Here is a 144,179-nt window from a genome sequence, read left to right as displayed (position 1 = left end):
TGTATATCAATACGTTATACATCAAGTTCAATGTCTAGTTAAACTTCAAACACTTTCCTTTCGCTCTCTTATTCAGTCATGTAGATCTCGACATTTCTCGATCATAGACCTACATAACTTTAATTTCTTCCCTAGGGGTCATTGTTTGTTTTTTGCAACTTTGAATTAATTTTCCTCTGCAACTTTACATTTTTTGGTCGTAAGATTGTTAGCTACTTATTGATGTCGGCGATCCGATATCAAGTATTGTTGTACAATATTGTTTTGTCCGTCTGTATGAAAGAAGCGAAAGATAACGGGATAATGGAACTCAAAAGTCGAAACTCTACAAAAAACGAGAAGGATCTCAGGTGCTCGAAAGATCTTCTTTGTTTGGGTCATGTAAGTACATACCCGGTGATATGTATAAATCAGTAGGTAAAATTCGAGGAAAGAGGACGGAATTTTGTATACGATAATTGGAGTACAGTCATCGTCATCCGTGAAAGATATTCTATAACATTATCTGACAGTTAAAGATTAATGTCTTGATTACAGGTCAGTAGTTTTATGTGTTACACTCATTTCACACCTACGAATTTAAATCGTGAATATCTGGTTAATCGTTGATCTAAGATCTAATTACTTCATTCATTTGTTGATAAAAACAGAATTAAACAGTATGTACAGGTACCTATTTTATATTTTTCCATTGTGATATCAAATCTGAATATAAATTATTTGTACTGCATAGAGCAAGGAATATCTTTAGAAATTAAAAATCCTGCATAAAGAGCGGAAATTAAATAATTACTTAATTTAATACATATGAAAAAAATGAGACTGTATCGCACCTGTAGTTACATAAGCATTTGTGAATACATACGATAAAACGAAACTTAATGCGTTTAATAACTTTTTAAGTAATAGTGTACGATAAAAAAACATTGATAAGATTCCCACTCTATATAAGTTGAAGAGTATTCATCCATCATAAAATGACGATAATGATACAGCTTTATTTCTTAAAAAAAAACAAATTAAATTAGAATAGATTGAGATCTATCCATATTCTATAACAACACATGTGCTCATTGAATAAAATAAATCCTGGATTTTTGGTTTGTCTGATAATACAAAAGATGATCATAACTTCATAACTGCCACATGTGGAGCAGGATCTTCTTACCCTTCCGGAGCACCTGAGATCACCCCCAGGTTTGGTGGGGTTCGTATTGTTTTTCTATGTTGTGTCTTGTGAACTATTATTTGTCTGTTTGTCTTTTAATTTTTTAGCCATGGCGTTGTCAGTTTATTTTCGATCAATGAGTTTGACTGTCCCTCTGGTATCTTTCGTCTTCTTTTTCAAAGCTCATAAGTAAAACTAAAATACTGAACTCCCAGGCAAATTCAAAAAAGTGAATTCCATGAAAAATTACAACATCTAACTCAATCATTCAGCTGAACAAATGAAAACAACTGTACATAGTAAATACTAATGCAACGATAATGCATAACCAGTTATTCCCATTTTAGAAAAAATATTATGAACAGTAATCATTTCTTTTTACATTATTTAGAATGATATGATCATGATTCTTTGCATTGTCATAAATCAAACGATTTTGAATGTGTGTGTAATATTATTGTTTATAATGAAAATAATATCTAAATGTATATTGAATGCTCTTTCAAATGAGGGAATGCGCTAAAGTGCCCCTTTTTAGATACACACCTATCTATTTTCAAATTGTAGATGGAAAAATTTTAGAAGCTTTTGTTTTGTCAAAGAATTTCTTATCCTTCTTTCTCAAAAAGTTCAACAGATGCAAGGTAACTTTTTTTGACTCCAGCATCACTGAATGGTCTTTTAATGATAAAAATAAAAAAGTCAAACCAGTGACGCTGGAGCCAAAAAAGTAACCTTGCTTTTGTTGAACTTTTTTTTAGAAAAAAGGACAAGAATACTAGTTATTCTAGTTCAGTTATTTATATTTTAGGATTTTACGTTGTGTGTCATGTTTTAAGTTTGCAATTTTCACTGACTTGTCTCTCTACTATTATATCACGTTTGGACGTGACTCGGTATTTGATCATCCATTTTTTAAATGTTTGGCTTTAGACGTTCATGATCAAGGTAGGTTTGGATTGACGCTTCGGACGCATGTCATTTATATAGTGTTATATTCTTTTTGTGTACGGTGTATTTATATTGTTCTTAATTTTTACTGTATCGGGAGGGTATATATATGTCATTATCTTTTACGATTATGTTTACTATCAATTATCCTAGCTGTTTTTTTATGTTGGCGTCTTTGATATATTATATTATGTAAAATTGATAATGGAAATGGGGAATATGTCAAAGAGACAACAACCCGACTAAAGAGCAGACAACAGCCGAAGGCCACCAATGGGTCTTCAATGCAGCGAGAAAATCCCGCACCCGGAGGTGGTCCTCAGCTGACCCCTTAATAAAATTGTGTGCTAGTTCAGTGAAAATGGACGTCACACTAAACTCCAAAACATATAAATGAACTAAAATTAAAAAACATACTAGACTAACAAAGGCCAGAGGCTCCTGACTTGGGACAGGCGCAAAAATGCGGCGTGGTTAAACATGTTTTGTTAGATCTCAACCCTCCCCCTTTACCTCTAGCCAATGTAGAATAAAGAAACACATAGCAATACGAACAGTAAAACTCAGTTTAAAAGAAGTACGAGTCCGATGTCAGAATAGGTAACAAAAGAAACTAAGCAAAATGACAAGGACTACTAGCAATAACTGACATCCCAGCTCCAGACCTCAATTAAACTGATTGAAAGATTATGTCTTCATCATATGAAAATCAAGTTCAATCCCTCCCGTTAGGGGTTTAGTATCATACCATCATAAAATATATGAGATGAACATAACACGTATCATGCCAACAACTGGTTTTATGTGTTTATTTCCGATGCAAAGACCCTATGAGTTAATCAATATTAATACCAAAATATGCAATCCTTAATGACTTGACAACAGTATCGTAACTATATCCTTTCCGAATAACTCTGTTTAAAAGTTTGGTTAGCTTTTGAGGTGAATGCTGACATTTTTATGCTTTGTAAAGAATATTACTATAAAATATTGGATGGGAAATTCCTGAACGTATAAGATGTCTGCATGTTGATTTATATTTACGAATGATGTCCTTGTACCAATGATAAAATTTAGTAAATGTTTTGACTAGTTTGTGATATCGAAAACCCTGGTGTAATAATTTTTCAGTAAAACAGAGATTTCTTTCGTTGAAATCAAATACGTTGTTACATACACGAGCGAATCAAACAAGTTGAGATATATAAACACCATAAGATGGCGACAAGGGAACGTCACCATTTCCATTGACGTATTTCACAATATCCTGACATTGAACAATATCACAACATATTAATAATATAAGGGTTAGATAAACAAACAACTCCATTTGACAATATACCATTTTGCCTAATACACAGCAGGTGTTTTTAGACGAGTCTTTTTTTTACAATGCACTTGCAGCTGTTTACAAACAAATGTAAACACGTCATCCGCCATGAAAATACTATTATGGTTATTTTTATCATAATTTTTCAATACTTTTGATTGTAAGTCTAGTTCGAATTTGACCCTGATATCTGCCTGGTCTTCGGTAAGGAAATCTAATGAAACGTTAAAATATGGTTTCTACATTGTTCTTACAAGACAAGATGACCATTTTATTGAGCAATTGATATGTTGAATAATAATCAACATTCATGATCCTGATGTTCAAGTTATCAAGTGCATGTAAGGATCACACATTTCTTTCCATCATATTAAATATAAAACCTATCATTCAGTTTAAAATAGTCGAATTTTTAAGAACGTTAGGTTACTAAAATGAAAGTAGAAGCTATATTGCATGGGTATTCCGTAGAACAAAAGCACCATAACCATGTCGTGCTTCCGAACATTATGTGTCCTGTCAAAAACGCCTGGAACTGAGATCATGAATTTGCCAAATATAGACTGTCAAGGCATATATCAATATAGCTCTTCAACTGTTTCGGATCTTATTCATCCCTGGGTTTTATATATTCGGATTTAAGCTCTCCCAGGAAAGGTTAATCTTGAAAAGTGCTTGGACACATCAAATTTATAACGGGTTGTTTTCAGTTTTAATAGTATTGTCTCAGTTGGAAGTTCCTTCCATTTTAGAACATATGTAGTAGTTTTTGTGATCATTCATAATAGGTATAATATATTCAAAACAATGATAATGATAAAAAAAATTGTAATGCTAGAAAATATTATTCTCAGCATCAGCATTGTATATTACATAAACTGATTTCGAAAACATGTCAGTATCCGACTTGTTTGTTAAAATGAAAAAAATATCAATTGTTGACGCCGACGACGCAGATCCTGCTCCACGTATTTGACCCGTCGTTTTGCTTATGTTGGTACAACTTGAGTGATAAGTCTAATTCTTGATCTCAAAAGGTAGACAGGATAGTGTTAACAAAAATTGGTACATATATGTTTTCACCTTTGAAACTAAGGACGAAGTTAGATTAAATTACCAAATGATTTATTTTAACATATTGCATGGGTATTCCGTAGAACAAAAGCACCATAACCATGTCGTGCTTCCGAAGCGCTTTTTTGGATTTACCTTCATCAAGAAAGCTCACATCTAAACATTTGAAAGCCAGAGATGTATAGATACGTAGAAGTAGCATTTTGCCAAGTTAAAGAATAATTCAGGTTAGAAAGAAATTCACTAACATTTATGACATCACAAGTATGTCATTTATGACGCAATTTGTGAAAATATTCTTTAATTGAAACAATTGGACATTTTAACATATTTCTCCATCAAATTTTCACAACAATGTCGCAGTGAAAACTTTTCAGATTTTATTAGTTGGTTCTCCCCTTTTCTTAGCATTGTGTTTCTACTAAATAAATCGGCATATCGTGTTTTTAATTGAAGGATTCTGTATTATCCTTTAAAAGAAATTTCTTTTTCATCTGAATTATTTGAAAGTCAACATGGTTAACGCTTTATTTATACTATGCTTGAAGTTCTTAACCTAACACCTCCGCAGTCATTTTGTAAATAACAAATTTAGGTCTAGTATAATTTATCAAAATAAAATGTAAAATAATTTGTCTCTAAAAATAGCCGTCTTTTTATAATACGATTATAGATGTAAGAAAGCAAAGGACTGCTAAATTAACAATGCATAAATATTCCAGGCGTACTTAGTCTAACGGTTTCATAGATCACAATAAATAATTATCACATGTTTTCGGGTGCAAAAGAAAAAATATTGAACATAGCCTAACTGTTGTCATTTGTGTAGCAGGAATTGTGCCCCCTTCTTGATCACTTGATTTAACTTCAGGTATTTAGTTGGGCTTGTAATGTCCAATCTATAGTTTTCTTTAAAGTAATTTGCTTGTAGTTTAATCTTACACACTATATTGTCGTTTTTACTTCGAAATTCATCTTTTTTTAAGAAAGAAACATATGCAGGATAATGTTGTTTTCGTCAGTTGATAAATAGCATTGGCAATAACGTGCGAAGGTGATTTTAAATGTATTTTGTACGCAAATATCCCTACCATTCATATATTTCATGGGAAAACCACAACCCATTTATATATATTTCCCAGCCATTACGACATTGTTTTTTCTAACATCTTATTTAGACATTAACCACATGGGATCTTTCATATTATTAGATAAAAAGATCAGAACACAGTTTTTACAGACCTCGTTAAAGAAGATGAACATAAATTCCCATCCATTGATATTTAGATCCTTGAAATTGCACCCCATTGATATATTTGACATTAAAAAAGTGATCCATGCCAGTGATACGTCTGTGTATATTTTTATATAGGAAGAGATCTCCCTGTGCCCATCTTTTACCTGCAAATTTGTTGTGGAATCAATTAAATGTGTTGTCGTACGAAATACTCAAATTATGTTTAATTACTTTAATTTTCTTTTCTTTTTGTTTTGTCTTACGAAATACTCAATTTATGTCTTATTACTTTAATTTTATTTATCTTTTTGTCACAAAATTAAAGTATTACGATATAAGATTCGTTTTCATTTCCCCCAACAAAATATGCGTACATCCATGTATAGCAATACGTTGTATATCCTGGTTTAATGTCTCACGAAAATTCAAATACTTTTCTTTGCTGTGTAGCTATAGAATTTTTGACGTATGAGTGTAAGATACCTATTGATGATGGTGATCCCATATAAAGTACCGTTGTTTTATATTATACTGTATAATGGTATCTGACAATTAACAATTATTTTTTTGACTAGAGATCAGTAGTATTATTCGCTAAACTCATATTTCATCTATGAATTTATAGTGTGAATGTGATACTCACAAATCTAAATATAAACTAATGTTATTGTAGGAATAAACAACCAATTAATGGCCCCTTTGCCTTCTCTGTTACATTTCTCAATTGCAAGCTTTCATATCTCCTTTGTCTAAGGTTCAAATTAAGTGACATTCATTCCATGTCAAAACAATACCTTCTGGTTTCTTTGGTGGACAAATCATTATACCTTTAAATGCGTATAAGACGCACTGTTCCTGGAAGCTCGGAAATACAAAAACACGTATTTCAGATATGAGAAACAGGCACTGTATGCCCTTCTATTTCAATTTCTTACACACTTTTAATTATCTAATATAATCATTCAACAAGGTTTCTAAAATGATCCCAAGTCATTCAGCATTCATTTGATACCAATTATCATCCAAATATTTTACAAATTTGAAAAGTTACAGATATGAGTAGGAACTATCTTGTATGAAAATATGTACTGCCTTCTTGTATGTTCTTTCAGACTGGGCCCGAATTAGTGGTTTTGTGTCAGAACAGAGTATGGAATATTAACTGTAATTAAAAATCCTACATATACAGCGGGAATTGAATTGGTACGTAATACATATGAATAAAAAGAGTCGGTATTGCACCTTTCTTTACAGTATCATTCCACCGTTCCGTGTCAATTTTGTAAAAAAAAATAAAATGAGATGAAACGAAACGAAACTTTTAGTGGCAAAAAAACATTTGTCAAATATATATCACAAAAAGAACAATACGAAAACACCGACATCTTTAAGCAATACACTTCATTTGTATGTATTTCTCCAGAACATGAGATTAAAGAAAACACAGACACCCGTTCCGTCGCCTCTTTTTTGGACAAAAACATTGAATTTGACATTCGGTGGTCATCTGTTCACTAGATTTTCTGACAACAAACGATTTTAAATATCGAAATTAAACATATTCTCTAACCTTAGCAGCAATATACCAACTTTACCTCGCGTATGGAGTATACATGTCTTATCCCATACGATATTCTAGAGCTTTCAGCTGCTACTTAGACTTTGAATAACTTGATCTATTTCTGAGCAAATAAAAAAATAATAAGCATTGTCCTAGTGAGTAGGAAATAGAGGGATGCTTCGCACTGCACGATAAATTTTGTCCCCTTCCTCAACCGGTGCCCCTTTTGTGTGCCATCATGGCTTTTTAAAATTTAGGAAAGAGTAAAAACGAGTTTCTCCCTGATCATCAACCATTCACTGGATGTCTGCACAGCTAACTAAATATTTCAGATTTAATTGTGTACCTGCAAATTACTTAAATTGGGTTAAATTTACTTTTACAGCTTGCGTATCAAACATTCACCTGTTAATTTAACTTATGAAATCTTCGCTTAAGAGAAGACACTGGCATTTCAATTACCATGCCTTAATTCTAAAATGGTACTCATAAAAACTATTTTTAAACATGAAAAGGAGTGTATATATGTAATTACCGCTTACTATACTGTACTAGATTAACTACAAAAAATGTTTATGTTGGAGTCTTTGTTAGATATATACTATATAGATAAGAAGATGTGGTATGAGTTCCAATGAGACAACTATCCATCCAAGTCATAATGTGTAAAAAGTAAACATTTATAGGTCAAAGTACGGCCTTCAACACGGAGCCTTGGCTCACACCGATGTTTGTTAGAGCATTTTATTTTGTCCTATATTTAGACAATTTTGGCAGCTGGTTCCTAACTATTGTCACGTGATTATATCTGTTTGTGTTGCTCAAACAAACTTTACTAGACCATTTTGTTCGGAATATGTCTATACCGAATCAGAGGCAGTTGTTTTCCAATAATTCCATTGGTTGATACACTCGAGCTTTGGTTTTGTCCGTTTTTCTGGACTTTTGAATTTACCTTGGAATTTTTAATTTATAGAATTTAGTACAGTTTTAAATATCACATACTTTAAACAAAAAAACCAATCAATCCTACATGGATATGCTCTGTGGAAACGTAGTGTTAATGTTCTGTATTTGGTAATATTTTGTTATGCTTAACTTGTTCCAAACTCTGTCCGACAGTGAACTTAAGTACTTTATAATTGTTGATGACTGTATGTTTACCTCTGGTTGACTTTTCACATTTCTCCTTTTGCATCGTAATTGACGTAAATCAAAATGTCCCGTCATTCAAAAATATTACAAATGTTAATAATATAAGATTAGAATAGATATATAACGCCATTTAACATCCCACATAGAAAGTATATTAAGATAATTCCTAATTTTACAATTCCCGTGCAGCTGTTAACAAACAAATGTACGCACGTCATCAGCCATAAGATATTTGATTAAGGTTATTTGTATCATTACTTTTCAGTACCTTCGATACGAATACGAATACGAATTCAAACCTAATAACCCTCTGGTTTTGCAAGGAAATCTAATAAAACGTTTTAAACATGTTTCTACCTTGTACTTACAAGGTAAGATGCAGATGATACCAATTTGATGGGCAATTTGTATGTTGAATAATGATAAACATTCATGAACTTGATGTTCAAGTAATCAAGTAAGGTGAAGACACATCTCATTGTGATTTAGTGAATATAATACAAACTTCAAGTACTTTCAAAGCGGTATGTGTTTGTACCGGCTGACAAAGCAGCCAACAATATGGTGGTGGTATGCCGTAAATACTACACAGACGTTCTTAAGAATGAAATTTTAAATTCTTCTACATTCAAGTCTGTTTATGTTGGAGTCTTTGTTAGATATATATTATATAAATAAAAGATGTGGTATGAGTGCCAATGAGACAACTATCCATCCAAGTCATAATGTGTAAAAAGTAAACAATTATAGGTCAAAGTACGGCCTTCAACACGGACCCTTGGCTCACACCGATGTTTCTTAGAGTATTTTATTTTGCTCTATATTTACACAATTTAAGCAGCTGGATCCTAACTATTGTCACGTGATTATATCTGTTTGTGTTGTACACACACATTTTACTAGACCATTTTGTTCGGAATATGCCTATACCGAATCAGAAATACGGCAGTTGTTTTCCAATAATTCCATTGGTTGATATACTCGAGCGTTTCGTTTTGTCCGTTTTCTGGACTTTTGAATTTACCTTGGAATTTTTAGTTTATAGAATTTAGTACAGTTTTAAATATCACATACTTTTAGAAAAAACAATCAATCGTATCATGGATATGCTCTGTTGAAACGTAGTGTTAATGTTCTGTATTTGGTAATAATGTTTTATGCTTAACTTGCCTGAAACTCTGTCCGACAGAGAACTTAAGTACTTTATAATTGTTGATGTCTGTATGTTTACCTCTGGTTGACTTTTCATATTTCGCCTTTTGCATCTTCAACGACGTAAATCAAAATGTCCCGTCATTCAAAAATATTACAAATTTTAATAATATAAGATTAGAATAGATAGATAACGCCATTTAACATCCAACTTAGCAAGTATATTAAGATAATTCCTAATTTTACAATTCCCGTGCAGCTGTTAACAAACAAATGTACGCACGTCATCAGCCATAAGATATTTGATTAAGGTTAATTTTATCATTACTTTTCAGAACCTTCGAATGTCACTTTAATACGAATTCAAACCTAATAGCCCTCTGGTTTTGCAAGGAAATCTATTAAAACGTTTTAAACATGTTTCTACCTTGAACTTGCAAGGGAAGATGCAGATGATACCAATTTGATAGGCAATTCATATGTTGAATAATGAAAAACATTCATGAACCTGATGTTCAAGTAATTAAGTAAGGAGAACACATTTCATTGTATTTTTAAAAGTGCATATAAAACAAACTTCAAGTACTTTCAAAGCGGTTTGTGTTTAGAACCGGCCAACATAGCATCCAACAATATGGTGGTGGTATGCCGTAAATACTACACGGACGTTCTTAAGAATGAAATTTTAAATGCTTCTACATTCAAGTCTGTTCACTCCACAGAGAACAATATAGTAAACAAACATATCATAACCACATCACAGCTTAAGGCCTCTTCAGAACATTTGAAGGTCTCTACCTATGTATCGGTTACCTAAAAAGTAAAATCACAAAAATACTGAACTCCGAGGAAAATTCAAAAAGAAAAGTCCCCAATCAAATGGCAAAATCAAAAAAACAAACACATCAAACGAATGGATAACAACTGTCATTCCTGACTTGGTACAGGCATTTTCTTATGTAAACTTATCTTTCTAAACTACACAAAAAACAACAGTAAAATATCGTTTCATCTCGGCCTCTAGTAAGTGTTCTACAACTAATCCTTCAGTGTTTTTAACTAGTTCATTAACTACTTTCAAAGGACGTATCATTAACTTTTGTAATAAAAAATATAAAAATAGTGGAATTGATTTTTTTTTAGAGTGGAAACAATTCTTTGGATGTTTTTGATAAATTATGTGCTTTTGATGATCCTTTTGATTCTGTTGACAGTTTTGTCTTTTCAACTCTTTACACTACACTTTTACACAATCTTATCAAAAGAAAGTTTTCCTATTTAATTAAATGGTCGTTTGGGAAATCTGAATGCAAATATATTTGCTGCAACTCATTTAAAGCCTTTTTCTTCAACGAGAAAGGTAAATATGCTAAATATACTTACTGGAGGTGTAATGATATGATAGAAGCTGTTAATTTTCTCCTTGATAATATTTATGTACGTTTCGGCAATAAAGTTTATCGACAGGTTGTAGGTATTCCTATAGGTACCAATTTTGCCCCTTTAATAGCAGACTTGTTCTTGTACCGTTATGAATCACATTTTATGACCAAACTCAATAAAGACCCGTCTAAATTGCATTTAATTGATGAATTCAACAACATTTACCGTTATCTTGATGATATTTTTTTGTTAAATAATCAAGAATTGTCTAAATATACAGCCGAAATTTACCCAAAGAAACTTACTTTAAATAAATCAAATATAAACGGCAATAACTTCCTTTCCTAGATTTAGATATTTCTTTTTTACACGGGAAACTCTACACTAAAATTTACTACAAACTAAATATTATTTGTATATGCATATACACATTCATGGCTCTACAATATGTCGGTACCTGTATCTTGGCATTGCACAACATGCACAAGGTCATGTTTTTCTCTGACTGTTTATGGCGTCTTTACATTACATTCAATGGAGGTTGGATGTGTACTCATTGATATTTTAGTCTAAGAAGCAGTTTTTTTTCATTGGTTGTTATTGGCTTTGAAATAGCTGTCAGTAACTGCGAGTACTTTCAGATTTGACTTAGTGTCTTTCTGTTGTGTGGATGTATAAGTTTTGTTAGATGTATTTCTATTTATATCAATCTGATGAGTTAAACCCTTTTCAATTGATTTTTTATAGTTTGTTCTTATGTTGAACTGTTACACCACTGTCCCAGGTTAGGGGGAGGGTTGCCGCCAAATTCTGTATGTGCCTGTAATTCAGTGGTTGTCATTTGTTGCTGTGTTACATATTTGTTTTTCGTTCATTATTTTGTACAAAAATTAGGCCGTTAGTTTTCTCGTTTGAATTGTTTTACATTTGTCATTTTGGGTTCTTTTATAGCTGACTATGCAGTATGGGCTTTGCTCATTGTTGAAGGCCGTGTCATTTGGTCTCTTGTGGAGAGTTGTCTCATTGGCAATCATACCACATCTTCTAATTTATATATTGTCATTTAATTTACACAAAAGAAACTTTAAGAATAATTTGGGTTTCCAAAAAAAAAAGTAGAAGCTAGAAACGAAATTAACCTTATGTGTCATGTCAACAGCGATTTTAGTTTAAGTATGAAGTTCCTAAGTGTATCCTAAGTTTTTAGTGTGCTCATGTTAGAAAAATATTGGGATAAGTCTTATTCGATGATGATACATTCAGAGAAAAGAGGACGTGATTGTAGTTACAAAATATCTGTTATTATATGCAAAACAAATGACGAAACTGTAGAAATAACTGAATAACTTATTTTATATGTAATTTTCAAAATATTATCTTGGTTTACCGTAGATGAAAAAAAAAACAAATTAGTGTCGTGCGTCCGCAGCACTTTTCTAGATTTACCTTTATAAGGAAAGTTCAAACTTAAATATGGAGAAGCCATGAATGTATAAATATGTAGATGTGTAAGGAGGTATATAACAACAACAAAAAAAGAATTAAAAAGAACTGCCAAGTTAAGATGAAGTCAACTAGCATGTGGATGTCGATGGTTCATTGCATGCTTATCTGTTATTTTAAAGTTTTGATACTCGTGACTTCTGTTGACTTTCCCAACGTTTGCCCATGAATGTATCTGATTGCGATTTTTCCAATTCTTACGATGATTTGATATCATTTGCAAACAATCCTAACGCGTTCGAATAAAAGGTTAACAAAATACCTAACAAATCAACACCCAACAATTTGTTTAATTAAATTAATTGTCCTTTAAGGGGGTACACAACACCTAAGAAAGATAACTCTAACTCATGGTCTGTTTCATTGCAGCGTTTTAAAATCACATGCAATATGCAAGAACTTAAAAGATCCTGATTAGAATGTTTACTGTGTTGCTTAGAGCAGATGCACACCTATTGTTATTCATTTAATCCCATTCATAGTTAAAAATTTTCCATAAATGAATCTTCAAAGAGACAAAAAGGAAGATTTCAAAGTAAAATAAATTTACCAAAAAAAAACCAGGAGGTCAGATTTTTTCAAAGTGGCAAATGAAGGGAAACAGAAAGAACCATAACTGTTTTCGTTTTTTGACCCAGGCCTTTAATACATATAATATAATATAATATAATATAATAAAGTATAAAGTATAAAAAGTAAAAAGCCTAACATTAAAAGTATAACCAAATAAATAAATAAACCAAGGACAACAATTTTACAAATAATTTATACATAACATGTGTATGTCTAAGTCCAAATAATTATGACGTCTTGAAAGGCTATTATATTTTTTTGCTTTGACGCCTTACAGCGTAATGTTTCGTGGACTGAATCTGATGGGTTTTTTTTCTTCTTTTTGTCTTTGTTCCTCAACTTGTAAATGATGCACAAGTCGTTGATTATCGCCTTGGTATCTTCTGACTTTTTTTGTGAATATAAATCATGTCCTAAAATTTTCAATTGCATAAAAAAAACATGCCAGCGTTTTTTTCAGCACACACATACACTAGTCCAAATAATTATGACGTCTTGAAAGGTAATTATATTTTTTTGCTTTGACGCCTTACAGCGGACGGAATAGAAGACACCTGTTTATTTTCTACACCTGCCAGGTCAAAAAACAGAGAGTTAGTTTAAACATATTTATTTATAGTGGATTGGGAAACAAGTTATTACAACTTATATTAGAGATTTCCAAAAAAAATAACATTACTCGACATAACTAACCTATCTGACCGTATCTCGGCCTATAGCATTGAAGGATGACGGAGAGGAGTATAGACTGCACGAATTTGTGGCTCGTTGAATACACATACTTTGTTGGAATAGATGTTATTTAAAAATTAGCACAAACTACTGTTTTGATTCTTTACATATTTTGTTATTAAATTTGGGATGATTTCATTGACAACAACCTTTCAAGGGAATAACTAATTTAGTTACCGGTAATCAAATGCACCGATCATTACTTCGTCACTTCACTTGACCCATATATTCATCTCTCAAACGATGAATTCTTAAAGCTACCAAATCAAAATTAAGTTTGAAAAAATAAAAATAATGGAATCTGAAGCGAGATCATATTCTCATTTTTTATTTAAAAGTAATAAGATTGAAACAAGAGTTTCAAACACGCCGGAATGTAAAAGGTGTACACGGCTTGCTTCTTCTTGTCTTTTTTAGCATACTTCTATAATTTATTTCAAGATACTTTTGTCGCAGGTAAATATTCAGACCACTGATGCATCTTTCTGATAGTAATTTGTCACCTTTCCGTGGAATTTTATGAGGACGCATCTTCAAAAACAAATATGATTACACTTTACTGAATCAGTTTTTTATATCTTGTCTTTAATTATAATGATGCATGGATTCTAGGAAGAGCTCGTACAAACGTATGCATAAGTTCACGTCATTGCTCTTAAAAATTGTTTTTCTAAAATGTTTGGCGTTTAACTTATACAAATACGGATGAAAACGTACATGTACGGAATATTTGATTGAATTTTTGTTAAGTAGGATGATATTTTAGTTTTATGTCCAACTTATGATAGCAAGGGATATTATATTTACTGGTCTGTGCATCCGTCCGTTCTTCCGTTCTGTTCAAACTATAAAACGTTTAAAATTATATACCAAATTAGAGTTTGACCCGGATTAAGTGGTGCACTGAACATGGAAATATGATCATGTGAAGGGGCACGGTGTCTTAAGGCCACACATTCTTGTTGCAAATGTTTTGATTAATACACGTACATGTTTATGTATCTTCCATATTCATAACTGTCTCTTTGGTCGCGCGCTCGACTCGACAGTAACCCCTTAAAGGTGATCGTAGGAATGGAAATATGGTCACTATTCGTCTTGTTCCGATCGGCAGTTAAACCATTGCCAAAGTGGGGAGTTCGTTTGGTTGTGCGGAATGTACATGTACGCAATCCCGTCCGGTCAAAGTGTTAAAACCGATGCCTCTTGTAGAGAAAATGCCTCGCTCTCTATACGTTAATTACGCATGAAATATTTGCCACTAGACGTTAAACAACCAACTTTCAATCAATCAACAGTACCGTAACTTGAATTTTATTTCTGGTGAGGCAAATGATTTGAATTTTGGCAGTCAAAGCCTCACCTTGGTTAAAAGACGTCAATGCCAATAGGAAGTGGACGGTTAATTGAAAATATGAATCGCAAAATAGGTGTAGGTAATCATACTCTTGAAAGGTCACACACTGGAAAAAAGATTCTGTTGATGAAAAATCCAGATTTGTGGAATTTTATTATGAAATAATATTTTTAGTCAAGAATTTGGTGAGGCGGTTGCCTCATTGCGTCAATGAAATCTACATCACTGCTCGAGTGCGGGAAGTCTTGGGCTCGATCCTCGCCCGTTTCAAATCGAAAATTGGCTGCCTCTCTGCCAATCACGCAATATTTAGGAGTTAGAGCAAAGATTGGTCGGTCCGGGGTCAAAATCATGTGTCCAGGTAGGATGAAATGTCTTCCTGCGGTATAATACAAAATCTTGTTCATATTCATCTTCCCGTCCTAAATATGCATATGTAAAATACATATGCAACACACACTTATTTTTGTTCCATTCCTAACGTTGCCTATATCCAACCAACCCCCCCCCCCCCCCCCCCCCCCCCCCCCCCCTTTTCAAAATCCTGGATCCACATCTGGCAACGGAATCTTATTATATTATGTTGTTCAATGTTACTTACCTTACACATTCCCCCACCCCCTTTCAAAATCCTGGATCCACATCTGACAACGAAATCTTATTATATAATGTTGTTAAATGTTACTTACCTCACACATTTCCGTTAATGATTTATTCAGTAAAATGAATTCGGTGACCTCCTTTTAATTGTTTATGAATAAAATGGATAAAATAGTATAAGTTAATTTACTTCAAGGGATATAAAATATTTGCCTGGAAATGTCTTTTGTATTTGGACTCCGATAGCATTCCCGTTAAACAAATTAATACAGAACAATCCCTAATCGAACACACCTTAATTCTAAAAAACAACATAGATAGGGATTGTTTTATCAAAACATTTTATAATAAATGAAAAATACTTTTGTTTAGAAATTAATTGGAAGCGAAAGTTTTTCAGCTTTTATAAAGAGACAGATTCTGACAAACTGGTTTCGATATTTCTGAAATTGTCAGAAAAATATCCTTCGAAATATTTTCCCCGCAACAAATATAATAAAAAGATAGATAAACTGTAAAAAAAGACAGAAAAAAATTATATTGGGGCGTTCATCTGCAAAGTTTATTGAAAAATAACTGTCATTATCAAAACCATGAAAGATAACTCAAATCGTACGTATGATAGGTATGGGATACGTGTGTTTATACGTGATTTTATGTCAGTGAAAATAAAGGCGGGAATCTGGAAAACCACGTGATAAATAAAAATGCAAGATTACTATCATTTTTCGTCATGATAAAATTATTTTATATGGACGAAAATTCCAGTATGTGATTTTAAAAGTCTTGGAATACTTTGTTTAAACTTGAGCGACGTATTTAATCAATTTCAATGGTTGGCAATAACCAGTCCCATAAGGTCCGTACGTCAAGTTACGTACGTATGTCATTTTATTGAAAAATCTCTATTAATCCCTGCTTCCGACTTGGGACAGGCACATACATACAGAACGTAGCGGGGTTAAACATGTTAGCGGGATCCCAACCCTCCCCAAACCTGGGACAGCGGTGTAACAATACAACATAAGAACGAACTATAAAAATCAGTTGAAAAAGACTTAGTTCATCAGATGGATACAAATGGAAATACACATAACAAAAACATAGAGTGAACGTGGCCGGGTATTTGTACATCCCAACAACAAAAAGACATTAAGGTGGCTCACCCCAATAAGGACCCCCGGTAGAATTTTTTTATTTTCACATATTTTGTAGATTTTTTTATGCTGAATCCAAAAATGCAAAGAAAAAAGGGGGTTACCAGGCTCGTTTTCCCCTCAAATGGAAGCGAAATGTGCGATTTTGACCCTATTTCCAAACTTTTACACCCTTTCAACAATAACGACTACATCAAATTCAAAGACTTTTAGAACCATGTCAGTATGATTATTATGTGAAAAAAACAATTAAATTTGAAATGTATACGTTCCCCTTGGTTGATTTAGACTTAAAAATCCTTTTATTTTCAGATTTATGTCTAAATTTGGCATTTTTTAATTTCAGTTTAAGGCTAAAAATATTGGTTAAAACGATTTTTCGTAAAATTTCCCCGGTAGATTTTTTTTAAAAACGGATATGTCAAAGCTATGAACTTTTCGAGCATTTTAAGGTAAAATAAAATGGGGGTCACCAGGCTTTTAAAAAAGTTACGAGCTTTTGTTTAACCCCTCTACCCCATGAGGTCTGATTTCAATGCACTCCATTAATTACTTTATTGTGATTTTTTTATTAATGTCTTTAAATAAATAATGTTTGTAATTATATCAATGGACGAAAGCTGAATATAAATGTGATGAACATTTTACTGTTTGTTATAAAAAAGCGAAATTTTGATTATTTTGTTGAAATACGGTAATTTTGTCTGGCGCGAGTTGCTTCCCTCTAATCTGGCGCCATAATCGGACAACAGAAATTTCAGGGTCGCCATTGCTGAGCAGCATACTGCACTGATAAATACGACCATGTGCATGAATAACAGACATAGTGGCGAATAGACAACGATGAAGGTAGAGTCATTACATAAGAAAACATAGATTTTAATATATTAGACAGCCAAATGTTATCAGTATCACGAAAAATACAAAGTGGGGGGTTATCTCAAAATACTCGATACTGTAGAAAATCACTGCGGCTCAAACCTTGCATGGGCTAAATTTCTGTTCTATGTATAATCGTTATGGCTGGTATCTTATTTATGTGTTTACTTGACCCTTAACCTGTTAACTGGCAAGTTGTGAACATGTATAGCCTGTTTTGAAAAAATATCCGTGTCAAACAGTCAAAGAGGAGGGGATGGTCATTTTCAGCATCTCATGATCGGCGCTATCGTTAGCGTCAAATAAGTCTTGATTTTATATCGTCATTCGTAAAATCTAATTTCGTAGCAACGTTAGGGAGCTACCATTTGATTTTTAATGGGGGGAGGGGGGGCTAGGATGAAAAATGTTGTCCTGCTTTTTTTTTTAGTTGTAATCTCTGTCATGCCTTTTTATTTTTTTACTCTATTCGGTCCTGCCTTTTTTTTTTACTAGTTTATCCTGAATTTTTTTACACAAATTGTCATCCTGAATTTTTTTTTTTTTACCCGTGTTGCTCAACCTGATTTTTTTTTACTCCAAACTCCTGTCCTGCCTATTTTTTCAAATTTCATCCTAGCCCCCCCCCCCATAAAAATCAAATGGTAGCTCCCTTAGGGTCAAATGAAGTTAAATATTTATCGTTAGCGTCTATAATGACTAGTAAAACAGGTTGGGAACAAACCCTCTACATGGTGTTTATACCTGTATAGAGGAATAATCCTTCTATAGAGGGATAAAAGAGGGGTATTTTTGTTTAGACATGATTTAAAGCAAAATAGGACAGAATGGAATTTTCTAGTTATATTTGCTGTAATCTATAGCACTATATATGCATCAATTATTGCACTTTACTGTATTCTGTATTTCTTTACCAAAAAATGGCCTGGGATGCCCAGTTTTATGCTAAAGTGACAGAACTTGCAATCTATTGTATACCTATCTGAACACCTGATCAACAACAAAAGGGACATGCAGTTGACCTTTAAATTTTATGTTAAATCTAACAATAGAAATTATGTTCAGTGAGGCATAACTGAGTGGAATTTACCTGATCATCACAGCTTTCAATTATGGTGTACAATAGATTGTATATTCAGTCATTTTAGCAGTAAACTGGGCATGTGAAATAAAATTAAGTACATCAATTGGTGCACCAAATGTAGCAAGTTACTGCCCTAATAAGTAGAAATGCCATTCTCTATACAGGTTTAAACACCAGTGGCAGATCCAGGGGGGGGGGGGTCTGGGGGTTGGAACCCCCTCCTTTTTTTGACGATCAATGCATTTGAATGGGGACATATAGTTGGAATCCCCCCTTTGTCCTGGGTTAGGAACCCCCCCCCCTTTATAAATGGCTGGATCCACCCCTGAAAACCATATAGAGGGTTTGGTCCCAACCTGTAAAATGGGGTACCCCATAACTTCCCTCGGACAGGGGTTCATGATTACCACTCCCTATCCCCAACTCCCATTTCTCTTCCCTTTTACTCTAAAATTTTCTCCCCCTAACTTCTACTTCCATCCCCCTTGCTCCCAGACAAAAAAATTGCAAAATATATTTCCCATATTATTCACCCCCCCCCCCCCCCCCCCCCCCCTCTTTTTGAATTCTTGACCTTTCACCCAAAATCATGTTCGCTCCAATTCACGTTCATCCCTTTTACATTCCCACCCTGAGACTGTTTGTATTCTTCCTTTTATCTAAATCATGCTTTTGTTAGTATAGTTCTATAACAATAAAATAAAGATATATTAAGTTTATTTTTATTGTTTAAAAATAAAGTGACTCACACGAGATCTAAGGTTTTTTTTCTATTTATAATCTTCATAAGATTTACTTCTACCAAATTGGTTACTTTATTTTCACTCAGACCAGGCTAATAAACGGTAATGGACCTGCAAGTATCAGGTTTAAACATACACGTAGGGCTTATCTTGTTTACCAAATAACACATACATTTGAGTTGAAAAATTCATTATTGTTTTGTGCTTAGTATTTTTAAACACAAAATTTGTATATCCCATATTCCAAACAGGTTACAAGACACCTCAGCATAATTTGGTTGACGAGGAGTACAAATGTAGCTCAGCTGCATTTAAGAATGTTTAGGCATAGAAATAACTTGTCCCTGACATCGAAACAGCATGCCCTGAGAAGTCTGTATTCAACATATATATAAAAACAAAATCACTATTTACACTTGCTGTGCATGTAATTTTATTTTGTTTGCTCATTATTGTTGCCACAAATTCTTCATTTTTTTACGCCGTAGTGGAGTGGGCATTAAGTTTTACCCTTGTCTGTCTGTACGTATGTCCCAAACTACTCTAACTTCAGTTTGCCTCAACCAAATGTTATGAAACTTATACACAATGCTTATTACCAACAAACACAGATCAAGTTTAAATTTTTTTTGGTGGTGTCACTTTTACTGTTCTAGAGTTATGCCACTTTACAAATGGAAAAATTGCTGATTTTTTTGTTTCTGTTCTCTAACTTTAGTTTGCCTCATCCAAATGTTATGAAACTTATACACATTACTTATTACAACAAAATTCAGATCAAGTAAAACTTTGGGTAGTGTCACTCTTACCGTTCTTTAGTTATGCTCCTTTATAACTTTATATGCAAGTGGGGGCATCATCTGTGTCCCATGGACACATTCCCCATTTATTTAAAATATGAACTACATTATGCTTTTAAATGTCAATCATGGTTGATTTTCTGACAGAATTACTCTGACATTTAATTTCAGGCTTCAAGTACATGTAAGAGGAAGGAGTGATTTGTTGTGAAAGATCCTGGAATGTTCAACTTTACTTGGAAACTATTGGCAAAGTACTGACAGAATTTACACGAGAAGCCAGTATCATCTTGTCTTGCAATTGGCAACTATATGTAAAGTGCAGAAACTTAAGAACAACATTAGAAGCCACGATCAACAATACTTAGAACTACATGTATAATCAAAGTACTGTCAGAATCCATATGAGAGAACCCAAGATCATCTACACTTGGTGTCTATATGCAAAGTGTTGTCAGAATCCACTTAAGAAGCCAAGATCAACTATAATTTGGAACTATATGCTTTAGTGCTGTCAAAATCCATAAAAAAAAATCCAAGATTAAAAGGACCTACTTTACCTACCTGTCCCAATGATGAATACAGATTATTGAGTCTTATAAAAACACTGATGAAGAATATTGATATATAAATAATGAAAAATATAGAGCTGATCAGCTAATGATTGTACATGTACATGATGTATACATGTCAACAATTACTAGTATATTAAAATTTATAATGCTAATAAATGTTTTATAAATTTGATCTCATAGACATTTAAGGAATAAAAATCAAAAATGTTTCAAAAAATGAATTTTAATAGAGCTTTTTTTGCTGTCTGTAGTGAAGTTTGTTAAAATGCTGAGACAGTAAGGTTCCCTTAAGAAAAAAACATCAGAAGATTTAAAACTTTCTTTGATTACAATCACAGTGTACCATCAATGGCATCATCAGTTAATCATACAATCATTCCATATAAAATTGTCATGTCATATGTTAATATCATTATGCATATATATGTGACACCTTTAATAAAAGATTAATTACCTATATGTATTGTTTATTTAAAAAAAAACCACAATACTGGTACAATACTGGAATACAATACTGGTACAAATTTTTTATACTAGTATTGTTCACAATACTGGTATACCAGTATTGCGATCACCAACTACAGGAGATCCTAAATGTACATAGAGTGAGATATACAATTTCTGTTTTATTTGTGTATGTCTTTGGGCGGGTTGAATTGCCTTTTTCATCAGTAACGCAAAATTTTTGTGATTGGGCATTGTGGCAAGTCGTCATAGATTTTAATTGTCAACTATGCTATTTGGGCAGTCAATATTCATTGGCCTTATAGCTAGTAGATATAAGAAGATGTGGTATGAGTGCCAATGAGACAACTCTCCATCCAAGTCAAAATTTATAAAAGTAAACCATTATAGGTTGTTCATACAAATTGATGTTTCTATAAGATAGTAAGTTGAACAGTAAAAAGTATGAAATATGAAACTGTTTTTTGACAGCACCTGCATAATTTCACACCGCACTTCCTTGTACCATGAGTACATATACATGTATAAGCAGCACCTGAATGTTCAAGTTAAAAGTGTTATTTGTAGATACGTCAAGAATGTCAAATTATAAACAAGGTAATATGTAAACATTATGAACCTTTATAAAGAAAATACAAGCATTATATTAAATTATATATACATTTCGTACCTGTTTTTTTCACCTTCCTACACACAAGGCTGGGACGGTCTATTGGTGCCCTTCTTTTCCGGTTCTGCAGCATGAAATTCTCCTTTTCAGCTTCACAGGCTCCTGCAGGAATAGGATCCGGAAATTCCTCAGTCTGACCGTTTCCCCTTACAAAGTGAAGTGAACATATATAGCTGTATTTTGTCACTTTTTCCACGTTCAAGTCCTGTCGTCCGCAAGCTCGTATCCATCTTTCACACTTCACTCTATTCCGTAATGGTTTTGGGAACGGAATAAAGTACACATCCTTCTCCGCGAGTCTCTCTGGGTACCTACTGTCACTCTTACAAACCCCGTACATGCAATTCTTGTTCACCATCGTCAATCTAAAATGCGTTTATTTACCCTGGTTACAATGGTGGATTTGGAAATTCTGCCCGCCTTTTGTTTCAGTCAATATAGATTTCGAAATTCCGAAGTTACGTACTTCCGGTACGACTAATCACCAAACAATGTGCAAGTGGTCTATTATATAACTCATTCTTAATCAATTATTGTACTGAGTTTTTACGCTGATATTTCCTCTTTCTTTTTTTAATGCGAACTCTGTTGGCATATTGATAGATACAACAGAAAATAGAAAATTAACAAATAGCAAAATAAGTGAAAGGAAAATATTATAAATAGAAAACATTGGCCCCGAGGTCTCATGTTATAGTACTAGAGTTCCAAATTTCATAGAATCATGATACGAGAAAATTTGTTAGATATTTTCGTGCCCATTATTTGATAAAGTATATAAATCTTTAAATAAAAATGTTATGTGTGACCATTATTTGATATTTAGTCTTTGTTTTAAAATTGTAATGTCCAAAAAAAAATTTGGAAAATAAAAAAATACTTTATTATCAAAATTTTGCAGTGTTAAAATATTTCCCATACTCCGGAATTGTTATGTTCAAAAAATTTGGCAACTAAAAAATACGTAACTATATATATTATCAAAATTTTGCAGTGGGATATTATTTCACATACTCCGGAATAAGATCCCAGCAATACTTGGAAATGAAGATATTTCAAGTAAAAAAGAGATTTATGACAGTAACAAAATGTTATAAAACGCCAAACGGATAAAACGGTTAAAAGCTCATTAGAGCTTATGTTGACTCTGTTTGTACACTTTGCCGACTCTAAATAAAGCTTATTTATTATTTTTTTATTTATTTATTATTTATAGCGTGCAGATGAACCCCGATGCCGTTATACTATAGCATACTATATGGGTTTTACTTGTTTTTGAAAGCCGAAAGGTGACATGCAGTTTACATCGCTATCCTTTGTTTACGGTTAAACATTACGTCATTGGCAAAATATTTTCATATATATACTAATACATCTAAAAGACATCTTTTGATATATTCAACCAGTATTTAAATGAAAATAGGGTACGAACGGGTCCAAGGGGCGAACGTGTAGGGTGAGAAAGTGTTTTTGGAGCGAACGCACCAGATACCGTCGTACAAGTCAATATTTATATTTTCTTTTTTTTTAATGTTATGCTTTAATATATCATGTATAATTCTGTCCTTTTTATGTGAAAAATGAACAAACCACTCTATTCCTGACCGTACGTATTTCCTGTTTTGTGGCTTTTGTAGAACGTTTTGCATGGTTTGTTGACATCGGGAAAGGGTGCTTTCATACACGCCCGCGTTCCAATGTCGTCAAAACTATTTTTGAGAAAACCCCTCAAGGCGACCGTTTCCAAGGCGCTCGTCGTTAGTAACATGCGTTAAAATATGCGCACTGTTAAAGGGCCGAGCCACCTTAAGTACAAATCTGAGAGTACTCACAGTTATTGACAGCTAGTTCAAAGCCAATAACAACTAATAAAAAAAATCATGCATCTAAGATTACATTATCAATCAGTATACATCCAACATCCAATGGATTTAGTGTAAAGACGTCATAATCAAAGTTTTCTTTTCAAGTCTCAATTCAATATGACTGGATAGAGTATAAGGGGGCCAAACAAATAATGTGAAACTTGTAACTGCAGTTATTTCCTGGTATGAGAGGTGAAATGAGTTAAGACTCTCACATTTTGACCGATTTGCTTTAAACTAAAAACCAGTTGTATCTAATTTTCATAACCTCACCAGATATACTATCAAATCATATGTTTAACGAACTTGATTATACATAAGGATCTTGCACGTCCAGTTCGGATTTTCAGGAGCCGCGGTTCTTTACACCAATGGATTCGTCGTTCATTTTTGAATCGTTTATCTTTTCTTTTTAAATCGGTAGAACAACACAATAGAAAATCTGGTTCATGTAAAATATCTGCCGATTTTTAAGAATTTCCCTATGTATCCTATGTTTTTTTAGCGTCTCATGCTGTTAATTTCAACAACTCGTATCTCAGAAACGAAAACGGTTACTCCCTTTTCTATTTTATTATTTCGTGTACTTTTACACAAAGAATCCGTATGTGAAATTAAAAAAAAACATTCTGTGGAGTAGTTAAATACGTACACTTCGCCTCACTAGAAACTAAACATTTTTGAATTTTTTTATGTAACTACATGTCCTCTATGTATTCAGTGTGCATGGAATTTGTTGATATATCATAATGTGTGTCTATATTGTTGTATGGTCGATTAGAGCTTGTGTAATATGTATTTGTTAACTAAATATTGACTTTAAATAAAACTTTGAATTCAATAGCCAAAAATCTCAGGCCTAGGTCAAAAGACAAAAGTCATGGCCTGCTCAAGTGTTTCTTGCCAAAAATACAGTTATCGTCCTCAATGTCGCATGAAGATCAAAACTGTAAGGGGCACACCACTTCATGATGATACATCCATATGCCAAAGATGTAAGGTATAGGTCAAAAGACGAAGAAGTTATTGCCTGGTTGTGTTTCTTGCAAACAAATACATTAACTTGACCTTGAGGTCAAATTTGAAGGTCACATGAAGGTCATCATGTTACAAGACACTTAACCTCCTGACTATACATCTAAGGCCAAGATCAAAAGACAAAAAAGTTATGGCCCGTATGTACTATATCAGAACGGAACTTGCTCTTATTTATTGAGGGCGGGGTATATTTTAATGTTGAATTGAAAACAATCTGACGGTTAAATTGTTATAAATTTTTGCGAGAATAACAGACTCATATAGTACTACAAGTGGTTAGTTTTTCAAAAAAAAATAAACGGCACATTTTTTTTAATTAACATATTTATCTAAAAATATTTGATCAATCATAGTCATTTTTGGTTCCTTCATCTTAGACCCCCCTTTTTATTTCAGACTCAAATTTAAATTTAGAAACACAAACTTACAAGTAAGGGGTATCAATCAACTCAAAATTGCCTGATTCATCACTATTAACTATGTTTTTGTCAATTTAGGCTTAATTTTCAAAAAAAAAAAATATCATGTATACCCCTATACCCATATTTCTGGATCTTCAAACATCAACCGAAATTAATATGTGACCCATGCCATATTTGGGTGGCCATATCTTTTTTACCAACGGTTCAAATCTTTAAAAATGTTTACATGATGTTCAGCTAGGTCTAACTTATCAATGAGATAAAAACAAGAAAAATTAAACAACAGGTTTTTTTGGGGGTATAGTGTTGGGTACCCCCTTAAAAAATCTAATTGCTAATTTATTTGCTGCAACTTATATAGAGCCTTTTTCTGTAATGGTGTATGAAAATATTTAAGATACAAATAATGAAACTATAATGACATCTTCAAATCGGTTATTTCTTTCTTTGACAACATTTATATACGTTTCGGTAAAACAGTTTATCTACTAGTTGTGGGTATTGCTATTAGGTATCAATTATGCCCCTTTATAAGCAGACGTCATTCGTGTATTTTTATCAACCACAGCTTGTGGCCAAACTAAATAAAGACCCTTCTAATGTCAAAAATCATCAGATTGTTTATGACGTAATACAACAAAATCCGTTGGTTGTGTACTAATTCATAATTTTATCTTGGCAACAATGGTTAATTTACTTGTTGAAATTAGCTTGACATAAGATTTGATTAACTGCTAAAAACCTTAGATAGGTACGTTTTGTTGTTTTCTCTTGATGTCGATCTGATAATATTTTTTATTATGAGATGCTTTGAAACCACTGTTCTTTGTTTCATAATGAAAAGGTTGAGCGGTTACAAACATTTTTAAATCCGCCACATTCTTAATGTGCCTGTTCAAAGCCAAGAGCATGGAACTAAGTGGTTATTGATGGTTACCGTCTACCATATTTACCAGTGGTTATTGTATAGTCTGCCATAATGTTTGATGTTGGGGCTTTTCATAGCCCCCTATATTGTATAGCTTTTGTGGATTCAAAAGGCCTTGTGGTGATCAATAGTTGTTTATAGCCTAGTACTTGATGTCCGGTCGATAGTTATTCATTGTTAATCATATCATATCTCCTTTTTTTAATTGAAATATTGTTTTTATTTTTCAAGGACATTACTTTTGTATAGATAAGATCAAGGGTATTATATAGCAAATAAGATACACAGTTGTTTACCAATAAATATGCAGCCGTCATCAGTATCTATGCGTGAGGTCAGCTGTTTATTCCTTTACCATATATGGTGATGCATGTATAGCTCCTCAAGTATATAAGTTGGTGCATATCGTTTGTTTTTCTGTCAGCTACTACTGAAAAATCCCAATAGATTCATAAATGTATTATAAGCACTCTAGTATATTCATGTCTTTCCCTTTATTATTAACTACCGGGCTTTATAACCAGTCGAGGTTGTTAATAAAACCCATCATCTTAATTACTATTGATGTGTGTCTTATAATATAAAATAAATTTTCCAATTAACTTAAAATTACAAAATTAAAATATTGTCCCTTTGATCAATATGCAAACCATATTATTCTAATGTTACTGTCTTAATTATCATAGTCTGTTCGAACAACATACCAAATGAATGCATGTCATGTTATGTAATTGTTTTTATTGAAAAGTTCAAGGCTATCAGATTACAATTAAGATATAGAACTGTTTTCGACTAAATGCACACGTCATCAGCATCTATGCATGAGGTCAGATGTTTATTCTTTTACCATATATTCTGTTCTATATTGCCATAACACGATCTAACAAGTGCATCATAAATTTTATCCTTCTGAGGTAGGATTTTGTCCGAAACCTCATATTAATAATTGATAATTGAAAACAAACTGACAATGTTATGGCATAAAATGAAAAACGACCTAAATACAAACAACAGTACATGAACACAACATAGACAACTAAAGACAAAACAACACGAACACAAAAAAAAAAGGAGTGATACCAGGTGCTCCTGGAGAGTGAGCAGATCATGCTTCACATGTGGCACCCGTCCTGTTTATCATGTAAGTTTAAACCATGTGATAGGTCTAACTCCGTAGGTCACGTCCTAAAAAAAGAGGACGGGATTGTGGTATCGACAATTGTAACATATTCTTCATCAAATGTGAAACAGATGTTCTATAACGGATAAACAACTCCTGATTTCGTCCGTAAATTTTTGGAATGGATGATTTATATATGATTATTAATGTGTTCCTCTGATCTAATTTTTTCTCCTTTTATGTATTATTTTTCTGGTATATTATGCTGTTCTATTAAAAGATTTCGTATATCGTTTTACCAAAAATTAAAATTAAAAGTATAGACATAGCAGCCCATTATGTAGTGGTGGTGTGACGCATATACTACACGGAAGTTCTCCAACACAAAATTATCCATTCTTCTACATTCAGGTCCGTAAGCTCCACAGAGACTCAAGTTGTAAACAAGCATATCACTGCTACTACACAGCTTAAAGTCTCTTCCGAACATTTGAAAGTCCCGACTATGAACTGGTTACCTAAATTACACAAACAACCATTTAAATTCCGTTTCATCTCCGCATCTAGTAAGTGTTCTACTACTAATCTGTCAGTGCTTCTAACTACCTCCCTTACTGATATCAAAGAACTTGTTATTAACTTTTGTAATAACGTTTATGAAAATAATGGTATTAATAATTTTTGGAGTGTTTAAAATTCTTTAGAGGTTTTAGATAAAATACGTGCTTTTGATGGTCCTTTTATTTGGTTGACAGTTATGATTTTTCTACTCTCTACACTACACATTCAACAATACCTACCGTTATCTTGATGATATTTTTTCGTTAAATAATCCAGAGTTCTCTAAATATACTACCGAAATTTACCCAAAGGAACTTACTTAAAATAAATCTAACATAAACAGCAGTAGTTGTCCTTTTTAGACATTTCATATTCTAAATGGAAAATCTATACTAAGATTTACGACAAAAGAGACGATTTTTCATTCCCTATTGTTGATTTTCGTGTTTTAGACGTTGATATCCCTTTAGCTCTTGATACGGTGTTCATATATCCCAACTCGTTAGTTATGCCCGTGTGTGTAGTGATGTCATAGATTTTAACGAACGTTATCAATGCATCACTGGTAATTATTAAGTCAGGGATTTCTTTACCATAAATTACTTAAAACATTTACTAAATTCTTTTATAGATACAGAGATTTTAGTAAACTTGGCTGTACCTGTAGAAAACGTATTTAAAACGGTATTTCACATCCTAAATTTTACGGTAATATTGTAGTAAAAGCGTGGAAGTCACTATGTGATTCTTGTAAACTCATGCAACCTTTAAACAAACTTATTAGTAAAGGTTATCTTATTAATGTTGTTATAACATCTTTGAATAGTGTTTACATTGGCGCTAACATCGATTTTGTCATCAACAAATTAAAACATAACTAAATTGTATTCTTTTCGAATGAGTTTTGGGATGTATAACTACACATCCACGTTTATTTTCTCTTTAGAAATTGCTTTATCTATATATAACATGATACATATTTATTATAAGGTTAAATCCTTACGATCCTACTGCCTGTCGATATTTTTATTTTGGCATTGCAAAAGTCATGTCTTCTTTTACTGTCCATGGCATTGAAACACTAAATCCCTGGGATGTGTTTGAATTGATTTTAGACTCTAATGCATGATTTTTTTTTGTTAATTGTTTTTGGCTTTTACCTAGCTTTCAGTAACTGCGAGTACTCTCAAATCGTACTTTATTGTTAATTTAACCTGTTGACACAGTTTATAATGCATTTCTGTAATTCAATGTTTACTTATTTTGTGTTATATCTCGTCTCACTATTTTTAATATGTATTACATTTGATAAGTATTTAGTATGACGATAAATTTTCACTTCTGTACTCGTACTCTGAACAACAAATATATTTATTTTGTAAAAAAATGTTTACTTCCGTACTCCTAACAACAAAATAATTATATTTTAATTCACCTGTGTACGTTGTTTTATTAAACGCTATTTTGTTCAAGGTTAGAGTTGTCTTTTTAACACTGTTCCTACATCTTTTTTATTACTACCTGTAACGTCTATGTTATAAAGGCACCTACGTTTTAATATTGTATTTATATTGTGTCATAGATCGAACTTATTTGTTTAGTGTATGTTTACTTGTGTTTGTTTAAATGTCTTTTTGATCGAGTTAATTCATTTCAATTGTTATTCATTAGTGTGTCTTTATATGTTGTAATGTTACACTACTGTCTCAGGTTAGGGTGAAGGTTGGCGCCTGTTAAGACGTTTAAACCCGCTGCATTTTTATGAACCTGTCCTAAGTCAAGAGCCTGTTGTTCAGTGGTTGTTGCTTGTTGGTGTGGTTCATAGGTGTTTCTCGTTTCTCGTTTTTTATATTGATTAGACCGTTGATTTTCCTGTTTGAATTGTTTTACACTAGTCACTTTGGGGCCCTTTATAGCATGCTGTTCGGTGTGAGTCAAGGCTCCGTGTTGAAGGCCGTACTTTGACCTATAATTGTTAACTTTTCATACATTGTGACTTGGATGGAGAATTGTCTCGTTGGCACTCATACCACATCTTCTTATTTATATATATATATTGTATATTATTTGTATCTTTTATCAATATGCAAACCATATAATTCGATTGTTACCGTTTAAATGATCATACCTACCGGAAGCCTGTTCTGTCACATAATACGCAGTTGTTTTTATATATAAGTTCAAGGATATCAGATTGCAATTAAGATATTCAGATGTTTACCAACAAATGTGCACACGTCATCAGCATCTCTGCATGAGGTCTGATGTTTTTCCTCTACCACAGAAAAAAAAACTAAATTGTCATAACACGAACTAAGAAGTGCATCATGTCCTTCGAAGGTAGGATTTTGACCGCAACCACCCATATCATTAATTGATAATTGAAAACAAAAACTGACAATACCATGGCAAAAAATAAAAAAACACGAAAATACAACCAACAGTACGCAATCACAACACAGAAAACTAATGATTGAGCAACACGGACACAATAAAAAAACCGGGGATAATCTCAGGTGCTCTGGAAGGGTAAGCAGATCATGCTCCACATGTGGCACCCTTCGTGTTATTCATGTAAGTATAAACCCGGTGCTAGGTCAAATGTGGTAGGTTTCATTCGAGGAAAGTGTTAAACAAAAGTACCGAACTGTTGTTGATTGCTACGTTATATTGACAAAATTGGGTGAGTAGCCCAAACAGACATTATAGGTTAATGTGACAATAATTGGGATCCAGCAGCTAAAACTGTGTAAACATACATACAAAACACCACAACTGACTGAAATAATAAACAAATTTACAAATATATTTAACAAAGTTGCCAACAAAAAGGTGTTTTAGTTGATAGTAAATTGAACAAAGACGCCAACTTAATTGTTTTGTCGTTGATAGTAAATTGTCAAAGACGCCGATAAAAAAGTTTTGTAGTTCATAGTACATATCGTATATAGTATAAATTTTCTCGATAAAATACAAACTAAGTAAGATATACATACAAAGGTAAACAAAATGGAAACACTGTAAAAAACCCTCTGGTGTCCAATGAGGACGGAATTGTGGTTATGACAATTGGAACATACCCGTCGTCATCTGTGAAACAGATATTCCCTAATGGTCAACTAACTCCTGATGGCGTCCGTAAAATTTTCGAAAGGATGATTTCAACTTCACCACTAATTCCTGATTTAATAGCTTTCATGTACGCAGCAACTCTCTAGTAAGTAAAACATGATACGAAATGCAAGCTCTAGGATATTGTATCAACTGGAAATTGTATGCATCACAACCAGGCCTAGCCGGACGTTTGCTACATAGAAATGGAATATTCACAGTTTTGAAGCTGAAATCATCTTTTTGTCGTAAGTTTTGTTCTCAGCCGACCCTCGTTGTCCATTTCTTGATGTAAGTCAAGAATACGGGGCAGACCTTCAATAATGTAACTGTATCTGTTGTAATCTTTATTTTAAGTTTGATGGGATAGACACGTTAAAATAGTCACCAAACTTTTAATTATTTAGTGAGACGAAAAAGTCCGCAAGAAGAGGAGCACATTTGGTTTGCATGTGAATGCCGATGGTTATTGAAAAAACAACCTCCAAACGTTGCAAAGATGTTGTCAATCAAGACATCAAACATCTTCATTAGGTCAGTTTCAGAGATTTTTTTTTTCAATCAAAGTGATTTTTTTACAAAAAACAATGTATTCCTCCCTACGACAAAGTACTTGTATCTATGTTGGCCATTATTTTAAATGAGACAAAGGAGCAGTTCTTTCAATTTATCTTTTAGTTTGCAATAGAGAAAACTTGTGAAAAAATATTTTAATATTACTCAAGAGGAAAGAGACTAAGATTATATGTACTATAACAGATTGTTTAAAGTTTTAAGTTTCCGCATCTGATTCACGTCGCATCTAGAGCACTTAGTTTCACAATGACTTTGAATGCCGGCTTTGATTGCTGATTGATACTAATATTTTAGAAAGAGGATTTGTGGAGCACTTGAAAGGCCAAGTAATATAACGTTGTTTGTAACTACACGTATGTAATTTAGAAGTTCAATACAGTGAAGGGAGACCCTGTTCTTCATCTTTGTTTAGAATTCCAATGAAACAGAACAGACCTATGATTATTCAGGATTACACCCTTGGTATCGTTGGGGTACATGTTGAGTTTCCATGTGAATTGCCAATACCTAATTCCTTTATCAAGCAGTTTATGTTATGTGATTTACACACAAAAACGATGTTGTTTGGGGCTTTATCCGCAAGGACAGCAACATATTTGTCATGGAGGTAGGGTGGGTGCTTAACAACAGTTTGGTCTTTAAATATCGATGCAACACGTGTATTTATAGACACGTTCAGTTTTTTATTTATAATTTGTAGCTAAGCATTTTTCACCAGTGCTAGGTTTTCGGTTAGTAGGCTGACGATTGGTTAAATATAGGTGTTACATTGATGAAGAAACATGGTTGCCAGAAAAAATTGTGTGACAAAATATAAGATACAAGGAAACATGAAAAACAAATTTGCATATTCATGTTAAAATGTCAATATCTATATAGCTGTTGCTATGAAACTTGACGATTGCTAGGTGTATATTTAGGACACACTTTAGGGTAATAAGAATTATAATTGCTATAATGAGAGTATCTAACATGAGAAAAGAAGTTTTTGGTGGGGTTCGTTTGCTCAGTCTGTAGTTTTCTATGATGTGTTTCTGTACTTTTGTTTGTCTGTTGGTCTTTTTCTTTTTTAGCCATGACTTAGTTGCAAAGTAATGCGATTTTACAAAATTAAGACAAAACTAGTATGTATCAAGAAACCAAACAATATTAATTTTGAGTTTATATAACGACAGTTTGTTTAATTAGTAATAATTTAGGTGTAAGCATCAAACCTTTATCAATCCGTTATAGTAAACAGTCTTATCAATGGATTTGATTTACCATTGCTTATTAAATTGTACACCGACAGGGTCACATGTGTAGTAGGATGTGTTGATCATACCAGAACTTGTGTGACCATCTCCGGGTTTTTGGGGGTTTGTTTTGCACAATCTTTAGTTTAGTTTTTTATGTAGTGTTTTTAGACTTTTGTTTGTCTCGTGTTATGTTTTGTTGGTTTTTTGTCATGGTTTTGCATGTCTTTCTTCGACTTATGAGTGTGAATTTCATGTTAGTATGTTCTGTTTCTTTAAGATAAACCATGTTATTTTGTTTTATAATTAAACAGACTAAAGTAGCAGGTTTGTTTCGAAAACCTTGAATAAACAACTTGAGTGAAGCATAATATGAAATTTGGAATCTTTCTATACATGTTATAAATGACGAAGACTTCAAAATATTCGCATAGGTGAAAGGGAAGGAAAGTAATATACATGTGTTTCTATTGCGTCATACCTGACAGCTCATTTTATTCATAAAAATATAACTATAAATTTTTATATTATAATAAAAATTATCAATATCCTAAAACCTTGAAGTCCGCACTAATAAGTTCCATTCCGTAAAAATATCTGCAGTATCTTCACCTTATGCGTATCGCGGAAATACTTGACTACTATTCATGGCTATGAATTTAAGCATTTCAATGAAAGTGTATGCCCAATTTGGTAAACTGTGATATTATTCATTTGTATTACTCTATCAGGTTTTGTGTGATCAGCAGGTTTCGTAGTAGTAGTTTATCTTGGTCATGTTATAGTAGGTTTCGTAGAAGTAGTTTATCTGGTATCTTGTTCATGGTGATGCCTTCTGCAAACTCTTACTCTTCCTCAAAAATAGTTGCTAATTCATGTGGAAACTGATATAAAAAACAGAAAAAAACAAATATAATTAAAAAAAAGCTTAATTGACCAACAGAATGTATTTTGGTGCAGATTCTTTTACATACGTATTTGTAAAAGAATGATAATCTTTAGATTTTTAAGGGTTGTGGTTTTCTAGTTCATACACTTTTGTGATAAATTGCATTTAGAAAGTTCTAATGTCATTCAATAATCGATGTCGTCTGTAGATAGGCTCGGGGTATAGTGTTTATTTTGATTAAGGTTACGATTGATTTGTTTTGCTGACTCTCTATTGACTTCAAACAGATTTCAATTTCACACCAAATATTTTGTCTGCATTTAATAAGTATCTTGGTGTTTTGTTTTAGTATTTGAAAAATTTGAAACCGCGATGGTTCTTCAAATGTATCTTATGCATTTCAATTGGTTTTTTTTTCTTGTTTTGTTGTATAGCTTGAAATACGTTGATTATTTTGTCGTATGATTGTTCACTACTGACTGATGATGCTGATCCCATGGTACTAGGTCTTGTTCTGCAGTTTAAACAACTGTTTAGAATATTGTAGTTTAATATTGTCCTTCTGTATCTGACAGTTAAAGCTTCTATTGTTTCTTTGTCGAGTAGACAGCCTTTTATACGATTTAATTTCCTCACACCTACGTTTAAACGGTGTGATTGTTTGTTGAATCGACGATTTGAGCGCAAAACGTCATCCAACAAAAATTGCAAATGTCAAAACTTATAACAAAATAGCAAGAACCAAGTCCTCAGATTTTATTTGCAATTATCATTTAATTCCTTGACAAAACAAAAAAGAAGACTGCTTTATGAAATATAAATTAGTGTAAATACCGCTTATAAGAATATCACACTTCTCTGAGGTTGAAAAATCTGAATTTCAAAAACAATAATGTATCAAACAATTTCAAAATACACATCATAACAGAGCGTTATTCTTTTCAACGGAATTAGGATAGGAACCTTTTGTTATAATTATTTGTCTGTTAAGACTTCAGTATATTTAATCTATTACATAAAACAAAAATGACATCTTGTAATCCAACATTTTTATTCGTAAAATGACTTTTTTTTGGTTATTTTTTATTTTATTTTAAAGAACCCCAAGCATTGAGATACCTACATATATATATATCATCGAACCTTTAAACAAACTTATTATTAAGGGTTATCGTACCAATGTTGTAATTAGATCTCTGAATATAGTTGACATTGGCACTAATATCGATTTTGTCATTAGCAAATTAAAACATAACTAAATTTGTATTTTCTTTTCAAACGGGATGTATAGAGACACACACACGTTCATTTTTATCTATAAAGAAGTCACTCCTAACTATCCTACTACCTGTCGATACATTTATTTTTGGCATTGCACAAGTCATGTCTTCTTTGACTGTTCATGACGTTAAAATACTAAATCCCTGGGATATGTTTTAGTTGATTTCAGTCTCTGATGGATGGTGTTTTATTATTAATTGTTTTGGCTTTTAACTAGCTGTCAGTAACTGCGAGTACTCTCAAATCGTACTTTCTTTTTAATTTGACCTGTTGATACTATTTGTAATGCTTTTTTTGTTATTTAATGTTAACATGGATCTTGTCTATATACCAGATTATTTGGTATTACTACAAATTTTCACTTCTTCGTACTATGAACATCAAAATTATTTCATTTCTCCTTAAATTCTTGCACAAAATTATTTTCATTTACCTGTGTATAAAATGACGCAAGTTTTTTCAAAAGTGATGATTTTCTAAATATTGTTTAACATTTCACAGTGGTATTATACTTTAACTTTGTTTAAACCTGTTTATTTACTTTTGACCTTAATTATTTATCCCTTATAATTTTTATTAACTATGTATTTGCATTCAGGTATCACAGATCAAATTTATTCGTTCATTGTGTGTTAATTTACGTTTTTTGATTGAGTTAAGCCTTCCAATTTATATTTTATAGTGTGTCTTTCTATGTTGTTACGTTATACTATTGTTTCAGAAAAGGGAGAAGATTTGGTATCATTTAAACGTTTAATATCGCTGCAAAAGTTTGCACCTGTCTTAAGTCAGAAATCTGATGTACAGTAGTTGTCGTCTGTTTATGTAGTTCATACATGTTTCTCGTTTCTCGTTTTTATATAGATTAGACCGTTGGTTTTCCCATTTGAATGGTTTTACACTAGTAATTTTTTGGGGCCCTTTATAGCTTGCTGTTCGGTGTGAGCCAATGCTCCGTGTTGAAGGCCGTACCTTGACCTATAATGGTTTACTTTTATAAATTGTTACTTGGATGGAGAGTTGTCTCATTGGCACTCGTACCACATCTTCCTATATCTATATAGTCATAATCTATAATATAAGTATTAATGTTGAATTTTTCTATAGTAGTCTAAAGCTACAATGTAACTTATCCGACTTTTATGCATATATGGTAATTATCTACTTGAACAAACCCATCTTTTATAACCCTGGTATAAAATACACGAAAACCTAGAAAGGTTAATGATGGCATTGGCCTACTCCTCTTACCACATGTATCTCTGTCAATAATATGACATCGAACATGGAAGACACCAGGAGAAGCCACTAGTGATCAATAACATGTTAGGGTTAGACAGGACATGTTGGATAGAAGTACAAAGTAAATAACAACCATACTCAAGGGTAGACAATCACAATGCAATAAAACAAAAACACACACATATATATATACATAACTATACATATAGGTTATCAAATTTGCCCCCTTCTATGGTTTTACGAAGTATTCTTATATTTACTGTTCTTGCCCTTTGTTTGTTATATATTTGTTATGTTTTACCCATGTCTTAACTTCGGGCAGTTGGTCCGATGACATAGTTATCGTCCTTTGATTTTTGTTGTCTACAAATATAGTCCCTATTATGGACAGTATATCACTTGCTAAGTTTTGTTCATACACTTTCTAAATTTATTTCTTTATATTTTATGCAGAAAATATAAAGTACTCGTATGACAATTTATGTTTTTGAATAACTGTGGGTGATGTACTTTTAGGTAAAGTAGTGATTCGGTTTAGTTTAATAAGGTCAAAAGGAGTATGGCCACGAAGTGCCGATATTGGCCCTGTGAGGTGACAAAATTAAAAAAGAAATAAGGTGGATCCTTTATAGCTAAAACATGTCTACGTATATCGTTATTTGTTATTGAAGTATAAAATCGTATTTTTGTGACGTCATTTATGTGACGTAATACCCGGAATCAAACCGGAACGCTGAAAATGTCAAAATTCTTAAATTTCACACTTCCTGGTTAAATTTCGCATTGGCCACAGGCCTCGACCAAAGTAATTTTACTCTAATTTTGATTGGTTGACACCTTGACTCAGTTTGCAACAATATTTAGCGTGGTCGAGGCCTGTGGCCACATCGAAAATTAAACTTTTGCTAACAAGCAAATCCTGATTCAACGCCGCCATTTCTAAGGTACGATAGATTCTGTGACGAAATAACTGTACCAAGAACTTGTACAATTGCTATAAATAGTAATAAATTCTATAATTAATTATTTTTTATTCAAAAAAAATTAAAAAAAGAAGAAAATTGTGAATTTGCAAATTATTTTAAAGTTCATTTCCACGTTATTTTGTAATAATTAGCCCGGTATGTGCTATGTAAACAAAAATATGACAGTTTTGAATTAGAGCCGTAGTTTTTCTCCGTAAAATTCTACATCCAGCAGATCGATATTGGTGTCAACATTAAAATTTAATACAAATTTCCATTTAGATACACGTATTTTGTTTTATTTAGACGAAATCGTCGAAATGTAACCTCCGTGGAATGTAATCTCATGTTGACACTTTCATTAAGTGCTTTCTTTCACGTCCGCATTTTCTATCAAGTATTGCATGCCAAGTTAACATTCTAAATAATTAATACAGATGGTGTAAATAAATTACAGAACTATGATCTATAACATACATTGCAAATAGTAGTACATAAGAAGAAACGACGTGAGAATTTTGATATCAAACATATATATTGCACTGTGGTTAAATAAGCTTTTAACTAGAATAAAAATAACGACGCCATGAGAGGGCAAGGTGTATACTGTTCGTGACATTCAACCAGAACAAATATTTGTTTGCAATGAATACTGAAATAAAAATGAAACAAAACTATCCTACACAATGATATAGCTTGGGTAACTTAAATTAAATATCCGATATTCACACGGGATAGCGTGCATAACTGGTCAGAATGCATACAAGAACAATGTTTATTTGGTCCCTTTTTGATGGTCTCTTTTAAATTTGGGTGAGACTATGCTACAAGCAACCAACAAAAATGGCTGCTTACTATGAATAAATTATCTATGAAATATCTTTATATTTCTGATTTTTTCGGTTTTGTGGTGGCCTCAGTTTCGTGTTCAATCTATAGTTACATGTTTTTATATTTTGTTATTGTTGTTTGTCTTTTTGTCGCCTCTATATGCTCATGGTGCTGTATGATTTTATTGGTCTTATGATTCTTTATTATCACCTCCCCTTTATAGACTTTTCTCTTATTTTCAATGACAACATGCAATTTCTTGTTTCCTGTTTGAAATGAATTCTCTAAAATCCGTCATGAATAAGTATGAAGTACTTGCCACTGGACGTTCGTCCAATAACTATCAATCATATCTCCTCTAAAACTTCAGTACAATATTGACTTTAAACATAATTAAATAAATGGTAAAAGACTTTAAAATCTTTTGAGCAGATATTTGCGCGTCTATTATTTCACTTTTTGGGAAAAAAGAAAAAACAAAGATTATGGAATATGAAAGAAACACACCATTTTAATACATGAGTTGTTTTTCTCATGATGATGGATGACTTTTTAACATCCAGCGGCAAGTTTAGATGCATATTCCGGACGAGAACATGTTAATTTGCGCACATTGTCTCTATACTCTGGTATCTAGAGTATACAAGACATAATCTGGACATCACACATAGAGTCCAGAATTAAGGAGCTTCTCTTGAAGATACAGCATTCATCCCACATGCCATAGACGAAAGTGACAGTGAGCACAGTGTAGTTGAAGAATAGAATATTAGTTTCATCATTGTTAGGTTACTGTCACATTGGCGTTTATCTCAGTATTCCTCTTGCTCATCTTTTTGAAACCTATTTGTTTATATCGTACTTTTTTGTAACTAAACAAACTTTTTGAAAACACTTAAAACATTTTCACAGGTTAATATAACATATCCATGAGAAATAGTTCACATTTCATTTCACTTAAAAGAAAACAATATATAGACGAAAATAATTGATCTTGCATATTATTTATAGTTAAAGATAATACATTACTTGAATGGACGCAGCTTACATACACTTATATCGTTACAATCAACGCCAAATAAAAAAAAACTGATATTCATGCATTTCTATTTGTTTAAAAATGAATCCATGCATGTCATTCGGTATCTGGTTGAAAGTTGTCTTCTTCGCAATATCACATCTTCTTAATTTCATACCGATTGAGGCATGAATCTGTTTAATTTGACCAAATGATAATAAGAATAATAACAAAGTACACTCGAACTTTTTTCCAGATAAGAATGATAGTTGTATGGGGAATACAGGAACACTAAAACCACGAGCAAGACTATTATATTACAAGATAAAAACTAATTAAGAATAAATTGACAATTGTGAAAACCTTAAAAAAGAATTTAAATTTTAAATTTAGAGGGGCATTAGCTGTCAAATTTATGTTCACCGATTTGACTCAAATTCTTATATTCGACTTATAATATACTAAACCGTATATCCAAACTAAAAAAAGTATAGAATAAACAATTTACGATGCATAGACTCGATAGTATGTATCAGCATTTTGTGTGTATTTTAGTCTAGACGCCATCTAATCAACCATCGAGGCAACCTTCCGAAGACTGCCGACGGTCAAATAACCAGATATAAATATAAACATAGATATAAATGGATAGCGAACTCGTGCAATTGAATTTTTCTTGGTCTGTTTGATTTCATAATATAGGTTAAATCAATATGTTAATAATCGTTTTTACCTATATAAGAATGAGTTTGTGTGGATTGAATCAGTCAACCAAATGGTTTACCCTTGTTTCACTTCCAATGTTGACATTTCTTTTAATAGTTGAACACGCCTAGTTCATGCGTAGCCCATCTCTAGCTAAGGGGTTCAATTGAAGTTCACATGAATACGGATTTAATGAGGTCCAATTATCCACTTGCAAGTGATTAATTCATTAGCGATGTTTCTTTGCTTATTTTGACAAAACTGCACCAAACTGGCTGCTAAATGCGAATAATTATCTCACTATTTCACTTTCATAAATGATTGAACAAAACAAAATCTTTTTTTTTCTTCTATATCTTTTAGCTAATGCCCCTTTAACGGAAACATGAATCATAAAATAATAAAAGTATTTGTTCTTTTAAAACGTAATTGATAGAAACATGCAAAAGTCGGAGTATTCTGTCCGAGTTTTTTTAACTAGGCAGTGGCTATTTTGCCGGCGCCGGCAAAATAGGAAATATGCTATTTTGTCGCCTTTGATTAAAATATATTAATTAAAACAAGCAAAATAACATATTTCGATAGCAATGGCTATTTTACCGGCACCGTCAATATAGTGAATTTGTTATTTTGCCGGTTCATTGTAAAGAGTGAATTTAAATACTTACTTTAGGAAAATTCTACGAAAATGTGCATTGTCAACATATAAGAATCAAATTATTATTCGATATATATTTGAATAAGATAAGTGTCACAATATTTGAGATACATTTAATCGTTTAAAAACATTTATGAGTCCAAGTGAAAATAAGAATTTGTTAAAAGGAATAAAAATAAAAACTATTGAGCATTCAATTGTAGCAATGAAATCATATCAAAACATGTAGTTGAAATTACTTCTAAAATCAGTCTAATGATACATGTATGCATAAGAATAAAATCTCAAAATTTTAAACTATGCTGTAAAAAAAAAAGAAAGATAAAAATCTCATAGCATATAGATTGATAAAAACGTTATATATACAGTCTAAAAAAATCAATCACATAGCTTCAAAAAAAAGAAAAATGTTTAAATTAAAATTGCTTTTGAAATAATAGTCAGTTTTGAATTGCATATCGGTAAACAAAATCGTTTTTACTGGCATGCTGGCTTCCGCTTACCGAGAGTTGGCAAAATAGCATATTTTCAGTTTTGGCGGCGCAAAATAGCCACTGCCTTTATCTATTACTTTGTTTAGTAAAAATGTTCTGGGAAAATATAAAAAGGATTCATTGAACAATTTGAATGAATTATATTTCAATTTTTACAGGTGACTGCATATTGCATGCGCTTTAGGTGCAATAACAGAGAGCAGTACTATGTAACGTGGTCAGTGACGTATGAATGGCAGTATTATATGTTCATTCAAATGTTTAATTCTGAATGTTGATTTGAGAGTAAGCATGTAATCCTCCTGAATGAGAATGATGTTTATGAGTGCACGTGTGGTTCTGGTGTGTGATGACTTTTGTACAATTATAATGTGTTCTATGATTATTGAAGTACATGTAATGCTATGTACTGTCTATACACATTGTTTATCTTTATCTGAGTTTTCATCTTTTACTTCTTTACTAGAAAATAAACTTTTCTGTGTTGAAGAGAATCACGGGTTTTCTTTCCATGTACAAATAAAATGATGTGGGGTAATCAACTATCCTCATACATTTTTTACAACTGTACTTCGCTCGCCAAGATATTTTACAGCTTTCAATCGAAATTCCTTCTGCCCAATAGAAGGCATTCATTGCTTATGGTTTAAAATCCTTTATGACTTTTAATTTAATCTATGCTATAGAATGATGTTTATTTACATGGTCTCTGCAATTTCTATTTCGTGAATATCAATGCAGAAAACGAGTATTCGGGCCACTTATACAAAATTTAATTGAAGCGCTAATGTGCAGCTTAAACCTTAATATTAGTAAGTTTCTGTTAAAAGAGTTAAAAAAAACCAAGATATATGGACGAGATTCAAAGAACATTTTGTAAAATAATTCGTGTGATAAAATGATTAGAAAGTTACTACAACGTTAATGAAAACAATTTTAACGTTACGCGCAAATGGCTTAAATACCATTCTACCTTGGTCTTTTCTGATGCCCAGGAAAATCTTACAAGCACAGTTACAAGTCGAACGGTTATCATATTATGAACTACAATAGTTAGTGATCCTTCTGCAGTAATTTCGTCAATTTCTGAGACAGGGCCGTTGTAACCCTTCGTGGACCTATTCCTTTACTCTGTCTGTACCTGTCATACTCAATTATAGATCTACTTAACATGAAATTGTTCATAGTTGTAGTCAGAACTATTAAAATGTTTTTGAGATAGAGCAGGAGCGATTTTTTTTTATTTGAATTTATTGTCTTAAAGAAATACACAACGAAATAACTTTGTTCTCGGGCCAGTTAATTACAGCTTTTATTAGAATTCTTCGACTGCACTACTTTTTCATGTCGGGGCCTTTTATAACCGACCAAACGGTATGGGTTTTTCTCATTGTTGAAGTCCGTACGGGTGCCTATAATTGCTTACATCCACATTTGAACTTTGGTGGATAGTTGTCTCATTGGCAATCATACCAATTCTCCTTATTTTTATATATAACAAGATCAAAGCAATGTAATGATCCACACAAACCACTGTCCAATTGTGATATGCATCAACATCTTATTAATTCTACATAGATTATTAAAATGTCTTAAATGAGTACAAAATAATAGATCTCCCCTCACATATAAACTAAATTTTTAATAAATTTCCATTTACTCTCAAATTTCTTTATTGGTTTTTGTGATCTGTAAAAGAAGGTAGATATTTCTTTCTATTTGGTAGGTACTTTTAATCATATTTAACGGACCTGTATATTTAACCAGAACAGTGAAATTTTTTAAACATGTATGCAATAGTGCATTTGTAGCAAGAATTCTATGCAAATTTTTAAATTGGAACATACTAAATTTGTTGTTTTTAGTACAACAAAAGGGTAAACTATAAATGAGATCCTAATTTTCTATATAACTGCTCCGTTCTTTACACATGTTTTTCTTCTTGCTTTGTAAGACGTTCTGTATACCTTGGCAAGACTTTTTTGATAAAAGAATTGATATGACTTTTTATTGTTTTTAATGAATTAAAATTTTTGATTTGATATGCATGTTATTTTTTCTGAAACAGTGATTAGAACTTTCCAATCTTTCGGTATCATTTGAAGAAAAGAATGTATTCCAGGAAATTACTATTAAGGTTACATTTTCTGCGGAATACCTGCAAGGTAAAAAAATCACTGTTCTCATCAAATAAATCACCTATAAAGAAAACTCCTGATTCACACCAACTTTGGTAGAAAAGAGTTTCATTATTTTATTGTCAAGTTATTGTTTAGCTAAGTGGATTGTATAATCATCTCTTCATCAGGGTCATTAGTGACAGTGTTAAGGACATTCCAGTTCAGTAAAATTTCTTTCAAAAAGCTAATAAATCTTTTGGATACCATTACGGGTCATCAACTACAATTTTCCTCACGTTACCACAAAAGAGAGGCGAAAGATACCAAAGGAACATTCAAACGCATAAGTCGAAATAAACTGACAACGCCATGGCTAAAAAAACAAAACAAACAGACAAACAACAGTACACAAAACACAACATAGAAAAATAAAGACTGAGCAACAGGATCCCCACTAAACACGTGGGGTGATCTAAGGTACTCAGGAAGATTCTGCTCCACTTGTGGCACCCGTCGTGTTAGACATGTTATTACAAACCCAGTTATAATTCCAATTTGGTAGGTCAAATTCTGGAAAAGGGGACGGGATTGTAGTTACGACAATTGGAACATATCCGCTATCATCAGTGAAACGGATATTCCATAACGGTCAACCAACTCGTGATGGTGTCCGTAAAATTTACGAAGGGATGATTCCAACTTCACACTTGGAGCTCTTGGTTTAATAGCTTCCTTGTGAGCAGCATGTCCTCTCGTAAAATGACTTGACAAATTATGAAGTTCTGACATATCAAATAAGATTTAAACATATGAAGGTAAATGAACCAAGTCGTGATGGAGACCCCATATTTGTGAAATTAAATACAATTTCTGTCGGTCTATTCCAATATAGACCTGGTGTACTTTCTACGTTATGAGAACATTTGTACTTTTAATGTTTGTAACAATTGAGAATCTCACAAAGATAGTACCAACATCTTATATGGTAACCCAAAAGAATCAGATAATAATCATGTTACTGATCAAAAATGAGTAGTTGACGATGGAAAACTCGAATTACTGCGCGTGGCATACATTGTACGACACTACTCTACATTTTAACAGTGGGTTTTAAAGTAAATGATTACCATCGCTAGTCAATGCCTTTCCCCCGGGTTGTTACAATTATGCTTGGCGTTAAGCAGCATACATTTTTCCTTAAGTCGATCTTACTGGCAGATTTCCGTTTTTATTGGCAGTTTGTATGTTAAATAATTAATTAGCATTCATGTCCCGATGTTTATGTAATCAATGTGGGTGCACACATATCAAACCCTTCGAGTGTATAAAAAACATTATGTTAACAAAAAAGAAATTTTAAGAGTGATGTTTAGATTGACGCGAAAGACGTATTCAACATTATTTGGCGTGTCAATAGCGCCTTCAGTTAAAAGCATCAACTTTTCCAATTTTACTCCTTCGAAATACATAACAATATGAGGAGGAGGAGGATTACGACGCGGACGACGACGATGATGATGATAATGATAATAATTTGGTAAAGCCGTAGGATTAGATAATTCATTCTATGATGAGTTTATGTAACGATGGTTTGTTTAATTGGTGATGTTTTAGGTTTAAACAACAGACGTTTATCAATCATTTATGGTGAAAGGTCTTATCAATGAATTTGACTTATTAAAGCTTATTAAAGAGTAATACGATGGGTGTCACATGTGTATCAGGATCTGACGATCCTTCCAGAGCTTCTGTGACCATCCTCGGTTTTTCGGGTTGTGACGAACAGTTTTTATTTTGTTATGTAGTGTTTTTAGACTTTTGTTTGTTTCATGTTGTTTATTGTTAATTTTTTTCAATGCTTGGTTGTCTTTCGTCGTGTGTTAATCTCCCGATGGTATATTCCTCTTCTTTCAAATAAACAATTTTGTTTTGTTTTATAATTGAACAGACTACAATGACAGTTTTGCTTCGAAAACCGGATTAAACAACCTGATTAAAGTATAATATGAAATTTGAGATCTCTCTTTACATCCTATATATGACGAAGACTTCAAAATATTCGCATTGGTGAAAGGGAAGGAAAGTAATGAAATACAAGTGATTATATTGCCTCCTACCTGACAGCTCATTTTATTTATAAAAATATAACTAGAATTTTTTATAATATTGTTATAAAAATTATAAATTTCTTAAAACCTTGAAATCCGCACTAATAAGTTCCATTCCGTAAATACATTTGCAGTTTCTTCACGTTATACGTATTGCGGACATTCGTCACTTTTATTCATGTCTATGATCTCAAGCATTTAAATGAAAGTGTATGCACACACTGATGACCTGCTATCATCTGCATTACTCTATCAGGTTTTGTATGATTAGTTAGTTTTGTAGTATTAGTTTATCTTGGTCATATTATTATAGTAGGTTTCGTAGAAGTAGTATATTTGGTTCCTTGATCATGCTTTTTGCTACAAACTCTTACTCTTCCTCAAAAATAGTTTCTAATTCATGTGGAAATTGTTCTAAAAAATAGAAAAATAAATAAAATTAAAAAAAGCATAACGACTAACAGAATATATTTTGGCGCAGAAGTTTTTATATAAATATATGTATTTATGATAGAATGTTTATTTTTATATCGTTTAGGGTTGTGGTTTTCTAGTTCATAAGCCTTTTGTGATAAACTGCATAAAGAAAGTTTTAATATATTTCAATAATCTGTGTCGCCTCTTGATAGGTTCGGGGTAAAGTGTTTATTTTGATCAAGGGAACGGTTAAATTATTTTTGCTGACTCTCTATGGACTTCTTCAAACAGATTTCAGATTCACACCAAATATTTTGTCCCACTTTGATCATTATTTTGATGTTACTTTTTTTATATTTCAAGAATATGAAAGCGCGTTGGTTCTTCTAATTTATCTTATCAATTCCAATTGTTTTTTTTTTATTGGTATAATATAAAATACTATGTCATGCATGTTGCATTTGTTATGATGAGGTTGAACTCAAATTTGTTCTCTAACTTCATGTTAAATTATAAACACAAAATACAATAAACAATTTTATGAATATTTGCCTCTCTATTAAAAACAATTATTGGCCCATGCAAAATATGTTACGGCAAACATTATTAATATTTACCTCTTGTTATTTTTTTCTTCTTAATTTCACAGGTTTCGAGCATTTCGACGATAGATTCATGTCCATTTTCCTCTGCATACAAAACAGCTGTCCAACCATGAATATCATTCCGTTTTACGTCACATCCCAAGTCTATCAAAAATTGAACGAACTCTTTCCTTCGTATTTCTGTTGCAGGTAGATGACGACTTCGACATGTCTCGATCAAAGGTGTTGCTCCAACATAATTTATGCAGTTAATTTCTACCCCTGAGGACATAATTTTCTTTGCAGCTTTGAATTTATTTTTTTGTATAGCTTGAAATACGTTGACTATTTTGTCATATGATTGTTCACTACTAACTGATGATGCTGATCCCATGGTACAAAGTCTTGTTCTGCAGTTTAAATGACTGTTTAGAATAAGTTTAAATTTGACCTTCTGTATTTGACAGTTAAAGCTTACATTATTCCCCTTTTGACTGGTCGCCCTTTTTATACGATTTACTTCCTCACACCAAAGTGTTAACATTATGAATCTTTGTTTAATCGATAAACTGAGAACAAAACGTCATCAAACAAAAATTGCAAATGTCAAAACTTAGAAAATAAATAGCAAGAACAAATTCCTTGGATTTAGTTTGTGATTATTGGTTTATTCCTTGACATAACAAAAAAGAGGACTTCTTTATTAAATATGAATAAGTGTATATACTGCTTATAAAAAGATCACACTTCCCTGGGGTTGAAAAAAAAACCTGAATTTAAAAAATCACCACTGTATCAAACAATTTCGTTGTTTTTCGTATTTTGCCATGTCATTGTCAGTTTGTTATTGACTTTTGAGTTTGAATATCCCTTTGGTATTTTTCGCCTCTCTTTAACAAAAACACATCATAACAGAGAGCAATTATTTTTAACGGTTTTAGGATAGGAATCTTTTGCCCAAATAATAATAATTTGCCTGTTAAATCCTTGAGTAGATTTGATATATGACATAGATAAAAATTAAATTAAATCTGTTATACAACATGGTTTATTCGTAAAATAACTTGACAGATTTTGTAGTTTTTGTCACATGGACGAATTTTGACTGAAATATCAATAAAAATGTGAACATATGAAGGTATTTGAACCAAATCGTGATTGAGTCCCCAGATTCGTGAAAATAAAAATAATTTCTGAATGTCTATTCCATTACAGGCATTACAGTTTCTACGTTATAAATCCTACTTTGTAAAGAATCACTCTGATTCAAACAAAAAATTCTCTGAAATTGACATTATCAAGATGCTTGATTTCTTGATTGACAACATATTTGTTATGTTTGGAGGACGTGTTTTTCAACAGACTGTCGGAATTCCCATGGGAACCAATTGTGCCCCTCTTCTTGCCGACTTGTTTCTTTATTAGTATGAGGCTGACTTCATACAGGAGCTTCTTAGGAAGAGAGATAAGAAGTTAGCAATATCCTTTAACTCTACGTTCCGCTATATAGATGATGTTCTCTCACTAAATAATACAAAATTTGGTGACTATGTTGAACGAATCTATCCCATCGAACTAGAGATAAAGGATACTACAGATACAGTTAAGTCTGCCTCATATCTTGACTTACATCTAGAAATTGACAATGAGGGTCGGTTGAAAACAAAACTTTACGATAAAAGAGATGATTTCAGCTTCCCAATTGTGAACTTTCCATTTCTATGTAGCAACATTCCAGCAGCGCCTGCATACGGAGTATATATCTCCCAATTGATACGATATTCCCGGGCTTGTGTTTCCTATCATGATTTCCTTGATAGAGGATTGCTGCTCATAAGGAAGCTATTAAACCAAGAGTTCCAAATGGTGAAGTTGAAGTCATCCCTTCGTAAATTTTACGGACGCCATCACGAGTTGGTTGACCGTTATGGAATAACCGTTTCACAGATGATATCGGATATGTTCCTTATGTCGTAACTACATTACCCTTTCCTTTTCACGAATGTGACTTACCGAATGAGACTATTTACCGGATTTGTAATAACATAAGCAACTCGACGGGTGCCACATGTGGAGCAGGATCTGCTTACCCTTCCGGAGCACCTGAGATCACCCCTAGTTTTTGGTGGGGTTCGTGTTGCTTAGTCTTTGGTTTTCTATGTTGTGTCATCTGTACTATTGTTTGTCTGTTTGTCTTTTTATTTTTGGCCATGACGTTGTCAGTTTGTTTTCGATCTATGAGTTTGACCGTCCCTCTGGTATCTTTCGTCCCTCTTTTATGGGTACCCCTATGTTTGAAAAGTTTGTTACAATTGAGTATGTTAGAAAGATAGTATCAACATCAAATATGGTAACCCAATAGAATCAGATAATAAGTATGTTACTGATCAAAAATGGGTTATTGAAGATAGGAAATTGAATTTATTGCGCATGGCATAGATCATTTTCTTTAATGTTAAAATTTTACATTTTTTTTATAATTTTAATTTCAATTCCGGACTGTTTGGATTCATGTTGCTTAGTTTTGTAGACTGTTTGTCTTATCTTTGTTTTCCTTTTACGCGCATAATTTTTGCCATGGTATTATCAGTTTTGCTTTACTTATTTTTTTTTCATTTTTGGTATTTGTTTTCTTTTTCAATAAAAAAGAAATGTTAGAAATATCTCTTGATGACACGTATTTATTTCATCATGTTGTATATTCGGGATTGGTGATTCCAGTTTGACAGTCAAAAGAAAGACACATTGACACACCTTTAATTATTTAAGTGTTATTTGCTATACAATTTCATATCAATATAAAATTTTCATTAACAGGATGTGATATATATATATGTAGCCGTTGACACTTGTCACTATTTTATGAATATATGTGATAATTAATTACATGAATATACATGTGTAATTGCAAACAGCTCTACTCCTTTATTTTAACAGTGGGTGTAAAAGTAAGTGAAAATAACACTTTATCACTTTCGTGCGTCCAAAAGCAAGGTGCAAAGTAAAAAGACCTTTCGTTTTGATTTTGGCTTCCACTCTTTTTTTTTAAATTCCATTTCGTTGCGCAACAAATCGATGAGATATTTGGTATATTGTATGGATCAGTTATTGCACTTTTAAACTAACCCTGCGTAGCAAAAATGATCTCCCCTAAGATTGATTTTTTAGTTGTTGAGTCGAATCTCTTCCGTAACCAAAATATATATCGACAACTAGGTTCTTGAAATGTTCTCTATATCCTAAGCGATCCAAACCAGCGACATTTTATTTTATTTTTCTTTCCTTATTTTACAAAGCAATATGTTCCTATACCCCATTAACAGAAAGATATCAAAAATAGAATCCTTTTGATGCAAATCCTTGGGTCAGAACGTGGAAACGGAGTTCAATGTCAAAATCATGTTTTCATGTTAGAGAGTGGAAGTGTGATTCATATGAATTTGAAAATATAAAAAAATAGGTAGTCGTGTACATATTATTCAATTTTTACCCCGAAAACAAGTCAGGTGGAGATTGTAGAGAAATTGTAAAATCATGGCTACTGAAAACAGACAGAAGAATAAACAAACATATTAGAATTTCGTCTTTCTTTGCTACACCAAAACTATTTAGATGTATAATAAATACAAAAGACAATCATGTGCCTTTATCGCTCATCTGGTGAAAAAAACACCAGTTTGCTAAATTGGTCTTTTATAATAACATATCATAGTTACTCTTTGTGGTGCTGATCATTTCTACAATTTCCATTTTCAACCTAACTTTTATAATTTTTTCTATCTAACAACCAAAACTGCAACAAAAACAGTAAATATCAACATTTAGGGCCATTTACTTCAAAATAGGTTATCAGATTTTCATAGATAACACTCTTGTCGCGTTGATGCCCGTATCTGATGTCGCGTTTTAGATTTAAATCAACGAAATTTTATTCATAACTTGTAAATTATTAAGTAAAGGATTTCGTTATTATAAATTGATTTAAATACTTAATAAATTCGTTCACATATAAAAATATTTGCTTGGAAGTTTGAAACATTGGTTTTATCGGTACTACAGTACTTGCAACCTTAGGCGTTACTGTTTGACGTGAACTTGACTGATCGGTGAATGATCGGTGACGGATGTTTGACTGATCGATGACTGATCGGTGACCGATGACCCATAGAATCCGTCAGATACGTCAAATTAGCTATGTGAGAGTTACCGTGACAACGGTTAGCGATCGATCAGTAAAGTAATTATATGCACGGATCGGACGGATACGTATATAATTAAAATTCTTATGTAAAACGAACTCCACAGTATATACATTCGATAAGCGCGGACCTCTACGAAGACACCTTTACTTGTTAATTTGTAATCAACTTGGTCGCAATAACACATAAAAAAAATATATAAATTAATGTTCACGCATTATATGTATTACTTCATATTCTCTTATTTTGATAGAGAATGCAATCATTTCTTTATTGTTATGGAAGTTATTGACCGCCATTGGATTTTTGTACTTTTTGTAGTTCAGGATTGTTGTTTTTCATAAAATTAAAAGAATTTCAGAGAAAATATACTAAAATGTTGTTCACAATGTATAACATTACTAATTTTTCTTCTTTTGATAAAAAATATTGCAATGTTATTTGTAACTAGTTATTTCAAGGGCCTCAAGATAAGTTTTTTTATAAGAATTTTAATAATGTAAGGAGAATAATACTTAAACGTTTGTTTGTGTTGAATACATATACAATAATTTCTTTATTTTGATAGAGAATATGAACCGTCATTTGATTTCAGTACTTTTTGTACATCAGGATTGGTTGTTTTTCAAAAATTATGCTGAATTTCAGGGAAAAGATACTAAATTTTTGTTCCTGTTACTTAAAAATGCAAATATTTCTTGTTTTTTATCGGAAATAATGGTACATCAATTGCAATCAGTCATTATAAATGCCTTTAGATAAGTAATTTTGTATAAAATGTGAATAATTGAAGGATAGATATGCATTAACTTTTGTTTTTGTTGAATAAGAATGCAATCATTTCTTTATTTTAATGAAAATTATTGACCGCCATTGGATTTTGTACTTTTTGTAGTTCAGGATTGGTTGTTTTTCATAAAATTAAAAGAATGTCAGAGAAAATATACTAAAATGTTGTTCGCATTGTTTAAAATTTACAAATTTTCTTTTAATGATAACAAAAAATTCAATGTTATTTGTAACTAGTTATTTCAAAGGCCTCGAAATAAGATTTTTTATAAGAATTTTAATAATGTTAAAATTAATTAGGAGAATAATACTTAAACTTTTATTTGTGTTGAATACTTATACAATAATTTCTTTATTATGATAGAAATCATGAACCACCATTTGATTTCAGTACCTTTTGTACATCAGGATTGGTTGTTTTTCATAAATTATGCTGAATTTCAGGGAAAAGATACTAAATTTTTGTTCGCATTGCTTAAATATACAAATATTTCTTCCTTTATATCAGAAATAATGCAACGTCAATTGCAATCAGTCAATATAAATGCCTTTAGATAAGTAATTTTGTATAAAATGTGAATAGTTGAAGGATAAATATGCATAAACTTTTGTTTTTGTTGAATAAGAATGCTATCATTTCTTTATTTTTATTGAATTATTGACCACCATTGGATTTTGTACTTTTTGTAGTTCAGGATTGGTTGTTTTTCATAAAATTAAAAGAATATCAGAGAAAATATACTAAAATGTTGTTTGCATTGTTTAAAATTACCAATTTGTCTTTTTATGATAACAAAAAAATCATTGTTATTTGTTACTAGTTATTTCAAAGGCCTCGAGATAAGTTTTTTTATAAGAATTTTAATAATGTAAGTAGAATAATACTTAAACTTTTGTTTGTGTTGAATACATATACAATAGATTCTTTATTTTGATAGAGATTATGATTTCTGTACATCAGGATTGGTTTGTTTTTCATAAATTATGCTGAATTTCAGGAAAAAGATACTAAATTTTTGTTCCCCTTGCTTAAAAAATGCAAATATTTCTTTCTTTATATCAGAAATAATGCAATGTCTATTGCAATCAGTCATTATAAATGCCTTTAGATAAGTAATTTTGTATAAAATGTGAATAATTGAAGGATAAATATGCATAAACTTTTGTTTTTGTTGAATAAGAATGCAATCATTTCTTTATTTTAATAGAAATTATTGACCGCCATTGGATTTTGTACTTTTTGTAGTTCAAGATTGGTTGTTTTTCATAAATTATGCTAAATTTTAAGGAAAAGATACTAAATTTTTGTTCGCCTTGCTTAAAAATGCAAATATTTCATCCTTTATATCAGAAATAATGCAACGCCAATTGCAATGCCTTAAGATAAGTAATTTTGTATAAAATGTGTATAATTGAAGGATAAATATGCATAAACTTTTGTTTTTGTTGATTAAGAATGCTATCATTTCTTTATTTTAATGGAAATTATTGACTGCCATTGGATTTTGTACTTTTTGTAGTTCAGGATTGGTTGTTTTTCATAAAATAAAAAGAATATCAGAGAAAATATACTAAAATGTTGTTCGCATTGTTTAAAATTACCAATTTTTCTTTTTATGATAAAAAAAAATGTAATGTTATTTGTAACTAGTTATTTCAAAGGCCTCGAGATAAGTTTTTTTATAAGAATTTTAATAATGTAAGGAGAATAATACTTAAACTTTTATTTGTGGTGAATGCATATACAGTAATTTCTTTATTATGATAGAAATCATGAACCACCATTTGATTTCAGTACTTTTTTACATCAGAATTGGTTGTTTTTCATAAATTATGCTGAATTTCAGGGAAAAGATACTAAATTTTTGTTCGTGTTGCTTAAAAATGCAAATATTTCTTCCTTTATATCAGAAATAATGCAACTTCAATTGCAATCAGTCATTATGAATGCCTTTAGTTAAGTAATTTTGTATAAACTGTGAATAATTGAAGGATAAATATGCATAAACTTTTGTTTTTGTTGAATAAGAATGCTATTATTTCTTTTTTTTAATGGATATTATTGACCGCCATTGAATTTTGTACTTTTTGTAGTTCAGGATTGGTTGTTTTTCATAAAGTTACAAGAATATCAGAGAAAATATACTAAAATGTTGTTCGCATTGTTTAAAATTACCAATTTTTCTTTTTATGATAACAAAAAATGTAATGTTATTTGTAACTAGTTATTTCAAAGGCCTCGAGATAAGTTTTTTTATAAGAATTTTAATAATGTAAGGAGAATAATACTTAAACTTTTATTTGTGGTGAGTGCATATACAATAATTTCTTTATTATGATAGAAATCATGAACCACCATTTGATTTCAGTACTTTTTGTACATCAGGATTGGTTGTTTTTCATAAATTATGCTGAATTTCAGGGAAAAGATACTAATTTTTTGTTCGGGTTGATTAAAAATGCAAATATTTCTTCCTTTATATCAGAAATAATGCAACATCAATTGCAATCAGTCATTATGAATGCCTTTAGATAAGTAATTTTGTTTTTTTGTTGAAAACATATACAATAATTTCTTTATTTTGATAGAGATTATGAACCGCCATTTGATTTCAGTACTTTTTTTACAATAGGATTGGTTGTTTTTCATAAATTATGCTGAATTTCAGGGAAAAAATACTAAATTTTTGTTCGTATTGCTTAAAAATGCAAATATTTCTTCTTTTTTATCAGAAATAATGCAATGTCTATTGCAATCAGTCATTATAAATGCCTTTAGATAAGTAATTTTGTATAAAATGTGAATAATTGAAGGATCAACATGCATAAACTTTAGTTTTTGTTGAATAAGAATGCTTGCATTTCTTTATTTTAATGGAGCATTTTCGGGGAAAAAATCCCAATCGCGATAAAAATCGTTTTAGCACTCTTCGGTTATGAAAATATATAACATAAATAAAAACGAAAATCAACATTCTTTTATAAAAATATTAAAAATCAGTTGTATTTGCATATTTCTTTTCTTCTAAAATTCTTTAAACTTTGCTGAATAATTACTAAAAAAAATGTTGATCTTAATATGTACTTGAACGTTTCGTATTTTCCGTGGAACCATTTTAATTTAAAGAAACGAAACTAAGATTCTGTAATCTTTATTAGTTCATCATGTGACGTAGTAGAGTTCAATCCGTCAGAAAGGTCTATCGGTCCGATCCGTCAGATCCGTCCGATCAGTCAAATATTTTTACTATAAGTCTGACGGATTGGTGACGAGAGTTTGACGCGAAATTGACTGATCGGTGACTGATCGATGACCGCTGACTGATCGCTAAAACAGTAACGCCTAAGGTTGCAAGTACTGTACCACTAGATTTAGATTTTTTTTTTAAATTGAAACATCAATAGATATAATTGATGTATATGTACATTTATGAGTATTCATGATCGTACATCCCGTCGATACTGTTTACTTATATGTTTGCGTTTCGCTGACTTTTTATGACGTCTGTACACTAAATCTGTTGGATGTGTACTGATTGATACTTTAGTCTGCGAGAACATGATTTAATTATTAGTTGTTATTACCTTTAAAATAGCTTTCAGTACTTGCGAGTTCTCTGACATCGGTGCTTTGTGTAAATGGTTTTTTGTTAGTTGCTTTTTGTGCTTTGTGCCGTTTTATTGGATAGCCTTTTGCAACCGATTATTACAGTTTGTTCTAATGCTGTGCTGCTACACCAATGTTCTAGGTAGGGGAGATAGTTTATTGCTCACAAACATTTTCAACCCGCCATAATCTCTATGTCCAAGTCATGAGCCTTTAATTCAGTGGTTATCGGTGGTTCATGTCTGTCAGAATTGTTTTTCGTATTGTTATAAATAAGGTGTTAGTTTTCTCGTTTGAATTATTTCACATTGTATGTCGATGCCTTTTATCGCTGTCTATACGTGATGGGTTTTACTGTCAGAAATATATATATAGGAGAGGGGGAAAACATGTCTATACAAATGAACGATTTAATGATGGAATAACAATGACGATTACACATATAGATACCATGACGTTACAAAAAGACAGCACTAACGCATATAAGAACATGTATAATTCCCGCGGTACTACGATTTCCCTTCACATGTATAGACAGTTTCAATCAAAATCTCTTCGGTGTAATTAAACAGATATATCATATTATGGAGGGGTATTTTTCGCAAATACCCCTCCATAACATGATATATCTGTTCAAAATAATTCATGCAAGCTATAGATTTATTGGAATGTTTTAGCTTTATCCTACAGGAGTAAAATAGAATATCAACACACACGGCACACTAATCTTCGCTTTAGTTTTTTTTTAAATTCCCATATTTGTCCTAATAGAATCGAAATAATTCATGCAAGCCATAGATTTCTTTATCATTTTCATATGGCCTGGACAGTTATAGTCGTTAAGTTTATCCCTCGATAACTTTTGGGATAAAATTCGAATATAACGGGTTAGTCCATATGAAAACTTCCAATAAATCTACGGTTTGCATGAATTATTTCTTGAAAAAGATGTCGCACCTACCGGTATCTAATAACTAAAATTTCCTGTCTGATTGAATTAAGATTGCCAACATTTTTGTTTTATTCAATATACTGAACTGTCAACAATTAGTAGTCTTGATATTTCAATATTGTTTGAAGTACAAAATCGTTTGTTCGCATCAATTCACGCTTTTCATATTTGTCCTTCATTATGAAAATTATATGCTGACATGAAAAACCTGGTAACTAAGGATAGATTGATTACTAAAACTTACAGTTATTGTTTTACAATGATTTAAAATATTCTTTGAGCATTAAAAATGAGTATTTTTGATATCTCAGTATTACAAACATGTGAGCCAGCATTAAGAAACACCCACAATATTTGCATTTCATTATAAGAAACAAAAGATATGACTGTATTAAAATTAAGGATGGCTTGTTTAATAAAAATGACAGCAATATTAGTATTCAATGACTAACAAATTGTGTTGAGTTTTATTAAGAGTGGCAACATAAGCAGGCATTAAATCTCAGTAGTCTTGTTGTCGCAGATGGTTTGTATAACAAAACTGTTTGCCCAATTCAATCAACACTGTCCATAACGTAGTTTATAAAGAAAACTATATGCCAAAATCGTTAATCAGTTAATTGTAAAATATGAGATGGCTTCAGATTTTTTTCTTGGGACACACACATGTTTTTCTCGACTTCAAAAATGAAATATTCCGTTAAAAAACGTAAAGAAACGACACTTTTTTGTTTTCCCTTATTATGAATACAAACAAAATGTTTTTTTCGGTTTCCTTCTGAATCAAATATGTGTTTATCAGAATCAAATAATTTATAAAAAAAACACGGTTCCCCCACCTGAACGGACACAAAAAGTTTGGGCTCTAGAGTAAACACATTTTTGCTTTTTTTTCAAAATACTAAACCGGCATTAAAAACAAATCTGTAGTTTTGTAATTTTATAGGAACTATAAACTAATGTCATACAAGTGGCAGGCTTATCATTTATAGTTTACCCTTTTGTTGTACAAAAATAAACAACAACTTTAATAGTTTTTCCTGTTTAAAATGTCAACTAGAATTTATACTACAAATGCAGTACGAAATAAATGTTTACGAAAAGAAACACATATGAGTAGTTTCCGTAATAAAACTTAGAAAACTATTAATCATCTTACAATTTGTTTTAAAATATTCTCTAACCGCTTTTATAGATCACCAAAAGCAAGATTTGAGAGTAAAAAAGATTAGGATGATCACGCTGATAACTACCATACATATAAAAGTGACGCAATATAAACCTTTGAGCTTTGCATTGTTATTCTTTATATCTAAATTACTAATTATGTTTAATTACGTATCTCACTGCTAGGAACTTTTTAACATTAAAGAAAATTACAAAAAAAAAATTAACATAACATCGTACGGCTTTCAACAACGAGAGAAACCCATACCGTATAGGAACCAATAAAATACACTTGCATGATAAAATGTGACGTAATTCAAAAGCGAAACCCAATTAACGGCTTGGTTTATGCTAAACACAATAAACAAGAAATTTAGTAAATTCTACGTCATTCGGTTTCTGGTGGAGAGTTGTCTCATTGGCAATCATACCACATCTTCTTATTTACATATGGAAGACTAATACCTCTGAAGACAACTTAATCACAGACTCCTACCTGAGATAGATTCAGATGATACCTTTTGTTCAAACTCTCTTGAACAAAGTTGTCCTAGACGAATTTTTGCTTCGCTCCTTTTGACTTTAATTCTCGAAAACAATTTATATTATTGTGCATTGTCTTTTATCGCTCGGTAAACTTCGAAAACCACAAATATTTATAACTGGAAGTTTGAATATCAAGTTACGTTAAAATTGGACATAACATACACGTAAAAATTAAATAAAGTTATACACAACGGCAGCACTTTCAATCTATTACTGTAGAGCATCCCATACTATTTGTGAAGGCACTGAATATCTATCTACTTGGTCTTAGTAGCTTCCGATGAACTTTTTCAGAAAAAGCGCGCTGGACATTCTTTGAGAAAACCGTGGCTCATTATTACAGACACTGATGACGTTTAAATTACAAAATCTATGAAGTAGCTGAAAACTCATGAATATTGTATGAGATAAAAAAAAAAAACGTATACTCCATGCCACGTGAGATTGAATATTGCTGGTATATTGCTGATGAAGAAAGAGAAAAACATATAATTTCAAAATCGTTTGTCATAGAAACAATTCTGAGAAGACCGAAGAAGTTTAATCAAGGTGTATGTAAAACAAAACAACGAGGAAGCTGTGTCTGTAATTGTATTTATATTTATTTGGGGGAGGATATCAAATAATATGACTTTTATTTCATTAAAAAGGAACACACAAAATTAGTTTTTTACCGAAAGTTGTCTTTCTTTTTATTATTCTGCTTATGAGATCCATTCGACTAAAGATTTCTATATCCCATTAGGTTTCGTTTTAGCATTGTTTAGTCCCACAATGATACATAATGGTGCAATGCTACTGTTACTGTATATATAGACATTTCTCAAATTTTTGCTGTACCTGTAGGATTTGTTTTTTAATTTCAGTAAATATTCCCTGCTGTGTACATGAACATTAGTATATATTTAAATTTATTATTAGCACATTGAATTATATAATATAGGCACCTGCCAAAATCATATAATTCTATACAAATATATCATGCTTACAACGTATTTGCCAAGAATACCGGTTGAGAGGTACAAATTTCCAGAGCCATTAGCCAGAGAGGCGCTTCGCAATCATGAACTCTTTATAGTGAAATTTTGTGTACCCGCATATCTATATTTCACTTAACTTGTACTTTACAAGTAGAGTACGCGTTTGTCATCATGTTTTATTTTATGATAGTAAACTATTTTTACCATCAATTACTGAAACTTATGTTGTCCTCTGTATTAAATTTGATGGTATGTTTGTCTGGATTATTTAACTTATTCATATTGTGTATCTACGATCTATGCGTACGCAGTGTTTGGGTCCTTCAATCCAGTTATTGCCTCGTTAAGGAATTACTTAGAGCGCAGCATTTTCACAAATTGTGTTTTTACATTTTGTAGTACAGTTTTCATTTTATTCTAGAACAATTATCAATACAATTTTCTTGTTGGCGTTAAATGTATTTATATGTTTGTTTGGTTTGTTAAGTCTATCGTGTTGTACGTCAGTGATATATGTTTCCATAGTTTGGCTGTTGGATCCCAATTATTGTCTTATAACCTATTATATCTGTTTGATTTTCTCACCCAATTTTTTTCGATATAACGGAACTACAAACAACTTTAAGCGGGAGGTTGGCTAGCTTTTAAACAAGGTTTAACCAACCATTTTCCCGTACCAAATCAGGAATACAGCAGTTGTTTTTCACTTGTTCCGTTGATTGATAACTTTTAATTTTATCAGTAGATTTTATGGACTTCCCATTTTTGAATTTGTCTAGGAGTTCGGTATTTTTTATATAATTTTTAACTGTAGGTAAAATACAACTTTGAACCAGATAAAACATTGGTCATCCATAAGGAAATATATTGAAATGTTTTACAAGGCTTTCTACTTTGTACCGAGAAGAAAGATGTATAACGACAAAATCAAACACATAAGTCGACGAAAATCTGACAACGCCAAGGCAAACAACGAAAAGCGACCAAAAGACAAAACAACAGTTTTAACACAACGTATATCCCTGACAGGTTGAGCAAATTCACATATGGCACCCCGTCGCTTTGCTCATGTTTGTGAAAATAATGTATTAAACTTTATCCGGTCGCATTCGAGAGAAAGAAGACGGCATTTTGGTCCTGATAGAGTTTGCTTGGGGTTCTTTGCATTCTTAACATTGAACATAGCGGTTGCCATTTGTTGAGCAGGGATTGTTGCCTTTCTAGGGCATTGGATTTCACTTCAGGTACTTAGTTGGGTTTTCATTGTTTTGCGCAATCTATTGTTTTTGTGGAGTGTATTCAGGCTTGTTTGTTTGTTATTAGTTTTATTCTTATAAAAGATATTGTAGCTTTTCTTCGATACATATTTTTTTTATTCAAGACTTAAACAGATGCAGAATAATATTGTGTTCATCGGTTTATAAAGCAGCATGGGCAATAATGTTTGAAAATGATTTTAAATGTATACCATTAGTGGTGTTCGTGTTACTATAGTTTTCTATGTCGTGTTATGTAGACTGTGATTTGTCTTTTGGTCGTTTTTCGTTTTTAGTCCTGGCATTGTCAGTTCTTTTTTCGACTTTTGTGTTTGACTATTCCTTTGGCTTTGGTATCTTCTGTCCATCTTTTATATCAGGTAAAGTGCATGTTTCGTTATAAAGTAAAATCTGAATTAGTTTTTGTATCGTCAACTTCACGGATTTGATCAGCAGGGGTTACAGATATATATAAAAGTCCATACTTCGTGACTCTACCATACATAACTCTATAATCCTTTTCGTGCATATAATTTGGATGATCATAAACAAAAATGCTTTTATGTTAAGCAATATTCAGTTTATATCTTTTTATTTCCATCTTTGTTTAGAAAATTCAAAGCATTACGAAAATAGATTCTGTATGAAAGAGGTGAAAGATACCGACGGATTTTCAAACTCATAAGTCGAAAACTAAATGACAATACCATGGCAAAAATCAAAAAACGATCAAAAGAGAAACAACAGTTTTTAAAACACAACATTTAGCCTAAAGTCTGGGCAACCCGAACTCTACTAAAAGCTGGGAATGCGCTCAGGTGCTCGAACTGTTTTCTTTGTTTTTGGTCATGTAAGTACATACCAGGTGATATATCTAATTCAGTAGGTCAAATTCGAGGAAAGTGGACGGAATTAGGATAACAATAATTGAAACACAGTCATCGTCATCCGTGAGACAGATATTCTATAACAGTATCTGACAGTTAAAGATTAATTTCATGATTACAGGTCAGTAGTTTTATGCGTTACACTCATTTCACACCAACGCATTTACATTGTGAATGTCTTGTCAATTATTAATCTGAGATCTAATTACGCCATTCATTTGTTAATGTTAAAAGAATTAACACAATATGTACAGGTGTCATTTTATATTATTCCATTGTGATATCAAATCTGACTATAAAATAATTTTGCTGCATAGAGCACGTAATAATTACAAAAATTAAAAACCCTACATATAAACGGATATTGAATAAGCACTTAATACATATGAACAAAATTAGGCTGTATTGCACATGTCGTTTCAGCAAAATGTTTCCCTTTCTTTTCAGCAATATACCAGCAATATTCAACCTCACTTGCGCATGGAGAATACGGTTTTCATCTCATACAATATTCAAGAGTTTGCAGCTGCTTCTAAGATTTTATATACGTCATCAGTGTCTGAGCAAACAATTAATGAGCCATGGTTTTGTCAAAGAATGGCTCCTACGTTTTTTGTGAAAAAAAGTTTATCAAAAGGTACAAGAACCAAATAGATAGATAGTCAGTGCCTTCACAAATATTATGAATTGCTCTATAGTTATAGATTGAAGGTGCTGCCGTTTTGTATAATTTTGTTTTATTTGTACGTGTTCTTTTATGTCCCAATACTTCGCAATCATGTATTTTTTATAGTAAAATTTTCATTTTGTGTACCCGCATATTTATAATTTACTTATTTGTACTTTACGAGTATATGTGTGTCATCATGATTTAATTTATTGCAGTAAATTATTTTTACCATCAATTAAAGAAACTTATGATGTCGTCTGTTTTACAATTGATGTTATGTTTGTCTGGATCATCTAATTTATTCATATTGTATATCTACGATCTATGCTTACACCGTTTTTGGGTCCTTCAATCCAGTTATTGCCACTTTAACCAATTACTTAGAGCGCGGCATGTTTACAAATTATGTTTTTAACATTTTGTAGTACAGTTTTCAATTTATTCTAGAACAATTATCAATCGTATTATGGTTTTTCTGTTGACACGTAGGCTCTTTGCAATCATGCTTTTCTTTACAGTAAAATTTTCAATTTGTGTACCCGCATATTTATATTTTACTTAATTTGTACTTTACGAGTAGAGTATGTGTGTGTCATCATGTTTTAATTTATTGTAGAAATTATTTCTACCATCAATTAAAGAAACCTATGTTGTCGTCTGTATTACATTTGATGTTATGTTTGTCTGGATCATCTAATTTCTTCATATTGTATTTCTACGATCTACGCTAACACAGTTTTGGGGTCTTTCAATCCAGTTATTGTCACGTTAACCAATTACTTAGAGCGCGGCATGTTTACAATATTTATCAAAGGTACCAGGATTATAATGATAAAATACAAATTATGTTTTTACATTTTGTAGTAGTTTTCAATTTATTCTAGATCAATTATCAATCGTATTATGATTTTTCTGTTGACACGTAGGCTCTTTATCGATATGTTAACAATTTGGTACGGTTCACTTGTCCCATACTCCGTCTGATAGAGAGCTAAAGTAAGAAGACAACTACTTAATGATTGTTGTTGACTGTTTGTTTACCTCTGTTGACCATTTCGTTTTGCATTTTCAATTACGGATACATAAATGTCTTATCATTTAAAACCATTACATGGTATAATATACAAGAACATCATTGCACACATTATACAGCAGGTGTTTTATATTTGGTCTCAATATTTCAATTCCTTTGCAGCTGTTTACAAACAAATGCACATACGGCATCGGGCATTGAAATATTTTGATCATAATTTAATGACGTCAGTGTCAAATTCAAATTTTACTTCCTAATCCACCTTCCTTGTTGGCGTTAGATTTACTTGTATGTTTGTTTGATGTTTTTGTCAGTTATGTTGTATTTCTGTAATATATGTTTACACAGTTTGGCTGCTGGATCCCAATTATTGTAACATTAACCTATTATATAAACAAAAAGATGTGGTATGAGTGTGTTTGTTTGATTTGCTCACCCAATGTTGGCAGTATAACGGAACTACAAACAACTGTCACACATCAGTGGGAGGTGGGGCTAGCTATTAAACGAGGTATAACCAACCATTTCGGAAAAAGCCTGTTCCAAATCAGGAATACGACAGTTGTTTTCACTTTTCGCTTGTTCCGGTGATTAATAACTTTTGAGATTTGTCAGTAGATTTCATGGGCTTTGAACCTGATAAAACACGTGTGTCGCGTAAGGAAATCTAATGAAATGTTTTCCATGGCTTTCTATTTTGTTCTTACAAGACAAAGTGCAGAAGATACCATTTTAATTATAAATTCATATGTTGAAAACTGATCCCATATGAAATATCGTTGTACAATATTGTATTATCCTTAATAATTACAAAAATTAAAAACCCTACATATACAACGAATATTGAATAATCACTTAATACAAATTATTAAAAGTTGAAAACTGATTAACATTGGGTCGATACCTCTGCTAGTGGATCGTTAGTTCCGTGGGTAGCGTCAGTCCAATAGCCAGTAATTTAGTACTGGCATACAAATACGGGTATTGTTTTATCTTAATTTGCTATTATAGCATCTCGAAATAATTTCAAATTAAGGATTGTTTCTATCTTGATGCCCTGAATTCCTGTTCACATTTACTTTCATTTATGGTCTGTGTTTGGTTTTATCAGCTGGTGAGATGAGCGGCGGAAAATATATAACAAATAAATCAAACTCATAAGTTGACGGAAGTCTGACAACACAGTGGCAAACAACGAAAAAAATATCAGAAGACAAAAGAACAATTTTAACACAACGTAGATCTCAGAAAGGGTGAGCAAATCCACATTTGGCACCCCGTAGCTTTGCTCATGTTTGTAAAAAAAGTGTATTAAATTTTATCTGGTGATGTCACATCCGAAAAAGAAAACGGGATTGTGGTCACGACAATTTTAACAATTCTGTTATATTATGTGAAACAAATGACGAAAGCATATTAAATTACTAAATATTTTATTTTATATGTGGTTTTCCAAATATTATCTTGACATATTGAAAATGAAAACTACTATATAAATAGCGCCTTTGGATTTGTAAATATGGAGAAGAGATAGAGGGAATATGACCAAAATAGAATTAAAAAGAATCTCCAAATTAAGCTGATGTCAACTCTACCTGATGGAGTTTGCTTATGGTTCTTTGCATTCTTAACATTGAACATAGCGGTTGTCATTATTTGAGTAAGGATTGTTGACCTTTCTAGAGCATTTGATTTCACTTCTGGTGTTCATTGGGGTTCTCATTGTCTTGCTTTTGATTTTAAATGTATACATGTAGTGGGGTTCGTGTTGCTTAGTCTTTAGTTTTCCACGTCATGTTATTTAGATAGTGGTTTATCTTTAGGTCGTTTTTCGTTTTTTTTTATCTTAGCATTGTCAGTTTTTTTTTCAGTTTATATAATTTTACTTTCATCTTCGTATAGCAAATTTAAAGCATTAAGACAATAGATTCATTTTCTCTTTTAAACATAATTGCTGTCAATCCGTGTATATCAATACGTTGTACATCAGGTTTAATGTCTAGCTAAACATTCGAACACTTTCATTTCTCCCTATTTTTCAGTCAAGTCTCGATCAAAGACCTACATAACTTTAATTTCTTCCCTATGGGACATTGTTTTTTTCTGCAGCTTTGAATAAATTTTGATGTGCAGCTTTAGATTTCTTTTTGTCAAGATTGTAAGCTTTTTATTACTGATTGTGGTCCCATATGAAATATTGCTGTATAAAATTGTATTGTTTTGTCCTTCTGTATGAAAGAGGCGAAAGATATCGACGGATATTCCAAATCATAAGTCGAAAACAGACAATGCGATAGGCAAAAAACGAAAAACGATCAAAAGAGAAACAGTATTCAAAACAAAACATTTAGCATAAAGACTGTGCAACTCTAACTATAGTAAAACCGGGGATGATCTCAGGTGCTCTAACGATCTTGTTTTATTTTTTTGTCATGTAAGTACATAACCGGTGGTATGTCTAGATCAGTAGGTCACATTCGAGTAAAGAGGACGAGATTAGGATAACGATAATTACTTAGAGCACGACATTTTTACAAATTGTGTTTTTACATTTTGTAGTACAGTTTTCAATTTATTTTAGAACAATTATCAATTGTATAATGATATTTCTGTTTAGACGTAGTGTCGATTTGTTAATAATTTTGTAGGGTTAACTTGTTCCGAACTCCGTGTGATATAGAGCAAATGTAAGAGGGAAGCTACTTAATAATTGTTGTTGACCATTTGTTTACCTCTGTGGACCTTTTTCGTTTTGCATTTTCATTAACGTATATCTAAATGTACTATCATTTAAAACCTTTACAAAGTATGAATGATATAATTGAACGATAGACAAGAACATCATTGCAGACTATATACAAAAGATGTTTTGAGATTACATTTCCTTGCAGCTATTTACAAACAAATGTACCTACGTCATCGGCCAATGAAATAGTTGATTATGGTTTTTTATTATAACTTTTCATTACCTTATGAAAGTTTGTTGATGACGTCAGTTTCAAATTTCAAATTTACTTCCTAATGCACTTTTATTATTTACGTTAGATTTATTTCTATGTGTGTTTGAACTTTTTTAGTCAGTTGTGTTGTATATCTGTGATGTTTGTTAACACAGTTTGGCTGCTAGATCACAATTATTGTCACATTAACCTATTATGTCTGTTTGCATTGTTCACCCAATTTTATCAGTATAACGGACTGCAAACAACTGTTTCACATAAGTGGGAGGTTTGGCTAACTATAAAACCGGGCTTAACCCACAATTTCGGAAAAATGTCTGTACCAAATCAAGAATAAGGCATGAGTTTTCACTTTGTTCTTACAAGACAAAGTGCAAAAGATACCATTTTGATGGGCAATTCATATGTTGAATAATGATGACCATTGGTTCGATAACTCTGCTAGTGGATAATCAGTTCCCGAGGGTATCATTAATTCAAAAGCCAGTAATGTGGTACTGTCATGCAAATACATGTATTGTTTTATCTGCTATTAAAAAAATCAAAAATGATTTCAAAGTAGGAAAAAAGTAAAATAACAAAAATACCGAACTCTCAGGAAAATTCAAAACAGAGAGTCCGTAGTCAAATGGCAAAACCAAAAGCTCAAACACATCTAACGAATGGATAACAACTGTCATATTCCTGACTAGGTACAGGCATTTTCTTATGTATTAAATCTATTTAACTCGTGCATAGCACTAGTTCCTTGTCATTTTTTATCAGCTCTTGAGATGAAAAGCGGAAGATACATACAGAAAATATTACTCATAGGTCGACGAAAGTATGGAAACTCGGTGGCAAAATAAAACGACCAAATGACAAACAACAGTTTTAAAAAACAACGTAGATCTCAGGAAAAGTTAGCAGATCCGCATGTGGCATCCATCGCTTTGCTCATGTTAGTAACAAATTTGTGATTAGTTTTATCCGGTGATGTCACATTCGAGAAAACGAGGACGAGTCTCGACAATTTGAACAAATCTGTTATCGTGTGTAAAACAAATGAGTAAACAGTAATGCATTCCTGGATAGTTTATTTTATATGGGATTTTCAAACTATTATCTGGGCATATTGTAAATGAAAAATGCTATATAAATGACATGAAGAGATAGGGGCTTTATGACTAAAATAGAAATAAAAAGAATATACAATTAAGGTTAATGTCAACTCTATCTGATGGAGTTTGCCTGTGGTTATTTGCATTATTAAAATTGAATATAGCGGTTGCCATGTTTTAACTTTTCTAGAGCAAAATAATCTCCAACTTAAGTTAATGTCAACTCTACCTGATGAAGTTTGCTTGTTGCTCCTTACATTCTAATATTGAACATAGCGGTTCCATTTGTTGAGCAGGGGTTGTTGACTTTTCTAGAGCATTTGATTTTACTTCTGGTATTTAGTTGGGTTCTCGTTGTCTTGCCCAATCTGTACTTTTCTGCGCAGTGTTTTTCAGGCTTGCTTATTTGTTTGTAGTTTTATTCTTATAAAAGTTATTGTAGTCTTTTGCGACACAAATAATTTTATTTAAAACTGAAACAGAAGCAGAATAATGTTATTTTAATCGGTTTAAAAAGCCGCATGCAATAACGTTTGAATATGATTTTAAATGTATACATTTGGGGGGGTTCGTGCTGCAATGTTTTCCATGTAGAGTGTGGTTTATCTTAAGGTCGTTTTTCCTTTTTTATCATGGCATTGTCAGTTCAGTTTTTACTTATGTGTTTTAATTCCTTTGGTATATTATGTCCATCTTTTATATTCGGTAAAGTGCATTTGCCGTTATAAAGTAACATCTGAATTAGTTTTTGTATCGTCAACTTTACGGATTTTGTCAGCAATGGTGACAGATATATATATTTATATATATATGTATAAACAAGTCTAAATTGAAAACAACGTTCAAACCTATGATTGCGTTGGATAAAAACCGCAATTTTTATACGTGTGCATGCAAAACAAGTTTCTTGATAGAGGGGTCTAAATACAGCACAAACAACATTTTCCAAAAGACCCAAAAAAGTGAAAAAGTATATTTTAACAAAACGCATTTGACTAACTGGTCGAACAACAGATGTTCATAAACCCTGCTGACTGCCATTGGCGATTGCCAAATAAACGGATCACAAGATGTTACAAAATGGATATTTTAAAATTATTAATTTAATACCAAACAGAAAACAATAAACTGCGGAAAAGATGGTATACCGCAAACAAAAGGCGCAAAAATTAGTACACCATAGTATATATATATATATATATATAGGTCAATATTTCTTGACTCTACCATACATACCTCTATAATCCTTTTCGTGAATATACTTTGTATAATCATAAGACAATGTGCTTATGTAAAGCAATATTCAGTTTATAAATTTTTACTACCATCTTCGTTTAGCTAATTTAAAGCATTAAGACAATAGATTCATTTTCGCCTTAATACATAATTGCTATCCATCCATGTATATCAATACGTTATACATCAGGTTTAATGTCTAGCTAAACACTTTTCTTTTGCCCTCTTTTTCAGACATGTAGACCTCGATATGTCTCGATCAAAGACCAGATACTTTTAATTTCTACCTAAGGGGACATTGTTTTTTTTTGTAGCTTTGAACAAACTTTGCTGTGCAGCTTGTGTCGTAAGATTGTAAGCTTCTTATTGCCGATTGTGGTACATTATCACGTATCGTTGTACAAAATTGTATTGTCCTTCTGTAGGAAAGAGGCGAAAGATACCGACGGATATTCAAACTCATGAGTCGAAAACAAACTGACAATGCGATTGGCAAAAAACAAAAAATGTTCAAAAGAGAAACAAGAGTATTTAAAACAAAAAATTTAGCCGCCTAAAGACTGGGCAACTCGAACTAGACTAAAAACCGGGGATGATCTCAGGTGCTCTAACGATCTTGTTTGTTTTTGGTCATGTAAGTACATACCCGGTGATATTTATAAATTAGTAGGTCACATTCGAGTAAAGAGTACGTGATTAGGATAACGTTAATTGGAACACAGTCATCGGCATCCTTCAGACCGATATTCTATAACAGTATTTGACATTTAAAGATTAATTTCTTGTTTACAGGTCAGTATTTTTATGCGTTACAGTAATTCCACACAGCGGTATCGAACCAGCGCTGTACAAAAGGAAACAACATGTCCGAAGCACTTTTCTGGACATTCTTATCTCATAAACTCATTATCTAATTGATGATCCAATGTCAAGTATCGTTGTTCAATAGTATATTGTCCTTCTGCATCTGACAGTTTCGCGTTACTCAGTCTAAAGTTTTCTATTTTGTGTTTTGTATTTTTTTTTCATCGTTTTCCGTTTTTACCCTGGCATTGATAGTTAATTTTTGACTTACAAGCTTGATTCTCCCTTTAGTATATTTTGCCACTTTTTAAGAATGGTGATAACAGCTCAGAAGTTTTATCCGTTTTACTCATATCACACCTATGCATTTACTGTGTGAATGTCTGTTGAAACGATGATCTGAGATCGAATCACAATATTTAGTCGTTGTAATATTATACCATTTTGGTAGGTGCCTATATAATTTTATTCAATGTAACAAAAATAAATTCAAATATAAACTAATGTTCATATACACAGTATAGGATTAAACGCCATTTTAAAGGAATGTATTGGTGTATAAACTCGACCAATTCACTCACAAACAAATAAAAGTCCGAAGGACTTTTATGATATGCTTGTGAGTGACTTGATACAGTTTATACACCAATAAATTCCTTTAAAAAGGCTTTAATCCTTATAATTCTTTAAAATTGGAGATATGGAATTTATTTTTCCACACTCGTAACCTCTATCACACGTAAATTGTATATTTGTGTCATTGAATAGGCCTGGCGCATGAATATATTTGTTGGTTAACGCAAAAATACTTGCTCCATGAAATTTGCAATCTGATAAAAAATAAACTACAAAAACTCTTATTATCATTCAAACGAATGTTTTGTGTTTATTAATTAATTTCACTATTAAGACCTATTAACGCGAATTGAAAATAAATTTTGTTAACGTCGATCCGGATTGTGTCATTATCGCCGCCATCTTGATTACATTGGTTACGTAAAAAAGTTCGGTCAACGTCGTCTATCGAAAAATAAACAACGTCAAGAACAACTACCGGAAGTCCTCTCAACCAATCATATCAACGTATTCTCTAATATGCAAATCATATAAGAATTATCAGGGAATATTTACTGAAATTAAAAAAAACAAATCCTACAGGTACAGCGAAAATTTTATTAATGTCTATAAATACAGTTACAGTAGGATTGCACCATTCCGTGTCAAGGTGTAAGACTAAAGAAAACTGAAACGAAACATTATGGGATATATAAACTTTTATTTGAATGGATCTCATAAGCAGAACAATAAAAAGAAAGACAACATTTGGCAAAACACTCACTTTGTGTGTTTCTTTTTTATGAGAATAGAAGCCATATTATTTGATATCCTCCCAACTAAATAATGATAAAAACGCATTCACAGCCTGCTCGTTGTCATGTTTTACATATACCTCGATTAAACTCCTTCGGTTGTCTTAGAATTGTTCGTTTGACAAACGATTTTGAAATTATAATTTGTTTCCTTTCTTCATCAGCAATATACCTGCAATATTCAACCTGACTTGTGCATGAAAATACGGTTTTCATCTCATACAATACTCAAGACCTTTCTGCCACTTCACAGATTTTGTGAAACATAATCAGTGTCTGAGTTAAAAATTGATGAGCCATTGTTTTGTTAAAAAATGTTTCGTACGTTTTTTCTGAAAAAGTTCATCGGAAGCTACTAAGACCAAGTAGATAGATATTCAGTGCCTTCACAAATAGTATGGGATGCTCTACAGTAATAGATTGAAAGTGCTGCCGTTGTGTATAACTTTATTACGTGTATGTTATGCCCACTTGAAACGTAACTTGATATTCAAACATCCAGTTTTGAATATTTGTGGTTTTCGAAATTCCTGAATACGGTATGTTAAGAGAGGCGCTTCGCAATCATAAACTTTTTATAGTAAAATTTTCATTTTGTGCACCCGTATATTTATATTTTACTTAATTTCTAATTTACGAGTAGAGTACGAATTTGTCATCATTTTTTATTTTATAATAGTAAACTATTTTTACCATCAATTACTGAAACTTATGATGTCGTCTGTATTACATTTGATGGTATGTTTATCTAGATTATTTAATCTCCCAATTGATACGATATTCCCGGGCTTGTATTTTCTATCATGAAGCTAGTAAACCAAGAGTTCCAAATGGTGAAGTTGAAATCATCCCTTCGTAAATTTTACGGACGCCATCACGAGTTGGTTGACCGTTATGGAATAACCGTTTCACAGATGATATCGGATATGTTCCTTATGTCGTAACTACAATACCCTTCCCTTTTCACGAATGTGACCTACCGAATTAAAACTGTTTACCGGATTTGTAATAATATAAGCAACACGACGGGTACCACATGTGGAGCAGGATCTGCTTACCCTTCCGGAGCACCTGAGATCACCCCCAGTTTTTGGTGAGGTCATGTTGCTTAGTCTTTAGTTTTCTATGTTGTTTCATCTGTACTATTATTTGTCTGTCTCTTTTTTATTTTTAGCCATGGCGTTGTCAGTTTGTTTTCGATCTATCAGTTTGAATGTCCCTCTGGTATCTTTCGTCCTTTTTTTTTTAACTTATTCATATTGTATATCTACAGTTACGATCTATGTTTACGCAGTTGTAAAGTGCATTTTTCGTTACGATATAATATCTAAATTAGTTTTTGTTGCACTGTCAACTTCACGGATTTTGTCAGCAATGGTGACAGAAATATAACAGTCCATATTTCGTAACTGTTTCATATCAAATTGTAAACAAGCATATCACTGCCACTACCCAGCTTAAGGCCTCTTCCGAACATTTGAAAGTCCCTACTATGTACTGGTTACCTAAATTGTACAAAAAAACCATTTAAATTCCGTTTCATCTCCGCATCTAGTAAGTGTTCTACTACTAATCTATCAGTGCTTCTAACTACCTCCCTTACTACTATCAAAGAACTTGTTATTAACTTTTGTAATAAAGCTTATGAAAATAATGGTATTAATTATTTTTGGAGTGTTAAAAATTCTTTAGAGGTTTTAGATAAAATACATGCTTTTGATGGTCCTTTTAATTATTTTGACAGTTATGATTTTTCTACTCTCTATACTACACTTCCACACAATCGTATCAAGAAAAAGTTTTCATATTTAATTAAATGGTCTTTTAAAAAATCTCATTACAAATTTATTTGCTGTAACTCGTTTAAAGCCTTTTTCTGTAACGAAAAAGGAAAGTATGCTAGATACACTTACTGGAAATGTGAAGATATGATTGAAGCTTTAAATTTTCCCATGGACAACATATATGTAATTTCAGCGATAGAATGTATCGACAGGTAGTAGGTATTCCTATGGGCACTAACTGCGCCCCTTTAATAGCAGATTTATTCCTGTATTGCTATGAATCTCAGTTTATGACCAAACTCAGTAAAGACCCGTCATTGTTACATTTGGTTGATACATTCAACAATACCTTCCGTTATCTAGATGATATTTTTTCGTTAAATAATCCAGAGTTCTCTAAATATACTACCGAAATTTACCCAATAGAACTTACTTTAACTAAATCTAACATAAACAGCAGTAGTTGTCCTTTTCTGGATTTGGACATTTCAATCTCTAAAGGAAAACTCCATACGAAAATTTACGACAAAAGACACGATTTTTCTTTCCCTATTGTTAATTTTCCTTTTTTAGACGGCGATGTTCCTTTGGCTACATCATACGGTGTATATATATCCCAACTCGTTCGTTATGCCCGTGTGTGTAGTGATGTCATAGATTTTAACGAACGTAATCAATGCATCACTGGTAAATTATTAAATCAAGGATTTCGTTACCATAAATTACGTAAAACTTTTGCTAAGTTCTTTCATAGATACAAAGATTTTATTAATAAATTTGGCTGTACTTGTAGAAAACTGATTAAAAACGGTATTTCACATCCTAAATTTTACGGTAATATTGAACTTAAAGAGCGGAAATCACTATGTGATCCGTGTAAACTTATCGAACCTTTAAACAGGCTTATTAGTAAAGGTTATCTTACCAATGTTGTAATTAGATCTTTGAATATAGTTTACATTGGCACTAATATCGATTTTGTCATCAGCAAATTAAAACATAACTAAATTTGTATTTTTTTCAAGTGGGATGTATAAAGACACACCCACGTTCGTTTAGATCTATAAAGAGGTTAAACTCCTAACTATCCGACTGTCTGTCGATACATTTATTTTTGGCATTGCACTAGTCATGTCTTCTTTGACTGTCCATGACGTTAAAATACTAAATCCCTGGGATGTGTTTTAGTTGATTTTAGTCTCTGATGCATGATTTTTTCTTATTAATTGTTTTGGCTTTTAAGTAGCTGTCAGTAACTGCGAGTACTCTCAAATCGTACTTTCTTGTTTATTTGACCTGTTGATACTAATTGTATTGCCTTTTTGTTATTTAATGTTATTCAGGGTTATATCTGGTCTATATACCAGCTTTGATAAGTGTTTGGTATAACTATAAATTTTCACTTCGTACTATGAACATCAAAATTATTTATTTTGTAAAAATATTTCCTTTCTCTATTGGTACTGTACAGGTATACCTAACAACAAAATTATTTTCATTTACCTGTGTTTAAAGTTATTGCAAATGGATGGTATTTTTGTTCGAGCATATTGTTTTTCTTTAAATGTTTAACATTTCTTACCGATATAACATGTTACTTTTATTATTCTTCCCTTAGTTTATTTATTTTGTATTTACATTGTGTCATAGGTCAAATTTATTTGTTCAGTGTATGTTCAATGGTGTTAATATGTCCTTTGATTGAGTTAAGCTATTTCAGTTGATATTTTATAGTGTGTCTTTCTATGTTGTGATGTTACACTATTGTTTCAGAAAAAGGGTGAAGGTTTGGTACCATTAAAACGTTTAAACCCGCTGAATTTGTTTGCACCTGTCCTAAGTCAGGAATCTGATGTTTAGTAGTTGTCGTTTGTTGATGTGGTTCATAAGTGTTTCTCGTTTTTTATATAGATTAGACCGTTGGTTTTCCCGTTTGAATGGTTTTACATTAGTAATTTTTTGGGGCCCTTTATAGCTTACTGTTCGGTGTGAGCCAAGGCTCCGTGTTGAAGACCGTACTGTGACCTATGATGGTTTACTTTTATAAATTTTGACTTGGATGGAGAGTTGTCTCATTGGCACTCATACCATATCTTCTTATATCTATTAACCCTGTAATCTTTTTCGTGCAGATTATTTGTATAATCAAACAAAATGCTTTTGCGTTAAACAAAAAGTCAAATAACAAAAGTACCGAACTCCGAGGAAAATTCGAAAGTGAAAGTCCCTAAAAAAATGGCAAAATCAAACGCTCAAACACATCAAACGAATAGATAACAACGGTCATATAACTGACTTGGTACAGGCATTGGAAAATGGTAAATTAAACCTGTTTTTATAGTTAGCTTAACCTCTCACTTGTATGACAATCACATATAATTCCATTATATTGACAACAATGTGTGAACTAAACAAAAAGTTAAATCAAAAAAATACCGAATTCCGAGGAACATTCGAAACGGAAGTCTTTAATCAAATAGCAAAGTCAAAAGCTCAAACATATCTAACGATTGGATAACAACTGTCATATTCCTGACTTGGTACAGGCATTTCTTATGTAGACAATGGTGGATTAAGGCCGGTTGTATACCTCAAACAGGCATAATAGGTAAATATGTCAAAAATGAAAATAAAAATATAATAAACAGCACAAAAATGAACTCTTAGCTTACAGCTTAATTATTTCACATAACTATGCCGCGCTCTAAGTAATTGGTTAAAGTGACAATAACTAGATTGAAGGACCCAAAAACTGTCTAAGCATAGATCGTAGATATACACTATGAATAAATTAGATGATCCAGACAAACATACATCAATTGTAATACAGACGACATCATAAGTTTCTTTAATTGGTGGTAAAAATAATTTACTGCACTAAATTAAATCATGATGACACACATATACTCGTAAAGTACAAATAAGTAAATTATAAATATGCAGGTACACAAAATGAAAATTTTACTATAAAAAAATACATGATTGCAAAGCAATGGTCCATAAAAGTACACGCACAAATAAAAAAAGATATACAAAATGGCAGCACCTTCAATCTATAACTATAGAGCATTCCATAATATTTGTGAAGGAACTGACAATCTATCTATTTGGTCCTTCTACCTTTTGATAATCTTTTTTTCAGACAAAACCATGGCTCATTAATTGTTTGCTCAGACACTGATGACGTGTTACAAAATCTTAGAAGCAGCTGCAAACTCTTGAATATTGTATGAGATGAAAACCGTATTCTCCATGCGCAAGTGAGGTGAATATTGCTGGTATATTGCTGAAAAGAAAGGGAAATATTTTGCTGAAACGACATATGCAATACAGTCTAATTTTGTTCATATGTATTAAGTGCTTATTCAATATCCGTTGTATATGTAGGGTTTGTAATTTTTGTAATTATTACGTGCTCTATGCAGCAAAATTATTTTATAGTCAGATTTGATATCACAATGGAATAATATAAAATTACACCTGTACATAGTGTATAATTCTTTTAACATTAACAAATGAATGGCTTAATTAGATCTTAGATCAACAATTGACAAGACATTCACAGTGTAAATGCATTGGTGTTAAATGAGTGTTACGCATAAAACTACTGACCTGTAATCAAGAAATTAATCTTCAACTGTCAAATACTGTTATAGAATATCTGTATCACGGATGACGATGACTGTGTTCCAATTATTGTTACCCTAATTCCGTCCACTTTTCTCGAATTTGACCTACTGAATTAGATATATCACCTAGTACATGTATGTACTTACATGACCAAAAACAAAGAAAATCTTTCGAGCACCTGAGCTCATTCCCGGTTTTTGGTAGAGTTCGGGTTGGCCAGACTTTAGGCTGAATGTTGTGTTTTAAAAATTGTTGTTTCTCTTTTGATCGTTTTTCGATTTTTGCCATGGTATTGTCATTTAGTTTTCGACTTATCAGTTTAACAATCCGTCGGTATCTTTCACCTCTTTCATACAGTATCTATTTTCGTAATGCTTTAAATTTGCTAAACAAAGATGGAAGTAAAAAGATATAAACTGAATATTGCTTAACATAAAGGCATTTTTGTTTGTGATCATCCAAATTATATGCACGAAAAGGATTAAAGAGTCATGTATGGTAGAGTCACGAAGTATGGACTTTTATATATCTGTAACCACTGTTGATAAAATCCGTGAAGTTGACGATACAAAATCTAATTCAGATGTTACTTTATACCAAATCATGCACTTTACGTGATATAAAAGATGGACAGAAGATACCAAAGGAATAGTCAAACACAAAAGTAGAAAAAATAACTGACAATGCCATGACAAAAAACGAAAAACGACCAAAAGACAAATCACAGTCTACATAACACGACATCGAAAACTAAAAACTGAGTAACACGAACACCACTAATTGTATACATTTAAAATCATTTTCACACATTTTTGCCCGTGTTGCTTTATAAACCGATGAACACAATATTATTCTGCATCTGTTTAAGTCTTGAATAAAAAAAAATATGTATCGAAGAAAAGCTACAATATCTTTTATCAGAATAAAACTAATAACAAACAAACAAGCATGAATACACTCCGCAGAAAACAATAGATTGGGCAAAACAATGAAAACCCAACTAAGTACCAGAAGTGAAATCCAATGCCCTAGAAAGGCAACAATCCCTGCTCAACAAATGGCAACCGCTATGTTCAATGTTAAGAATGCAAAGAACCCCAAGCAAACTCTATCAGGACCACAATCCCGTCTTTTTTTCTCGAATGCGACAGGATAAAGTTTAATACATTTTTTTTACCCACATGAGCAAAGCGAAGAGGTGCCACATGTGAATTTGCTCAACCTGTCAGAGATATACGTTATGTTAAAACTGTTGTTTTGTCTTTTGGTCGTTTTTCGTTGTTTGCTTTGGCGTTGTCAGATTTTCGTCGACGTATGTGTTTGATTTTGTCGTTATACATCTTTCTTTTCCGACCATTGTAGAAAGCCTTGTAAAACATTTCAATATATTTCCTTATGCATGACCAATGTTTTATCTGGTTCAATATTGTATTTTACCTACAGTTAAAAATTATATGAAAAATACCGAACTCCTAGACCAATTCAAAAATGGGAAGTCCATAAAATCTACTGACAAAATTAAAAGTTATCAATCAACGGAACAAGTGAAAAACAACTGCTGTATTCCTGATTTGGTACGGGGATTTTCCGAAATGGTTGGTTAACCTTGTTTTATAGCTAGCCAAACCTCCCACTTAAAGTTGTTTGTAGTTCCGTTATATTATAAAAATTGGTTGAGAAAATCAAACAGATATAATAGGTTAATAAGACAATAATTGAGATCCAACAGCAAAACTGTGGAAACATATATCACAGACGTACAACACGATAGACTTAACAAACCAAACAAACATATAAATACATTTAACGCCAACAAGAAAATTGTATTAGGAAGTACTTTTTTAATTTGAAACTGACGATTGAAAAAGTTTTTAAAAGGTAATGAAGCATTATGATAAAAATAACCATAGTCAAATATTTCAATGGCAGATGACGTATGTACATTTGCTTGTAAACAGCTGCAAGGAAATTGTATAAACAAGACCTCATCTAAAAACACCTGCTGTATATGATGTACAATGGTGTTCTAGTCTATCGTATCATTAAATAATTCATACTTTGTAATGGTTTAAATGAAAAGACATTGAGATTTACGTAAATGAAAATTCAAAACGAAAAAGGTCAACAGAGGTCAACAAACGGTCAACAACAATCATTTAGTAGTTTTACTCTTACTTGAGGTATATAAGAAGGAGTTTGGGACAAGTTAATCATACCAAATTATTAACAAATCGACACTACGTTTCAACAGAATATCATAATACGATTGATAATTGTTCAAGAATAAATTGAAATCTGTACTAAAAAATGTTAAAACACAATTTGTAAAAATGCTTCGCTTTAAGTAATTGGTTCACGTGACAATAACTGGATTGAAGGACCCAACAACTGCGTAAACATAGATCGTAACTGTAGATATACAATATTAATAAGTTAAAAAAGAGAGACGAAAGATACCAGAGAGACAATCAAACTCATAGATCGAAAACAAACTGACAACGCTATGGCCTAAAAAAAAGACAAACAGACAAATAATAGTACAGATGACACAACATAGAAAACCAAAGACTAAGCAACACGAACCCCACCATAAACTGGGGGTGATCTCAGGTGCTCCGGAAGGGTAAGCAGATCCTGTTCCACATGTGGCACCCGTCGTGTTGCTTATGTCATTACAAATCCGGTAAATAGTCTCAATTCGGTAGGTCACATTCGTGAAAAGGGATGGGTATTGTAGTTACGACATAAGTAACATATCCGATATCATCTGTGAAACGGTTATTCCATAACGGTCAACCACCTCGTGATGGCGTCCGTAAAATTTACGACGGGATGACTTCAACTTCACCATTTGGAACTCTTGTGAGCAGCAATCCTTTATCAAGGAAATCATGATAGGAAATACAAACCCGGGAATATCGTATCAATTGGGAGATTAAATAATGCAGATAAACATACCATCAAATGTAATACAGACGACAACATAAGTTTCAGTAATTGATGGTAAAAATAGTTTACTACAATAACGTAAAACATGATGACACACACCTACTCTACTCGTAAATTAGAAATTAAGTAAAATATAAATATACGGGTGCACAAAATGAAAATTTTACTATAAAAAGTTTATGATTGCGAAGCGCCTCTCTTAACATACCGTATTCAGGAACTTCGAAAACCACAAATATTCAAAACTGGATGTTTGAATATCAAGTAACGTTTCAAGTGGACATAACATAAACGTAAAAATGAAATAAAGTTATACACAACGGCAGCACTTTCAATATATTACTGTAGATCACTATATATTTGTGAAGGCACTGAATATCTATCTACTTGGTCTAAGTAGCTTCCGATGAACTTTTTCAGAAAAAAACGTACGAAACATTTTTTAACAAAACCATGGCTCATCAATTTTTAACTCAGACACTGATAATGTTTCACAAAATCTGTGAAGCGGCAGAAAAGTCTTGAATATTGTATAAGATGAAAACCCGCTTCTCCATGCGCAAGTCAGGTAGAATATTGCAGGTATATTGCTGATGAAGAAAGGAAACAAATTATAATTTCAAAATCGTTTGTCAAACGAACAATTCTAAGAAAACCGAAGGAGTTTAATCGAGGCATATGTAAAACATGACAACGAGCAAGCTGTGAATGAGTTTTTATCATTATTTAGTTGGGAGGATATCAAATAGTATTGCTTTTATTCTCATAAAAAAGGAACACACAAAGTGAGTGTTTTGCCGAACGTTGTCTTTCTTTTTATTGTTCTGCTTATGAGATCCATTCGAATTAAAAAATATATATCCCATAATGTTTCGTTTCAGTTTTGTTTAGTCCCACAGTTTGACACGGAATGGTGCAATCCTACTGTTATTGTATTTATAGACATTAATAAAATTATCATCATCACAACAACCGCTATGTTCAATATTACGAATGTAAGGAGCAACAAGCAAACTTCATCAGGTAGAGTTGACATTAACGTAATTTGGAGATTTTTTTGCTCAAGAAAAGTTAAAACATGACAACCGCTATGTTCAATGTTTAGAATGCAAATAACCACAGGCAAACTCCATCAGATAGAGTTGACATTAACTTAATTGGAGATTCTTTTTATTTCTATTTTAGTCATAAAGCCCCTATCTCTTCATGCCATTTATATAGCATTTTTCATTTACAATATGCCCCTTGCAATGAAAAGTTATAATAAAAAACCATAATCAACTATTTCATTGGCCGATGACGTAGGTACATTTGTTTGTAAACAGCTGCAAGGAAATGTAATATAAAAACATATTTTGTGTATAGTCTGCAATGATGTTCTTGTCTGTCGTTCAATTATATCATTCATACTTTGTAATGGTTTTAAATGAAAGTACATTTAAATATACGTTAATGAAAATGCAAAACGAAAAAGGTCCACAGAGGTAAACAAATGGTCAACAACAATTATTAAGTAGCTTCCCTCTTACTTTTGCTCTCTATCAGACGGAGTTCGGAACAAGTTAACCCTACCAAATTATTAACAAATCGACACTAAGTCTAAACAGAAATATCATTATACAATTGACAATTGCTCTAAGTAATTATCGTTATCCTAATCCCGTCCTCTTTACTCGAATGTGACCTACTGATTTAGACATATCACCGGGTATGTACTTACATGACAAAAAAATAAAACAAGATCGTTAGAGCACCTGAGATCATCCCCGGTTTTAGTATAGTTAGAGTTGACCAGTCTTTATGCTAAATGTTTTGTTTTGAATACTGTTGTTTCTCTTTTGATCGTTTTTCGTTTTTTGCCTATCGCATTGTCTGTTTTCGACTTATGATTTTGAATATCCGTCGGTATCTTTCGCCTCTTTCCTACAGAAGGACAATACAATATAATTTTATACAGCAATATTTCATATGGGACCACAATCAGTAATAAAAAGCTAACAATCTTGACAAAAAGAAATCTAAAGCTGCACATCAAAATTTATTCAAAGCTGCAGAAAAAAAAAACAATGTCCCATAGGGAAGAAATTAAAGTTATGTAGGTCTTTGATCGAGACTTGACTGAAAAATAGGGAGAAATGAAAGTGTTCGAATGTTTAGCTAGACATAAAACCTGATGTACAACGCATTGATATACATGATTTGACAGCAATTATGTATAAAGGGGAAAAGGAATCTATTGTCTTAATGCTTTAAATTTGCTAAACGAAGATGAAAGTAAAATGATATAAACTGAAAAAAAAAACTGACAATGCCATGATAAATAAAACGAAAAACGACCTTAAGATAAACCACTGTCTAAATAACACGACGTGGAAAACTAAAGACTAAGCAACACGAACCCCACTAAATGTATATATTTAAAATCAAAAGCAAGACAATAAGAACCTCAATAAACACCAGAAGTGAAATCAAATGCTCTAGAAAGGTCAACAATCCTTCCTCAAATAATGACAACCGCTATGTTCAATGTTAAGAATGTAAAGAACCATAAGCAAACTTCATCAGGTAGAGTTGACATCAACTTAATTTGGAGATTCTTTTTAATTCTATTTTCGTCATATACCCTCTATCTCTTCTCCATATTTACAAATCCAAAGGCGCTATTTATATAGTAGTTTTCATTTTCAATATGTCCAGATAATATTTGGAAAACCACATATAAAATAAAATATTCAGTAATTTAATATGCTTTCGTCATTTGTTTCACATAATATACACACAGAATTGTTAAAATTGTCGTGACCACAATCCCGTTTTCTTTTTCGGATGTGACATCACCAGATAATATTTAATACATTTCTTTTTACAAACATGAGCAAAGCTACGGGGTGCCAAATGTGGATTTGCTCACCCTTTCTGAGATCTACGTTGTGTTAAAATTGTTGTTTTGTCTTCTGGTTTTTTTTTCGTTGTCTGCCACGGCGTTGTCAGACCTCCGTCAACTTATGAGTTTGATTTTTTCGTTATATATCTTCCGCCACTCATCTCACCAGCTGATAAAACCAAACACATACCATAAATGAAAGTAAACGCGAACAGGAATTCAGTGCATCGAGAGAGAAACAATCCTTAATTTGAAATTTTTTCGAGATTCTATAATAGCAAATTAAGATAAAACAATACCCGTATATGCATGCCAGTACTAAATTACTGGCTATTGGACTGACGATACCTTCGGAACTAACGATCCACTAGCAGAGGTATCGACCCAATGTTAATCAGTTTTTAACATATGAATTTACCATTAAAATGATATTTTCTGCACTTTGTCTTGTAAGAACAAAATAGAAAGCCATGGAAAACATTTCATTAGATTTCCTTACGCGACACACGTGTTTTATCCGGTTCAAAGTCCATGAAATCTACTGACAAATCTAAAAAGTTATCAATCACCGGAACAAGCGAAAAGTGAAACCAACTGTCGTATTCCTGATTTGGAACAGGCTTTTTCCGAAATGGTTGGTTAAACCTCGTTTAATAGCTAGCCAAACCTCCCACTGATGTGTGACAGTTGTTTGTAGTTCCGTTATATTGTCAACATTGGGTGAGCAATTCAAACAGACACAATCATACCACATCTTCTTGTTTATATAATAGGTTAATGTTACAAAATTTGGGATCCAGCAGCCAAACTGTGTAAACATATATAACAGAAATACAACATAACTGACAAAAACATCAAACAAACATACAAGTAAATATAACGCCAACAAGGACGGTGGATTAGGAAGTAAAATATACGTAATTTGTGTCTGTTTGATTTGCTCACCCAATGTTGACAATATAACGGACCTACAAACAATTGTCACACATCAGTGGGAGGTTTGGCTAGCTATTAATATTAAATTTGACACTGACGTCATGAAATTATGATCAAAATATTTCAATGCCCGATAACGTATGTGCATTTGTTTGTAAACAGGTGCAAGGGAATTGTAATATTGACACCCAATCTAAAACAGCTGCTGTATATGGTGTGCAATGATGTTGTTGTATATTGTACCATGTAATGGTCTTAAATGATAGGACATTTATGTATACGTAATTGAAAATGCAAAACGAAATGGTCAACAGAGGTAAACAAACAGTCAACAACAATCATTTAGTATCTGTCTTCTTACTTTAGCTTTTTATCAGATGGAGTATAGGACAAGTGAACCGTACCAAATTATTAACATATCGACACTACGTGTCAACAGAAAAATCATAATACGATTGATAATTAATCTAGAATAAATTGAAAACTACTACAAAATGTAAAAACATAATTCGTATTTTATTATTATAATCCTGGTACCTTTGATAAATATTGTTAACATGCCGTGCTCTAAGAAATTGGTTAACGTGACAATAACTGGATTGAAAGACCCAAAAACTGTGCTAGCGTAGATCGTAGAAATACAATATGAATAAATTAAATGATCCAGATAAACATAACATCAAATGTAATACAGACGACAACATAAGTTTCTTTAATTGATGGTAAAAATAATTCCTACAATAAATTAAAACATGATGACACACATATACTCTACTCGTAAAGTACAAATTAAGTAAAATATAGATATGCGGGTACACAAATTGAAAATTTCACTGTAAAGAAATTCATGATTGCGAAGAGCCTCTCTGAACATACCGTTATCAGGAACTTCCAAAAGCAAAAATATTCAAACCTGGATGTTTGAATATCAAGTAATGTCAAAATGGGACATAAAAGTACACATTCAAATAAAAAAAAAATTATACAAAACGGCAGCACCTTCAATCTATAACCATAGAGCATTTCATAATATTTGTGAAGGCACTGGCTATCTATCTATTTGGTACCTTTCGGTAAACTTTTTTTCAGAAAAAACGTAGGAGATAGATGGATATAAGAAGATGTGGTATGAGTGCCAATGAGACAACTCTTCATCCAAGTCAAAATTTAAAAAAGTAAACCATTATAGGTCAAAGTACGGTCTTCAACACGGAGCCTTGGCTCACACCGAACAGTAAGCTATAAAGGGCCCAAAAAAATTACTAGTGTAAAACCATTCAAACGGGAAAACCATCGGTCTAATCTATATAAAAAACGAGAAACGAGAAACACTTATGAACCACATCAACAAACGACAACTACTGAACATCAGATTCCTGACTAAGGACAGGTGCAAACAAATGCAGCGGGTTTGAACGTTTTAATGGTACCAAACCTTCACCCTTTTTTCTGAAATAATAGTGTAACATCGCAACATAGAAAGACACACTATAAAATATCAACTAAAATAGCTTAACTCAATCAAAGGACATATTAACACCAATGAACATACAATGAACAAATAAATTTGACCTATGATACAATGTAAATACAAAATAATAAACTATGCGAAAAATAATAAAAGTAACATGCTATATCGGTATGAAATGTTAAACAATTTAAGAAAAATAATGTGCTCGAACAAAAATATCAGCCATTTGCAATTATTTTAAACACAGGTAAATGAAAATAATTTTGTTGTTAGGTATACGTGTACAGTTCCAATAGAGAAACGAAATATTTTTACAAAATAAATAATTTTGATGTTCATAGTACGAAGTGAAAATTTATAGTAATACCAAACACTTTCAAGGCTGGTATATAGACCAGATATAACCCTGAGTAACATTAAATAACAAAAAAGCATTACAATTAGTATCAACAGTTCAAATAAACAGGAAAGTACGATTTGAGAGTACTTGCAGTTACTGACAGCTAGTTAAAAGCCAAAACAATTAATTATAAAAAATCATGCATCAGAGACTATAATCAACTAAAACACATCCCAGGGATTTAGTATTTTAACGTCATGGACAGTCAAAGAAGACATGACTTGTGCAATGCCAAAATTAAATGTATCGACAGACAGTAAGATATTTAGGAGTTTAACCTCTTTATAGATCAAAATGAACGTGGGTGTGTCTTTATACATCCCGTTTGAAAAGAATACAAATTTAGTTATGTTTTAATTAGCTGATGACAAAATCGATATAAGTGCCAATGTAAACTATATTCAAAGATCTAATTACAACATTGGTAAGATAACTTTTACTAATAAGTTTGTTTAAAGGTTCGATGAGTTTACACGGGTCACATAGTGCTTTAAGTACAATATTACCGTAAAATTTAGGATGTGAAATACCAATTTTAATCAGTTTTCTGCAGAGCCATTCTTTGACAAAACCATGGCTCATTAATTGTTTGCTCAGACACTGATGACGTGTTGCAAAATCTTAGAAGCAGCTGAAAACTTATGATTATTGTATGAGTCGAAAAACGTATTCTCCATACGCAAGTGAGGTTGAATATTGCTGGTATATTGCTGAAAAAAAAGAAAAAATGTTGCTGAAACGCCATGTGCAATATAGCCTAATTTTGTTCATATGTATTAAGAACTTATTCAATATTCGTTGTATATGTAGGGTTTTTAATTTTTGTAATTACTAAGTGCTCTATGCAGTAAAGTTATTTTATTTATTTTAAATTATATGCACGATAAGGATTATAGAGTTATGTATGGTAGAGTCACGAAGTATGGACGTTTATATATATCTGTCAGCACTGTTGATAAAATCCGTGAAGTTGACGATACAAAAACTAATTCAGATGTTACTTTATAACGAAAAATGCACTTTACCGGATATAAAATATGGACAGAAGATACCAAAGGGATAGTCAAACACAAAAGTAGAAAAAGAACGGACAATGTCATGATAAAAGACAAAAAAACGGTTTATGGTAAAGTTCGGGCTGCCAAGACTTTAGGCTAAATGTTGTGTTTTGAATACAGTTGTTTCTCTTTTGATCGTTTTTCGATTTTTGCCATGGTATTGTCATTTAGTTTTCGACTTATGAGTTTGAAAATCCGTCGGTAGTTTTCACCCCTTTCATACAGAAGGATAATACAATATTGTACAACGATATTTCATATGGGATCACTGTCATCAATAAGAAGCTTACAATCTTACAACAAAAAATATAAAGCTGCACAGCAAAATTAATGCAAAGCTGCGGGAAAAAAAACAATGTCCCCTAGGGAAGGAATTAAAGTTATGTAGGTCTTTGATCGAGACATGTCGAGGTCTACATGTCTAAAAAAGAGGGCGAAAGGAAAGTGTCCGAATTTTAGCTAGACATTAAACCTGATGTACAACGTCTTGATATACACGGATGGATAGCAATTATGTATGCAGGAGAAAATGAATCTATTTTCTTAATGCTTTAAATTTGCTAAACGAAGATGGAAGTAAAAAGATATAAACTGAATATTGCTTAACATAAAAGCATTTTATTTTATGATCATCTAAATTATATGCACGAAAAGGATTATAGAGTTATGTATGGTAGATTCACGAAGTACTGACTTTTATATATATCTGTAACCACTGTTGATCAAATCCGTGAAGTTGACGATACAAAAACTTATTCAGATGTTACTTTATAACGAAACATGCACTTTACCTGATATAAAATATGGACAGAAGATACCAAAGGAATGTTCAATCACAAAAGTAGAAAAAGAACGGACAATGTCATTATAAAAGACGAAAAACGACCAAAAGACAAATCACAGTCTACATAACACGACATAGAAAACTATAGTAACACGAACACCACTTATGGTATACATTTGAAATCATATTCACACATTATTGCCCACGCTGCTTTATAAACCGATGAACACAATATTATTCTGCATCTGTTTCAGTCTTGAATAAAAAAAAATATGTATCGAAGAAAAGCAACGATATCTTTTATAAGAATAAAACTACAAACAAATAAGCAAGCCTGAAAACACTCCACAGAAAACAATAGATTGGGCAAAACAATGAGAACCCAACTAAATACCAAGTGTGAAATCCAATGCACTAGAAAGGCAACAATCCCTGCTTAACAAATGGCAACCGCTATGTTCAATGTTAAGAATGCAAAGAACCACAAGCAAACTCCATCAGGAAGAGTTGACATTAACTTAATTTGGAGATTCTTTTTAATTCTATTTTGGTTATATACTCTCCTATCTCTTTTCCGTATTTATACATTTAAAGGCGCCATTTATATAGTATTTTGCATTTACAATATGCCCAGAAATATTTTGAAAACCACATATAAAAAACCATTCAGTAATTACGTTTTCGTCATTTGTTTCACATATGATAATATGATAACAGATATAATTAAATTGCCGAGACCACAATCCCGTCTTTTTTTCTCGAATGTGACCGGATAAAGTTTAATACATTATTTTTACAAACATGAGCATAGCGACGGGGTGCTACATATGAATTTGCTCAACCTGTCAGAGATATACGTTGTGTTAAAATTGTTGTTTTGTCTTTTGATCGTTTTTAGTTGTTTGCCATGTCGTTGTCAGATTTTCGTCGACTTATGTGTTTGATTTTTTCGTTATACATCTTTCTTTTCAGTACAAAGTAGAAAGCCGTGTAAAACATTTCATTAGATTTCCTTACGCAAGACCAATGTTTTATCCGGTTCAAAGTCGTATATTACCTACATTAAAACAGTAAATAAAAATCACCGAACTCCTCGGAAAATTAAACAATGGAAATTCCATAAAATCTACTGACAAAATTAAAACTTATCAATCAACGGAACAAATAAAAAACAACTGCTGTATTCCTGACTTGGTACGGGGATTTTCCGAAATGGTTGGTTAAACCTTGTTTTATAACTAGCCAAACCTCCCAATTATGTTTAAAAGTTGTTTGTAGTTTCGTTATATTGAAAAAAAAAAAAATGGTTAGAAAATCAAACAGATATAATACGTTGATAAGACAATAATTGGGATTCAACAATCAAACTGTGGGAACATATATCACAGACATACAACACGACAGACTTAACAAAACGAACAAACATATAAATAAATTTAACGCCAACAAGAAAATTGTATTATAAAGTACTTTTTTAATTTGAAACTAACGTTTCAAAAAAGTTTTAAAAGGCAATGAAGCATTATGATTAAAATAACCATACTCAAATATTTCAATGGCCGATGACGTACGTATATTTGTTTGTAAACTGCTGCAAGGAAATTGTATAAACAAGACCTCATATATAAACACCTGCTGTATATGGTGAGCAATGGTGTTCTTGTATATCGTACCATTACATAATTCATACTTTGTAATGGTTTTAAATGATAAGACATTGCGATTTACGTAAATGGAAATGCAAAACGGAAAAGGTCAACAGAGGTAAACAAACGGTCAACAACAATCATTTAGTAGCTTTACTCTTACTTGAGGCATAAAAGAAGGAGTTTGTGACAAGTTAATCATACCAAATTATTAACAAATCGACACTACATTTCAACAGAAAAATCATAATACGATTGATAATTGTTTTATAATAAATTGAAAACTGTACTACGAAATGTTAAACAAAATTTGTAAAAATGCTGTGCTTTAAGTTATTGATTAACGTGACAATAATTGGCTTGAAGGATCCAAAAACTGCGTAAGAATAGATCGTAACTGTAGATAAACAATATGAATAAGTTAAATAATCCAGACAAACATACCATCAAATGTAATACAGACGACAACATAAGTTTCAATAACTGATGGTAAAAAAAGATTACTACAATAGAGTAAAACATGATGACACACACGTACTCTACTCGTAAATTAGAAATTAAACAAGATATAAATATACGGGTACACAAATCGAAAATTTCACTATAAAAAAATCATGATTGCGAAACGCCTCTCTGAACATACCGTATTCAGGAACTGCGAAAACCACAAATATTCAAAACTGGATGTTTGAATATCAAGTAACGTTTAAATTGGGCATAACATACACGTAGAAATGAAATAAAAATATACACAACGGCAGCACTTTCAATCTATTACTGTAGAGCATCCCATACTATTTGTGAAGGCACTGAATATCTATCTACTTGGTCTTAGGAGCTTCCGATGAATTTTTTCAGAAAAAGCGTGCGAGACATTCTTTGAGAAAACCATGGCTCATTATTTCTTTGCTCAGACACTGATGACATTTTACAAAATCTGTGAAGCAGCTGAAAACTCTTGAATATTGTATGAGATGAAAAACGTATTCTCCATGCGCAAGTGAGATTGAATATTGCCGGTATATTGCTGATGAAGAAAGAGAAAACAATATAATTCCAAAATCGTTTGTCATAGAAACAATTCTGAGAAGACCGAAAACGTTTAATCAAGGTGTATGTAAAACATGACAACGAGCAAGCTGTGAATGCGTTTTTATCAATATTTAGTTGGGAGGATATCAAACAATATGGCTTTTATTCTCATTAAAAAGGAACACACAAAATTAGTGTTTTGCCGAAAGATGTCTTTCTTTGTATTGTCCTGCTTATGAGATGCATTCGACTTAAGATTTCTATATCCCATAAGCTTTCGTTTTAGCATTGTTTAGTTCCACAATGATACAGAATGGTGCAATGCTACTGTTACTGTATATATAGACATTTCTCATATTTTCTCTGCACCTATAGGATTTGTTTTTTAATTTCAGTAAATATTCCCTGCTGTGTACATGAACATAAGTATATATTCAAACTTATTATTATCACATTGAATAATATATAATAGGCACCTGCCAAAATTGTAAAATTATATCTTCATCACAACGACTAGATGGTGTGAGTTAATCTCAGATCATCGATTCAACAGACATTCACACAGTAAATATATAGGTGTGATATGAGTGTAACAGATAAAACTTCTGACCTTCTAATCTTGTCATTTTAATGTTATATTTAACATTATCATAAAAGCGTTAGGTTTGGCTAGCTACAAAACCAGGTTCAATCCACCATTTTTTCTTAAAATGTCCTGTACCAAGTCAGGAAAATGGCCATTGTTACATTATAGTTCGTTTCTGTGTGTGTTGCATTTTAGTGTTGTGTTTCTGTTGTGTCGTTGTTCTCCTCTTATATTTGATGTGTTTCCCTCAGTTTTAGTTTGTAACCCGGATTTGTTTTTTCTCAATCTTATATGAATTTCGAATAGCGGTATACTACTGTTGCCTTTATCTGGTATCTTCATTCTAAAAAAAGAGGCTATATATACCAAACGGATAATCAAACTCGTAAGTCGACAATGAATTAGCAATGCCATGGTTAAAACGGAAAACGACCAAAATACAAACAACAGTATACAAAACACAACATAAAAATCTAAAGACTGAGCAACACGAAACTGTCAGATGCAGAAGGACAATATACTATTGAACAACAATACTTAACATTGGATCATCATACTTTTATGAGATGAAAATGTCAAGAAAAGCGCTTCGGACGTGTTGTTTCCAGTTTTTACAGCGCTGCTTCGATACCGCTGCTGGGGACTATCAGCTCATTATTTAGTAATTCGGTACTGACATGATTTTTCTATTATTTTAGTACGGAAGCCCATTTAGGACCTTCCAAAAATATAATTTGAATTCGAAATCATGAATTTAAATCGTTAACACGAATTGTATAATTTGTTATAACAGATTAAATTTGTGATAATGAATTGGTGGAAATCGTTTTAACAGATTTTATAATTCGTAATTACGAATTAAATTCGTTATCACAATTTTTTGTAATTTGTGATAACGAATTAAAATCGTTATAACGAATTGTATAATTTGTTATAACGGATTATATTTGTGGAATTCGTTATCACAGTTTTTTTTTTTTGTAATTTGTGATTTCGGATTAAAATTCATTATCACAGATGTTTAGCTAACCTGACCCAAAGTGTTAAGTGAGATTTTTCTGATCACTTTGCGCCCGTCGACAAAATCTTTTTGTTTTTAAACCTTTTGGCCAAAGTGAAAAAAATTTGGCCACGATCAATTTAGTTTTAACGAATTTTATTTGCAAATTTAGAAAAAGGGATTGGACACTTAATTAGGGATTTTGTTTGTTTTCCATTTTTGTAAAGGGTCTTAACTCAAGAACGGTAGAAATGACGCCATTCAATTTCAAATTTGATCTGTGATTTGTGGTAATAAGCATTGAGTATAAGTTTTATAACATTTGGTTGAGGCAAACTAAAGTTAGAGGACGGGAACCAATTTTGGGAACGTACGCGACGGACGGACTGGACTGACAGACAAGGACTAGACATAATGCCCCCATCGCCTAGCGGCAGGGGCATACAAAATATGTTTAATACTCATAATTCGTAACCGATACCTTTTTATTCATTTTTTTTTATTTAAAGTCTTTTTAGACCGGCGCTTTCCTTCGTGTGTATCGCCCATGAATATATTTTACACAGAGGCAAGAGAAGTAGTTCTGGCAACATGGTTTATCGAAGTGTAAAACCCAAGAAAGAAAATCGATCAGAGTAATCATATTCAAGTGTTTGTTGATATGCTAATAATCTAAGAATTATTTGATAAAGACGAAAACATAATTGGAGTGCATGTAATTCAAAAACAAACATAAAATATAAATAGGAAGAAAATAGAATATAAGTGCATCAAGAGTCACGTCAAGCTCTTCAATACCGAATAAGTTGGGAAATGTATATCCCATATGCAGGTGAAGTTGGTACCATTTACCATTTAACAGTCAAAAGGTTCGGGAGTCGAAATTAGTAGTAAACCTTTGAGACAAATCCCGAATTAACAAAAGGTAACTGTTTATAAAAGATAATACATATATGTAAATTCTTTGAATATTCTTACAAGGAGAAAAAAACTAAGAAAAGTGTAAAATTCCAACTAAATTTTGCATGCATCAAATGTCATCAGAATCTGGAATCGGTGAAATAATAATAAGTCGAAAAGTCGTTAAGTAATGGGACACACTTAGTTAAATTACGGATCAGACTGCTATTCTGGTATCTTATGATCTAATACAGCAGAACCATTGATTTCGTGCTTTGAAAAACAGAAACATCGTACAGATCAATCAGTTTGAGTTGATTATCGAAAACTTGGTAGACGGCTTAGAAATCCGAACATTGTTAAGATCTACCAATTCATGATGGTTAGCGACTATATTGTGTGAAGTGATACCATCGTCCATTCCTCTTCATCTCCTTGCTGACATAGTTATGAGTTAAGGGTAAACAAATATTTGGGAACATATAATGACAAACAAGTTCTATCAAGTATTATCAACTATGACCTGTAGGAAATAATATCTTTTTTTTCTGAACTTGATGAAATTTTACGACCACCTGATCGACGCCCTACACAGGTATGGCATACATAGATGACATTAGCAAGATTTAGACAGCTGTTTTTGGCACTTAATTTTTAGAATCGTTACTGACTTTTGCCTTCACATTATTGTCAATCGATTCCCGCTGATAAGCCTTATGTAGATGAATCGCACGTCTGGTGTACTAAATTATAAACCTTATCTTTGATGAATTTCAGTAGCTTATGTACAAGGAAAAGTTGTATTCAATAATAAGTGTTTTATGCTCAGAACTAAAAGGAACAATTAGAGGAGAAAAGCGTTGCGACACACTGTACTGCGGCGGAAAATGGTTGTTTTCAAATCAAATACCCTATCAATTAAACTGAATTCTTGAATGAATTCAAAACCAAAAAACAAAAGCATTATCATTAATAAGGTATTACATAAGCTTTTATGAAAACTGCACAAATGAATAAATTATGTTACCCTCTCAACAAAAAGAGGATAAAAACATAAGTATTTTTTCAGTATTTGTGTAGTTTAAAACAAATCATAATCAAACATTGTCTCCAGTTGAGAAATAATAATCATCAAGAAAATAGTCATTTCAAAATTAATCCTTCTGGTTATTATTAACATTACAAGCACCATGCAATAGTGCGTTAAAACAACTCTTGATACTTTATTTTTATTCATTTGGGAAAATATACCTTACAAGAATAACAGATGAAGAAGTTTTTTATATATTTAATGGCTTGAATTGATATGAATTCTACGGTTATTAAAAGCAATTCAAACTAATAAGTTACTTCGAAATGCAGAGATAAAAATAATGAAAGATTACCAAACTTTGGTATGGATATAGCATGGATATAGTTGCAAAAGACACGTTCACAAAAGAAATGAAAAAAAATGTTAACATGCTCGCGTTTAGAAAAATAAATATAACACTTGATGAATATATTTTGTTGGTTTACCTTTATGAGTGTGCTCAAACCAAACAGTTTACAAACTAATTGAAACATCGTATTATTACCAGATGTATTCTTCCTTTGAATGGTTGGTCCTATCAACAGCAGCACAGTTTTTATGGTATTTAAGTATATCAACTATTTTTCTGTTTATTTTTTTGCTTTCGTAATTATCTTATATGTGTCTGTATTTATACTAAAGTATACTAAAAAAGACAGCCATCTAAGCATCAGTGTTGTTATTGAGAAGCATTTTGCTACGCATATGTACAATGTTGCCAAAAAGGTTAACTTCTGATTTTTTCTTCTTTCTTTCCCAAAAAATATGTCATCCTGTATTGACTATGGTATTATAATCAATTTATCTTTATTTCAGATTTAGAATAACTCAGCGGCAACCCAAATCTATTTTTAGACATACAACTTACGTTAACGAAAAAAGTCAAATAACAAAAATACCGAACTCCAAGGAAAGCTTAAAACGGAAAGTCTCTTAACAAATGGCAAAATCAAAACCTCAAACACATCAAACGAATGGAAAACAATTGTCATATTTCTGACTTGGCTCTGGCATTTCCTTATGTAAAAACTGTGGATTAAACCTGTTTCATAGCTAGGCAGTTGCAAGGTACCGTTAGTATTCAACTATACAAATGTCTAACAGATGTATAATTTTCAACAAAGCATGACATACTTAAAACAGAACAAGTCATGTACAGCTCAAACTGGTCAGAAAAATTCATGCAGTAGTATTATTATCAACACTTTTAGCGGTATTTTTAACATTGCCATATAAGCGGGAGGTTTGGCTAGCCATAAAACCAAGTTTAACCCACCATTTCTTCTTAAAATGTCATGTACCAAGTCAGGAATATGGCAGTTGTTATCAAATAGTCCGTTTCTATGTATGTTGGCGTTTGTTTTTGTTGCAGTTCAGTGTTTCTGTTATTCAGTTGTTTTCCTTTTAAAGTTGATGTGTTTCCCTCGGTTTTAGTTTGTAACCCGGATTTGTTTTCGCTTAATCGATTTATGACTTTTGGACAGCGATATGCTACTGTTGCCTTTATTTAGACAATTACAGTAAATTAAAAAAAATATGTGATGTTTTTTTTAAATTTCATGTATTCTGATTTGTTATTATATTTTCCACAAATTATTGGAAATATGTAAGAATAATTCGATGCCAACATATTTAGAACAATTTTTGAAAGTAATATGCTTAATGATAAATACTGATATAATAAAACAACAGCTTGCATGAGGATTATGTTGTTATTTTGAACTTGGAATACATGGAATAACAAATTTGATTCTATAAATAGTTGACAACACAATACGAATTTAACACATTCTAATTTGTCATTTTATTTCTAGAATAAAGTTAACGATGTTAACGTCATGATTTCAAATTTGATAAGTTCAGAAAGTGCGTTCATTTTAATAATATCATCTGTTTCTGAAAGAAAATATTTAGTTATATATGTATTGGGCAAATTAGCAATCAGCTGTATATGTTTTACAGAAATATCAAAATAATCCTAATTGTTTTCATATGTTTTGTCCTTACTGAAGAAACAAAAACATTTTCAAATGAAGTTCATTTATAAAAGAATAAATAAAGGCAACAGTAGTATACCGCTGTTCGAAACTCATAAATCGATAGAGATAAAAACAAATCCGGGTTACAAACTAAAACTGAGGGAAACGCTTTAAATATAAGAGGAGAACAACGACACAACAAAAACACAACATTAAAATGTAACACACACAGAAACGAGCTATAATATAACAATGGCCATTTTTCTGACTTGGTACAGGATATTTTAAGAAAAAAATGGTGGGTTGAACCTGCTTTTGTGGCATGCCAAACCTCTTTTTTTTATGGGTATCAGTGCGGTAGGGGACAAGGGACAAGGGAGGGGGGGTGGGGTCATTGATTCCCAGTAACCTCGCTCAAACTCCTACTGCTCTCCGCATAAATCCAATCATGAATCTGTATTATGTTCCTCTGCACTCCCATTTTTTTGTCAAGCATGAATTATCCCTGTTTTAACAACCCTTTACCCGCAGTAAACACCACCCTTACTCCAGCTTCCATCCACCCAATTCCTACTTCCAGCCCTCTCATTCCAGATTTACTATCATTCTGTCCACCCCTATATCAGAGTCACAATGACTTGCAGCCATTAACGACACATCATTTGTTCTCAAATTATATTATACTACCACAGGCTGATTATTTTCATCTCGTATTTAACTTGGATGTTTATTTTTTTATTTCTAAATCTAATAAAACAGTTTTTACTAGTGGTGGATCTAGAAATTTTCATAAGTGTGGGCCAACAGGCTGCCTAAGAGGGGGTCGCTCCCGTCACGATTCAGTGATTCACAATATAACCAACCACAATTTTTCCACAAAAGGGGGGGGGGAGGCAGGCCCCCCCTTTAATATGTCTCTGTTTATTTTAAACTCTTTATATGGCCTCAACGCACACAAGAACATCCTGTAACAAAATATTCCTCACAAATTTGTTGTCAAGATAATAAAAATGTACTCTTGCAATATATGCATTACATCTACATCTACTTCTTACGACGACCCATCAGCACATTGATGATTATACGTCGGCGCATCGCAAACATACACTAATTAAAAGATGACAATTTTAAGAGTGCAATAATCAAACATAATTTTGTGCAAAAAATAAAGATAAACACTTTTACATAAACATTAAGTCAATTTTAAACATTTCTATAGTATGAATTAAAAAATAATCCTACTTCCATACTTTGATTTGAATTTTGAATGTTTCAATGACTGAAATTGTCAATCTTACCTATTTTTTTATGGCGTCCTTATTACCCTATAATGAATCTTAAAAAAAATCCACAAAGTGTACATTTACATGTATAAGCTAATCAACATTCAAGGGTTTTTAAAAAGTTTACTTTGTGGTCCCAAAGACGGGAACTAATTATAAAACATGTGACCAGTAAATTATGTTCAGTTGCTTAAATATCTGTAAGGCATAATCTTAATACATATAACATTTACATTGCACAGTAGGTATAATGATTTTAATCTGATAATTGCTACAATCAAGTGGTATGATGATTATTGATGTTTGTATGATATAGGACTTTAAAGAATTAAATTCAAAATTAGAATGTTATTAATTAAAAATAATACTGACAGACTTATTTCATTCTCAAATCAGTTTTTAATGATCAGTGGATATGTAGCAAACAAAAAGTTTTTAAATCTTTGATTAGATTTGGTTTTGGAAGAGGAGGACAGGTTTGATGGAAGATCAGGGGGGATGACTGGAGATCAGGGGGAATGACTGGAGATCAGGGGGAATGACTGGAGACCAGGGGGTGGGGTGTGTGAACTAAATACCTCAACTCTATGCAAGCAAGAACACATGAGATTGTAAAGTGCATTTTTCGTTACGATATAATATCTAAATTAGTTTTTGTTGCACTGTCAACTTCACGGATTTTGTCAGCAATGGTGACAGAAATATAACAGTCCATATTTCGTAACTGTTTCATATCAAATTGTAAACAAGCATATCACTGCCACTACCCAGCTTAATGCCTCTTCCGAACATTTGAAAGTCCCTACTATGTACTGGTTACCTAAATTGTACAAAAAAACCATTTAAATTCCGTTTCATCTCCGCATCTAGTAAGTGTTCTACTACTAATCTATCAGTGCTTCTAACTACCTCCCTTACTACTATCAAAGAACTTGTTATTAACTTTTGTAATAAAGCTTATGAAAATAATGGTATTAATTATTTTTGGAGTGTTAAAAATTCTTTAGAGGTTTTAGATAAAATACATGCTTTTGATGGTCCTTTTAATTCTTTTGACAGTTATGATTTTTCTACTCTCTATACTACACTTCCACACAATCTTATCAAGAAAAAGTTTTCATATTTAATTAAATGGTCTTTTAAAAAATCTCATTACAAATTTATTTGCTGTAACTCGTTTAAAGCCTTTTTCTGTAACGAAAAAGGAAAGTATGCTAGATACACTTACTGGAAATGTGAAGATATGATTGAAGCTTTAAATTTTCCCATGGACAACATATATGTAATTTCAGCGATAGAATGTATCGACAGGTAGTAGGTATTCCTATGGGCACTAACTGCGCCCCTTTAATAGCAGATTTATTCCTGTATTGCTATGAATCTCAGTTTATGACCAAACTCAGTAAAGACACGTCATTGTTACATTTGGTTGATACATTCAACAATACCTTCCGTTATCTAGATGATATTTTTTCGTTAAATAATCCAGAGTTCTCTAAATATACTACCGAAATTTACCCAATAGAACTTACTTTAACTAAATCTAACATAAACAGCAGTAGTTGTCCTTTTCTGGATTTGGACATTTCAATCTCTAAAGGAAAACTCCATACGAAAATTTACGACAAAAGACACGATTTTTCTTTCCCTATTGTTAATTTTCCTTTTTTAGACGGCGATGTTCCTTTGGCTACATCATACGGTGTATATATATCCCAACTCGTTCGTTATGCCCGTGTGTGTAGTGATGTCATAGATTTTAACGAACGTAATCAATGCATCACTGGTAAATTATTAAATCAAGGATTTCGTTACCATAAATTACGTAAAACTTTTGCTAAGTTCTTTCATAGATACAAAGATTTTATTAGTAAATTTGGCTGTACTTGTAGAAAACTGATTAAAAACGGTATTTCACATCCTAAATTTTACGGTAATATTGAACTTAAAGAGCGGAAATCACTATGTGATCCGTGTAAACTTATCGAACCTTTAAACAGGCTTATTAGTAAAGGTTATCTTACCAATGTTGTAATTAGATCTTTGAATATAGTTTACATTGGCACTAATATCGATTTTGTCATCAGCAAATTAAAACATAACTAAATTTGTATTTTTTTCAAGTGGGATGTATAAAGACACACCCACGTTCGTTTAGATCTATAAAGAGGTTAAACTCCTAACTATCCTACTGTCTGTCGATACATTTATTTTTGGCATTGCACTAGTCATGTCTTCTTTGACTGTCCATGACGTTAAAATACTAAATCCCTGGGATGTGTTTTAGTTGATTTTAGTCTCTGATGCATGATTTTTTCTTATTAATTGTTTTGGCTTTTAAGTAGCTGTCAGTAACTGCGAGTACTCTCAAATCGTACTTTCTTGTTTATTTGACCTGTTGATACTAATTGTATTGCCTTTTTGTTATTTAATGTTATTCAGGGTTATATCTGGTCTATATACCAGCTTTGATAAGTGTTTAGTATAACTATAAATTTTCACTTCGTACTATGAACATCAAAATTATTTATTTTGTAAAAATATTTCCTTTCTCTATTGGTACTGTACAGGTATACCTAACAACAAAATTATTTTCATTTACCTGTGTTTAAAGTTATTGCAAATGGATGGTATTTTTGTTCGAGCATATTGTTTTTCTTTAATTGTTTAACATTTCTTACCGATATAACATGTTACTTTTATTATTCTTCCCTTAGTTTATTTATTTTGTATTTACATTGTGTCATAGGTCAAATTTATTTGTTCAGTGTATGTTCAATGGTGTTAATATGTCCTTTGATTGAGTTAAGCTATTTCAGTTGATATTTTATAGTGTGTCTTTCTATGTTGTGATGTTACAGTATTGTTTCAGAAAAAGGGTGAAGGTTTGGTACCATTAAAACGTTTAAACCCGCTGAATTTGTTTGCACCTGTCCTAAGTCAGGAATCTGATGTTTAGTAGTTGTCGTTTGTTGATGTGGTTCATAAGTGTTTCTCGTTTTTTATATAGATTAGACCGTTGGTTTTCCCGTTTGAATGGTTTTACATTAGTAATTTTTTGGGGCCCTTTATAGCTTACTGTTCGGTGTGAGCCAAGGCTCCGTGTTGAAGACCGTACTGTGACCTATAATGGTTTACTTTTATAAATTTTGACTTGGATGGAGAGTTGTCTCATTGGCACTCATACCATATCTTCTTATATCTATTAACCCTGTAATCTTTTTCGTGCAGATTATTTGTATAATCAAACAAAATGCTTTTGCGTTAAACAAAAAGTCAAATAACAAAAGTACCGAACTCCGAGGAAAATTCGAAAGTGAAAGTCCCTAAACAAATGGCAAAATCAAACGCTCAAACACATCAAACGAATAGATAACAACGGTCATATTACTGACTTGGTACAGGCATTGGAAAATGGTAAATTAAACCTGTTTTTATAGTTAGCTTAACCTCTCACTTGTATGACAATCACATATAATTCCATTATATTGACAACAATGTGTGAACTAAACAAAAAGTAAAATCACAAAAATACCGAATTCCGAGGAACATTCAAAACGGAAGTCTTTAATCAAATAGCAAAGTCAAAAGCTCAAACACATCTAACGAATGGATAACAACTGTCATATTCCTGACTTGGTACAGGCATTTCTTATGTAGACAATGGTGGATTAAGGCCGGTTGTATACCTCAAACAGGCATAATACGTAAATATGTCAAAAATGAAAAAAAAAATATAATAAACAGCACAGTAATAAACTCTTAGCTTACAGCTTAATTATTTCACATAACTATGCCGCGCTCTAAGTAATTGGTTAAAGTGACAATAACTAGATTGAAGGACCCAAAAACTGTCTAAGCATAGATCGTAGATATACACTATGAATAAATTAGATGACCCAGACAAACATACATCAATTGTAATACAGACGACATCATAAGTTTCTTTAATCGATGGTAAAAATAATTTACTGCACTAAATTAAATCATGATGACACACATATACTCGTAAAGTACAAATAAGTAAATTATAAATATGCAGGTACACAAAATGAAAATTTTACTATAAAAAATACATGATTGCAAAGCAATGGTCCATAAAAGTACACGCACAAATAAAAAAAGATATACAAAATGGCAGCACCTTCAATCTATAACTATAGAGCATTCCATAATATTTGTGAAGGAACTGACAATCTATCTATTTGGTCCTTCTACCTTTTGATAAACTTTTTTTCAGACAAAACCATGGCTCATTAATTGTTTGCTCAGACACTGATGACGTGTTACAAAATCTTAGAAGCAGCTGCAAACTCTTGAATATTGTATGAGATGAAAACCGTATTCTCCATGCGCAAGTGAGGTGAATATTGCTGGTATATTGCTGAAAAGAAAGGGAAAAATTTTGCTGAAACGACATATGCAATACAGTCTAATTTTGTTCATATGTATTAAGTGCTTATTCAATATCCGTTGTATATGTAGGGTTTGTAATTTTTGTTATTATTACGTGCTCTATGCAGCACAATTATTTTATAGTCAGATTTGATATCACAATGGAATAATATAAAATTACACCTGTACATAGTGTATAATTCTTTTAACATTAACAAATGAATGGCTTAATTAGATCTTAGATCAACAATTGACAAGACATTCACAGTGTAAATGCATTGGTGTTAAATGAGTGTTACGCATAAAACTACTGACCTGTAATCAAGAAATTAATCTTCAACTGTCAAATACTGTTATAGAATATCTGTATCACGGATGACGATGACTGTGTTCCAATTATTGTTACCCTAATTCCGTCCACTTTTCTCGAATTTGACCTACTGAATTAGATATATCACCTGGTACATGTATGTACTTACATGACCAAAAACAAAGAAAATCTTTCGAGCACCTGAGCTCATTCCCGGTTTTTGGTAGAGTTCGGGTTGGCCAGACTTTAGGCTGAATGTTGTGTTTTAAAAATTGTTGTTTCTCTTTTGATCGTTTTTCGATTTTTGCCATGGTATTGTCATTTAGTTTTCGACTTATCAGTTTAACAATCCGTCGGTATCTTTCACCTCTTTCATACAGTATCTATTTTCGTAATGCTTTAAATTTGCTAAACAAAGATGGAAGTAAAAAGATATAAACTGAATATTGCTTAACATAAAGGCATTTTTGTTTGTGATCATCCAAATTATATGCACGAAAAGGATTAAAGAGTCATGTATGGTAGAGTCACGAAGTATGGACTTTTATATATATCTGTAACCACTGTTGATAAAATCCGTGAAGTTGACGATACAAAATCTAATTCAGATGTTACTTTATACCAAATCATGCACTTTACGTGATATAAAAGATGGACAGAAGATACCAAAGGAATAGTCAAACACAAAAGTAGAAAAAATAACTGACAATGCCATGACAAAAAACGAAAAACGACCAAAAGACAAATCACAGTCTACATAACATGACATCGAAAACTAAAAACTGAGTATACATTTAAAATCATTTTCACACATTTTTGCCCGTGTTGCTTTATAAACCGATGAACACAATATTATTCTGCATCTGTTTAAATCTTGAATGAAAAAAAATATGTATCGAAGAAAAGCTACAATATCTTTTATCAGAATAAAACTAATAACAAACAAACAAGCATGAATACACTCCGCAGAAAACAATAGATTGGGCAAAACAATGAAAACCCAACTAAGTACCAGAAGTGAAATCCAATGCCCTAGAAAGGCAACAATCCCTGCTCAACAAATGGCAACCGCTATGTTCAATGTTAAGAATGCAAAGAACCCCAAGCAAACTCTATCAGGACCACAATCCCGTCTTTTTTTCTCGAATGCGACCGGATAAAGTTTAATACATTTTTTTTACAAACATGAGCAAAGCGAAGAGGTGCCACATGTGAATTTGCTCAACCTGTCAGAGATATACGTTATGTTAAAACTGTTGTTTTGTCTTTTGGTCGTTTTTCGTTGTTTGCTTTGGCGTTGTCAGATTTTCGTCGACGTATGTGTTTGATTTTGTCGTTATACATCTTTCTTTTCCGAACATTGTAGAAAGCCTTGTAAAACATTTCAATATATTTCCTTATGCATGACCAATGTTTTATCTGGTTCAATATTGTATTTTACCTACAGTTAAAAATTATATGAAAAATACCGAACTCCTAGACCAATTCAAAAATGGGAAGTCCATAAAATCTACTGACAAAATTAGAAGTTATCAATCAACGGAACAAGTGAAAAACAACTGCTGTATTCCTGATTTGGTACGGGGATTTTCCGAAATGGTTGGTTAACCTTGTTTTATAGCTAGCCAAACCTCCCACTTAAAGTTGTTTGTAGTTCTGTTATATTATAAAAATTGGTTGAGAAAATCAAACAGATATAAAAGGTTAATAAGACAATAATTGAGATCCAACAGCCGAACTGTGGAAACATATATCACAGGCGTACAACACGATAGACTTAACAAACCAAACAAACATATAAATACATTTAACGCCAACAAGAAAATTGTATTAGGAAGTACTTTTTTAATTTGAAACTGACGATTGAAAAAGTTTTTAAAAGGTAATGAAGCATTATTATAAAAATAACCATAGTCAAATATTTCAATGGCAGATGACGTATGTACATTTGCTTGTAAACAGCTGCATGGAAATTGTATAAACAAGACCTCATCTAAAAACACCTGCTGTATATGATGTACAATGGTGTTCTAGTCTATCGTACCATTAAATAATTCATACTTTGTAATGGTTTAAAAGAAAAGACATTGAGATTTACGTAAATGAAAATTCAAAACGAAAAAGGTCAACAGAGGTCAACAAACGGTCAACAACAATCATTTAGTAGTTTTACTCTTACTTGAGGTATATAAGAAGGAGTTTGGGACAAGTTAATCATACCAAATTATTAACAAATCGACACTACGTTTCAACAGAATATCATAATACGATTGATAATTGTTCAAGAATAAAGTGAAAACTGTACTACAAAATGTTAAAACACAATTTGTTAAAATGCTGCGCTTTAAGTAATTACTAAACGTGACAATAACTGGATTGAAGGACCAAACAACTGCGTAAACATCAATCGTAACTGTAGATATACAATATGAATAAGTTAAAAAAAAGAGGGACGAAAGATACCAGAGGGACAGTCAAACTCATAGATCGAAAACAAACTGACAACGCCATGGCCAAAAATAAAAAGACAAACAGACAAATAATAGTACAGATGACACAATATAGAAAACTAAAGACTAAGCAACACGAACCCCACCAAAAACTGGGGATGATCTCAGGTGCTCCGGAAGGGTAAGCAGATCCTGCTCCACATGTGGCAACCGTCGTGTTGCTTATGTTATTACAAATCCGGTAAATAGTTTTAATTCAGTAGGTCACATTCGTGAAAAGGGAAGGGTATTGTAGTTACGCCATAAGGAACATATACCCGATATTATCTGTGAAACGGTTATCCAATAACGGCCAACCAATTCGTGATGGCGTCCGTAAAATTTACGAAGGGATGATTTCAACTTCACCATTTGAAACTCTTAGTTTACTAGCTTCCTTGTGAGCAGCAATCCTCTATCAAGGAAATCATGATAGGAAATACAAGCCCGGGAATATCGTATCAATTGGGAGATTAAATAATCCAGATAAACATACCATCAAATGTTATACAGACGACAACATAAGTTTCAGTAATTGATGGTAAAAATAGTTTAATACAATAACGTAAAACATGATGACGCACACCTACTCTACTCGTAAATTAGAAATTAAGTAAAATATAAATATACGGATGCACAAAATGAAAATTTCACTATAAAAAGTTTATGATTGCGAAGCGCCTCTCTTAACATACCGTATTCAGGAACTTCGAAAAACACAAATATTCAAAACTGGAAGTTTGAATATCAAGTTACGTTTAAGTTGGACATAACATACACGTAAAATGAAATAAAATTATACACAACGGCAGCACTTTCAATCTATTACTGTAGAGCATCCCCTACTATTTGTGAAGGCACTGAATATCTATCTACTTGGTCTTGGTAGCTTCCGATGAACATTTTTTTAGAAAAAGCGCGCGAGACATTCTTTGAGAAAACCATGGCTCATTATTTTTTTGCACAGATACTGATGACGTTTAAATTACAAAATCTATGAAGCAGCTGAAAACTCATGAATATTGTATGAGATAAAAAAAAAAAACGTATACTCCATGCACATTGAATATTGCTGGTATATTGCTGATGAAGAAAGAGAAAAAAACATATAATTTCAAAATCGTTTGTCATAGAAACAGTTCTGAGAAGACCGAAGGAGTTTAATCGAGGCATATGTAAAAACATGACAACGAGGAAGCTGTGTTTGTGATTTTATTAATATTTAGTTAGGGAGGATATCAAATAATATGGCTTTTATTCTCATTAGAAAGGAACACATAAAATGAGTGTTTTGCCGAAAGATGTCTTTCGTTTTATTGTTCTGCTTATGAGATCCATTCGACTAAAGATTTCTATATTCCATTAGGTTTCGTTTTAGCATTGTTTAGTCCCACAATGATACATAATGGTGCAATGCTACTATTATTGTATATATAGACATTTCTCAAATTTTTGCTGTACCTGTAGGATTTGTCTTTTAATTTCAGTAAATGTTCCCTGCTGTGTAGATGAACATTAGTATATATTTAAATTTATTATTAGCACATTGAATAATATAATATAGGCACCTGCCAAAATCATATAATTCTATACAAATATATCATGCTTACAAGGGGTATTTGCCAAGAATACTGGTTGAGAGGTACAAATTTCCAGAGCCATTAGCCAAAGAGGCGCTTCGCAATCATGAACTCTTTATAGTGAAATTTTGTGTACCCGCATATCTATATTTCACTTAACTTGTACTTTACAAGTAGAGTACGCGTTTGTCATCATGTTTTTTTACCATCAATTACTGAAACTTATGTTGTCCTCTGTATTAAATTTGATGGTATGTTTGTCTGGATTATTTAACTTATTCATATTGTGTATCTACGATCTATGCGTACGCAGTGTTTGTGTCCTTCAATCCAGTTATTGCCTCGTTAAGGAATTACTTAGAGCGCAGCATTTTTACAAATTGTGTTTTTACATTTTGTAGTACAGTTTTCATTTTATTCTAGAACAGTTATCAATCGTATTTTGATATTCTGTTGAAACGTAGTGTCGATTTGTTAATAATTTGGTATGATTAACTTGTCCCTAACTCCTTCTTATATACCTCGAATAAGAGTAAAGCTATTAAATGATTGTTGTTGACCGTTTGTTGACCTCTGTTGACCTTTTTCGTTTTGAATTTTCATTTACGTAAATCTCAATGTCTTTTCATTTAAAACCATTACAAAGTATGAATTATTTAATGGTACGATAGACAAGAACACCATTGTACACCATTTATAGCAGGTGTTTTTAGATGAGGTCTTGTTTATACAATTTCCTTGCAGCTGTTTACAAGCAAATGTACATACGTCATCTGCCATTGAAATATTTGACTATGGTTATTTTTATCATAATGCTTCATTACCATTTAAAACTTTTTTGAACCGTCAGTTTCAAATTAAAAAAGTACTTTCTAATACAATTTTCTTGTTGGCGATAAATGTATTTATATGTTTGTTATGTTTGTTAAGTCTATCGTGTTGTACGTCTGTGATATATGTTTCCACAGTTTGGCTGTTGGATCTCAATTATTGTCTTATTAACCTATTACATCTGTTTGATTTTCTCACTCAATTTTTTTCAATATAACGGAACTACAAACAACTTTAAGCGGGAGGTTTGCCTAGCTATTAAACAAGGTTGAACCAACCATTTCGGAAAATCCTCGTACCAAATCAGGAATACAGCAGTTGTTTTTCACTTGTTCCGTTGATTGATAACTTTTGATTTTGTCAGTAGATTTTATGGATTTCCCATTTTTGAATTTGTCTAGGCGTTCGGTATTTTTTATATAATTTTTAACTGTAGGTAAAATACAACTTTGAATCAGATAAAACATTGGTCATCCATAAGGAAATATATTGAAATGTTTTACAAGGCTTTCTACTTTGTACCGAGAAGAAAGATGTATAACGATAAAATCAAACACATAAGTCGACGAAAATCTGACAACGCCAAGGCAAACAACGAAAAACGACCAAAAGACAAAACAACAGTTTTAATACAACGTATATCCCTGACAGGTTGAGCTAATTCACATGTGGCACCCGTCGCTTTGCTCATGTTTGTAAAAATAATGTATTAAACTTTATCCGGTCGCATTCGAGAAAAAGAATACGGGATTGTGGTCCTGATAGAGTTTGCTTGGGATTCTTTTCATTCTTAACATTGAACATAGCGGTTGCCATTTGTTGAGCAGGGATTGTTGCCTTTCTAGGGCATTGGATTTCACTTCTGGTATTTAGTTGGGTTTTCATTGTTTTGCCCAATTTATTGTTTTTTGTGGAGTGTATTCAGGCTTGTTTGTTTGTTATTAGTTCTATTCTTATAAAAGATATTGTAGCTTTTCTTCGATACATATTTTTTTTATTCAAGACTTAAACAGATGCAGAATAATATTGTGTTCATCGGTTTATAAAGCAGCATGGGCAATAATGTGTGAAAATGATTTTGAATGTATACCATTAGTGGTGTTCGTGTTACTATAGTTTTCTATGTCGTGTTATGTAGACTGTGATTTGTCTTTTGGTCGTTTTTCGTTTTTAGTCATGGCATTGTCAGTTCTTTTTTCGACTTTTGTGTTTGACTATTCCTTTGGCTTTGGTATCTTCTGTCCATCTTTTATATCAGGTAAAGTGCATGTTTCGTTATAAAGTAACATCTGAATTAGTTTTTATATCGTCAACTTCACGGATTTTATCAGCAGGGGTTACAGATATATATAAAAGTCCATACTTCGTGACTCTACCATACATAACTCTATAATCCTTTTCGTGCATATAATTTGGATGATCATAAACAAAAATGCTTTTATGTTAAGCAATATTCAGTTTATAAAATTAGCAAATTTAAAGCATAACGAAAATAGATACAGTATGAAAGAGGTGAAAGATACCGACGGATTTTCAAACTCATAAGTCGAAAACTAAATGACAATACCATGGCAAAAATCGAAAAACGATCAAAAGAGAAACAACAGTTTTTAAAACACAACATTTAGCCTAAAGTCTGGGCAAACCGAACTCTACTAAAAGCCGGGAATGCGCTCAGGTGCTCGAACTATTTTCTTTGTTTTTGGTCATGTAAGTACATACCAGGTGATATATCTAATTCAGTAGGTCAAATTCGAGGAAAGTGGACGGAATTAGGGTAACAATAATTGAAACACAGTCATCGTCATCCGTGAGACAGATATTCTATAACAGTATCTGACAGTTAAAGATTAATTTCATGATTACAGGTCAGTAGTTTTATGCGTTACACTCATTTCACACCAACGCGTTTACATTGTGAATGTCTTGTCAATTGTTAATCTGAGATCTAATTACGCCATTCATTTGTTAATGTTAAAAGAATTAATACAATATGTACAGGTGTCATTTTATATTATTCCATTGTGATATCAAATCTGACTATAAAATAATTTTGCTGCATAGAGCACGTAATAATTACAAAAATTAAAAACCCTACATATAAACGGTTATTGAAGAAGCACTTAATACATATGAACAAAATTAGGCTGTATTGCACATGTCGTTTCAGCAAAATTTTTCCCTTTCTTTTCAGCAATATACCAGCAATATTCAACCTCACTTGCGCATGGAGAATACGGTTTTCATCTCATACAATATTCAAGAGTTTGCAGCTGCTTCTAAGATTTTGTAACACGTCATCAGTGTCTGAGCAAACAATTAATGAGCCATGGTTTTGTCAAAGAATGGCTCCTACGTTTTTTCTGAAAAAAAGTTTATCAAAAGGTACAAGAACCAAATAGATAGATAGTCAGTGCCTTCACAAATATTATGGAATGCTCTATAGTTATAGATTGAAGGTGCTGCCGTTTTGTATAATTTTGTGTTATTTGTATGTGTACTTTTATGTCCCAATACTTCGCAATCATGTATTTTTTATAGTAAAATTTTCATTTTGTGTACCCGCATATTTATAATTTACTTATTTGTACTTTACGAGTATATGTGTGTCATCATGATTTAATTCATTTTTACCATCAATTAAAGAAACTTATGATGTCGTCTGTATTACAATTGATGTTATGTTTGTCTGGATCATCTAATTCATTCATATTGTATATCTACGATCTATGCTTACACAGTTTTTGGGTCCTTCAATCCAGTTATTGCCACTTTAACCAATTACTTAGAGCGCGGCATGTTTACAAATTATGTTTTTAACATTTTGTAGTACAGTTTTCAATTTATTCTAGAACAATTATCAATCGTATAATGATTTTTCTGTTGACACGTAGTGTCGATATGTTAATAATTTGGTACGGTTCACTTGTTCCATACTCCGTCTGATAGAAAGCTAAAGTAAGAATACAACTACTTAATGATTGTTGTTGACTGTTTGTTTACCTCTGTTGACCATTTCGTTTTGCATTTTCATTTACGTATACATAAATTTCATATCATTTAAAACCATTACATACTACAATATACAAGAACATCATTGCACACCATATACAGCAGGTGTTTTATATTGGGTCTCAATATTACAATTACCTTGCAGCTGTTTACAAACAAATATACATACGTCACCGTGCATTGAAATATTTTTATCATAATTTTTCATTACCTTATAAAACTTTTTTGATGACGTCAGTGTCAAATTCAAATTTCACATCCTAATCAATGTTCCTTGTTGGCGTTAGGTTTATTTGTATGTTTTTTTGATTTTTTTGTCAGTTATGTTGTATTTTTGTAATATATGTTTACATTAACCTATTATATAAAAAAGAAGATGTAGTATGATTGTGTCTGTTTGATTTGCTCATACAATTTTGTCAATATAACGGACCTACAAACAAGTGTCACACATAAGTGTGAGGTTTGGCTAGCTATTAAACAAGGTTTTACCAACCATTTCGGAAAATGCATGTACCAAATCAGGAATACTGCGGCTGCTTTCACTTTTCACTTGTTCCGTTGATTGATAACTTTTATTTTTGTCAGTAGATCTTATGGACTTTCCATTTTTGAATTTGTCTAGGAGTTCGGTATTTTTTATATAATTTTTAACTGTAGGTAAAATACGACTTTGAAGTGGATAAAACATTGGTCATGCGTAAGGAAATCTATTGAAATGTTTTACACGGCTTTCTACTTTGTACTGAGAAGACAAAGTGCAGAAAATACTATTTTGATGGTCAATTCATATGTTGAATAATGCTTATTATTGGGTTGATACCACTGCTAGGGGATCAGTAGTTCCCGATGTTATCATCAGCCCAATAACCAGTAATTTAGTACTAGAATGCAAATACGGGTACTGTTTTATCTTAATTTGCTATAATAAAATCACGAAATAATTTCAAATTAAGGATCTCTCTCGTCTATAGCTGTGAATTCTTGTCCGGGTTAACTTTCATTTTTGGTCTGTGTTTGGTTTATGAGATTAGAAGCGGAAGATGTATAGCGAAAAAAATCAAACGTATAAGTCGACGAAAGTCTGACAACGCCATGGCAAACAAAAAAAAAAATACGACCAATAGACAAAACAACAGTTTTAACACAACGTAGATCTCAGGACGGGTAAGAAAATCCACATTTGGCACCCCGTCGCTTTACTCATGTTTGTAAAAAATAATATATCAAACTTTATCCGGTGATGTCACATTCGAAAAAAGAAGACAGGTTGTGGTCTCGACAATTTGAACATATCTGTTATCATGTGAAATAAAGGACGAAAGCATAATAAATATTGAAAAATGTATCTTTACTTGTAGTATTTGTTACTGGATCATGTATCTCAATTTTATTCAGGGATTTTTTTTTTTATTTTCGGTCATGTGATTTTCATGATCTTTTTCTGAATAAGTCAATGAACTGGTAAGAAGTATTTTGGGATTAGATTCTTCAGAATTGGTTTCATTCGTAGTTATATCTTCACTTACAATGTTTCCACTTCCTTCATATTGGTGCCACATGTGTAGCAAGATCTGCTTACCCTTCCAGATCACCCCGAGTTTTTGGTGGGGTTTGTGTTGCTCAGTCTTTAATTTGCTATGTTGTGTTTTGTGTACTATTGTTTTTCAATTGTTTTTTTTTTTCTTTTTTAGCCACGCCGTTGTCTGTTTATTTTAGACATATGAGTTTGAATGTCCCTCTGGTATCTTTTGCCCCCCCTCTTTGACAGAATGTTTGACAATTTTCAGTTAATATATGTACCATACATAATCCTACAACCTTTCGTGCATATCATTTGTATAACTCTACAAATACGTGGAGCAGGATCTGCGTCGTCGGCGTCAACAATATTTTTTGGTAAGCAATTTTCAGTTTATATCTTTTTATTTTGATCTTTATTTCGCAAATGTAAAGCATTATGACAATACATTCATTTTCTCCTGCATACATAATTGCTATTCATCCGTGTATATCAATACGTTATACATCAAGTTCAATGTCTAGTTAAAATTCAAACACTTTCCTTTCGCTCTCTTATTCAGTCATGTAGATCTCGACATTTCTCGATCAAAGACCTACGTAACTTTAATTTCTTCCCTAGGGGTCATTGTTTGTTTTTTGCAACTTTGAATTAATTTTCCTCTGCAACTTAACATTTTTTTGGTCGTAAGATTGTTAGCTACTTATTGATGTCGGCGATCCGATATCAAGTATTGTTGTACAATATTGTTTTGTCCGTCTGTATGAAAGAGACGAAAGATAACGGGATAATGGAACTCAAAAGTCAAAACTCTACCAAAAATCGAGAAGGATCAAGTACATGACCGGTGATATGTATAAATCAGTAGGTAAAATTCGAGGAAAGAGGACGGGATTTGGTATACGATAATTGGAGTACAGTCATCGTCATCCGTGAAAGATATTCTATAACATTATCTGACAGTTAAAGATTAATGTCTTGATTACAGGTCAGTAGTTTTATGTGTTACACTCATTTCACACCTACGAATTTAAATCGTGAATATCTGGTCAATCGTTGATCTAAGATCTAATTACTTCATTCATTTGTTGATAAAAACAGAATTAAACAATATGTACAGGTACCTATTTTATATTTTTCCATTGTGATATCAAATCTGAATATAAATTATTTGTATTGCATAGAGCAAGGAATATATTCAGAAATTAAAAATCCTGCATGAAGAGCGGAAATTAAATAATTACTTAATTTAATACATATGAGACTGTATCGCACCTGTAGTTACATAAGCATTTGTGAATACATACGATAAAACGAAACTTAATGCGTTTAATAACTTATTAAGTAATAGTGTACGATAAAAAAAACATTGATAAGATTCCCACTCTATATAAGTTGAAGAGTATTCATCCATCATAAAATGACGATAATGATACAGCTTTATTTCTTAAAAAAAACAAATTAAATTAGAATAGATTGAGATCTATCCATATTCTATAACAACACATGTGCTCATTGAATAAAGTAAATCCTGGATTTTTGGTTTGTCTGATAATACAAAAGATGATCATAACTTCATAACTGCCACATGTGGAGCAGGATCTTCTTACCCTTCCGGAGCACCTGAGATCACCCCCAGGTTTGGTGGGGTTCGTATTGTTTTTCTATGTTGTGTCTTTTGAACTATTATTTGTCTGTTTGTCTTTTAATTTTTTAGCCATGGCGTTGTCAGTTTATTTTCGATCAATGAGTTTGACTGTCCCTCTGGTATCTTTCGTCTTCTTTTTCAAAGCTCATAAGTAAAACTAAAATACTGAACTCCCAGGCAAATTCAAAAAGGTGAATTCCATGAAAAATTACAACATCTAACTCAATCAATCAGCTGAACAAATGAAAACAACTGTACATAGTAAATACTAATGCAACGATAATGCATAACCAGTTATTCCCATTTTAGAAAAAATATTATGAACACTAATCATTTCTTTTTACATTATTTAGAATGATATGATCATGATTCTTTGCATTGTCATAAATCAAACGATTTTGAATGTGTGTGTAATATTATTGTTTATAATGAAAATAATATCTAAATGTATATTGAATGCTCTTTCAAATGAGGGAATGCGTTTAAGTGCCCCTTTTTAGATACACACCTATCTATTTTCAAATTGTAGATGGAAAAATTTTAGAAGCTTTTGTTTTGTCAAAGAGTTTCTTATCCTTCTTTCTCAAAAAGTTCAACAGATGCAAGGTAACTGTTTTTGACTCCAGCATCACTGAATGGTCTTTTAATGATAAAAATAAAAAAGACAAACCAGTGACGCTGGAGCCAAAAAAGTAACCTTGCTTTTGTTGAACTTTTTTTTAGAAAAAAGGACAAGAATACTAGTTATTCTAGTTCAGTTATTTATATTTTAGGATTTTACGTTGTGTGTCATGTTTTAAGTTTGCAATTTTCACTGACTTGTCTCTCTACTATTATATCACGTTTGGACGTGACTCGGTATTTGATCATCCATTTTTTAAATGTTTGGCTTTAGACGTTCATGATCAAGGTAGGTTTGGATTGCCGCTTCGGACGCATGTCATTTATATAGTGTTATATTCTTTTTGTGTACGGTGTATTTATATTGTTCTTAATTTTTACTGTATCGGGAGGGTATATATATGTCATTATCTTTTACGATTATGTTTACTATTAATTTTCCTAGCTGTTTTTTATGTTGGATCTTTGATATATTATATTATGTAAAATTGATAATGGAAATGGGGAATATGTCAAAGAGACAACAACCCGACCAAAAAGCAGACAACAGCCGAAGGCCACCAATGGGTATTCAATGCAGCGAGAAAATCCCGCACCCGGAGGTGGTCCTCAGCTGACCCCTAAATAAAATTGTGTGCTAGTTCAGTGAAAATGGACGTCACACTAAACTCCAAAACATATAAATGAACTAAAATTAAAAAACATACTAGACAAACAAAGGCCAGAGGCTCCTGACTTGGGACAGGCGCAAAAATGCGGCGTGGTTAAACATGTTTTGTTTGATCTCAACCCTCCCCTATACCTCTAGCCAATGTAGAATAAAGAAACACATAGCAATACGAACAGTAAAACTCAGTTTAAAAGAAGTACGAGTCCGATGTCAGAATAGGTAACAACAGAAACTAAGCAAAATCACAATGATACATAAATGAACAAGGACTACTAGCAATAACTGACATCCCAGCTCCAGACCTCAATTAAACTGATTGAAAGATTATGTCTTCATCATATGAAAATCAAGTTCAATCCCTCCCGTTAGGGGTTTAGTATCATACCATCATAAAATATATGAGAAGAACATAACCCGTATCATGCCAACAACTGGTTTTAGAATAAATGTCTTTATTTCCGATGCAAAGACCCTATGAGTTAATCAATATTAATACCAAAATATGCAATCCTTAATGACTTGACAACAGTATTGTAACTATATCCTTTCCGAATAACTCTGTTTAAAAGTTTGGTTAGCTTTTGAGGTGAATGCTGACATTTTTATGCTTTGTAAAGAATATTACTATAAAATATTGGAATGTGAAATACCTGAACGTATAAGATGTCTGCATGTTGATTTATATTTACGAATGATGTCCTTGTACCAATGATACAATTTAGTAAATGTTTTGACTAGTTTGTGATATCAAAAACCCTGGTGTAATAATTTTTCAGTAAAACAGAGATTTCTTTCGTTGAAATCAAATACGTTGTTACATACACGAGCGAATCAAACAAGTTGAGATATATAAACACCAAAAGATGGCGACAAGGGAACGTCACCATTTCCATTGACGTATTTCACAATATCCTGACATTGAACAATATCACAACATATTAATATTATAAGGGTTAGATAAACAAACAACTCCATTTGACAATATACCTTTTTGCCTAATACACAGCAGGTGTTTTTAGACGAGTCTTTTTTTTTACAATGCACTTGCAGCTGTTTACAAACAAATGTAAACACGTCATCCGCCATGAAAAATACTATTATGGTTATTTTTATCATAATTTTTCAATACTTTTGATTGTAAGTCTAGTTCGAATTTGACCCCGAGATCTGCCTGGTCTTCGGTAAGGAAATCTAATGAAACGTTAAAATATGGTTTCTACATTGTTCTTACAAGACAAGATGACCATTTTATTGAGCAATTGATATGTTGAATAATAATCAACATTCATGATCCTGATGTTCAAGTTATCAAGTGCATGTAAGGATCACACATTTCTTTCCATCATATTAAATACAAAACCTATCATTCAGTTTAAAATAGTCGAATTTTTAAGAAAGTTAGGTTATTAAAATGAAAGTAGAAGCTATATGCGTAAGCAACATTATATGTCCTGTCAAAAACGCCTGGAACTGAGATAATGAATTTGCCAAATATAGACTGTCAAGGCATATATCAATATAGCTCTTCAACTGTTTCGGATCTTATTCATCCCTGGGTTTTATATATTTGGATTTAAGCTCTCCCAGGAAAGGTTAATCCTGAAAAGTGCTTGGACACATCAAATTTATAACGGGTTGTTTTCAGTTTTAATAGTATTGTCTCAGTTGGAAGTTCCTTCCATTTTAGAACATATGTAGTAGTTTTTGTGATCATACATAATAGGTATAATATATTCAAAACAATGATAATGATAAAAAAAATTGTAATGCTAGAAAATATTATTCTCAGCATCAGCATTGTATATTACATAAACTGATTTCGAAAACATGTCAGTATCCGACTTGTTTGTTAAAATGAAAAAAATATCAATTGTTGACGCCGACGACGCAGATCCTGCTCCACGTATTTGACCCGTCGTTTTGCTTATGTTGTTACAACTTGAGTGATAAGTCTAATTCTTGATCTCAAAAGGTAGACAGGATAGTGTTAACAAAAATTGGTACATATCTGTTTTCACCTTTGAAACTAAGGACGAAGTTAGATTAAATTACCAAATGATTTATTTTAACATATTGCATGGGTACTCCGTAGAACAAAAGCACCATAACCATGTCGTGCTTCCGAGGCGCTTTTCTGGATTTACCTTCATCACGAAAGCTCACATCTAAACATTTGAAAGCCAGAGATGTATAGATACGTAGAAGTAGCATTTTGCCAAGTTAAAGAATAATTCAGGTTAGAAAGAAATTCACTAACATTTATGACATCACAAGTACGTCATTTATGACGCAATTGGTGAAAATCTTCTTTAACTGAAACAATTGGACATTTTAACATATTTCTCCATCAAATTTTCACAACTATGTCGCAGTGAAAACTTTTCAGATTTTATTAGTTGGTTAAGTGACATTTATTCCATGTCAAAACAATACCTTCTGGTTTCTTTTGCTGGACAAATCATTATACCTTTAAATGCGTATAAGACGCACTGTTCCTGGAAGCTCGGAAATACAAAAACACGTATTTCAGATATGAGAAACAGGCACTGTATGACCTTCTATTTCAATTTCTTACACACTTTTAATTATTTAATATAATCATTCAACAAGGTTTCTAAAATGATCCCAAGTCATTCAGCATTCATTTGATACCAATTATCATCCAAATATTTTACAAATTTGAAAAGTTACAGATATGAGTAGGAACTATCTTGTATGAAAATATGTACTACCTTCTTGTATGTTCTTTCAGACTGGGCCCGGATTAGTGGTTCTGTGTCAGAACAGAGTATGGAATATTAATTGTAATTAAAAATCCTACATATACAGCGGGAATTGAATTGGTGCGTAATACATATGAATAAAAAGAGACGGTATTGCACCTTTCTTTACGGTATCATTCCACCGTTCCGTGTCAATTTTGTAAAAAAAAATGAAACGAAACTTTTAATGGCAAAAAACCATTTGTCAAATATATATCACAAAAAGAACAATACGAAAACACCGAAATCTTTAAGCAATACACTTCATTTGTATGTATTTCTCCAGAACATGAGATTAAAGAAAACACAGACACGCGTTCTGTCGCCTCTTTTTTGGACAAAAACATTGAATTTGACATTCGGTGGTCATCTGTTTACTAGATTTTCTGACAACAAACGATTTTGAATATCGAAATTAAACATATTCTCTGACCTTATCAGCAATATACCAACTTCACCTCGCGTATGGAGTATACATGTCTCATCACATACGATATTCAAGAGCTTTCAGCTGCTACTTAGACTTTGAAAAACCTGATCTATTTCTGAGCAAAAAAAATAATAATTAGCATTGTCCCAGTGAGAAGGAAATAGAGGGATGCTGCGTATTGCACCATAAAGTCCCCCCCCCCCCCCTCCCCCACCGGTGCCCCTTTTGTGTGCCATCATCGCTTTTTAAAATTTAGGAAAGAGTAAAAACTAGTTTCTCCCTAATCATCAACCATTCACTGGATGTCTGCACAGCTAACTTAATATTTAAGATTTAATTGTAACATGTGTACCTGCAAATTACTTAAATTGGGTTAAATTTACTTTTACAGCTTGAGTATCAAACATTTACCTGTTAATTTAACTTATGAAATCTTCGCTTAAGAGAAGACACTGGCATTTCAATTGCCATGCCTTAATTCTAAAATGGTGCTCCTAAAAACTATTTTTAAACACGAAAAGGAGTGTATATATGTCATTATCGTTTACTATACTGTACTAGATTAACTACAAAAAATGTTTATATTGAAGTCTTTGTTAGATTTATATTATATAAATAAAAGATGGGTTTGTTCAAGTAGATAATTACCATATATGCATAAAAGTCGGATAATTTACATTGTAGCTTTAGACTACTATAGAAAAATTCAACATTAATACTTATATTATATATTATGACTATATAGATATAGGAAGATGTGGTACGAGTGCCAATGAGACAACTATCCATCCAAGTCATAATGTGTAAAAAGTAAACAATTATAGGTCAAAGTACGGCCTTCAACACGGCGCCTTGGCTCACACCGATGTTTGTTAGAGTATTTTATTTTGCTCTATATTTACACAATTTTGGCAACTGGATCCTAACTATTGTCACGTCATTATATCTGTTTGTGTTGCTCACACAAATTTTACTAGACCATTTTCTTCGGAATATGCCTATACCGAATCAGAAATACGGCAGTTATTTTCCAATGGTTCCATTGGTTGATATACTCGAGCGTTTGGTTTTGTCCGTTTTCTGGACTTTTGAATTTACCTTGGATTTTTTAATTTATAGAATTTAGTACAGTTTTAAATATCACATACTTTTAGAAAAAAACCACAATCAATCCTGCATGGATATGCTCTGTGGAAACGTAGTGTTGATGTTCTGTATTTGGTAATAATTGTGTAGTTTAACTTGCCTCAAACTCTGTCGGACAGAGAACTTAAGTACTTTATAATTGTTGATGACTGTATGGTTACCTCTGGTTGACTTTTCACATTTCACCTTTTGCATCTTCATTGACGTAAATCAAAATGTCCCGTCATTCCAAAATATTACAAATGTTAATAATATAAGATTAGAATAGATAAATAACACCATCTAACATCCCACATAGCAAGTATATTTAGATAACTCCTAATTTTACAATTCCCGTGCAGCTGTTAACAAACAAATGTACGCACGTCATCAGCCATAAGATATTTGATTAAGGTTGTTTTTATCATTACTTTTCAGTACCTTCGATACGAATACGAATACGAATTCAAACCTAATAACCCTCTGGTTTTGCAAGGAAATCTAATAAAACGTTTTAAACATGTTTGTACCTTGTACTTACAAGGTAAGATGCAGATGATACCAATTTGATGGGCAATTTATATGTTGAATAATGATAAATATTCATGAACCTGATGTTCAAGTGATCAAGTAAGGTGAACACATTTCGTTGTATTTTAGTGAATATAAAACAAACTTCAAATACTTTCGAAGCGGTATGTGTTTGTACCGGCTGACAAAGCAGCCAACAATATGGTGGCGGTATGCCGTAAATACTACACGGACGTTCTTAAGAATGAAATTTGAAATTCCTATACATTCAAGTCTGTTTATGTTGGAGTCTTTGTAAGAAATATATCATATAAAAAAAGTTGTGGTATGAGTGCCAATGAGACAACTATCCATCCAAGTCATAATGTGTAAAAAGTAAACAATTATAGGTCAAAGTACGGCCTTCAATACGGCGCCTTGGCTCACACCAATGTTTGTTAGAGTATTTTTATTTTGCTCAATATTTACACAATTTTGGCAGCTGGATCCTAACTTTTGTCACGTGATTATATCTGTTTGTGTTGCTCACACAAATTTTACTAGACCATTTTCTTCGGAATATGCCTATACCGAATCAGAAATACGGCAGTTGTTTTCCAATGGTTCCATTGGTTGATATACTCGAGCGTTTGGTTTTGTCCGTTTTCTGGACTTTTGAATTTACTTTGGAATTTTTAATTTATAGAATTTAGTATAGTTTTTAATATCACATACTTTTAGAAAAAAAACACAATCAATCCTACATGGATATGCTCGGTGGAAACGTAGTGTTAATGTTCTGTATTTGGTAATATTTTGTAATGCTTAACTTGTCCCAAACTCTGTCGGACAGAGAACTTAAGTACTTTATAATTGTTGATGACTGTATGTTTACCTCTGGTTGACTTTTCACATTTCGCCTTTTGCATCTTCATTGACGTAAATCAAAATGTCCCGTCATTCAAAAATATTACAAATGTTAATAATATAAGATTAGAATAGATAAATAACGCCATCTAAAATCCCACATAGCAAGTATATTAAGATAATTCCTAATTTTACAATTCCCGTGCAGCTGTTAACAAACAAATGTGCGCACGTCATCAGCCATAAGATATTTGATTGAGGTTATTTGTATCATTACTTTACATTACCTTCGAATGTAGCTTTAATAAGAATTTAAACCTATTAACCCTCTGGTTTTGCTAGGAAATCTAATAAAACGCTTTAAACATGTTTCTACCTTGTACTTACAAGGTAAGATGCAGATGATACCAATTTGATGGGCAATTTATATGTTGAATAATGATAAACATTCATGAACCTGATGTTCAAGTAATCAAGTAAGGTGAACACGTTGCATTGTATTTAATGACTATAAAACAAACTTCAAGTACTTTCAACGCAGTTTGTGTTTGTACCGGCCGACAAAGCAGCCAACAATATGGTGGTGGTATGCCGAAATTTTAAATTCTTCTACATTCAAGTGTGTGCACTCCACAGAGAATCATACAGTAAACAAATATATCATAACCACATCACAGCGTAAAGCCTCTTCAGAACATTTGAAGGTCTCTACTGTGTATTGGTTACCTAAACTACACACAAAAAATCCAGTAAAATATCGTTTCATCTCGGCCTCTAGTAAGTGTTCTACAACTAATCTTTCAGTGCTTTTAACAAGTTTATTAACTTCTATCAAAGAACTTATCATTAACTTTTGTAATAAATCATATGAAAATAGTGGAATTAACTATTTTTGGAGTGTAAACAATTCTTTGGATATTTTCGATAAATTATGTGCTTTTGATGATCCTTTTGATTCTGTTGACAGTTTTGCCTTTTCAACTCTTTACATTACACTTCTACACAATCTTATCACAAAAAAGTTTTCCTATTTAATTAAATGGTCGTTTGGGAAATCTGAATGCAAATATATTTGCTGCAACTCATTTAAAGTCTTCTTCTCTAACGAGAAAGGTAGATGTGCTAAATATACTTACTGGAGGTGTGATGAGATGATAGAAGCTGTTAATTTTCTCCTTGATAATATCTATGTACGTTTCGGCAATAAAGTTTATCGACAGGTTGTAGGTATTCTTATGGGTACAAATTTCGACCCTTTAATAGCAGACTTGTTCTTGTACTGTTATGATTCACATTTTATCACAAAACTCAGTAAAGACCCGTCTAAATTGCATTTAGTTGATAAATTCAACAACACTTACCGTTATCTTGATGATATTTTTTCGTTAAATAATCAAGAATTTTCTAAATATACAGCTGAAATTTACCCAAAGAAACTTACTTTAGATAAATCAAATATAAACGGTAATAACTTCCTTTCCTAGATTTAGATATTTCAGTTTTACACGGGAAACTCTACACTAACATATAAGACAACGTAAATATTATTTGTATATGCATATGCACATTCATGGCTCTAAAATCTGTCGGTACCTGTATCTTGGCATTGCACAACATGTATAAGGTCATGTTTTTCTCTGACTGTTTATGCTTTACACTTAATTCATTGGAGTTAGGATGTGTACTCATTGATATTTTAGTCTAAGATGCAGCTTTTTTTGCATTAGTTGTTATTGGCTTTGAAATAGCTGTCAGTAACTGCGAGTACTCTTAGATCTGTGGTTTTTCTTAGATCTGTGGTTTTGTTAGATGTATTTCTATTCATATCCACCTGATGAGTTAAAACCTTTTTCAACAGATTTTTTATAATTTGTTCTTATGTTGTACTGTTACACCACTCTCCCAGGTTAGGGGAGGGTTGGCGCCAAATTATGTATGTGCCTGTCCCAAGTCAGGAGCCCGTTATTCGGTGGTTTTCGTTTGTTGCTGTGTAACATATCTGTTTTTCGTTCATTATTTTGTACATAAATTAGGCCGTTAGTTTTCTCGTTTGAATTGTTTTACATTTGTCATTTTGGGTCCTTTTATAGCTGACTATGCGGTATGGGCTTTGCTCATTGTTGAAGGTCGTACGGTGACATATAGCTGTTGATATTTGTGTCATTTTGGTCACTTGTGGAGAGTTGTCTCATTGGCAATCATACCACATCTTCTGATTTTTATATTGTCATTAAGTTTACACAAAAGAAACTTTAAGAATAATTTGGGTTACCAAAATTAAAGTAGAAGCTAGAAACGTAATTATCCTTATGTGTCATGTCAACAGCGATTTTAGTTTAAAGTATGAAGTTCCTTAGTGTATCCTAAGTGTTTAGTGTGCTCATGTTAATAAAAATGTGGGGATAAGTCTAATTCGATGATGATACATTCAGAGAAAAGAGGACGTGATTGTAGTTACAACATATCTGTTATAATATGCAAAACAAATGATAAAACTGTAGAATAACTGAATAATTTATTTTATATATTATTTTCAAAATATTATCTTGGCATACCGTAGATGAAAAAAAAATATATTAGTGTCGTGCGTCCGCAGCGCTTTTCTAGATTTACCTTCAGTGGGAAAGTTCAAACCTAAATATGGAGAGGCCATGAATGTATAAATACGTAGATGTGTAAGGATGTATATAACAAAAAAAGTTAAATTTTTGGTAATTTGTTTTGATACTCGTGATTTCTGTTGGCTTTCTCAACGTTTGCCCATGAATGTATCTGATTGTGATTTTTCAGAAAAAAACGTGTCTCCACGAGAATCGGTGTAACATTTTTAATAATGATTGTTTGATTCTGCTCAACATGAAAACTAATGTTTAGGTTCCAGTTCTTACGATGATTTGATATCATTTGCAAACAATCCTAACTCGAATAAAAGGTTAACAAAATACCTTACAAATCAACACCAACAATTTGTTTAATTAAATCAATTGTCCTTTAAAAAATCTAATTGCTAATTTATTTGCTGCAACTTATATAGAGCCTTTTTCTGAAATGGAAAATGTAAATATTTAAGATACAAATAATGAAACTGTAATGACATCTTTCAATCGGTTTTTTCTTTCTTTGACAACATTTATATACGTTTCGGTAAAACAGTTTATCTACTAGTTGTGTGTATTGCTATTAGATATCAATTATGCCCCTTTATAAGCAGACGTCAATCGTGTATTTTTATCAACCACAGCTTGTGGCCAAACTAAATAAAGAACCTTCTAATATCAATGAGCATCCGATTGTTTATGACGTAATACAACACAATCCGTTGGTTGTGTACTAATGAATAATGTTATCTTGGCAACAATGGTTAATTTACTAGTTGAAATAAGCCTGACAAGAGATTTGATTAACTGCTATAAACCTTAGATAGGTACGTTTTGTTGTTTTGTCTGTTTGTTATGTGGTTTTCTCTAGATGTCGATCTGATATTTTTTTTTATTATGAGATGCTTTGAAACCACTGTTCTTTGTTTCATAATGAAAAGGTTGAGCGGTCACAAACATTTTTTAAATCCACCACATTCTTAATGTGCCTGTTCAAAGTCAAGAGCATGGAGCTAAGTGGTTATCGATGGTTACCGTCTTCCATATTTACCAGTGGTTATTGTATAGTCTGCCATAATGTTTGATGTTAAGGCTTTTCATAGCCCCCTATATTGTATAGCTTTTGTGGATTGAAAAGGCCTTGTGGTGACCAATAGTTGTTTATATCCTCGTACTTGATGTCCGGTCATTAGTTATTCATTGTTAATCATATCATATCTCCTCTTTTTAATTGAAATATTGTTTTTATTTTTCAAGGACAAATACTTTATTTTACTTTTGTAAAGATAAGATCAAGGGTATTATATAGCAAATAAGATACACAGTTGTTTACCAATAAATATGCAACCGTCATCAGTATATATGCATGAGGTCAGTTGTTTATTCCTTTACCATATATGGTGATGCATGTATGGCTCTTCAAGTATATAAGTTGGTGCATATCGTTTGATTTCCTGTCAGCTAATACTGAAAAATCCCTATAGATTCATAAATGTATTATAAGCACTCTAGTATATTCATGTCTTTCCCTTTATTATTACCTACCGGGCTTTATAACCAGTCAAGGTTGTTAATAAAACCCATCATCTTAATTACTATTGATGTGTGTCTTATGATATAAAATAAATTTTCCAATTAACTAAAAATTACAAAAGCAAGATATTGTCCCTTTGATCAATATGCAAACCATATTATTCGAATGTTACCGTCTTAATTATCATAGTCTGTTCGAACAACATACCAACTGAATGCCTGTTATGTACGTTATTTAATTGTTTTTATTGAAAAGTTCAAAGATATCAGATTACAATTAAGATATAGAACTGTTTTCCACTAAATGCACACGTCATCAGCATCTATGCATGAGGTCAGATGTTTATTCTTTTACCATATATTCTATTCTATATTGCCATAACACGATCTAACAAGTGCATCATAAATTTTATCCTTCTGAGGTAGGATTTTGTCCGAAACCTCATATTATTAATTGATAATTGAAAACAAACTAACAATGTTATGGCATTGAATGAAAAACCACCTAAATACAAACAACAGTACATGAACACAACATAGACGACTAAAGACGAAACAACACGAACACCAAAAAAAAAAGTGATACCAGGTGCTCCTGTAGAGTGAGCAGATCATGCTTCACATGTGGCACCCGTCCTGTTTCTCATGTAAGTATAAACCATGTGATAAGTCTAACTCCGTAGGTCACGTCCTAGAAAAAGAGGACGGGATTGTGGTATCGACAATTGTAACATATTCGTCATCAAATGTGAAACAGATATTCTATAACGGATAACCAACTCCTGATTTCGTCCGTAAATTTTTCGAATGGATGATTTATATATGATTATTAATGTGTTCCTCTGATCTAATTTTTTCTCCTTTTACGTATTATTTTTCTGGTATATTATCATGTTCTATTGAAAGATTTCGTATATCGTTTTACCAAAAATTAAAATTAAAAATATAGACATAGCAGCCCATTATGTAGTGGTGGTGTGACGCATACACTACACGGAAGTTCTCCAAAACTAAATTATCCATTCTTCTACATTCAGGTCCGTACGCTCCACAGAGAGTCAAATTGTAAACAAGCATATCACTGCCACTACACAGCTTAAAGTCTCTTCCAAACATTTGAAAGTTCCGACTATGAACTGGTTCCCTAAATTACACAAACAACCATTTAAATTCCGTTTCATCTCTGCATCTAGTAAGTGTTCTACTACTAATCTGTCATTGCTTCTATGTACCTCCCTTAGTGATATCAAATAACTTGTTATTAACTTTTGTAATAAAATTTATCTAAATAATGGTATTTATTATTTTTGAAGTGTTTAAAATTCTTTAGAGGTTTTAGATAAAATACGTGCTTTTGGTGGTCCTTTTAATTTGGTTGACAGTTATGATTATTCTACTCTCTACACTACACATTCAACAATACCTACCGTTATCGTGATGATATTTTTCCGTTAAATAATCCAGAGTTTTCAAATATACTACCGAAATATACCCAAAGGAAGTTACTTGAAATAAATCTAACATGAACAGCAGTAGTTGTCCTTTTCTGGTAAATTATTAAGTCAGGGATTTCGTTACTATAAATTACTTAAAACATTTACTAAATTCTTTCATAGGTACAGAGATTTTATTAAATGTGGCTGTACCTGTAGAAAATGTATTAAAAACGGTATTTCACATCCTAAATTTTACGGTAATATTGCAGTCAAATCGCGAAAGTCACTATGTGATTCTTGTAAACTCATTGAACCTTTAAACAAACTTATTAGTAAAGGTTATCTTAATAATGTTGTTAAAAGATCTTTGAATATTGTTTACATTGGCGCTAACATCGATTTTGTCATCAACAAATTAAAACATAAATGAATTGTATTCTTTTCGAATGGGTTTTGGATGTATAACTACACATCCACGTTTATTTTCTCTTTAGAAATTGCTTTATCTATATATAACATGATACATATTTATTATAAGGTTAAATCCTTACGATCCTACTGCCTGTCGATATTTTTATTTTGGCATTGCAAAAGTCATGTCTTCTTTTACTGTCCATGGCGTTGAAACACTAAATCCCTGGGATGTGTTTTAATTGATTTTAGACTCTGATGCATGTTTTTTATTGTAAATTGTTTTTGGCTTTTACCTAGCTTTCAGTAACTGCGAGTACTCTCAAATCGTACTTTCCTGTTAATTTAACCTGTTGACACGGTTTATAATGCATTTCTGTAATTCAATGTTTACTTATTTTGTGTTATATCTCGTCTCACTATTTTTAATATGTACCACATTTGATAAGTATTTAGTATGACGATAAATTTTCAATTCTGTACTCGTACTCTGAACAACAAATTTATTTATTTTGTAAAAAAATTTTTACTTCCGTACTGCTAACAACAAAATTATTATATTTTAATTTACCTGTGTACGTTGTTTTATTTAACGCCATTTTGTTCAAGGTTAGAGTTGTCTTTTTAACACTGTTCCTACATCTTTTTTATTTCTACCAGTAACGTCTATGTTATATAGGCACCTACGTTTTAATATTGTATTTATATTGTGTCATAGATCAAACTTATTTGTTCAGTGTATGTTTACTTGTTTTTGTTTAAATGTCTTTTTGATCGAGTTAATTCATTTCAATTGATATTCTATAGTGTGTCTTTTTTTGTTGTAATGTTACACTACTGTCTCAGGTTAGAGTGATGGTTGGCGCCTGTTAAGACGTTTAAAACCGCTGCGATTTTATACACCTGTCCTATCAAGAGCCTGTTGTTCAGTGGTTGTCGTTTGTTGGCGTGATTCATAGGTATTTTCGTTTCTCGTTTTTTATATTGATTAGACCGATGGTTTTCCTGTTTGAATTGTTTTACACTAGTCACTTTGGGGTCCTTTATAGCTTGCTGTTCGGTGTGAGTCAAGACTCCGTGTTGAAGACCGTACTTTGACCTATAATTGTTAACTTTTCATACATTGTGACTTGGATGGTGAGTTGTCTCATTGGCACTCATAGCACATCTTCTTATTTATATATATTGTATATTTTTTGTATCTTTTATCAATATGCAAACCATATAATTCGATTGTTACCGTTTAAATTATCAAAACAACAGAAAGCCTGTTCTGTCACATAATACGCAGTTGTTTTATATATAAATTCAAGGATATCAGATTGCAATAAAGATATTCAGCTGTTTACCAACAAATGTGCACACGTCATCAGCAAATGTTTTTCCTCTACCATATATTCTAAATTGTCATAACACGAACTAACAAGTGCATCATAAAATTGTCCTTCGAAGGTAGGATTTTGACCACAACCACCTATATCATTAATTTATAATTGAAAACAAAAACTATACCATGCCAAAAAGAAAAAAACCACAAAAAGATAACCTCAACAGTACACAAACACAACACAGAAAACTAAAGATTGAGCAATACGGACACAATAAAAAAACAGGGATAATCTCAGATGCTCCGGCAGGGTAAGCAGATTATGCTCTACATGTGGCACCCTTCGTGTTATTCAGGTAAGTAGAAACCGGTGATAAGTCTAATGTGGTAGGTTTCATTCGAGGAAAGTGTATAACAAAAGTACCGAACTGTTGTTGATAGCTACGTTATATTGACAAAATTGGGTGAGTAGCCCAAACAGACATGATAGGTTAATGTAACAATAATTGGGATCCAGCAGCTAAAACTGTGTAAACATACATCCAAAACATCACAACTGACTGAAATAATAAACAAATTTACAAATATATTTAACAAAGTTGCCAACAAAAAGGTGTTTTAGATGATAGTAAATTGAACAAAGACGCCAACTTAATTGTTCTGTCGTTGATAGTAAATTGTCAAAGACACCGATAAAAAAGTTGTTGTAGTTGATATTACATATCGTATATAGTATACACTTTCTCGATAAAGTACAAACTAAGTAAGATATACATACAAAGGTAAACAAAATGGAAACACTGTAAAAACCCTCTGGTGTCCCATGAGGACGGAATTGTGGTTATGACAATTGGAACATACCCGTCGTCATCTGTGAAACAGATATTCCCAAATGGTCAACTAACTCCTTATAGCGTCCGTAAAATTTTTGAAAGGATGATTTCAACTTCACCACTTAATTCCTGATTTAATAGCTTTCATGTACGCAGCAACTCTCTAGTGAGGAAATCATGATACGAAATGCAAGCTATGGGATATTGTATCAACTGCAAATTGTATGCATCACATTCAGCCTAGCCGGACGTTTGCTATACAGAAATGGAATATTCACAGTTTTGAAGTTGAAATCATCTTTTTGTCGTAAGTTTTGTTCTCAGCCGACCCTCATTGCCCATTTCTTGATGTAAGTCAAGATACGAGGCAGACCTACAATAATGTAAATGTATCTGTTGTAATCTTTATTTTAAGTTTGATGGGATAGACAGGTTTAATATAGTCACCAAACTTTGAATTATTTAGTGAGACGAAAAAGTCCGCAAGAAGAGGAGCACATTTGGTTCGCATGTGAATGCCAAAGGTTGTTGAAAAAACAACGTCCAAACGTTGCAAATATGTTGTCAATCAAGAAATCAAACATCTTCATAATGTCAGTTTCAGAGATTTTTGTTTCAATCAAAGTGATTTTTTACAAAAACAATGTATTCCTCCCTACGACAAGGTACTTGTATCTATGTTGGCCATTATTTTAAATGAAACAAAGGAGCAGTTCTTTCAATTTATCTTTACGTTTGCAATAGATAATACTTGTGAAAAAATATTTTGATATTACTCAAGAGGAAAGAGACTTAGATTGTATGTATTATAACAGATTGTTTAAAGTTTTAAGTTTCCGCATCTGATTCACGCCGCATCTAGAGCATTTAGTTTCACAATGACTTTGAAGATCGGCTTTGATTGCTGATTGATATTAATAACTAAGAAAGAGGATTTGTGGAGCACTTGAAAGGCCAAGTAATATAAAGTTGTTTGTAACTACACTTATGTAATTTAGGAGTTCAATACAGTGAAGGAAGACCCTGTTCTTTATCTTTGTTTAGAAATCCAATGAAACAGAACAGACCTATGATTATTCAGGATTTCACCCTTGGTATCGTTGGGGTATATGTTGAGTTTACACGTGAATTGCCAATACCTAATTCCTTTATCAAGCAGTTTATTGTTATGTGATTTGCACATTAAAACGATGTTGTTTGGGGCTTTATCTGCGAAGACAGCAACATATTTGTCATGGAGGTAGGATGGGTGCGTAACAACAGTTTGGTCTTTAAATATCGTTGCAACACGTGTATTTATAGACTCGTTCAGTTTTTTATTTATAATTTGTAGCTAAGCATTTTTCACCAGTGCTAGGTTTTCGGTTAGTAGGCTGACGATTAGTTAAATATAGGTGTTACATTGATGAAGAAACAAGGTTGCCAGAAACAAATTTTGTGACAAAATATAAGATACAAGGAAGCATGCAAAACAAATTTGCAAATTCATGTTAAAATGTCAATTTCTATATAGCTGTTGCTATGAAACTCAACGATTGCTAGGTGTATATTTCGCACACACTTTAGGGTATTAAGAATTATAATTGCTATAATGAGAGTATCAAACATGAGAAAAGAAGTTTTTTTGGGGGTTCGTGTTGCTCAGTCTGTAGTTTTCTATGATGTGTTTCTGTACTTTTGTTTGTCTGTTGGTCTTTTTCTTTTTTAGCCATGGCGTTGTCAGTTTATGTTCGACTTATGAACTTGGATGTCCCTCTGGTATCTTTCGCCTCTCTTATATAGACCAACGATGTGTTATAGAATACTAGAATTTTTGTTTAATTTATTTTTCCATAATTACACCTCTTTTAGTTGCAAAGTAATGCGATTTTACAAAATTAAGACAAAACTAGTATGTATCGAGAAACCAAACAATATTAATTTTGAGTTTATATAACGACAGTTTGTTTAATTAGTAACAGTTTAGGTGTAAGCATCAAACCTTTATCAATCCGTTGTAGTAAACAGTCTTATCAATGGATTTGATTTATCAATGCTTATTAAATTGTACACCGATCAACACATGTGAAGCAGGATGTGTTGATCATTCCAGAACTTGTGTGACCATCTCCGGTTTTTGGGGGTTTGTGTTGCACAATCTTTAGTCTAGTTTTTTATGTAGTGTTTTTACACTTTTTTTTGTCTCGTGTTATGTTTTGTTGGTTTTTTGTAATGGTTTTGTTTGTCTTTCATGAATTTCATGTTAGTATGTTCTGCTTCTTTAAAATAAAACATGTTATTTTGTTTTATAATTAAACAGACTAAAGTAGCAGGTTTGTTTCGAAATCCTTGAATAAACAACTTGAGTGAAGCATAAAATGAAATTTGGGATCTTTCTATACATGTTATAGATGACGAAGACTTCAAAACGTCAAGAAAGGGAAGGAAAGTAATATACATGTGTTTCTATTGCGTCATACCTGACAGCTCATTTTATTCATAAAAATATAAGAATAACTTTTTATATTATAATAAAAAGCATCAATCTCCTAAAACCTTGAAGTCCGCACTAATAAGTTCCATTCCGTAAAAATATCTGCAGTATCTTCACCTTATGCGTATCGCGGAAATACTTGACTTCTATTCGTTGCTATGAATTTAAGCATTTCAATGAAAGTGTATGCCCAATTTGGTAAACTGTGATATTATTCATTTGTATTACCCTATCAGGTTTTGTGTGATCAGCAGGTTTCGTAGTAGTAGTTTATCTTGGTCATGTTATGGTAGGTTTCGTAGAAGTAGTTTATCTGGTTTCTTGTTCATAGTGATACCTTCTGCAAACTCTTACTCTTCCTCAAAAATAGTTTCTAATTCATGTGGAAACTGATCTACAAAACAGAAAAAAACAAATATAATTAAAAAAAGCTTGATTGACCAACAGAATGTATTTTGGTGCAGATTCTTTTACATACGTATTTGTAAAAGAATGATAATCTTTAGATCTTTAAAAGTTGTGGTTTTCTAGTTCGTAAACATTTTGTGATAAATTGCATTTAGAAAGTTCTAATTTCATTCAATAATCGATGTCGTCTGTAGATAGGTTCGGGGTATAGTGTTTATTTTGATTAAAGTTACGATTGATTTCTTTTGCTGACTCTCTATTGACTTCAAACAGATATCAATTTCACACCAAATATTTTGTCTGCATTTAATAAGTATCTTGGTGTTTTGTTTTAGTATTTGAAAAATTTGAAACTGCGATGGTTCTTCAAATGTATCTTATGAATTTCAATTGGTTTTTTTTCTTGTTTTAATACAAAAAAGTATATTCTGCATTTTGCATTTTTCATGATGAAGATAAAAACGAAAATTTTCTCTATCTTCACGTTAGAAAATGAACACAAAATACAATTAACGAATTAAACTACTAGTTTTGGCCTCTCCTGTCCAAACAATGTATTGAAACCATGCAAAATATTTTACGGCTAACAGTAATATTTACCTCTTGTTATTTTTTTCTTCTTAATTTCACAGGTTTCGAGCATTTCGACAATAGATTCGTGTCCATTTTCTTCTGCATACAAAACAGCTGTCCAACCGTGTATATCATTTCGTTTAACGTCACATCCTAAGTCTATCAAAAACTGTACGAACTCTTTCCTTCCTATTTCTGTTGCAGGTAGATGACGACTTCGACATGTCTCGATCAAAGGCGTTGCTCCAACATAATTTATGCAGTTAATTTCTACCCCTGAGGACATTATTTTCTTTGCAGCTTTGAATTTATTTTGTTGTATAGCATGAAATACGTTGATTATTTTGTCGTATGATTGTTCACTGCTGACTGATGATGCTGATCCCATGGTACAAAGTCTTGTTCTGCAGTTTAAACAACTGTTTAGAATATTGTAGTTTAATATTGTCCTTGTGTATCTGACAGTTAAAGCTTATATTGTTTCTTTGTCGAGTAGACAGCCTTTTATACGATTTAATTTCCTCACACCTACGTTTTAACAGTGTGATTGTTTGTTGAATCGACGATTTGAGCGCAAAACGTCATCCAACAAAAATTGCAAATGTCAAACCTTATAACAAAATAGCAAGAACCAAGTCCTCAGATTTTATTTGCAATTATCATTTAATTCCTTGACAAAACAAAAAAGAGGACTGCTTTATGAAATATAAATTAGTGTAAATAAGAATATCACACTTCTCTGAGGTTGAAAAATCTGAATTTCAAAAACAATAATGTATCAAACAATTTCAAAATACACATCATAACAGAGCGTTATTCTTTTCAACGGGATTAGGATAGGAACCCTTTGTTATAATTATTTGTCTGTTAAGACTTCAGTATATTTAATCTATTACATACAACAAAAATAACATCTTGTAATCCAACATTTTTATTCGTAAAATGACTTTTTTTGGTAATTTTTTATTTTATCTTAAAGAACCCCAAGCACTGAGATACATATATATAGTCTTAATCTATAATATAAGTGTATATGTTGAATTTTTCTATAGCAGTCTAAAGCTACAATGAACATTATCCTACGTTTATACATATATGGTAATTATCTACTTGAACAAACCCATCTTTTGTTACCCTGGTATAAAATACACGAATTCCTATAAAGGTTAATGATGGCATTGGCCTACTCCTCTTACCACATGTATCTCTGTCAATAATATGACATCGAACATGGAAAGCACCAGTTGAAGCCACCAGTGTTCAATAACATGTAAGAGTTAGACAGGACATGTTGGATAGAAGTACAAAGTAAATAACAACCATACTCAAGGGAAGACAATCACAATGCAATAAAACAAAAACACATATATATATATACATAACTATCAATTTCCTAACAATGTAATTTTAACACACTATTGAGTATGTAAATATTAGAATGTTTAAAATATTTACAACGCGATAAAAAAATAAACGCAATATATCGCTAGTCAAACTAGCTTCATCAAGCGTGCATCTATCCAGGTGAAATCAGATGTAGATAAGAAACTTTTGCAGCTCACTGTACATAAATTTAGCTGTCTTGTAAAGAATTCAAAATTTCGATGAAGTGCAAAATTATTTACAAAATTGGTGGTTGAAGTTTGCAACGTCCAATTTCATTTGTGTAATTGAATTAATCTGTGTACTGATTAATCCACACTCAAATAGATTTGTATGTTATGTGTTGCTATTTATACGCACTTATATACGTAACTATACATATAGGTTATCATATTTGCCTCCTTCTATGGTCTTACAAAGTATTCTTATATTTGCTGTTCTTGCCTTTTGTTTGTTATGTATTTGTTATGTTTTACCCATGTCTTAACTTCGGGCAGTTGGTCCGATTACATAGTTATCTTCCTTTGATTTTCGTTGTCTACAAATATAGTCCCTATTGTGGACAGTATATTACTTGCTAAATTTTGTTCATATACTTTCTTAATTTATTTCTTTATATTTCATGCAGGAAATATAAAGTAGGCGTATGACATTTTATGTTTTTAAATACATTTGGGGGATGTACTTTAAGGTAAAGTAGTGATTCGGCTTAGTTTAATAAGGTCAAAATTTACTGTCTGTACCTGTCATACTCAATTATAGATCTACTTAACATGAAATTGTCCATAGTTGTAGTCAGAACTATTAAAATGTGTTTGAGCTAGAGCAGGAGCGATTTTTTTGTATTTGAATTTATTGTCTTAAAGAAATACACAACGAAATAACTCTGTTCTCGGGCCAGTTGATAACAGCTTTTATTAGAATTCTTCGACTGCACTACTTTTTCATGTCGGGGCCTTTTATAACCGACCATACGGTGTGTGTTTTTCTGATTGCCGTACGGTTGCCTATAATTGCTTACATCCACTTCATTTGAACTTTGGTGGATAGTTGTCTCTTTGGCAATCATACCAATTATCCTTATTTTTATATATAACAAGATCAAAGCAATGTAATGATCCACACAAACCACTTTCCAAAAGTGATGTGCATCAACATCTTATTAATTCTACATAGATTATTAAAATGTCTTAAATGAGTAGAAAATGATAGATCTCCCCTCACATATTAACTAAATCTTTAATAAATTTCCATTTACTCTCAAATTTCTCTCTTGGTTTTAGTGATCTGTAAAAGGAGGTAGATTTTTTTTCTATTTGGTAGGTACTTTTAATCATATTTAACGGACCTGTATATTTAACCAGAACAGTGAAATTTTTTAAGGATTTTTTTTTTTTGCATTTAATAATAGAGTCAAATTACATTTCTGTTCATTTATGTTGAAAAAGTGCTGAAATTTGTATCCATAAATTTCTAAGTCGAGTAGATTCCCAGGAAAGATGATATTTTCCGTGATTTCATTTCAGAATTTACATAAATTGGTTTCTTTTAATAAACATGTATGCAATCGTACATTTGTAGCAAGAATTCTATGCAAAAGCTTAAACTGGAACATACTAAATTTGTTGTTTTCAATACAACAAAAGGGTAAACTATAAATGAAATCCCAATTTTCTATATAACTCCTCCGTTCTTTACACATGTTTTCTTCTTGCTTTGTAAGACGTTCTGAATACCTTGGCAAGACTTTTATGATAAAAGAATTGATATGATTTTTTATTGTTTTTAATGAATTAAAATTTTGATTTGATATGCATGTTATTTTCTCTGAAGCAGTGATTAGAACTTTCCAATCTTTCGGTATCATCTGAAGAAAAGAATGTATTCCAGGAAATTACTATTAAGGTTATATTTTCTGCGGAATACCTGCAAGGTAAAACAAATCACTGCTCTCATCAAGTAAATCACCTATAAAGAAAAATCATGATTCACACCAACTTTGGTAGAAAAGAGTTTCATTATTTATCGTCAAGTTATTGTTTAGCTTAGTGGATTGTATTATCATCCCTTCAGCAGGGTCATTAGTGACAGTGTTAAGGACAATCCAGTTCAGTATAATTTCTTTCCAAAAGCTAATAAATCTTTTGGATACCATTACGGGTCATCAACTACATTTTGTCTGCTCCAAATTTGTTGTACTGATCTATTAGCAGTGTTTTTCATGGGGATATAAGGGGTCTTAAAGTGTATTTATCCATGTCATCATTAATGAGAAACACAAAGACTATATCTGGCATTTTCAACACCCTCCTTTTCATACAACCCTATCATAACTTTTCTTTTAAATTTATCTGGAATTCATAACTACAGAAAACTAAAGAAAATATTTTGAATTTATTTTATCTTATCCACAGGTGGGTTTGGCAGCACTGTCAATGACTGAATTCGAATAGGTAGAGCTATTGATTTAATAACAGTATTTTTTTTTCTTCAACACTAACAATCGTTTTATTTTCACTGAAAGTTTAAATTTTCCTGAGATATTGCAATTCAAGTTTCTTGTAGTTGTTAGTTTATACCTCGAGTGAATCTTTGAACCAATCCATATGGCTTCAGTTTAATCAAAGTCAGCCATTAGTCCAACACACTCGGCTAGCTTTTCTAAAGTATATAATAATTTTCTGCCGATTGCTCATTCTCATCTAATAATTAACTTGAGACTAATTTATTTTCATGCCATTTATCTCTTGGTTGTTTTTGAGTGCAGCTCTCATAAGTTTTAAAGATAATATAAAGAAATTAGGGGATAATGGATCTCCTTGTCTAACACCAAGATCAATATTGAAAAATGAAGATCAGTGTCTTTTGTAGAACAGTGTCTTTTGTTTATAATACAGCTCTGAGATTCTGAATATAAGGTCCTGACCCATTTGTACAAAAATTGGTCCAAAACTCAAAAAGATAAAGCCAAGTCAATAAATTACCATTCAAAAGTATCAAATGATTTGATTTCTCAAAGTCTAATAAAAGTAAAAGACCTAGACGATTATCTTCTTCTGCCCTTTCCATAATATCAAAACTAAGTGTTCTAGAAAAACAAAGGATATGGGGTATCCATCCATGAAACAAAATCAATACATGCACAGCAAAAAAAAAAACACAATAAGCAAAGGAACATCGCTTGTATTGCTGCTCTTCATCTCAGGGTCATAGTGAAGCCTTCAACACGGAGCAAAAAAAAAAAAACCTGATTTTAAGTTTAAGACGGCCCCTAGCACCGGCTTGAGCGGAATTCTTTGCAAAAATAAAACTGGATAGACTTTCTAAGATGTAACACCACCTAATAGGGCCCGGTCAAAAAAAAAAGAACATATTGGAAAGTAGTACATATTTAAAGCAAAATAGTTCCTACGCATAGGTGTAAATCTAAAACTATGTAGCATATATTTTAGTAATAAAGGTATCAGATGAAAAGTGAAGGACTGGTGATCCTCGAAGAACACATAATTTTCTGATAATTTTGAATAATAAAAAAATGTATTAATGAATTTTAGAATTGAGGGCATATATTGCCTGTGTCTCAGATATGAAGTGCCTGGTTTGGTGTATCCAAAATTCCGGTAACCAGTGCAGTACGGCCTGATGTTCAAATACAGGTATATTGATCCCGTTTCCATAAAATGTTTTGAAGAGAAAAAATTAACGTGGATAGGAATGAGGACCAAGAATAGGTGGTGTGCGTCTTATTAAAATTTTTGTACACAAACTGACCTAAAATTGAGAGAATGATGTGGCACACATAAGAGAACGTATCTCAAGAATAAATACACCATAACTTTACAAATACAGATGAGCATACATATCAAGCACGGGGAAACTTTCTAAGGCCTCCACACAGCACGAGTATATTCTCCAATATACCTTTCCTTTATAAAACATTGCTGTGATTCACAGATGTAATCCCAAGAAAAGGTTAATTCTATTTGCTGAAGCTGCGGATGCAATTTTTTTTTGAGAGTTTGCGGAGGAAAGGATTATTTTCATGTTTATGTTCTTGATGCAAAATAGAATTTTTTGAAGGGTACAATTTTTCGATAAAAAATGTTTCTTTTCTAAAATTTCATCTCGATTAAGAATGTCCCTTCCATTATCCTTAATTAATTTTGGAATCATTTTCTCATTATAAGTTCTTTTTTCTAGATTACAAAAATAGTTTCTACATTTTTCATCTTCGGCTACCTATTTTGTCTTTGCTCTTGCAATTATACCTGTTACCTTTTCTCTCTGTGTTGATCAACTACATCTTATAAATTATTAATTTCTATTTTTATTAATTTTGAGAGATATGTTTCATAATTTTCAAGTAATTAAGTGAACTTACTTTTTAAATCATTTTCAGTTTTTGTGTGTTTCCTTATCATATAACTGGCATATGATATTATTTGTTCTCTTACATTCCATAGAATTAGATAATAAACAAACAACAGACACGGCTTCCTCCGCCTCATTTTTAGACTTATATCTTGAATTTGACATAAGAGGTCATCACAGTACCAGAATCTATGACAATTTTAATTTCAAAATTATTAATTTTCCCCCATTTTAGCAACAATATACACACTGTTCCATATGGGATATACATTTCCCAACTCATTCGGTATTCAAGAGCTTGCAGCTGCTACTCAGACTTTATAAAACGTCACCAGTGTCTGAGCAGAAAGTTTATGTTAAAGAACGCGTCTCGTCCTTTTTCTTAAAATGTTAATCAGAAGATATCAAGACTTTGTTAATAAATATTCCGTATCAACTTCACAAATAATACATGATGGTCTTGATTCTAGATACTGACATTGTTTATCATCTTAATAACGTGTTATAGTGTTCTTTTAATTTTACTGTATATATGTTTAACCTTTACTGTTTAGTCCATATCCTTTGGTATTTATACATCCCGCCATTGTGTTATTGTGCTATTGTCATTTTTGGTATTTTTGTCTTTCATTTTTGCTTATGTCCTTGTCTATAGAGGGTCTATATGCCATTTTTGTTTTGTTGATATAGTTGTTTGTTGTTTTATTTTATAGTGATTAAGATTACAGCACAATGTTGTACCCCAATATTTGACATTTTTACCTATTATGCCTGTTTGTTTTGCTCAAACATTGTTGTCAATATAATGAAATTCTATGCGACTGTCATACAATTGAGAGGTTTAGCTAGCTATAAAACCAGGTGTAATCCACTTTATTTTACATAAGAAAATACCTGTACCAATATGACAGTTGTTTACCATTCGTTTGATGTGTTTGAGCTTTTGATTTTGCCATTTGATAAAGGAATTTCCATTTTGAATTTTCCTTGGAGTTCGGTGTTTTTGTTATTTTACTTTGTATCATACATTTCAGGATATCCCAAAATGTACATGGGTTTACTGACAATTCAGTTTCTATTTAATTTCCAGGTAGAGAGTATTGATTTATAGTTTAAATGCACAAAGTTCACAAACAACATGAGCTCTGACGAGCTTTTGAAACAAACAAAAAACACACAAAAAACAGAGACAAAACACATATACAAACGTTTAATACTACACATGCATTCGTAACCACTAAAAAATATAAGCATAATATTGCAGCAAACGAAAAAACATATCAAGCAACATGCTATTACAAAGTTAAAGCTTTAAATAAAGTAGTAATAACTTAATGCAGTGAGCAGATCAGCATATCAGTCAACATGACAACACAAAATTAATAATACAATTAAACACTAAAACAATCAGTATGCACAGCGTTGGCAGAAGCTGTCATTCAATGTAAAAATTAATTTTAAAATATTTCTATATGTTTCTAGTTACTTATCTATAATGGTTAGGCAGCTCATTACAAAATTTGAAGCATCATATGTAAATAGATGATTACCACAACTGGTAGTTCTATTTTCTAAATAGATATTTTTCTATATCAGACTATGTAAATGCACACTTTTATGGGTTGTTTTTTTTTTCTTTTTCTTGTAAATTTACTAGAGAAATTGATAAGAATAAACAGATGCATGTGTAGGACCATTGTGTTGCTAGGTAAACCTCTGTACTTTTGTATACCTGTGAAGAGCACATTAAATTAGGAAAAAAGAATAACATTGTACAAGCAAAAAAACTCTTGGGTCACAATATCCCAAAAAGTCTTTCACATTCTCATGAAATGTTACCCACAACAAAAGTTTGATTCTATGAGTACTCCTGTCAGAGTAAGTCTTTACATGCGTAATATCAGTCGTCCAATTCCACCTGGGACTCAGAATCCTGGTGGGCCCTCTGGATTGGTTGCCCAATCAGAAAACTGATCCGGACCCAGAACCACAAATGGGGTCAGTCACTTCTATTGAAGCTTTGTTTAATAGCCGAAAAAGTACAGTGAGACACACACTTTAGTTTCCAATGAAGAGTTTTACTTTCATTCTTATTAACACAAATCTGCTTACTATAACATTCTTATATTTTATCAAGCATTTAAAAAAAAATTATATATATATACTGTGATTCATGAAAAGCCTTATGAATAACTTCATGTGTTTTTACATTGATGGTTCCATTTTCTTATGTTTGTAGCAAAACAAAAACCTAGAGAGCTTCCGAGTATCTTAACATTGTTGATACACAAGACTCCGCCAACAGGAATGTGAAAATGTATATGCTACACCAACTATTCACGTTAAGGAAAGTATCATAGTATCTATAGTATGAAGAGTTTATCTACTAATGAGAGGGGAACTCACTAATAACACAAATAGTTTTATATAAAACTTTATCAGACGAAATACGAAATAGAGTTACGAGAATGTATGCATTTTGAATAAATATAAGAACAAAACACACAAACAAACAAATTTGTTTAGGGGCCAGCTAAAGGACGCCTGCGGGTGCGGGAATTTCTCGCTGCATTGAAGACCTGTTGGTGACCTTCTGCTGTTGTCTGTTCTATGGTCGGGTTGTTGTCTCTTTGACACATTCCCCATTTCCATTCTCAATTTTAAAGAAGTAAATAAAGGAGAAAAAATGTAACATGTTTTTATTTCAATGTTTGGTCCGTTAGATAATCAAAAGAAAGTTAATTCGATATTTCACCAGAGAATCATTCATCCAAAGTCCCTTGTTATCATTATTGAGCCAGATTCGAACTATTGTTTGGGTGACCTTTGGAAATTAGCCAACACTTCCTTGGATCCAACGGATAATGAAATTTCATGTTTCCTCAAACCTCAAATCTAAGACGTTTAGTTGCCTCCTCGGCGTTTTGCCTATAAGTTTGGAGTTTGTGAGGTATGAATGGCCTGAAGCTCTCCGAGAGCAAAATCAGCCTACTTTTTTAGTATTTTGACGCGACCGTCAATTTGATCTTGTTTTGCCTTTAGTTTTTCAACTTCAGTGTTTAAATATACATTTTCCAGTGTCGGCAAAATTTCTCCACTCGTAGTCACCCATTGTTATTGTGACTATCAACAAATAGACCTAGGCGGGAATCGGCGATTTAAGACTGTTTAATGTAAGAGAAAAATTAAATGTAAGTCACCTCATTCAGTGTAAAAATCCTTACGTCTGTTGCACTTCTCTGTTCACGTGAAATGTTTATGTTAAGCAGATGTAGTCAATTTTCCAGGAACAATTTTCCCCACGTTACCACAAAAGAGAGGCGAAAGATACCAAAGGAACATTCAAACGCATAAGTCGAAATCTTCCGTTTCCGTTTATTTACCATGGTTGTGTCGGTTTTTCTTTAACTTATTATACTTTTTTATTTGGTTTTTTAAAGTGTTTTTTTTTTTTGCAATAAATACGATATTTAAGAAATATTTCAAGATAACAAGTACTTATTTCATTATGTTTTTGTTCGGGATTGATGATATCAGTTGTAAGCCTAAACACATTAACAAACCTTTAAATATTAAAGTGTAATTTGCTGTACAATTTTATATCAATATGACATTTCCATTAACAGCATGTGATAAAGTCGTTGACACATGTCACTATTTTGTGAAAATATGTGATAATTAATCCTACAAATATACCTATGTAGTTACAAACGACACTACTCTACATTTTAACAGTGGGTTTTAAAGTAAATGATCACCATCGCTAGTCAATGCCTTTCCCCCCGGGTTGTTACAGTTATGCTTGGCGTTAAACAGCATACATTTTTCCTTAAGTCCATCTTACTAGCAGATTTCCGTTTTTATTGGCAGTTTGTATGTTAAATGATTAATTAGCATTCATGTCCCGATGTTTATGTAATCAATATGGGTGCACACATATCAAACCCTTCGAGTGTAAAAAAAAACATTATGTTAACAAAAAAGAAATTTTAAGGGTGATGTTTAGATTGAAGCGAAAGACGCATTCAACATTATTTGGCGTGTCAATAGCGCCTTCAGTTAAAAGCATTAACTTTTCCAATTTTACTCCTTCGAAATACATAACAATATGAGGAGGAGGAGGATTACGACGCGGACGACGACGATGATGATGATAATGATAATAATTTGGTAAAGTCGTAGGATTAGATAATTCATTCTATGATGAGTTTATGTAACGATGGTTTGTTTAATTGGTGATGTTATAGGTTTAAACAACAGACCTTTATCAATCATTTATGGTAAAAGGTCTTATCAATGAATTTGACTTATTAAAGCTTATTAAAGAGTAATACGATGGGTGTCACATGTGTATCAGGATCTGACGATCCTTCCAGAGCTTCTGTGACCATCCTCGGTTTTTCGGGGTTTGTGACGAACAGTTTTTATTTTGTTATGTAGTGTTTTTAGACTTTTGTTTGTTTCATGTTGTTTATTGTTAATTTTTTTCAATGCTTGGTTGTCTTTCGTCGTGTGTGAAATTCCCGATGGTATATTCCTCTTCTTTCAAATAAACAATTTTGTTTTGTTTTATAATTGAACAGACAACAATAACAGTTTAGCTTCGAAAACCGGATTAAACAACCTGATTAAAGTATAATATGAAATTTGAGATCTCTCTTTACATCCTATAGATGACGAAGACTTCAAAATATTCGCATTGGTGAAAGGGAAGGAAATTAATGAAATACAAGTGATTATATTGCCTCATACCTGACAACTCATTTTATTTATAAAAATATTACTGGAATTTTTTATAATATTGTTATAAAAATTATAAATCTCTTAAAACCTTGAAATCCGCACTAATAAGTTCCATTCCGGAAATACATTTGCAGTTTCTTCACGTTATACGTATTGCGGACATTCGTCACTTTTATTCATGTCTTTGATCTCAAGCATTTAAATGAAAGTGTATGCACACACTGATGACCTGCTATCATCTGCATTACTCTATCAGGTTTAATATGATTAGTGGGTTTCGTAGTATTAGTTTATCTTGGTCATATTATAGTAGGTTTCGTAGAAGTAGTATATTTTGTTCCTTGTTCATGATGATGCTTTTTGCTACAAACTCTTACTCTTCCTCAAAAATAGTTTCTAATTCATGTGGAAACTGTTCTAAAAAAATAGAAAAATAAATAAAATTAAAAAAAGCATAACGACTAAAAGAATATATTTTGGCGCAAAAGTTTTTATATAAATATATGTATTTATGATAGAATGTTTATTTTTGTATCGTTTAGGGTTGTGGTTTTCTAGTTCATAAGCCCTTTGTGATAAACTGCATAAAGAAAGTTCTAATATATTTCAATAATCTGTGTCGCCTCTTTATAGGTTCGGGGTATAGTGTTTATTTTGATTAAGGGAACGGTTAAATTATTTTTGCTGACTCTCTATTGACTTCTTCAAACAGATTTCAGATTCACACCAAATATTTTGTCCCATTTTGATCATTATTTTGGTGTTACTGTTTTTTTATATTTCAAGAATATGGAACCGCGTTGGTTCTTCTAATTTATCTTATCAATTCCAATTGTTTTTTTTTATTGGTATAATATAAACTAATTTGTTATGCATGTTGCATTTGTTATGATGAAGTTGAACTCAAATTTGTTCTCAAACTTCTCGTTAAATTATGATAAAAAAAAATACAATAAACAATTTTATGAATATTTGCCTCTCTATTAAAAACAACTATTGACCCATGCAAAGTATTTTACGGCAAACATTATTAATATTTACCTCTTGTTATTTTTTTCTTCTTAATTTCACAGGTTTCGAGCATTTCGACGATAGATTCATGTCCATTTTCCTCTGCATACAAAACAGCTGTCCAACCGTGTATATCATTCCGTTTTACGTCACATCCCAAGTCTATCAAAAATTGAACGAACTCTTTCCTTCGTATTTCTGTTGCAGGTAGATGACGACTTCGACATGTCTCGATCAAAGGTGTTGCTCCAACATAATTTATGCAGTTAATTTCTACCCCTGAGGACATAATTTTCTTTGCAGCTTTGAATTTATTTTGTTGTATAGCTTGAAATACGTTGACTATTTTGTCATATGATTGTTCACTACTAACTGATGATGCTGATCCCATGGTACAAAGTATTGTTCAGCAGTTTAAATGACTGTTTAGAATATTAAGTTCAAATTTGACCTTCTGTATTTGACAGTTAAAGCTTACATTATTTCCTTCTTGACTTGCCAGCCCTTTTATACGATTTACTTCCCTCACACCAAAGTAATAACATTATGAATCTTTGTTTAATCAATAAACTTAGAACAAAATGTCATCAAACAAAAATTGCAAATGTCAAAACTTAGAAAATAAATAGCAAGAACAAAGTCCCTGGATTTAGTTTGTGATCATTGGTTTATCCCTTGACATAACAAAAAAGAGGACTTCTTTATTAAATATGAATAAGTGTAAATACTGCTTATAAAAAGATCACACTTCCCTGGGGTTGAAAAAAAACCTGAATTTAAAAAATCAATACTGTATCAAAGAATTTCGTTGTTTTTCGTATTTTGCCATGTCATTGTCAGTTTGTTTTTCGTATTTTGCCATGTCATTGTCAGTTTGATTTTCGTATTTAGCCATGTCATTGTCAGTTTGTTTTTTGTATTTTGCCATGTCATTGTCAGTTTGTTTTTCGTTTTTTGCCATGTCATTGTCAGTTTGTTTTTCGTTTTTTGCCATGTCATTGTCAGTTTGTTTTTCGTATTTTGCCATGTCATTGTCAGTTTGTTTTTCGTATTTTGCCATGTCATTGTCAGTTTGTTTTTCGTATTTTGCCATGTCATTGTCAGTTTGTTTTTCGTATTTTGCCATGTCATTGTCAGTTTGTTTTTTGTATTTTGCCATGTCATTGTCAGCTTGTTTTTTGTATTTTGCCATGTCATTGTCAGTTTGTTTTTCGTATTTTGCCATGTCATTGTCAGCTTGTTATTGGCTTTTGAGTTTGAATATCCCTTTGGTACTTTTCGCCTCTCTTTAACAAAAACACATCATAACAGAGAGGAATTCTTTTTAACGGTTTTAGGATAGGAATCTTTTGTCCAAATAATAATAATTTGCCTGTTAAATCCTTGAGTAGATTTGATATATGACATAGATAAAAATAAAATGACATCTGTAATGCAACATGGTTTATTCGTAAACTAACTTGACAGATTTTGTAGTTTTTGTCACATGGACGAATTTTGACTGAAACATCAATAAAAATGTGAACATACGAAGGTATTTGAACCAAGTCGGGATTGAGACCCCATATTCGTGAAAATAGAAATAATTTCTGAATGCCTATTCCATTACAGGCCTGGTGTAGTTTCTATGTTATGGGTACCCCTATTTTTGAAATGTTTGTTACAATTGAGTATGTTAGAAAGATAGTATCAACATCAGACATGGTAACCCAATAGAATCAGATAATAAGTATGTTACTGATCAAAAATGGGTAATTGACGATAGGAAATTGAATTTATTGCACGTGCCATAGATCATATTCTCTAATGTTAAAATTTTACATTTTTTTTATAATTTTAATTTCAATTCCGGACTGTTGGGATTCATGTTGCTTAGTTTTGTAGACTGTTTGTCTTATCTTTGTTTTCCTTTTACACGCATAGTATTTACCATGGTATTGTCAGTTTTGCTTAACTTATATTTTTCTCATTTTTGGTATTTGTTTTCTTTTTCAATGAAAAAGAAATTTAAGAAATATCTCTTGATGACAAGTACTTATTTCATCATGTTGTACATTCGGGATTGGTGGTTCCAGTTGGACAGTCAAAAGAAAGACACATTAACACACTTGTCACTATTTTATGAATATATGTGATAATTAATTATATAAATATACATGTGTAATTGCAAACAGCTCTACTCCTTTATTTTAACAGTGGGTGTTTAAGTAAATAAAAATAACACTTTATCACTTTCGTGCGTCCGAAAGCAAGGTGTAAAGTAAAAAGACCTTTCGTTTTTATTTTGGCTTCCACTCTTTTGTTTTAAATTCCATTTTGTTTCGCAACAAATCGATGAGATATTTGGTATATTGTATGGATCAGTTATTGCACTTTTAAACTAACCCTGTTTAGCAAAAATGATCTCCCCTAAGAATGATTTTTTAGTTGTTGAGTCGAATCTCTTCCGTAACCAAAATAGATATCGACAACTAGGTTTTTGAAATGTTCTTTATATCCTTAGCGATTCAAACCAGCGACATTTTATTTTATTTTTCTTTCCTTATTTTACAAAGCAATATGTTCCTATACCCCATTAACAGAATGATATCAAAAATAGGATCCTTTTAATAGAAATCCTTGGGTCAGAACGTGGAAACGGAGTTCAATGTCAAAATCATGTTTTCATGGTAGTGAGTGGAAGTGTGATTCATATGAATTTGAAAATATAACAAAATAGGTAATCGTGTACATGTATTTCAATTTTTACTCCGAAAACAAGTCAGGTGGAGATTGTAGAGATATTGTAAAATCATGGCTACTGAAAACAGACAGAAGATTAAACAAACATATTTGAATTTCGTCTTTCTTTGCTACACCAAAACTATTTAGATGTATAATAAATACAAAAGACACTCATGTGCCTTTATCGCTCATCTGGTGAAAAAAACACCAGTTTGCTAAATAGGTCTTTTATAATAACATATTATAGTTACTCTTTGTGGTGCTGATCATTTCTACAATTTCCATTTTCAACCTATCTTTTAAAATTTTTTTATCTA

The 144,179-nt window shown here is 32.1% G+C and overlaps 2 long non-coding RNA genes across 2 annotated transcripts; one reads left to right on the top strand and one right to left on the bottom strand.

Annotated features, from left to right (window-relative positions):
- The first annotated feature begins 16,933 nt into the window (after positions 1–16,933).
- LOC127719457 (uncharacterized) lies at positions 16,934–21,048 on the top strand. The gene is made up of 2 exons (XR_007990316.1): positions 16,934–17,782; positions 20,611–21,048. It is a non-coding gene; the product is annotated as an uncharacterized LOC127719457 (long non-coding RNA).
- Positions 21,049–33,563: 12,515 nt separating this feature from the next.
- Positions 33,564–129,856, bottom strand: LOC127719456 (uncharacterized). Its single transcript, XR_007990315.1, has 3 exons — positions 129,658–129,856; positions 128,987–129,043; positions 33,564–33,837 (listed from the first exon to the last, which is right to left on the bottom strand). It is a non-coding gene; the product is annotated as an uncharacterized LOC127719456 (long non-coding RNA).
- Between the last annotated feature and the right edge of the window lie 14,323 nt (positions 129,857–144,179).

The sequence above is a fragment of the Mytilus californianus genome, unplaced genomic scaffold, assembly GCF_021869535.1.
Source record: "Mytilus californianus isolate M0D057914Y unplaced genomic scaffold, xbMytCali1.0.p SCAF_11, whole genome shotgun sequence".
Classification (NCBI taxonomy): Eukaryota; Metazoa; Mollusca; class Bivalvia; order Mytilida; family Mytilidae; genus Mytilus; species Mytilus californianus.
The sequence above is the reverse complement of the archived record's forward strand: the minus strand, read 5'-3'. Positions and strand labels throughout refer to the sequence as shown.